Genomic DNA, 144179 nt, shown 5'->3' with positions numbered 1-144179 from the left:
GGTCAAGGGTTGCTTTTTGGAGGAGGGGTGATGATGGCTGATTTAAAGAAGAGAGAAACAACACCTGAAGAGTGGGAACTGTTAACAAGGCTAGTTAACATGTGCAACATATAAAAACTTAATACAGTATTTTATTTTTGCTTTCAGGGTATCATTTGATGACCAGATGGGGATTTATTTATTGGGTGTTATGGGACTATCATAGCTTTAAAATACTGAAAGGATGGATGATGTAAGTTATTTATACTAGGTTGAGAGCAAATAATTAAAATTTAATGGTTAAAAAATAGTGCACAGTACAAAATGCATTCACATTTCTAATGTGTTTCCAGTGGGCAAGGCTGTCTGCATAGAGCTAAACTGAGTAAATAATTAACAAGCCACTAGCAAAATTATAGGCAACTATTATTTTTTCCTCAAAGGATTAGTAGATTAGATATCCATCTAAAGAAATAATTGCGATGTCAAGCAAATCCTTTGAAACAGATCTGGATCAATACCTGACTAGGATTGGAATTAAGGTTTACAAGGGTAAGTACAAAAGGTTAATGAATGCAGTGTATGGCACAATGATTCCTGAAATGCTGAATCCTTGGAAATATATGTCATGAAAGGCAATTTATCTAGATGTACAATGCCAGAATTTTTCTGAAATTTTTCAAAGCAAGTCTCAGAGTCCACAATAGAGAGGATTGATTGTACATGGTCTACTGAGGGAATAGGCTTAATGCTTCTCGCTTTCATATTGAACTTTAGGAAGAGCACTGTAATGGTCAAGTCAACTCAGTCAGCATTTTGGATTTTTATACAAAAGGGAGGTGAAAGATGATTTTACACTACAGTCCTATTGATAGAAAATAATTAGGGGATAAGGATTTGTATTGCAATGGAATGTTATTCTAAGAGGGTCTATTAAAAATCTGTTTCTGAAACTGCATCAGGTGTCATGACGTACACTGAGGATGATGAGTAATGTTTATAACTGTACACACCCTGAGTTCCTGCTTTTGTGGGAAGGTTATGGATATATGGCCGGAAGCTAAACATTTCCCAACAAAGAAGAGAAAATACAGTAAAAGAGTTGCCCCTGGCTGATTCTACTTCTTGGAAGTAGATGTGAGACCTACAAAATGTTGAAGAGGAAAATACTTTAAGACAGAAAGAAAAGCTTTACTTTTGATAAGAAGTACAAATAAACTACCAAAAAAAGTCAGGTGATTATTCAGACCCAGGTTATTTGATGAATGAGAAATGGCTGGGCTTGGTTATATGACTTTAACAGATTGAAAATTTAGTGACACATTCTGTTTGAAGCAAATTTTCAAACCATTCAAAGTTTGCTCTCATATTCACACTCCTGAATAAACAAATAGGTGATGATTGTTATGACAATATGCTCATTGCACATGTATGCACCACACACCCTAGTTGACCCGTTGACACTTCACCCACCAGCAGATATCAGCTTTAACATTTGCAGAATGTAAGCAGAGCAGTCACCAAGTAGCTGGAGGACATAAAGGTACAATCATCAAAAGTCACAAAGCAAGGCTTATAGGCAGAAAGAATGCATAATAAAGCATAGCAAGAGATTTATGCTCAATTCAAAAGAAAACATGGACCAATCCAACTCTGGGACAGTTTCCAAGTTCTGCCTGTTGTTTTAGTAGCTCTGCTGTAGTAAGAGCGCCATCAAGTGGCAGGAATATGCTAATAGCCACTTTTAAACTGGCTTATACACTTGCTGAAAAGGAAGCTTGTCATTTCTTGCCTTTCCAAGTCACTTACGTTCCAATGGGGAGCCCCATGTTTACATTTCAAAAATAAGAGTAATAAAATGGGTGTAAAATGCCCAGTAGCACCAGCGGAACATCTGAGAGGAAGCAAATGAAAATTAATTTGCACAAAAAAATATTTTCTTGTCAAACTCCAGAGTCCTTTTTTTAAGGAAAGTCTGCATTCTCTTTACTCTTCTTGAAATGTTGGGCACCCAATTTCAATGGACAGTACTTGCACTGAGCATATTTTGATACAAAAGTACAAGTGCTGCCTTCAACAATTCATTTTATTGCCTATTATATTAAAATCAATATATTGCCAATTTTAGGTGAGACTGCTGAATCTTAACTTAAAAACTCAACTGGAAGTGATCAGGAGCACAAAATAGGTGGGAAACCATCATTGCCCATATTTCACCGATACTTCTGGCCTCCAATGCTGACTTTAGGCAGAAATTGCAAGCATAAACCAGGAAATTCTACACAATCAGATAAAATGAAACTTATTTGTTTAACAAATCAGAGAATCACAATATTATAGCATGGAGGAGGCCATTCAGTCCATCGTGCCTGTGCCAAATCTCCAAAAAAGCTGTCCACTTATTCCTAAACCCCTGCCCTTTCCTCATAGCAACCTTTTCTATTAAGGCATTCCATGTTCTAATAACATATGAGCCAGATTATGCTGGAGCTGGGCAACTTCCAATGTGCTCTGTTAGTTAGATTTATTTGTGCATGCTTATGTTTTAAAATCTCTTGCCTGAAAATTTGATGGCAGTCTGAGCTAATAAAAGCACAGCGAGGGAACCAGGACATCTGGGCCTTTGTTATCAACTGTGTCCAATGTGATGGTAGCACAGTGATGATGTTACTGGACTAGTCAACCTTAGACTAATGCTATGGATACATGGATGGATACATCGTGGCAGCTGGGGGAGATTTAAATTCAACTCATTAATAAAGTTAGAATAAAATGCTACTGTCATTGGTAATGATCATGACACTACCAGCTTGTTATAAAAACCCATCTGGTTGAGTAAAGCCCTTCAGGGAAAGAAATCTGCCATCGTAACCTGATCTGCCTTACATGCTACTCCAAATCCACAGCAATGTAGTTGACTCTTAACTGCCTTCTGAAATGGCTCCATTTCTTTGTATCAAGCTGCTACATAAAAAAGCAGTGTGTGTATACCTACACCACATGGACTGCAGCAGTTCAAGAAGACGGCACATCACCACCTTCTCAAAGGCAATTAGGGATAGGAAATGTAGGCTGACCTTGCCTGCAACAATCAACATCCCAAGAACAAATAAAAAAGGGCCAGTGTGTCATCTTAAACAATGAGGTTAAAGGATTGAGAAATAAACATTGCAAAGAGTGAGAAGGAATGTGAATTACCAAGGGTAAATTAGTGACAAATTAGTTATAGAAAGAGAAAAAAAGAGAAGGAAAGAAATAATGGTTAAGAGATTGAGTAAAAAAAGAAACAGAAAGGAAAAGAAAAAACTGTAAAATTTAAAATTTGGCATTTTTAAAAATTTTCTAAAGCAATTCACAACCTGAAGGCATGAGACTCCACTTTTATAATTGATTACTTTATGGGCATGAGAGATTGACTGGCAGTAATTACCAATTATCATGTCATTAGAAGGGTACTAATGCCATTAACTTTTTGTGACCAGTCAAATTGGCAATTAACATGCAAATATAGTACATCATGACAAGGGGTGGTTAAGTGTTAACACCATTTCCACAAAGTTAATGCTGGAGCAGCACAAATCAGCCAGCAACTTGTTGCTATTCTCAATTCACAGGGTATCTTTTCCTCACCACAAGTAGCTGGCTGATTTGAGCTTTAACTGCATCATTCATATGCTTTTAAATTCTCAGCAAAATCTGACTCTCAACATAAACATCTCTTTCCCACTCTTATTGTTCTTTTGGAAGATATCAATCTTATGGCCTAAAGTATGAAACAACCAGTAGAAATAGTATTTCCCAATTCACCCTATCAAAACCTCTCCTAATTTTGAATGCTATCAGATTTCTTATAACCTTCTTTGGTCTAAAGAAAAGATTCCCATTGTTTCTAGTCTTTTCAGAGCCTCTCATTCTGGTTAACATCTCCTGCACCTTCTCCCTGCTCTTCCATCCTTCATGGTTTCTCATTGGACTCAGACACTAAAATTCCAGTGACTATCATATTTCAAACACTTTGTCCAGACAACTACAGAAATCAGTTTTAACATGATTTTATTAAAGAAGAAATATCTGAACATTGGATGGGTCAATGGGTTTACCCAATTAGGTTAGGTGGTCTTTCCCAGCTTACATGTCTGTCCTGAGCTTTCTGGTATTAACCAGAGTGACAGTAAGGACTTTATAATTGGTCTCCATCCCCTTTGGGTTAGGGACAGGTAGAGGATTCCTGCTCTTCATCACTGTTAATTGTGTCCATGCCAGAAATTGACATACATGAACATTCATGGAGGATGGGATAAAGCTCAACTGTGTTATCCCCTCACAACCAAATGAGATGCAAAAATTTGACTGTCAAATCACACGTATGAAGAATGCAAAGTTATTTAGTCAGTTCTGATTGAAAACAAGAGGCGGCCTTAACTTTCCTTGTTGAGCATAGAGGAGCACTTCTGTTCCCCCGGCCTCAAATTGTGAAGTAAAAAAAATTGCCTGGAATACAGGAGCATGTGAAATAGATAACCTAATGAGCTGTTAACTCTTCAGGAGAGGAACTGAGAAGTGAAAATCGAATATCACCACAACAACCAAATACCTGTGACCAATAATTGTCCTGGATTCGGGGAGAAATGAATGATTAAAATTTCCTGTAAAACAAATATATACGGAGATGCAAAGCTGTTGGAATGACACAGCTGCACTGTCATCAGAAGCTCTGGCATTGACAAACGTGAACAATCATGAGTCCACCGAAAATTCTTACAACACAAATATTTCTTTCCATTAATATTTTCATTGCTCTTCAAGGTTTTCTTGGTTGATTGACAGGCAATACCTTTCCAATGCTTACCTGTATCACTTTTCATTTGACCATGTTAGCACATGAAAGAATGCCAGGGTGACACCTGATTTCCATACTGTTGATGAAACAAAAAGCAGCCACTATTTCAACACACTCAAAATTATTAATTACTTTTTTGAAATTTCTGCAAGTATTTCCTATTGCTAATGCATTTTCATTTTCATTTTACTTACTTTGTGGTATGTGCTAGTTGGTAGTTGCTGAATTACAAGATAATAATCCAATAAGGTCATTTTATACTGAGTGAACTATGATTCTTTATTCCTTATCACTGGAATACAGCACTGTAATTCACAGCAAAGTGACTTGTGACATTAAAATATATAGAAGGACAGCAAATTTCTAATGGTTTTAGTAAATAGTTGCCTTGATGCATGGGTTTTGCATAGGATGCGGCTTAGCGTATGCTCTTGCAAGGTGTCAAGTTATATTTAACAGTGAATTGAGTAGTTACTACCCTCAACCCATTACATATTGTGCAACAAGAGTTTATCTAAATATTTAAAGTTAATATGAGAAGAACATTTTTCAAGGAACCAATGGATATTTTGTGGTATAGCTTGAGGAGAATTTTTTTTCCCTGAGGGTCATGAGTCTTTGGAACTCTCTCCTTCAAAAGGCAGTGGAAGCAGAATCTTTGAATATTTTTAAGGCAGAGGTAGATAGATTCTTGATAAGCAAGGGGGTGAAAAGCTATCAGGGGTAGGTGGGAATTTAGAGTTCAGGTTAAATCAAATCAACCATGATCTTATTGAATGGTGGAGCAGGGTCAAGGTGCTGAGTGGCCTACTCCTGCTCCTAATTCATATGTTCATATGTTTAATAAGTCAGATGAAATGCTGTTTTATTAGAACAGCAGCATTATGTCACATGCCACGATTATACTGCTGCTATGGTGCAGCTGTATTTTAAGTTCCAGTTTTATTTTCTCCCCTCTTCTAGATGACCCAACTGAGGTACAGTTCCTTGGTCACCAATAGCCATCCAATACCTTGGCCAAGTAATCATTTATTAATTGTAACCTAAACAGCAAGTCTCAGCAGGCAATTCCAATCAAAGTGGACATCAGGCAGAATTGCACATGCCTGACCCAATCAGACGTGAAACCATGCGATATTTCGGTCGGCGGGTGCATGCAAAATTTGGAAGCGACAATTAAGAGGGTAATTAAACTTATTAAGGAAGCAATTGACTCTGATTTTTAGTGGTCTGTCCAACCTTATGGTTGGCGGATGGGCGACTTGGCCAGGCGGCCTTTACGTTTTTCATGAAACCGCGTCCAAGGGCGGGATGAAGTTCCCGTTATGAAATAAAATAAAAATAAAAATCTGTGGGCAGTATTTTTATCATCTCCATGTTCGGGTGCCTGGTTGTGATGCTTGGGCATTTTTTTTTCTGGCTTGTTGAAACTCTGTTTGATGATTTTCGGGTCTGCAGCTCCCAGAGGCAGCTCTCTACCTTGAGAGAGCTCTCTCTCAGCACTTGCCCGCACCTGTGTTGACATCATCCCTCACCCTCTTCCCACCCCCGCCCCGGCAGTGCTGAGCCGTTAATTGGCCAGCCAGAGTGAAATCGCGGCCGGAGGCTGATCACAGTTAGTGGTCCATTTCCCAGCTGATCCCAGGCCCACCGATTGCGCCCGCTGAGCTAAAAGTCCAGGCCATCATTATTGAGGTAGATTTCTATCTCCAGTTGATAATCATACACTTGAGAACAGTGAAGACTGGAAACCATGGTTGATTTCCTTTACCATAGCCTGAAACTAATTAATGTCACAGATGAACTTAAATTGGCAATACAGATCAAGAAATGAATCAGGGATTGTGTCTGTATGGTCTGTTACTGATCCACTTGGCTGAGCTATCCCTGGGCAATTGGGGAACAGTAGTCCGGCCCATCTCCCACGTATCCGCCCTCACACCTTCCTCACCCTCCCAGAAACATGATAGGGCCCCCTTGAACTCACCTATCACCCCACCAGCCTCCACATTCAAAGGATCATCCTCCGCCATTTCTGCCAACTCCAGCATCTTCCCTTCACCTCCCTGGCGGCATTCCACAGGGATCGTTCCCTCCAGGACACCCTGGTCCACTCCTCCATCATCCCCTACACCTCCACCCCCTCCCACAGGCACCTTCCCATGCAACCGCAAAAGGTGCAATACCTGTCCCTTTACTTTCCTTCTCCTCACCATCCAAGGGCCCAAACACTCCTTTCAAGTGAAGCAGCATTTAATTTAGTCTACTGCATTCATTGCTCCCAATGCGGTTTCCTCTACATTGGAGAGACTAAACGCAGACTGGGTGACCGCTTTGCAGAACACCTTCAGTCTGTCCGCAAGCATGACCCAGACCTCCCTGTCGCTTGCCATTTCAACTCTCTACCCTGCTTTCATGCCCACATGTCTGTCCTTGGCCTGTTGCATTGTTCCAGTGAAGCTCAACGCAAACTGGAGGAACAGCACCTCATCTTCCAACTAGACACTTTACAGCCTTCTGGACTGAATATTGAGTTCAACAATTTTAGATCATGAACTCTCTCCTCCATCCCCACCCCCTTTCCGATCCCCCCTTTTTTTCCAATAATTTAGATAGATTTTTCTTTTCCCACCTATTTCCATTATTTTTAAATGTATTTCCATCCATTGTTTTATCTCTACCTTTTAGCCTATTTCGATCCCTTCCCTTCCCTACAAGGCTATCTGTACCTTGCTTGTCCTGCTTTCTACCCTTAATTAGCACATTCCTTAGATAGTATCACCACCTTCAACACCTCTTTGTCCTTTTGTCTATGACATCTTTTGTCTATCTCCACCTATCACTGGCCCTCCATCCAGCTTTACCCTCCCCCCCCCACTTAAACCAGCTTATATTCCACCTCTTTTCTATTTTTCCTTAGTTCTGTTAAAGAGTCCTATGGACTTGAAACGTTAACTGTGTTCCTCTTCGCAGATGCTGTCAGACCTGCTGAGTTTTTCCAGGTATTTTTATTTTTGTTTTAGTTTTATTTATGGTTGTCATCTATGAAGTCCTTCATTAATCCCTGATTCCCCCCACCCACCAGCATCCACCCCCCCCCCCCCCCCCCCCCCCCCCCCCCCCCCCACCCCCCACCCCCAACAACCACAAAACATGTTTAGGTATTTCATCTTCATTTGATATTATTCACAAAGCATAGCAGATTCACAAAACCAGAAGGAGAGGATTATTTAACCTGGCTACTAAACTTACAGCAAGGGTGGTTCTGCCCATATCCATTTCCTTAATTCCTCATAGCCTGATAAATGCAGATAAATGTTAGGAAAAGTTGTGAAGATTACTGTGGGTGGCAGATTTGCACTTGTCTAAAGCAACCCTCCTAAAAACTAAGAGAGTTAATGGTTGTTGTACCAGTCAAATGCTCTTTGGTTTTAAAAAAAAGTAGCCCCTGCTGGTTGGTAACAATACGGATCTTCTCAGCAAACTCTCAACCATTTACGGATTGAAATGTCCAGTGCACATCTGCCACATAATGGACATAATAAACATTGCTTTAATTTATGAATCAGTATAGCTTTACCCCCCAAAGGATGAAAATCAAACAGTGCACAGCATTCTTGTCTGTGTCCTATTTCAGAGGCATGTGGAGAGTGAGAGTCCATGAGCATTGCCTCCTTTGAAAGATGAAACAGCAACGACTTTAAGTAAATTTGGGACAGGGTGTTAAGTGAAATTCAATTTTCATGCTGCACATCAATGCATTTTTACTAGAAGGTAGTTTCCTATCATTATTATTTTACTCAGGATATTAAACCTTGAGTCTCTAATCTCAGTGAAGAGCATGAGAGGGGGCTGGATTAACTAATCTTCTGAGTTTCCCTCCATAACTATGGTCAAGTTCCTAACATCCATTCAGTATGAACCGGGGGACAAGGGTTCAGTTGGGATTATAAACTATGACAGTAAAGTTTAAGCAATTTTCAAACATCATCAGGATCCTGAAATAAAATAACAGCCTTGAAATCAATCTGATCTGTTCCTTTTTATAGCACGTGTATATATAGCTCTTGAATTGCAGCTTGAAATTTCTCTGCTATTTTAGTCGAGGTGTTTTGCATTCATTTTAACTGGATTAATATTTTATGGAGAGAGGAATTTCAGATGAGCATACTGAGCATTTGTACGTTATCACACAACATAATTTCAGGGAGATAGAGTATGTTTTGTTGGGGCTGATTTTATGTTGTTTGGATCTGGGTGGAATAATTGTAAATACTTTTCTTAGCATTTTATTGGAGTCAAGTAGTCCAGTCGCAAAATGATAAAATCAATTTTGATGCACAAGAGATTTTCAGATCAAAAAGCCATGAAATGTGGTTTATGAATGAGTAAAGGCAAAAGTCGGAAATCAACTCAGCACACTTTCTTTATTCATTCATTCCAAAAATATGGAGAGCAATTTTCACCAGCTTATCATCCTAGTTTACGATATGAGCTGTGCAGCAGACAGATTAAACAATGATTTAAATGCCCTGTACACAAAAAGCAGGCCAAATCCAACCCGGCCAATTACTGCCCCATCAGTCTACTCTCGATCGTCAGTAAAGTAATGGAAGGGGTCATCAACAGTGCCATCAAGCAGCACTTGCTTAGCAATAACCTGCTCACAGACGCCCAGTTTGGATTCCGCCAGAGGCACTCAGCTCCTGACCTCATTACAACCTTGATTCAAACATGGACAAAAGAGTTGAACTCAAGTGGTGAGTGAGACTGACTGCCCTTGACATCAAGGTGACATTTGACCATGTGTGGCATCAAGAAGCCCCAGCAAAATTGAAGTCAATGGGAATCATGGGGAAACTCTCCACTGCTTGGAGTCATATCTGGCGCAAAGGAAGATGGTTGTGGTTGTTGGACGTCAATCATCTTAGTCCCTGGGGTTTCGCTGCAGGAGTTCCTCAGTGTAGTGTCCTAGCCCCAACCCTCTTCAGCTGCTTCATCAGTGACTTTTGCTCCATCAGAAGTGGTAATGTTTGCTGACGATTACACAATGTTCAGCACCATTCACAACTGCTCAGATACTGAAGCAGTCTATGTCCATAGGCAGCAAGACCTAGACAGTATTCAGGCTTGGCTAAGCGGCAAATAACATTCATGCCATACAAGTGGCAGGCAATGATCATTTCCAATGAGAATCTAACCATCTTCCCCAACATTCAATGGCTACCATCGCTAAATCCCCCACTCCTTAACATCCTGGGGGTTACCATTGACCAGAAATTGAACTGGACTAACCATATGAAAACTGTGGCTACAAAAACAGGTTAGAGGCTGGGAATTCTGTGGACAGTATCTCATCTCCTGACTCCCGAAAGCCTGTCCACCATCTACAAAGCACAAGTCAGGGGTGTGATGGAAGACTCTCCACTTGCCTGGATGAGTGCAGCTCCAAAAATATTCAAGAAGCTCAACAACATCGAGGACAAAGCAGTCCACTGATAGGCATTCCATCCACCACCTTCAAGAATCACTCCCTCCACCACGCACACACTTTGGTAGCAATGTGTACCATCTACAAGATGCACTGCAGAAACTCACCAAGGTTCCTTCGACACCACCTTCCAAAGCCACGACCTCTACCATCTAGAACAACAAGGGCAGCAGATGCATAGGAACACCATGCCCTACAAGTTTCCCTCCAAACCACAAACCATGCTGACTCAGAAATATATTGCCATTCCTTCACTGTCACTGGATCAAAATCCTGGAACATCCTCCCTAACAGCACTGTGGGTGTACCTACACCACATGGATTGCATTGGTTCAAGAAGGCAGCTCACCATCAGCTTCTCAGGGACAATTAAGGATGGGCCTAGCAGTGCCTCCTGATGTCTGTTTGATTTGATTTTCCAGCACTCCTCAAAGCAGATAACCGTCACCCTAGCTTCCACACCAACCCCCCAAAAAAGGTGAGAGTCTTATTAACATTATAAGAACAGGGTCCTGATTTAAATGTTAGGACCCCAACACCATTTTGGTCTCCTTCTGGCTGGAGTGGTCAACGCAGCAGTTCTTAAAGGAACAGCAGATGTTACAAAAATATTCCTACACATCTTTTTCCAATCATTTTTGCAGAACTGGGAGGATAGCCTACTCTTCCTTCCTATTGGTGAGCTGTGTCAGTGCTCGTTCTGAGCTGGTAGCTCACTGATATTATTCAAATGAGACCTAACCACCATACAGTTGGATCCATGAAGTTTGGCTCCTGCAAATGATGCTAATACTAACTTTTGGGCCTGATGATCAAAACAACTTCAGTCAGGATCCAACAATCATCAAGGGGCCATATGTGGCAGAATCTTGTCCATCTCTTCTTTAGATACACACAGTAAAACAACATACTTCATGTGAAAATGTATCATTGTGCCACATATCTAAATGATTTCTCTGTCACTTCAAATAAAGGAAAAGGAAAGTTGTCCATTTCAGTCAGGACACCATTATCTCCTTGATTCATGCAGTGAAAAGAGTTTAAATACAATCTGCAGAATTTTAATGACCTCTAGGTAGCGGGCTGGGATGTGGGGGGTGGCTGGGGGTGGCTGGTAAAATAGCGGGGAGCCAGGTCAGGACATCTCCCTGATGCAGTTCCGCTGCCAAGACTTTTTCCCAGTGGCAGGCAGGAGAATGGCTACGGTGACCTGCTCCAAGGAGGTGGGTAGCCAATTTGCATAGTTAAAGGCCCCATTAAGGATCATTTTATGGGGCCACTGGTGTTTTGTTGACAGGAAAGCAGTACCCCACAATATGCCAGGTTAATGGAGACAGCCCCGAGGCTCCTGCCTACCTCATGTCAATGTTGAATTTGTGTTACAATGAAGTGTGTGCTTTAAATTGGTAATTAAGCACAGCTGTCCCCCAACTGGGGAAGGATTAAGGAATCATAATAAGAGCATATAAACCAGTTCACTCTGAGAGTCTGGGAAGAACTGGGAAGAGTCTGTGACTTTACTTTGCTGTCTTGGAAATAAACCTGTTTTAAGGTACAGGCTAGCTTCCTGAACATAACATTATTGGAATTAACACTTCAATAGCACCCACCTCTCCCTGTGGAGCTGCTGAGGCTTCTAAGCCGCCATCCCTCTTATCTGGCTGGCAGGAGCAGGAGCCTGCCTGCTGTCCTTAATTGGATGGCGGGCCCACAGGTGACCAATGAGGAGGCCACCTGTGGTAAATTGACTGAGTCAGTCCCACTGTCAGCAATTGGAGTCTCAAGACTCGCTTTTCATTCTGATGTTGGGGTCGTGAAGCCCACAGTAGAATATCAAGGTAATGAGTTAGTTATAAAAAGTTCAAAGCCTTATAGACAAATCTAAGGGCCAACCACTCAATGGCCTGGAATCCTAAAAAATTAGATCCGTGAGATGCAAAAGGTCCAGCTGGTTTGGTCAATATCCAGAAAGGATTTAAAAACAGAAATTGCTGGCAAAGATCAGCAGGTCTGGCAGCATCTGTGGAGAGAGAAGCAGAGTTAATGTTTTGAGTTGAATAACTTCTTCAGAACTTTTTTTGAATTAAACAAATGTGGTGGACAATAGTTCCCTGGTGCATACTCCATGGCAATGCCTCGACCAATCAGGATCGACTTGCCAACCAATCAGTACCCTTTTCTCTTGCAGTATAAATTGTTGTTCCCTTTGAAATTTGGCATTCTTGCTTCTGTCCTGGTGAGTGTAAGATTTAACAGCATGTCTCCTTTTTGAGCAATACTCAGGTTCCATACTACCAAGCGAGTATATCTAAACCAGTAATACCACTGACTGCTATGAGCTTTGTTGAGGACATCAAGGGATAATCAGCTCCTAGTTGTTTCTAAAGATGGGCAAAACTGCTGCTAAAGCTCAGTGAAAAATTATGGGGAAATGCTTCAAAATCTGCTTATTCTGTTTGTATTTATTGAAAGCCAAACCGGAGAGTGACTGCCCTTGACATCAAGGCAGCATTTGACCGAGTGTGGCATCAAGGAGTCCTAGCAAAACTGGAGTCAATGGGAATCACAGAGAAAATTCTCCGCTAGTTTTAGAGTCATACCAAGCACAAAGGAAGATGGCTGTGGTTGTTTGAGGTCAATCATCTCAGTTCCAGGACATCACTGCAGGGATTCCTCAGGGTAATGTCCGAGGCCCAACCATCTTCAGCTGCTTCATCAGTGACCTTCCTTCCATCATAAGGTCAAAAGTGGGTATAGTCATTGATGATTGTACAATGTTCAGCACCATTTGTGATTCCTCAGATACTGAAGAAGTCCATGTCCAAACGCAGCAAGACCTGGACAATATCCAGGCTTGGGCTGACAAGTGGCAAGGAATATTCATGCCACACAAGTGCCAGGCAATGACCATCTCCAACAAGGGAGAATCTAACCATCGACCCTTGACATTCAATGGCATTACCCTTGCTGAAGCCCCCACTATCAACATCCTGGGGGTTACCATTGACTAGCCATATTCATACTGTGGCTACAAGAGCAGGTCTAGGCTAGGAATCGTGCGTTGAGTAACTCCCCAAAGCCTGTCCACCATCTACAAGGCACAAGTCAGGAGTATGATGGAATACTGTCCATTTGCCTGGATGAGTGCAGCTCCAACACTCAAGAAGCTTGACACCATCCAGCACAAAGCAGCCCACTTGATTGGTACCCCATCCACAAACATCCACAAACATTCACTCTCTCCACCACTGATGCACAATGGCAGTAGTATGTACCATCTACAAGATGCACTGCAGAAACTCACCAAGGTTCCTGAGACAGCACCTTCCAAACCTATGACCACTACCATCCAGAAGGACAAGTGCAGCAGACACATGGGAACACCACCATCTGGAAGTTCCCCTCCAAGCCATTCACCATCCTGACTTGGAAATATATCGCCATTCCTTCACTGTCGCTGGGTCAAAATCCTGGAACTGCATCCCTAACAGCTCTGTGGGTGTACCTACCCAACGGTTCAAGAAGGCAGCTCACCAACCAACAACTTCTCAAGGGCAGTTGGGGCTTGGCAATAAATGCTGGCCCAGCCAGTGATGCCCACATCCTGTAAATGAATTAAAAAAAGATTTGGCCCCAATTTTGTGAACTATCATACCAAACTCCGCAAACCAGCGGAAGGTAAGAGCTCAAGGAAAAGAGACTATTTCGCAACACATTCACAGATCTGATCCCTTCCGTTTGTCAATTAAGTCTTTTCTCAATAGAAATTGCAGGGTTAAAACATATTTTGTTTATTGTTGGATTTAATGTGGCAACTTTTCTTACCCTACTCCCTGGTGCTGTTCACATAACGTGGAACCAAATGTGCTCCATCTGAAATGACCTATCTTTCCAGCTTTAGGTCATTTACACAGGACAGATGGTCTCTTGCTGTGAGCCAATCCTCTGACAGAACCTAAAATCTGGAACCAGGATAGGAAAATCAATTACTACTGCTGGACTGAGTCCATTATAACAGTAGTAGAGACTGCCAGCTGTAGGTCCTTCTGACTGCTCTCTTAAAAAGTAGCAGCCAGTAGGCCTCCAGGGTCAATCATATTCTTCCTATAGTTGCAAAAGAAATTACTTACCACAATCATGGTTCAAAAAAGTGGATCCCAGTCTCACGCAGCTTCTCCAGGTTCAAGGCTTAAAGCATAATTTGTCTGCACGTTCCTCCAAATGGATACGAAGTTGGTGTTCTGAAGAAGATTGAGCAAAAGGGCTTATGCGTCGAGTCATCGGATAGAATTTTGCCGACTCCTGGGTGGCAGGGACAGAGACAGGGGTGTTGACAGAGTGGATGTGAAGAGGATGTTTTCTCTTATGGGAGAAACAACTAGATTTGAAAATAAGGGGCTGTTCATTTAAAACAGAGCCGAGGAGAAATTTTTCCCTCGGGTCTTTGGAACTCTCTTCCTCAAAAGGTGGTGGAAACAAAGCCTTTGAATATTTTTAAGGCAGAGCTAGATAGATTCTTGATTATCGAGTGGGGGGTTGGTAAAAGGCTATTGGGGGGCAGGTGGGAGGCTACATTCAGATCAGCCATGATCTTAATGAATGGCAGAACAAACTTGAAGGGCCGGGTGGCTTACTCCTGCTCCTAGTTTGTATGTTTGTAAAATTGTGGGGAGCTATGTCAGATCAGCTCCCAGACCATGTCCCACTGTCAGGGAATTTTACTGACAGTAGTACCAGAACTGGACAGGCTGTCCATCCCATTTACAAGGCCTTATTAAGGGCCATTTTATGGTGCCTTTGGCATTTTACCACTGCCCCACCACATCATGAAGCCACCAACTAAATGGAAGCAGCCTCCCATCAACAACTGTTGTGGGGGGCGGTGCAAGGAGTGGGGGGCACTGGTTGGTCATAGTGGAAGCTTTTTTAAAGCAAAAAGGGGGCCACGGGCAGGGAAGGCAACACCCGTGGTCTCAACAATATCGTCAGAGGGGTTCCCCCTCCGATACTCAGCCTTGGAATGAAAAGAAAGTTGCCTATCTTCTGTTGGCTGCAGGGCATTCGCCCTCCTCAGCAATGCCCACCATACCTGATGATGTTGCTGACGCTGCTCAGCTGCATGCCCTCTGGTTGAGCTGGTAGCTCTCAGGGGTGGGCAGCCACTTAATTGGCTGTCACCTGTAAAATTCAGAGCGAAGGCTCGCCGACCACCCATGCGTGCTGGCGACACACGTTTCCTGCTGGTGTTGGGTCATCTGCCCAAACGGCAAAATTCAGGCCACAGACTCATTACAGCAGAGAAGGCAGCCATTCAACCCAGTGGCTTCTTTTATTAGAAAGAACCTGTTTGTGCTTGATGTGTGCATGACCATTCCATTTACACCCATCTTCCAGAAACCTGTTCAATCTCCGGCCAACAAAGGAAAGGGCCGAGACCCATTATAATGGATTTCCACCCCTTATTTGCTCTCGATCACACCTGGGTTTGCATCCTGGAACTAAACATTCCCCAGAACAGGGGAATTTCAACCCTGGTATCTTCACTTTCTACTGCCATTAAGGCCATAAAGCTCATTCTTAAGGCTTCACAGAATGGGATTGGAAAAGGAACTACTCACATTAGTGCACCCAATTTCATAGTGATTTAATAATAATGGTGAAGGATGAAATACACGTAATAATTTCTTGTAATTAATACAAAAAAATCATGAGAGTCATAGAGACATAGAGTCAGAGAGGTCTACAACACAGAAAAAGGCCCTTCAGCCCATTGAGTCTGCACCGGTCAAACAAGTATCTAACTATTCTAATCCCATTTTCCAGCACTATACAAGACCCATAGCCTTGTATGCCATGGCATCGCAAGTGCACATCCAAATACTTCTTAAATGTTACGAGGGTTTCTGCCTCTACCACCCTTTCAGACAGTGAGTTCCAGATTCCCACCACCCTCTGGGTGAAAAAATTCTTCCTCACATCCCCGCTAAACCTCCTGCCCCTTACCTTAAATCTATGCCCCCTGATTATTGATCCTTCCACCAAGGGGAAAAGTTCCTTCCTGTCTACCCTATCTATGCCTCTCATAATTCTATACACCTCAATCATGCTCCCCCTCAATCTCCTCTGCTCCAGGGAAAATAACCCCAGTCTATCCAATCTCTCCTCATAACTAAACTCTCCAGCTCAGGCAACATCCTGGTAAATCTCCTCTGCACTCACTCTAATGCAATCACATCCTTCCTATAATGCGGATTCCAGAACTGCACACAATACTCTAGCTGTGGCCTAACTAGCATTTTATACACTTCCAGCATAACCTCCCTGCTCTTATATTTTATGCCTTGGCTAATAAAGGCAAGTATCCCATATGCCTTCTTAACCACCTTATCTACCAGTCGTACTACCTTAAGGGACCGGTGGACATGCACACCAAGGTCCCTCTGATCTTTGGTACTTCCCAGGGTCCTACCATTCATTGTATTCCCGTGTCTTGTTTGTTCTGCCCAGGTGCATTACCACACACTTATCCAGATTAAGTTCCATTTGCCACTGATCAGCCCATCTGACCAGCCCATCTATATCCTCCTGTAATCTAAGGCTATCCTCCTCACTATTTACCCACCCACCAATTTTCAGGTTATCTGCAAACTTACTGATCAACCCTCCTACATTCAAGTCTAAATCATTTATATATATACTACAAACAGCAAGGGACCTAACACCGATCCCTGTGGAACCCCACTGGACACAGGCATCCAGTCACAAAAACACCCCTCGATCATCACCCTCAGCCAATTCTGGATCCAGTTTGCCAAATTGCCTTGGATCCCATGGGCTCTTACCTTCATTATCAGTCTCCCATGCGGGACTTTATCAAAAGCCTTGCTGAAGTCCAAGTAGACTGCGTCAAATGCATTTCCCTCATCTACACACCTGGTCACCTCTTCGAAAAATTCAATCAAATTGGTCAGACATGACCTCCCCTTAACAAAACCATACTGACTGTCTTTGATTAATCCCTGTCTCTCCAAGTGTAGATTAATTCTGTCGCTCAGAATTGCTTCCAATAGTTTCCCCGCCACTGAGGTTAGACTGACTGGCCTGTAGCTCCCTGGTTTATCCCTTCCTCCCTTCTTGAATAACAGTCCCGCATTGTCTGTCCTCCAGTCCTCTGGCACCTCTCCTGTGGCCAGAGAAGTATTGAAAATTATTGCCAGCGCCCTTGCTATCTCCTCTCTTGCCTCAGTCTGCCAATGTTTTTTCATGTCCTCTTTTTGCTCTCCTGATTTCCTTTTTTAGTTGCCCCCTACACATTTTATACTCCTCTAGGACTTCCACTGTTTTGAGCCCTCGGTCTCTGCCATAAGCCTCCCTTTTTCTCTTTATCCAATCCTGTATATCCCTTGACATCCAGGGGGATTGTTGTTCCGACCCTTTACTTTATGGAATATGTTGGCCCTGTACTCTCCCTATTTCCTTCTTGAATGAGACCCACTGCTCTGATGCAGATTTACCTAAAAGTAGTTGCTTCCAGTCCACTCTGGCCAAATCGTATCTGATCTTATTAAAATCGGCCTTCCCCCAATTTAGAACTCTGATTTCTGGCCCATCCTTGTCCTTTTCCATAACAACCTTGAATCTAACAGAGTTATGATCACTATCTGTAAAATGCTCCCCCACTGATACCACTTTCCCAGCTTCATTCCCTAAAATTAAGTCCAGGACCGCCCCGTCTCTTGCAGGACCTTCTACGTACTGGCTTAAAAAGCTCTCCTGGATGCATTTTAAGAATTCCATTCCCTCTAAACCTATCACACTATGACTAACCCAGTTAATGTTGGGGAAGTTGAAATCCCCCACTATTACTACCCTATTATCTTTACACTTCTTTGAAATTTGCCTACATAATCTGCTCTTCTATTTCTCTCTGACTGTTTAGTAGTACACTCCACAGCAATGTAATTGCTCCTTTTTTGTTTTTCAGTCCTACCCACATGGTTTCATTTGAGGAGCCTTCTAAGATGTCATCCCTCCTTACTGCTGTAATTGATTCCTTGATCAATATTGCGATACCCCCTCCTCTTTTACCTCCTTCCCTGTCACGCCTGAAGACCCCATATCCTGGAATATTGAGCTGCCAATCCTGCCCCTCTCTCAACCATATCTCTGTGACAGCAATGACATCATACTTCCATGTGTTAATTTGTGCCCTCAACTCATCTGCCTTATTCTTCAGACTCCTTGCATTAAAATAAATACCATCCAATCTTGCCAAACTCCCAATGCTTTAACTGGCCTAAAATTGGAAGACTTTGATGACTTCAATATGCATGTGTGATAAGCAATATTATGAATGGCAAGTGGCAACAGTCACTCAGCAGACATTCGTCTTAAGATGAGAGTGATCGGTTCCCACCCAGAGTAGGGTTGCCAACTTGGATAGGGTGTATTCCTGCAGGCTTCATCACATAACCTGTCAATTCACTACCTGGCCAGATCAAACAGCTTTCCCCTACTGCCCATCGACAGTCTTTTATATATTTAACAAGTGTTTGAAGGAGCTTTTTTTTAAAGAAAAGAACATTTTCTTTAATAACCCACAATCTTTCTTTCAGAGTGCTCACTGCAGTGTCCAGGAGATTCCCGGAGACTTCAGGGCAACCCCGGAGGGTTAGCAACCCTACCCAGAAGCCTTCCTGATTGAAAGACTTGGTTCCTAGTCAGATGTGGCACTGGCGGAGGCTGCAAGACCAGAAAAGGTCATGCTGGGGAGGGACTTTTTGCCTTGGCAGGGACACGAAGGAGGAAAAGGCAGGGGGGGGTCAATAAACAGCAAAAATGGGGAGGGAGATGGGCCAGTCAAGAGGGAAGGGGGTCAATCTTGGGGCAGCTGCATCCTGTGGTTGGGGGGAGGATGGTCAGAAGTCTCATGAGGAGACAGAAACATAGATCTCTGCAGATGAGGATCAGAAGCCTTGAGGAGAGGTCGATGATCTGACAGGGAGGTCAGAGGCCAGGGGTAGGGTGGGGTTTGGTGGTGGAAGACTTCAGGAAATGGGGTTCAGAGGCCACATTGAAAAAGTAATGGGGAGCAATCACAGGGGTTTGCTTAGGCTGACACACTGGACCCAGGAGGTAGATGCAAAGGTACTCACAACCTGCATCTGGCAAGTCCTTCCCTGGATGTAACAATGGATTAAATTTGAATGGCAATGAGACTCAGAGCCTCATCATCATATTTAAAGCACCAGCCTCCATCCTTGGAATGGTATAGCTGCCCACCAACCTTCCCACCTCTCAGTTAAAGCCTAAAGTGGCCAGTTGAAGGCAGGTTTGCCTCAGGAATCTGACTTTTAATACTTAAACCCCTTCATTTGATTCCACAACCCACCTGATTTACTTTGATTAAAATTCTCCCAAAGTCTGTGTACTCAACTACTTTTGATACCCAAGCAGACAACACACCTTTTGCTCAAGCTTTACTTAAGTCAGGTGTAATTCTGATGTAAATGGAAGAAGTGCTGGCACAATGCTTTGCCCTCAGTATCCTGCTATTTGCATACATGGTAAGGTGGCAGGCACACCTTACCCATAGCCAGTACTGTACAGAAAGTTAACATATATTTTAGAACACATATTAACTGGTGGCACCCCAAATTCCGATGCACTACACTAGAACTACATCGCTTTTTCTCCAAAGCATTTCAATTTTGGGACCAGACTGTTCAGCTCCTTGCAGGAAGGACTGATCACTTGGCTGAAATCCTGGAGGACTGCTGCATTCCCAGAATTCAACCCAACCAATCACTGTCTTAAGGAAAGACAAGGAGAAAATAGGAAAGTATACTATTAAAAAAAATGGATGAGCCAATTTTACAATGTAGAAACTGTAAATCCATTCCCACTCTCTTATTGAGTCTTATACAGAGGGGAAATCATTGGTATTGTTTGCCTAGATTTTATTTTTAAGGAATTAACCAGCTTCCACATGGTAGGAAAGGCCACAGTAAAAGCTAGTGGTATAATGGTACTGTCACTGGATGGCAGATGGTGAAATTTGAATTCAATAAAAATCTGGAATTAAAAGCTTAATGATGACCCTGAAACCATTGTTGATTGTTGTGAAAACTCATCTGGTTCAACTAATGTCCTTTAGGGAAGGAAAATCTGCTGTCCTTACCTGATCTGGCCTACATGTGACTCCAGACCCACAGCAATGTGGCTAACTCTTAAATGCTCTCTGAACAGGGGTGTTTAGGGATGGGTAATAAATGCCCACATTTCATGAATGAATTAAAACAATCAAATTGCATTGGAAGAAGCCCCAGAAACTGGCGCTGTGGAGTTGGGGAGAAGCGGCTGCTGCTGTTGCCTGAATGAATCTGGGTTGGTCTCAAGTGGTCAAGTACCACACACTTAGAGGGGCGGGGAGACACAGGGCAGCTATTCCCAACCCTATTTATAAAGTAAGATGGAAATATCGTGATATGGCAAATCATTTTTTTTCCAACAGTGACAGACTGTATAACTGAACTTAAACGGTGCTGCAGCTAGATTATTTCGGCTGATCGACTGACATCTGTATTTTTAATTGTTATATGTTAAATTATTTAGATCTAGAGTAAGCGGAAGGTAAAATTTTGAAAATGGTGCAGGGGAACGGTTGTTGCAAATATTTGCTGTTTTGTTTGCTGCTGAGCTCGTGCTGGGTGTCGGGGGAAAACACTTCCAATAGAAATTCCATCAAAAAGCCAGAAAGTGAAGGGATTCCACCGATCCAAGCCAACACTTCGAGAGAGATTCAGCAGGAAGACAACAGCAACAAAGCTGCTGACATCCAGGTACCTCACTTTGCAGATTTGTCTAAAAGATTAAAAGATATTTTATTCTCAACATTTTATTGACAAGTAGTTTTCTTACTTTACCACCGCGGCGAAACTTCAAAAAGTGCTTCATTGGCTGTAAAGCGCTTTGAGATGTCCAGTGGTCATGAAAGGCGTAATATAAATGCAAGGCTTTCTTTATTATTTTATTTATTTAAATGCTGATCTCATTTGGGGAGTGTACCATTAAACACCAGATTAAATTATATCAAATAACCCTTGTGTTTATAATTTGGAAAATGCATAAATCGAACTGAGTCGCGTTTCGATTTTTATTTTTCTCTCATTAAAGTGACATTATCAACCTATTATTTTCCTTGGTGGGACAGTTTGTAGTTTAATTTGAAATCTAAAGTCTTTTCACAACTGAGTTGATACTACTGTAAGAAGCTCGAGTCTGCTACAACTACCGCCAAGTAAAAAATACTTGATTTTTTTTGTAACGGCTTTCCCTTCACTCTCTACAACTTCTAAATAAAGTAATTCAATTAGTTAGATTATAGAACATTTAAATCTAAAACATCGTAAACCTAAAAAAATGTGAATTCTATTTTATCAGCTCTAGAGAATCAGGTTACTTATCATTGCAACTATTAATATTGTGAAGAACATTCGATTGCTATGTGATGATTATCGGAAGAGAGACTACTATCATTCCTGGTTCTTCAAATACTAATGAAATAGGTATTTGGATTCCGTATTTATTTCCACCCAAAACAGGAGCAAATTTCCAGCATGGCAGTGTTTTGCTCTTCGAACAGATGTGACTCTTTTTCGTAACAATCGTTCATATCCAAAATCAACATTTTATCGTTTATATCCAAGTTTAAACTTTTTAAGAGTGGAAAATTCACATTTTTTTAGGTTTAGGATGTTTTAGATTTAATTGTTTTATTATCTAACAACTTGAATTATTTTATTCAGAGAGAAGAGAGTGAAAGAAAAGCAGTTACAAAAAATATCAAGTTTTTTTTTGGCGTGTTATTGCCTGAACAAGAGTACACGTTCCCGTTAACGGCGTTGGGTTGAGCGAATGATTGAAACCCACATTAAAGCAGAGATAATTAACTCGCAGCTGAACGACCCCTGAGTTTGTGACAATGCTGGTGGAACAGAACAGAAAATACATTAATGTTAATAACAAAATAACCGACCATTTTTAATGTTTCGATGTTAGTGAGACTCCTCTCTAATGGGAAACATCACCCTGAGAGGTACTTTAAAGGCGAACTTTTACCCCATATAGTAATAATTGAAGAACCTTCTCAGAGTAGGATCTTCCCACACGGCTCAGAAAGATCACAGACTGTTAGAAGTTTCATTCTTGAACAATTCCTCGGTTGTCTGAGAAGTAATGAACTTTGGATCAGCACCAAGATCTAAAAAAGGGCGCCAAACCCTACTATTGCTGCAGAGGTGGAACTGAAGTCAGCTTGTGTACATGTCCAAGAGATGGTCAGAAAGGGGATTAAAGGCTAAGAATTTTCTTAACAGAGGACACAGCTAATATTTTCCCTCTGACGAAAGGGAGTACTTATTTTCAAATTATCCCATTGCTCACAGTAATACTCTGCTGTAAGGAACTGAATCATGCTGCCGACCCAATTCCTTGAATTACCAACAGACTTTTAGAATGTGTACAATTAGAAACAGGTTTAAGCTATTCTGTCCTTGTGCCTGTACCTCTGTTCAATGAAACATGGCTGATCTGGATCTCAACTCTGTTTACTCCCCTTTAGTAATAATCTGCTTTACAAAACTTATGGTGCCTTCTGGCAGTCCATGTAGACAACATTCATTGACACCACCATTTATTATATAAGTCCTAAGAAAAATTAAATAAATTGAACGACCTACTTTTCACAAATTTATGCTGCCTCTCCTTGATTAGCTCACTCTTGTTAATAGTTAATAAAACAGAAAATGCTAGATATATGCAGCAGGTCTGGCAGCATCTAAGGAGAGAGAAACAGAGTTAACATTTTAGATGGATGACTTTTCATCAGGAATCATAGTTCTGATGAAAGGTCATCAACCTGAAATATTAACTCTGCTGTTCTTTGTACAGATGCTGCCAACCTGCTGAATGTTTCCAGCATTTTCTGTTTTTATTTCAGATTTTCACAATCCACAGTATTTTATTTCCTCTATTAGAGCTTATTACTAAGTTACTTGCTTTCTATTCTTCACTAGCTTTCGTAAAATAATAGGAGTGATATTTGCAATTTTGCAGAGGCACAATTATTGAATCTAGAGAGTTTTGGAAAATTATGACCACTACAATTTCCTTGTCTTGAACATTGCCTACCTTAAGTTCAAATATTTGCTCCATTACCATGTTTTAAAAATGTATATTAAATCCACTATGTTCCTCTACTTGATCTATTTTTGGTTCCTTGCACCAAAATCTATTTTCTCATCGTTCTGCACTGTGGAAATGGATATACCATTCTCATTTAACAAGTTTGCCTTTTCCTTATTGTTAAGTGTAGTCTTTACTGCAACTGCCTTTAATGGGCACAAATTTATATTACCTTCTCCTTTGTAGATAATCTGCTCCACCGAATGATGACTTGAGCAGAAAGATTAGTGCAGCTGGGATTCAGCTCCTAATTCAATCTTATAGTCTCCTAAAATAGGACTATACATGTGAATGTGGAAGTATAATTGAAAATATGTACCTAAGATTTTAACTTTACAATATTACAGTTTTAGCATTTCTCATTAGCTAAAATCCATTTTTAACTAAAAACTGAAAATTCACTCCAGTAAAATAAAAATCAAGAAGCAATTTAGTTCTTCAGTCAGAGACAGAATTCCATCCTATTACAAGGTTAACTGAATGTTACAATCAAATTCATGAGCTTGAGAATCCAGTAATTCCTGACAATGCTACAGAAGCTGGAACAACCAGGATTCTGTATTCCTTGGCTCCATTGTTCAGAATAGCTGTCAAAAATCAAATGAATTCTCATTTTTTTCTGCATAGCTTTAACTTTCAGTAATGAAGAGTCATGCAGAGAATGAATACAGAAAGAATCTCATAAAATGTTGGCCATTTGAAACTTTGTTTAGGATTTAGTTTAGGATTTAAAGGATCAATGTTACAAAGACATTTTGAAATAATCTAAGTTATCTGGATTTCTTTGTTTTACCCCCTGGAGCAATTAAAAAAAGGTAACTGCAGTTCCTTATTTTGTTTGTAATACAAGTACAAGCAATTTGTACAATGACATCTGCTGTAAAGTAAGAAGGAGATACCTGTGTGAAACTGAATTTGGACAATATAGGCTTTGAAAATAAGTGCTTCAGAGGGAAGGAATGATCTTGAAACCTGGGAAGGGTGAAAAAACCTGATAATTTTTTTCTTCAGGGCATTGCCTGCGAAGCATTATAGCACTCTGAGTATGAGCCACTGTGAAAGAGAGGTGACTTCATTTCATTCCTATTTAGGTGTGCACAGCAGATGAAGATTGTGGGACCAAGAGATATTGCTCCATATCCCATCAGAGAAGACAACTATGTCTTACATGCAAAAAGCAAAAGAAACGATGCCACAGAGATGGGATGTGTTGTCCTGGAAATCATTGCATTAATGGTAGGGATAAACCTAAAGAGAGAAGGGCATATCTATATGCTATGTGAGGGTACAAATGTGTTATTTATAAATGTATTCAGGATTTCACTACACATAATGCACAGAGGAAACATTCAAGATATTTAAGTATCATATCCTATTGCAAAATGTGGAGACATTTGAGGTGTAAGAGTAACTCTTTCTCTGTCATTAGTAAAAGCTCGAATGAATCATTATTTAATCAAAAAGGGTAATGTTAAATTACATTACCGACTTAAACGTATCACAAAAGAGAGTAACGTTACCAATGCATAATAAATATACTGGTTACTTTTCAAAAATCAACTACAGATGAAATTTTTGTAATTTGCAGTGGTAACATCACAAATTTGTTTCTTCAGTAAAGCCATCATTATACATTAACTAAATGGAGCATTCTCTCCATTGTTGTTTGCCTTGATAACCACTGTGGGTGGGTGTGGGAGCAGTGGAATCAAGAGGCCAACAATTGATCAGACCTAATTTTACAATGCAAACCAAAACTGCTCTATATATCATAATAGGGACTGGGTGTCAGTGACTATGGTGGAAATGTTCTGATTAAGGGAGTAGACAATATAAACCGAGAAGAAATCTCTAAATGAAATTACTTTTTTTTACAAACAATTATGGATAAATGAAACTACATTATTACTCTATCTTCCAATTGTCATCCTTTTGGAACACAATGTTTGTAATCCCATGTTAATGATAATTTTACCCAATATGCCTAACATCAGCAACACAACATAGGGTCATCTCAACATTGTAAAACTCCCATTAAATACTTGGGTTTATATCATTTCTGCTGCCAGTCTCCACATACCCAACCTTCCTACTGCTAGCAAAACTATTTTTGTCACTGCCAGCTGTACCAATCTTATCATTGCTAGAGATTGAATAATCGCACTGAGAGGAAAGTTCTTGTGAAAGTAAAATAATTTGTCCATTGCCTTTGTAACTATTCCTCTCACTGTTATTAAAACCATTCTTCCCACTTTCCAAATGCCAGAACTATAACCGAGAGGTTAGACCTAATCATGGTCAGAATTGTCCACTACGGGGTGTGCAGTTGCACGTGTATATTTACACTTCACCAACTTTTTTTCTCTCTTTGTGAGGGAGATAGTCAGCCTTCTTGGCACCTCATCAGATTCCACAACCTATGATCCCATTGCATTATGTGCTTGGACTCCAATACATTGTGTTGTCACATCGTGTGTAAGTGTAACTTTTACATTTAACTATTTATTCAGCTTTTCTTTAAAAGAAATTAAGGGTGAGGTTTTATGCAGAATCAAATGAATTAGGATAACCTAACTTAACTCTTCCAAATACAACTTTTTGTGCAGTTATCTGGTGTGCTACAAGTGATAGATCATGTGCTGCTCACTTGCACTTCCCTACAATTGATAGGTTAAATAGATGGCAGCTACTTCTTGTCTTGCATCAGCGAAGATGAACATTATGACAATCTGTTAGAAGATGCATACATTTGTTACACCATGTTTCAAACTGCATTGAGAAAGTAGAAAAGTCAGACAGCCATTCATCATTATGCACAAATACCATGGATATCTTTCTGCAATGCTACAAATTACATCTAAATGTTTGAAAAGGATGCCTCTGAGTATACTTCAGTATCAGAATTTTACACTGCAAATGCAGTGATGGTGAAGTTAGGAAAAAGGGCTTGGTAGACAAAAGGATTAATTCTTCTAGTGTAGTACTTTTTTTTGGTGTGTAAAATCCTAGAGGGATATTTTTTTCCCAAAGCTGAGAAGCTGTAAAAGCCATTTTATGCCTTTCTCGGGTCAAATAAATGACTGATACAAGGAAGGAGTTTTCATTTTATTATTTAACATTTATGTAACAAAGAAATCAGTCAACTGAGCATGTCCATCTCTTAATTCTCATTTGATTAGTGCCCCCAATATCCATTCTGATTTTAATTGTATCATCTTACAGAGAGGCAGTTAAACAAATAGACTATTTTGGGATGAGACTCCGGCACTTTCACACCTTTTTCTTTCCTCAAACTTGCTCACAGTTCTCCACAAAAATTGCTTTGAAACAATTACTAGGAGATTTCCCAAGAATGTGTTTTGTGGTGATTCATACTTTTCTTAACAATGTAAAGTTAGCAGATCTCATGTGATGTTACCCACAACAAGTTGGAGATATGTTGTATTAGGGTAGGAGCTTTATACTATGTAAAATAAAAAACATTATTTTGTGGCTAAGGTGGAGCTGTGAATAAATTCTCTATCCCTAAAAGTCTAACTTCTTGAAAAAGGTATGCTTTAAGAAAACAAAGAGCAATTGGCCTAGAAATTGTTTTATGCTAGCCTGCTGGTGCAACCTGGGCACAGAGAATATTGTGCCAGCCTTGGCCCAGTGGTAGCAGTCTTGCCTCTGAGTCAGAAAGGTATGAGATCCCCAGATAACTAGAGTGCAAAACCTAGGCTGACACTTCAGTGCCATACTGATAAATCAGAGGTTCAAGCTTCTGAAAGACATAACATCAAATCTCCCGATCCAAGTAGATCTAAAAGATCCCATTGCACGAATTGAAAAGCTGGGGAACTTTCTATGTGTTTGCTAACACTTATCTCAATAATGTTTGTATGATCCTGCTGTGTGCAAGTTGGCTGCCACATTTGCCTACTTTGCAACAGTGATTACTCTTCAAAAGCATTTCTTCAGTTGTGAAACATTATTGGCTGGGTATTCTGTGGCAAATGACTCACCTCCTGACTCTCCACCACTTACAAGATCCAAGAGACGAGTGTAATAGAGTGTGATGGAATACTTTCCACTTGCCTGGTCTTTGCAAGAATTGACTTTAATGTGAGTTGACATACACTGTCCTATATCAACATACACAGTGGCATATCCTGGGGGAGTAACAATAGAACTTCCTTATGACCTGCACGCTGCATTTGGCCTATGGGCCAGATCTTGGACATCACTGATTCAGAGGAACTACTGAAAGGAAAAAAGTGGGGAGGAGGGGTGCTAACGTATACAATGTTGATAAAAATGTTAGTTCTCTTCTGGATTTTAAAGCGCATATAGCAGCGATGTTGATACCTTCCTGCCTGGAGAAACAGTTGCAAATGTATAATACTCTCAATAATCTCCTGGAAATAATGTCAAAAGCTTGTTAATTCTTGCTCCAAAATATTGTCAATTGCCCAAAGGGAAACAATATTAGCAGTGCGGCTATTTTGTTTAAACAATCATGGAGGAACAGAAATAATAACTTGGTAAGTCAGCAAATGTAAACAAATATAGGAAACTGGTGACAGGCAAGCAGTATTCTCTGAAATTCACAGACTCATTGCAGAGCTCCAAGGGCCAAAGACCACACTTTGAAAATCTGTAATTTAATATAGACATCTGATGTAGCCAATGTTTGTATGTTTACCAAAATCATATGAAATAATAGCCAATAATATTTCCCCAAAGAAAGCATTTTTAGTATTGATATAACTTTAAATATCTAGATTTTTATTTTTATTTTATTTTAGCTTTCAGGCATACCTCATTTAATTCATCTTCTCAGTGGGAATTTAACTCAGCTCTCACTACATATTGGCACTGAATGATGCAATTTGACCCATAATCCCTATTTTTCACTTGGCAATGAAATCTACGAAAAGCATGATGCTTCACAAATATTAGGATAACAATTAACAAATCATTAATTGACACAGCACATCTAACAAAAAATAGCAAATGATAGATCTTGAAATCTACATTGGCCTTTTAAGAGGTTAAGGCATAAAATCACAAGAAATAGGAGCAGGAGTAGGCCATTTGGCCCATTCAATAATATCAAGGCTGATCTGATGGTAGCCTTAACTCCACTTTCCTGCCTGCCCCCTATAAGCCTTGATTCCTTTGTCAATCAAAGATCTCGTCTCAACTCAGCCTTGAATAGATTAAATGACCCAGCCTACACTGCTCTCTGTGGAAGAGAATTCCAAAGACCTTAGTTTCTGAGAGAAGAAATTCCTCCTCATCTCTGTCTTAAGTGGGAGAACTCTTTATTTTTAAACTGTGCCCCCTAATTCTAGATTCTCCCATGACAGGAAACATCCTCTCAGCATCTACCCTGTCAAGTCCATTCAGAATCTTATATGTTTCAATAAGATCATTAAATTCAATAAGTATTGCTTTCAGAGTCATACCAAATGATTGTAGAAATGTTGTTTCTGGAGCTAAGATTCCAAAATGACAGATTCTGTAAATGGTTCAAAAAGATAAACCAATAAAATATTTAATTAGTTAAAAGTTACTTTAAAAGGTCTACTATGCTAAACATACAAAACGGTCACATCAGGGTTAATACTAACATACAAAGATTTATTTAAGAAAACAAGCTTATTCCCTTGATCCTAATGACAAGATTTTATTTGTCTGTCCTTAGAGAGTGAAAAGGTAACTTGGCAAGATCCAGCTTATCTAGTTAAAGGCAAAATACTGCGGATGCTGGAAATCTGAAACAAAAACAGAAAATGCTGGAAAAACTCAACTGGTCTAGCAGCATCTGTGGTGAGAGAAACAGAGTTAATGTTTCAAGTCCGTATGACTCTTCTTCAGCTCAGCAGAGTCACACGGACTCGAAACGTTAACTCTGTTTCTCTCTTCGCAGATGCTGCTAGACCTGTTGAGTTTTTCCAGCATTTTCTGTTTCTGTTCCAGCTTACCTAGTAACTGTTAGACTCTCCATCTCTCTACACTTGCTAAAATAATTTTGTTTTGGTGCTTGAAGACCCACCACATAAGTATCAGGTAATAGGATCTTTACCTCCCTTCAGACAATTGTCCAAACATGGTTATGTATATGCTAATAACTGGTAACAATATAAGTCATCAACTGTAATAAGACTTCACCTTTTGTCAGTCCATCTGTTTGTCTCTCAAACTCCACAGAACTTTCTGGGTTTTGTTCACATACCCAACTTTCTATATAATTGAAAATATGTTTGTATGTAAAAAACCGGAGCTACTTGATATATTTGTTGCAGGTATTTGCATAGTGGAACTTCAAATAAGTAAAATGATCAGAACCATACCACAGACACGAGCATCTGAAGCTGGCAGCCATTCAGCCCTGCCCACATGGAGTAAGAATGACTCCACTGTACACATAGCAATCACAGCCAAGAGAGGTAACCAGCTGAGCATATGAAAATGATGTCATCATATATGATTTAGAAGTGCTGATATAACTGCAACAGCCGGCGAAACAACTTTGAATATTTTCCCTGGCCTAATAATCTGATACACAAGCAGGAGCCAATCATCCCTTGTTTTTTATCCCTGCTGCTTTACTATTGGCAACAATGGATTTCCCAATGGCTAGCATCAATCTCTAGCTTTCATGTGGAAGAACTGAAAGCATGGCAAAGTGATTTTATGCAGGTTAGACTGCGCCAGAAGTACCTTCAAATGTGCAACTACAGATGGAGACAAAGGTAACCCACCTTATCACAGAGTTAGTGTGTAGAGAGACACCAGTTCACAAAACAGGTTGTGACTGCAGACCCAAGGAGTACAAAATGATACATAACTGCTTCAAAGTACAGTTTGACAATTACTTCCAAATAGCCTAATCACGATATTCATGCTTACAGTGAAATAAAGGCATTCTAGAGTGATCAGAAGCTTTCATGGCCTGATCAGATGCATCCACCAGCATTCCACCAAATATGCCTCCAGGCTTTACATAGAAACATAAAAAATAGAAACAGGAGTAGGTCATTTGGCCCTTCAAGACTGCTCTGCCATTCAATATGATTGTGGCTAATCCTCTACCTCAATGCCATACTCCTGCTCTCTCCCCATACCCCTTGATGTCTTTAGAGTCTAGAAATCTATTTCCTTCTTAGATATATTCAGTGACTTGGCCTCCACAGCCTTCTGTGGTAGAGAATTCCACAGGTTCACCACCCTCTGAGTGAAGAAATTTCTCCTCATCTCAGTCCTAAATGGCTTACTCCATATCCTGAGACTGTAACCCCTTGTTCTAGACGCCCCCAGCCAGAGGAAACATCATCCCTGCACCTAGTCTGTCCATCCCTGTCAGAATTTTATGTTTTCAAGACATCCCCTCTCATTCTTCTAAACTCCAATGAATGCAGGCCTAGTTGACCCAATCTCTGCCATAGCAGGAATCAGTCTGGTGACCCTTCACTGCACTCCCTCTATGGCAAGTATATCCTTTCTTAGGTAAGGAGACCAAAACTGCACACAATACATCAGATGTGGTCTCACCAAGGCCCTGTACAGCTGCAGTAAGACATCCTTGCTCCTATATGCAAATCCTCTTGCAATGAAGGCCAATATACCATTTGCCTTCCTAACTACTTGCTGCACCTGCATGCTTACTTTCAGTGACTGCTGCACAAGAACACCTAAGTACTTTTGTACATCAACATTTCCCAATTTATCATCACTTAAATAATACCCTGTCATTCCGTTATCCATACCAAATTGGATAACTTCACACTTATCCACATTATACTGCATCTGCTGTGTATTTGCTCACTCACTCAACTTGTCTAAATCGCCTTGAAGCCTCTTTATATTCTCCTCACCACTCACATTCCCACCAAGGTTTGTGTCATCAGTAAAATTGGAAATATTACATGTGATTCCCTCATCCAAATCATTGATATATATTGTGAATAGTTGGAGGCCAAGCACTGATCCCTGCGGTACCCCACTAGTCACCGCCTGCCAGTCTAAAAAAGACCCATTTATTCCTACTGTATGTTTCCTGTCTGTTAACCAATTCTTAGTCCATGCTAATACATTATCCCTAATCCCAAGTGCTTTAATTTTGCACAGTAACCTCTTATGTGGGACTTTATCAAAAGCTTTATGAAGATCCAAATACACCACATCCACTGGCCCACCTTTATCTAGTCAACTAGTCAAAATACTCTAGTAGGTTTGTTAAACATGATTTCCCTTTCATAAATTCATGCTGACTTTGTCTAATCATGTTGATAGTTTCTAAGTGTCCCATTATCACATCCTTAGACTCTAGCATTTTCCCTACTAGTGTAAGGCTAACCGGACTGTAATTCCCTGTTTGCTCCCTCCCTCCTTTATTAAACAGTGGGGTTACATTTGCCACCCTCCAATCTGCCGGAACTGTTTGAGAACCTACATAATTTTGGAAGATGACAACCAATGCATCCACTATTTCCATGGTTGCCTCCTTTAGTACCTTGGGATGTAGATTATCAGGCCCTGGAGATTTATTGGCTTTCAGTCCCATTAATTTCTCCAGCACTATTTTTTTAGTAATACTAATTTCCTTCAATTCATCTTGCTCTTAGGTTCCCTAGCATTTCTGGGAAATTATTTGTGTCTTCTTCCATGGAGACAGAACTAAATTAGTTGTATAATGCTCTGCCATTTTCTGTTCTCTATTATAAATTCTCCTGTTTCGGACTGGAAGGAACTTACATTTGTCTTCATTAATCTTTTTCTTTTTACACACTTATAGAAGCCTTTACAGTCCACTTTTATGTTCCTTTTAAGCTTATCCACATATTCTATTTTTCCCCTCTTAATCTCCTGGTCCTCTTTTGCTGAATTCTAAACTGCTCCCAATCCTCAGGCTTGCTACTTTTTCTAGCAACTTCATATGACTCTTCTTTGGATCTAATACTATCCTTAATTTCTTCTGTTAGCCATGATTGGGCCACTTTTCCTGTTGTGTTTTTTGCGCCAGGAAGGAATGTATACCTGTTGCAATGCATACATTCCTTAAATATTAGCCATTGCCTATCCACTGTCATGCCTTTTAATGAAGTTCCTCAATCTATGGTAACCAACTCACCCCTCATATCTTTGAAGTTTTCTTTGTTTAGATTTCGGCCCCTAATTTCGGATTGGACTACTTGACTTTCCATCCTAATGAAGAATTCTATCATGTTGTGGTCACTTCCTGAAAGGACCCTGCACAACAAGATTATTAATTACCCCTTCTCATTGCACAATTTCAAATCTAGGATAGCATGTTCCCTAATTGGTTCCTCGATGGATTGGCCTAAAAAGCATCTCATACACTGTCCAGGAATTCATCCGCCACAGTATTATTGCTAATTTGGTTTGCTCAATCTATATATAGATTAAAGATGATTACTGTAGCATCCTTGTTACACACATCTCTAATTTCCTGTTTAATGCCATCCCCTATCTTACCACTATTGGTTGGAGGCCTATAGACAACTCCCACTAACGTCTTGTTGCTTCCTAGCTCTACCCAGACTGATTCTCCATCTAGATTTTCTAGGCAAACATCCTTTCTCACTATGCACTGATTTCATCCTTAACTAACATCGCCACTGCCACCTGCTTTTCCTTTTTGCCTGTCCTTCCTAAATATCCAATACCCTTGGATGTTCAGTTCCTAGCCTTGGTCACCCTGCAGCCATTTTTCTGTAATCATAATCATATCATACCTGTTTACACCTATATGTGCTATTAATTCATCTACTTCATTGCAAGTACTCCAAGAACTCAGATACAGTGCCTTTAGACTTGTCTTTTTAACATTTTTACATATGTATTTTACTGTATTGATGTGGAAAAGACAGCGAGGTACTATGTTCGGAGTGTAGAATGCAGAGGTGTGCCATCTGCTGTACGGGTAGCGGTAACTACTGTACATTATAAAATCAACATGGCTGTACCAGACAACTAGGGCTATAAAACTGCATCATCTCCAACTGGAATCAGAAGCTGCGGCAAACAGGGCCACCCTCCTCACAACTACCTCATTCATACACCTTCCCTTCAGCAGCTATCTGAAAGGGGTCTGGTGTTGGAATTATTGATCACTTACCTGCAGATTTATTCCTGCCCAATGGGTTTCCTTTCACTTCCTTTGGGTTTGTTAGCCCTCCTCCACGTCAAACTTTAACAAAGGCAGCCAATGGCTTGAAATATCTTGGAGGGATTTGGAATACAACCTGACATCCGTTCCCATCATTAGTGTGATCCCTACATGCAACCTAGCCAGCACCTTAATTATGGTAGAGTGAGGACAACAAAAAAATTGCATACAAACAGCATAATTAATTTTGGGTAAGCTTTGGATATATTCTGTTCCATTTAGGAGTAAACTAGACCTTTTATTTTAGCAAATCTGCCCTTATATGTTATCCTGAAATTCAACTGACAATTATATTATTCCAAATTTGTTTCCATGGTTGTTGACATCCTGAACATGTCCTCGTTAACAGTACTGATTTATAACATTCTAGGGAATGTACTACTCTTATATCATTGTTCAGGTATCCAATTCTCTGTATGCTGTCGTATCTAGATATTCATTCTAATATATATATACATATATATATATAAATACTGCTGTATAGACCCTTATTCTTGTAGCAATCACTTTTTCCTAAGTACAGGTTGTTTTCTCTATATTCACTGTCACGTATCAATTATTCTCCATGTAAGTATTAACTATCAAGTGCTTAACATGTTCATTTGCAATTGTTTTACACGCTATTTTAATGTAAGTGTTGGGGTTAATATCTCCATTGAAATAATGGACAAATGAATTGCATATGAACTCATATAAACATTCTTACATTAATGTTCACTGTGACATTTCAAATCCCATATTATTCTTTGTGTAATATTTGGTAAGATCACTATACCTGAAATATAGCTCCTGCATCACCCAAAGCTGGATGAAGATGGTGTAGACAATGATTGGCAAAGAAAAGAAAGCAGGAGAAGGAAACAAATCGAGTAAATGGAAAAGGATATCTCGGCATCACTCAATACAATGGTTTGTTAAAATACTGTCCTTGATTATTCCCATACAAACAGAATCATAATAATGCCCTTTCTCTTGCGGTGACTGCAAAATGGCAGGCAGTAGATTTATGTCCACAATTTCTCACAAGCTTTCTCTATCTGAGAAATGCGCCAAATGCTTTCCCAGAGAGAGGGAAAATTCACGTGGAAAGTTACTCTCCTGCACTCCTCTGCTCCCTGGAGTCATCTGTAAATTCGTCGTTTACAGAAGGTTCAAGCCTGTGCTCTTGACCCGGTGAAGCTGAGGAGACAGTTACGTGGCAAAAAATGCAATTCCTCTTACCGTCAACGCTCCTAAATAATGTGTGTTAATGTTGCATAGTCAGTCTTTGAGGATAGAGGCAAGAGGTGACATTGCGACATAGATGGGGTCATGGTCTTTTGCTAAGTTTGGGCTGAAGCAAGGTTGCTGTTGCTGAGAGGAAGGGAACACAGACTCAAACTTTACGCTTTTTTTTAAAAGCAGGGCTTGAAGGAGATTTCTGCCTCCGGTCATCAGACTGTGCTGAAGGATTCTGCTGCAGCCGACACCTCTGGAGCAAAATATGTAAACCGTTGCTCCTAATGGACGAAGTGTGCACGAAACGCAGGAGAAAGGGCGCTCGTGGTGCTGAGATTTACGAGCGCTGCGAGTGTGAAAAGGGGCTTATTTGTCGGTCTCTGAGACACCCGGGAGCAATCAAGAAAACACGACTCAGTACCTGTCAGAAAGTGACAGTGTAACCTCTGTTTATTGTACTGCTCCTTCTCAAGACCCTGCGTGGCATGATTTAGATCATTTAATCAACAGACGTACTTACAGCCAAATAGCAAGTAACCGAGTCACTGTTATCCAATCCGAGGTAAATATGTAAAATGCGTGCTTTTGGTAGCTACATGTATACTGTAGGGAACTTATTCACTGAAGGGGATTGGGTGATGGGGGTGGAGGGGGTGGGTGGTATTGAGGACAAGGGCAGAGAGTTGGAGGGAAAGGAAGATAAAGTGATTAGCGCAGTGGATGAGGGAGGAGAAGCCAAGGGAATGAAAGATCCAAGGCGAAGAGGAGACACCAATGGAGAAGCGTATAGTTTCGATCTCAAAGGATGTGGGATTTACCCGCCACAAGCACTGATGACGCTGAATCTGAAAGAACATTTAGTGCAGACCCGAAATTTTCAACACGGAACTTCTCTGGACTCCTGATTAAGCTTTAATATAACATTCCCGTTTGAATTTAAGCACCTTCCCGTGTTCTGTCAAATATTAAATACACTCAAAATTATGGAAACATACATTACTATCTCAATTTTGATAAATAAATATTTGTTTCAGAGCTAGTTCACTGAATAGATATTATCCTTCCAGAACATCCACAGCCCTTTGGTGCCGAGTTTCATTGCTAGCATCCAACTAATTTTGGAAGAATATAGCTTTCCGGTTGACTGAGACCACTGGTCTAAAACAACTTGTTCAAAGGTAATGGAAAAAAGGGGATCATGTGTTGTACTTCTTTTGATCTGCAACAAATTAATTGTATCCCAAGGGAACATATACTAACACAAGCAGCCTGTCCTTAAACATCAAAGCTCCGTCTGCGTCTAAAGGGTGTCATCCCTTCGGGCTTTTTCTTTGCCTTATTTGACTCGAGCTTTCTCAATTTCCTGGGCTGCCAATACACTTGTCAGCTCTCTGTTGAGATATACTTTTCATTTACAGTTCTTTTTACAAAGCTGTTGGTATACTGCACGAGGATGCAAGTGATAGCCAGCGGTAAACAGAAATTGTATTGCATGAGTGAGGCTAAGGCCATCAGTTTTTATAATCAATTTCATAGGCAAACAATTAACTATAGAATGAACAAGCATGTTTTTAATGCCATTTTTAGATTCATTATTTGTGCATTTAAAAAAAAGTACCGTTAACAATCCTCTGGAGATGGAGGGGTATTTAACAATTCCAATTAGGCTGAACAAAAGAAAACCAGCTAGGTCCGGCCCAGAAACAGATCTGGATGGCAAAGTGAGCTGGATAGCCTAAAGAAGCCATTTTGTTCTGAAATCATTCTGTACTTACTAATGCAGCAATCAACCCTAAAGAGAATAACCCCTTTAAAATCAGATCGGTTTCCAGCCTTTCTTTCCCCATGCATAGTGTACCAATAATCAAATAATTATCCCAGTGTCATCTATAGTACCTGGCACATTAAAGTTCATGCAACAACAAAAAAAAAATCACTTTTGACTCACCATTGGATGGCGCAAATAAAATGTTGCCCTAAATATGTTTAACCTTTTTGGCCCTCAAAGCTATATTTCAGCTTTCACAATGCACATATTTTACTTCAATTTATATTATTAAACATTTTTTACAACCACTAAAAATCAGGATTAATATATAGTCGGATTCTTTCATGATTGATGTTCTTATGACAATAGGAGCACAGACAAAAGATCGCAAGATAATTACAAATGAAGCATATTCAACACATTTTAATCAATTAAGTCAGGCGAATCCTGACATCTACACTTTGCAGCATCCAATTAATGCTGAAATGATTCTCAGGTTTTTGCCTTCATGACCATATCTGGAAATCTAATATGCATGTTGATCACTATTTGTGTGAGGAAGAATTTCCTGATATCAGTCCTAAAATGACATATTATTTGAATTTGTTTCGACTTAGTTTACTCCCAGTTTAATTTAAAATAATATTCCAGGTTAATTGTTTCCCATTTTCAACTGAAAATCCTACATTTCTACTGTTTTGCCTCATGAGTCAGTTCTTTGACATTAGGGATCACCCTTATCGTTCTTCTCTGCAGTGTTTAATATAGCTTTTGTTTCTTGGTTATCAGAACTGCACCAATATTCAAGGTGCACTTTAACTAGATTACTATTAAGTTTTATCATTATGATTTTTAAAAATTATGTTAGCTATATATTTCAACATACTATTGTTTTTTTTATTGTTGCTCAGCATTGGTTGGATGTGTTTCATGTTAAGTCTCCCAGGACTCTTAGGCTTCATTCAGTTTCATCCTGAGCTATTTCACCACCATTCATGGAATATTATATACCTGTCATCTATTTTTCCTTCCTGTTTGTAACACTGAAGACCTGTCTACATTAAATTTCATCTGTCATTGTTCTGCACACTTATATATTGTGTCCAACTCACTTAATTTTTTTAGCTGTTTCTTCTGATTCCTCCTATAGTTTTGTATCACCTTCAAATCTGAACACTTTGCATTGAGTTTCTGTATGCAGGTCATTTATGTAAGTTTGAAACAGCAGTGGTCCTATCATAGAGCCCTGGCATACGCCACTTAATACTTAACCAAAATCTGATATTACTCCTCTAACAAAAACTTATTGTTTCTTTTTCTTCAGCCAGTTTCTTATTCATTTGCAGGGTTCATCCTGAACCCTTCCAGCTTCGAATTTGATTGAAAGCCTTTTGTGTGGGTCTTTATCAAAAGCCTTTTGGAAATCTTGGAGACCACATTTTTTTTATTTGTTCATGGGATGCGGGCATTGCTGGCAAAATCAGGATTTATTGTCCATCCCTAATTTCTTACTGATGATAGTGAGCCTTTCCACAGTCAACTTTGAATATTGCTTCCTGAGGAAAGTCAAGAGGTTTGTTCAGCCAAGAAAGTCCCCTCAGTATCCATGTTCACTGTTGTTTACTAGATTATTATTGTAATATCATGCTCAGTACAAGCATGAAGACATTGATATTATGGACTGTAAGGTCATACTTTGTGAAAGTGGCCACAAAACCTGTTAAGAAGACAGCGACTTAACATGCGACCATTCGCATTTAAAGTGTGGACAGCATTCAATTCAGTTGCCAATATTTAGTTGAACAGGAACCTGAATAAGGGTACTTCACAGCCACCTGTGAAGTTTAAACATCTTGTTTTTTAAGGATGAACCAGCATTTGAGGAATATGGGATCTATAGACTGTTGGGGCAGAATGATACGTGTTGGTGGGGAGAGGTGGTGGTGGGGGGCACTCGGCATGTCCCCCCTCCCCCCAGAAACCACATTGGCATGAAGCTGACAACTCCACACCAACAAGCCCCACATCAATAAAGTGCTGCGGGGCTCATTAACAAGGGCTGAACTGGACTTCTGCCGCTCTTTGCCTTCCAATCTGATTAGTCGGCAGCTCCATCGGTCCTAGCAATATCAGGAAGGCATCACTGGCAGCTGCCAGGACTGCAGCTGAAGAGAGGAGCCCAAGACCCAGGATGCCTGGAGCAGCCAAGTTTGGGTTTCGGCCAGGGAGGTTTGGAAGAGTTAGGGAGAGGGGAACATATGAAATATGAAATAGGAGCAGAAGTAGGCCATTCAGCCCCTCGAGCCTGAAGTGGAAGGGGACAGGGTGGGTTTAAGAGAGGGAGCAGGTTGGAAAGAGGGAGTTTCAGTCTAATGTTGGCCACCCCGTGATTGGCAAAGGGCAGCCCCCAAAGAGCCTCCCTTCCTTCCCGCCCTTTAACCACTTGAGGTTAAAAATCTGGCTTCCTACTCCCGCACTGCTGCCCATGCCAAATGTATTATGGCCCAGGCAGCGATAACAAGCTTGGGTGTGATAACAAGTCTAATTGACCCTTAATTATCTTTTTAATATGACAGGCAGGCTGCCAATTTTGGCACCCGCCCGCCCTCCTGTGTTATGGGGGTGGGCAGGAAGGTGGTGGGATGGGCGCCTACCTCCCTGCAGGAATCATGCCTGCAGGGGGAAAGTAAAATTCAGCCCTTGGTGTCCGAGTGCTATGTTGAGCAAAGGAGAATATTTGAGCTCAATTTGGGGCAAAGATAAGAGTGTATGACCATTGTCAACTGCTATTGTATCATGGTGGTCTGGAGCCCAGGAGTGTTAACCCTACAGTCACGTGACTGAAATTAACTTTTAAAAATGCAGTTTAAAATATCCTGAACAAAGCAATGGAAACATCTGAAATGCCAGAAACATCCAAAATATTTGAAACAGCTGAACCATCATAGCGGAATGTCTTCTACTACAGCTGAAGTACTGTACTTGTTCCAGCTTCCAAGTCCACCATAGAACCAATGTCCTGGCTATTCATCTGCAAGAGAATCTTTGTTTCTAAAAGACCTTCTTTCCAACCAAAGGATCAATTCAACTAAGAAGACACCAGGCCCGCATCAACATAGAGACTGAACTATAAGTTCAATGTTTATAGAATTGCGGCTTTAACTTCATCTGATTCTAATATTTTCATGTGTGAGAGAGTGAGTGGGATGAGTGATTGAGAGTTGCGTTTCAAATATTTGGGGCAAGTGTGTGATAATAAATAACCTAATTTATTTTTAAAATTACTAAAAGGCCTGCTGCTGGAATTTATTTTAAAATAGGAAAAATCGCTCTGAGGGTAAGGAAACACACACGCCTTACATACAAACATCCTGATTATGGACTGGAAGGGGCTACACAAACTTTGTCTGTAACAGCAGTGTCAATCTTTAAGCCAAAAAATCCATGAGCTCCATGCACTTGGTGTTAGAATGAAGTCAGATGGGGCAGGGCAAGTGAGTTGGAGGAGGCATTTCGTCATCATTGAGTTTGGATTATCCTTGACCTCCTGGATGATTCTGTTCTAAAAGGAGGATTTGGCTATGGAAAGGGAGCACAATATTGCTTCAATGGCAAAGCTACTTCTGGGAGTGGACAACAACAGCAGTCATGGGCTAGGTACATTTCAGTACGTTGTTCTCAGATCTGAGAGCATGAAGGTGCATGGGAGACTGTATGAGGACCAGAGCATTGAAGGCAAAATCAAGGGAGCTGCTGATCAGGTCCACAGCAGTATAAATGTCATGTCAAGGTTCTGGAGAGTTGGAGAGGATGTTGGGGGAATCTTTTTCCTGGATAAGAGAGAGAGAACTTCTAGTATTTTATGCAATTGAATATTTGAATCTTGAGAAAGTTCCTCAAGCCAAGACCTAATGTATTGACGGTTGCTCTTAGAATCACATTATCTGACCTAATGGATGAGCAGTTACAGGTTAAAGGATGGTTAAATGGTTGTCTTGACCTGCAGCTTGAAAAATCTACTTGAGTTACAATCCATCTTGCCTCTTGTGTGCCACTAGGAGGAGAAAATATTAACACGATCTAAATGCAAATCCTTTGACTATTCTTTGCTGTGATAGCTATCACTATGAATATCAGTTAAGCTGTCATCAATACACTTTTCACTTGTCACATACATTAAACTTTTCCCTGCCGCTGGGACTAGAAATTGAGAATGAACGTTTCTTTTGTAGTATATGTAACACTAGTGAAGTAAAGCATGGTGTGAAAGTTTAAGAGCCTGCAGAACTGAAGAAAAGAATAAGATCTGCAAGGTCCTGCAAATACAATTAATAATCACATTAAAGGTTCATAGCTCTCATTTTAAAATGGCATCTCTCTTAGCTTGGTAACATATAGCGCTGTTTGTACTGTCTGTATTGTGACACAGTGATATACAGCAGGGGAACCAAACAGTGATACATAATGTAAGATTGTCTAATGATACGCAGCATGCATAATGACATACATGACACTTTAGCATACGGTATTGGGTACCGTACAGTGAAATGTAATAACATTTAGCTTGAAAGAAGGGCAGGTGACATACACTGTGTGACGAGATTCCCACTGTATAGCAGAGGAACGACAAAGATGGTTTGAAATTATCCCTGAAGTCTCGGCTAAACAAATAAGGTATTATGTAATTTAAACAATTACATCGTGAACTAGAAATTACATAATGAAAATAACAATTGTGAGGGAGGATAAACAGACTGCCAATTTGCTTTCACCTGCTTTATGTCATTGCATGATGTCAAAATTACTCTCTATGTCTCAGAAGGAAGGATGATAACAATAACTTATATTTATTATAGCACTATTAACATAATCGTCTTGAGATGATTGAAAAAAAATCTGATCATAAGCTGTGCCATGAACATTATTTTCCTATGAGAACGAATGAAAATATGTTGTTAATGCTTCTAAAAAACCCTTAAGAACCAAGGGTACAGCTGATATAAGGCTATTGTCTCTGTGCAGTGTCATCTCGAATTTGCACAAGTAAAATGTGCTGACTGCACATCACCAATTGTTCAAGGGCATTGCACTGAGATCCAGATCAGCCTTGGAGGGAGGGCTTGCTCTCTTAATGGTATTGTTTAGACAAAGCTTGCAGGGACGGTCTCTGTGTTTCTGCTCAATGGAATGGGTGTAAGATTTACTAGTTTACCAAATTGCAATGTCAGTTCAAAGATTAAATACTTCATCTACCAGACTGGGAAATAATAAATTTAACGTCATTGTACAAAGTCATTCACCTTTTCCCTTATCAACACAAACTTACATTTAATTTTTGAACAAATTGTCTTTCCATGGCCATCTTTATTCATGCTGGCATCTGCTGTTTACAATACCATTTCAGTCAATGCGTTATATCTTGTGAACATAGTGGGTTTGGAAATTTCTTCAGCTGCATTTTTGGGCCTGAAAAAGGAGTGCACACTCCAACTGAGAGACTCAAGGCCTGTCCAAAATTGACCTTAGTTGTACCACGATTATATCTGTAAAGCAAGTGCTATGAAGACCAGTTTCTACCCCAGTGAGTACAATTTTCCCCTGTGGTGAAAATGTTAAAAACATAATCTTATATGGCACTGATTCATATGGACCAGAAAGACACCTGTTTTAACCGCTTGCCTATGTAGAATTATCAGATTAGCAGTCTGACCGATACAAATGGACTCAACATTCTGGGAGGAACAATCTGTGAGCATTCCTGTTCTTGAACCCAGTGACTCCCCCACCCCCACTGAAATGTGAACATGTGCAGATGACAGCAAGGAACAGGACTAGTTTTAGATGTGTTACTCTTGCAAACAACTTGGTTAATACTCACTGTCTAGGGTCACACTTGCAGGATGACAATTTGAGCAATAGAATCACATCCCATCATTAGTTACGATGCTCATAGAGGTGAGGAGAAAGTACTGAAAAGGAGTCTATTTGACAGAAGATTCACTAGTAAAAATAATACAATCCAAGGTCTCTTTATTAATAACAGAATTGAATTACAGTAGTTTATTTTCTTTTCTCTTTTATTATATTTCCTGTTAAGCCTGAAGGTACACATCTGGGTATACTAAACTAAGTGGATTAACGATAAGCAGTTTCATATTATCATAGAAATTTACGGCAAGAAATAATGCCCTTTGGCCCATTGTGATCCAACACTTCCTTAACTGTTTCGGGGAAGTAGTCCAATATCTAGTCAGTAAAAAATAAATTTCACTTGACAGTCTTCTGTTCATCTAAAAAAAATGGAAGAGGGCAGGCAGCAACATAGATTTTCAGAAATGACTCAAAATTGCATTTTCTTTAGGAAATCAGGGGCAGAATTTTCCCCCTGTTCTGGAACGGGCACGTGCAGGCACACCTCTGATCGGCGCCTCCAATTGGGGGCGTGCCACCATTTTATGTGGGCGGGCCAATTAAGGCCCATCCAGGGTGACATCTGCCTGGAAGTGCTATGCGCTCCATGTGTGGGTGGGGGGGGGGGGGTAGTCCCTAAGCCGGGAGTGTACTCTTTCACGTATGTGCATGAAAGAGCACACTCATCTCCCTGAGGCTAAGTGCTGCCTCAGGGAGGTCAGCGCCAAATTCAAAAATGTTAAAAATAGAAAAATGAAATTTCCCTGACATGTCCTCTCATGTGACACTGTCACATGAGTTGGGACATGTCCATCACTTTTAGTTAAACTTTTATTAAAATTTTTAAAACCTACATGAAACATCATCCCACCCATGGATGAGGTTTCATGCTTTCACTGAAGCCCGCCAGGGCTCCCAGCCTGCCCGCCAACCTTAAGGTTGGACAGGCAGGTCCTTTAACTACTGCAATTACTTTTCAAATGGCCTCAAAAGGCCATAGACAGATTGGTGGGCTCACAGCTGATTCGGTTGAGCCCCTGCCAACCTGAAAATGGAAATGATGCGGGGTAACATCGGGAGTTCCGCACGACGACCGGGAAATCCTGTCCCAGGTAAAACCCCAAAGCCTTTTGTGCAAAATCTGCTAAGGTTGAAATTCTACATTTTTGTGCAATATAGTAAAATCAACCACCAAATACATATAAAGTTCAATAAAAAATAATGGATATAGGCAACAGTCCTGGTATGGTGTATTACAGTATAGATACTATTATTGATTTTAATTACGCTGCTGTGGACCCCCTAGTGGCTGAGTCTAGAATGGCAATGAAGGAATCCTATAAACAGAAAGAGCTCTTAACATCTGCTTTTTTAAATTGTTGACATTTACGATAAGTAAAGATAACATTCTTTAATTGGAGTCATTTAAGCATATGGACATTCATGATATTGCAAAACCGTATATGTCAAGATAGATTACTTCATATTTTGTAATTCCTCCTGTCCTATTCTACTACTAGAAGTATAGAGTAGTGGGAATCCCACTTTTCCACTTCCTGCACCCCTGGCTCTATGCCAGTCTATGCCAATCCCACTTTAGCAGTATTTACAACAGCCACCTCCACCATTTGTGGTATGAGTGGGGTGCAACCTAAAGTGCAGAGAGGATAGAAACTTGCTGTAGCACTTTGCCACAGCATATATGGGCTGGTTGTGCTAACCAGAATCATTTTTTTAGAACTGAAAAATGTTGACAGATGGGAAAAAGGGAAGAGAACCAGGAGACATGTTCCCACCCTAACTTCTGCCTCTGCCTATTGAGTTAAGTGTTTTCATGGAATTTTGGCAAAAAAAAATATGGTCCCATGGCAGATGTCATACATTCCAAAAGTTCTTAAAATGATTGCAGAGTTTTTGCCACCACTGCTCTACATGGAAGTATATTCTATATGTCTTGTTTGAAGAACTTCCTGATATCAGTCCTAAATGAACCTTTTCTTGTTTGAACCTGTACTCCCTTGTCTGACTCACTTTGTTTGAAATGATTTTCTGAATTAAACTTTCTAAACTAGTTATGATTTTCCGTTGCCAACTTCCAAAACTAAAACATTTATTCAATCGTCCTCCTCTGATGCTAGGAATTAGCCTTTTTAATTCTTCCCAAAACAGAATAGCTCCAGTGTATCTTCAGTGACCAGAGTTGAACATCGCAATGAAAGTGTTGTCTAATTTCTCTGACTTGTATTTTCTTATTTTATATATAGCTCAGATTCTATTTACTGCATTAATTAATGTTCTGTTGTGATGTAACAGAATTTGAATCTGACACCAAACATGGTTTGCAAATTAAACTCTTAATTGTGTTTGGTGGGAGAACTGGAAGTAAGTCTGTCAGGGACTTTTTTAACCCAGCCACTGCATTACCATAACATTCTGGATTTCCTGGCTGATTTTTTTTATTAGTTCATGGAACATGAGTGTTGCTGGCAAGTGCCAGTGTTTGTTGCCCATCCCTAATTTCCCTTGAGAAGGTAGTGCTGAGCCATCTCCTTGAACCATTACAGTCCATGCGGTACAGGTATGCCCACAGTGCTGTAGGGAGTTCCTAGATTTTGGCCCAACACCAGTGAAGGAGCAATGATATAGTTCCAAGTCAGAATGGTGTGTGATTTGGAATTAAAGTTGCAGCTAGACAAGATAAGTTTATGGGCAATGGTAACCTTCAGGATGTTGATTAAGGGGGATTCAGTGATGGTAATGCCGTTGAATGTCAAGAGGAGATGGTTAGATTCTCTCCTGTTAGAGATATAATTTACTGTCATTTTTGTGGTGTGTATGTTACTTGTCCCTTACCAGCCCTAGTCTGAATGTTGTTCAGTTCTTGCTCCATGTCGGCACTGGCTGTTTCAGCATCTGAGGAGTCGTGAATGGTACTGAACACTGTGCAATCATCAGCAAACATCCTCATTCTGATGTTATGATGGAGGGAAGATCATTGATGAAGCAACTGAAGATGATTAGGTCTAGGACACTAAATGAGACATTAACCTAATGCCCTATCTGCCCTCTTAGCTGAATGTGGAAACAGAATGGCACTATTTTGCAGAAGGGCAGGGGAGGTATTCCTGTTGTCCTGGCCAATATTTATCCCTCAATCAACATTACAAAAAAAAACAGATTATCTAGTTGTTATATCATTGTGGTTTGTGAGTATTTGCTGTGGCCAAATTGGTTGCCATGTTTTCTACATTATAACAATGACTATACTTCAAAAGTGCTTCATTGGCTATACAGCAGTTTGATATGTCCAATGGTCATGAACAGCGCTATATTAATGCAAGTCTCTCTTTCAAAAGGGCCCTGTCTATTCAGTCTTTCCCGATGGATATACCCTCTCAGTTCTGATATCATCCTTGTATGTCTTTTTTGTATCTACTCCAATTCCTCTATACCATTTTTATAATATGGAGACTAGAACTATGCACACTACTCTAAGTGTGATCAAACCATGATTAACATAAAAAAAGGCTGCAGAGAGGCATTGACAGGTTGAGTGACTGGGCAACAAGGTGGCAGATGAAGTATAATGTGGGGAAGTGTGAGGTTATTCACTTTGGTTGTAAGAATAGAAAAGCAAAATATTTTTTTAAAAGGTGTGAAGCTTGTAAATGTTGATGTTCAGAGGGACTTTGGTGTGTTCATACAAAAAACACAAAAAGTTAGCATGTGGGTACAACAAGCAAATTAAGAAAACAAATGACAAATTAGTGTACAAGAATAAAGAAGTCTTGACACAATAGCACAGGGCTTTGGTGAGACAATACTTGGAATACTGAGCTGAATTTTTTGCTTTGTGAATGGGAGCCTTTCCCGCTTCATGGACTGTATTACATGGTGTGATGATGTCAAGTGCCGTTCCTGACATCACCACGCCGGCTTTGAGTAATACAAAAGTGAGCAGCTCAAAAGGTCAGGCACCTGCCCGTGTTATTCAAATCTCAATTTATATGCCCATAAAGGTGATTTACAAGCACTCAGAGTACAATGATATGAATGGAAGGCAATAAAAGGCCTTCAAGATCAGATTCACGTCAGGTATGAAAGCTATTTTTCTTGAGGGCAGGCTTGTTGGGACTGCTTTTTAAACTGCAGCTGAGAGCAGAGCTTCAGCCTTGCAGTTTCAAAAACTCTGACTGCAGGGAGTGCTCATTTGACTGGGCATTGAAGAATTTGGCATTTTGTATCTTCAGGAGGACACTCCTCTCATTAAGGGGGTCATCTGAAACCTCATTTAACATTCTCTTGGTCAACCAGGGGTGAGTGGTGTCAACTCTCATACACAGATGGGCATTGTGGTCGCAGTAGGAGGTACAATCTCCAGCGAGGAGAAGAGGAGGAATAGGAAGAGGAGAAGGGTGAGAGAAGTTAGGGATCAGAGGGAGTGGGTCCTTATGATGGGGACAGACTAGCACCAGGTTGCAATGGTCAGCAGTAACCTCAAGAGGCTCCTTCAGGGCACTGAAGACATTATGCTGTATCGAGGGTGTACAGGCAGCGATTCAGCTACCTCCAAATGAGTGAAACTCTGTGCCAAAGAAGGCTGAAGCTCTCAAGGGGAACTGTCACATCACGTTGTGAGATGCTGGCTGGAGAGATTACGTCAAGCTGCCTTGGGGGCCACCCAATGCCTGTTGCCCTGAAGGTTACAGTGGTGCTGAACTTTTTCACTACAGGCTCATTTCAGATAGCATCCGGCTACCTGACAGAGATAACCCAGTCAGCTGCACAACACTGCATCAAGGTGTTTATGGATGCAATGCTCTGGAGGGCTGGCAATTACATAGCTTTCAACACTGATGCCCAAAGCAAGATAGAGAGCGTCTGAGGATTTGCAGCCATTGCTGGTTTCTCCAGGGTGCAGGCAGCCCTGTGTGAACATCAACAGAAAGGGATTCCATTCAATTAATGTTCAGCTTGTCTGCGATCACATATGGTGGGTTATGCAGATGTGTACCAGATATCCAGGTGGCAGCCATGACACATATGCTCCCAGGAATTCACAAATTCTGGCTCTTTTTACCGGTCCAGATGCATTGGAGGGTTGGCTTTTGGGAGATAAGGGCTATCCTCTCAAAAGATGGCTTCTGGTGCCTGTGAAGGTCCCAAAATCAGAGGGAGAGAGGAGGTTTAATGAGAGTCACGACAGCACCCGGGCCAGAGTGGAGCAGACAACCGGCCTCCTAAAAATGCATTTCAGATGCCTGAACCGATCAGGGGATGCGTTGCAGTACTCCCCCTCATGGGTCCCTATGATGGTTGTGGTCTGCTGTGTCCTCCACAACATTGTTATACAAAGAGGAGATACTTTGGAGGATGATGTGAGGCCAGAAGGGGACCAGTCATATGAGGACAATGGTGAAGATGAGACAAGGGAAGACGGCAATGCCACTGTGAATGCCCCTGGCCACGAGGGGTAGATGGCCGTGACACTAGGGATGCCTTAATACACCAACAATTTGTGTAGAGCCTCACAATACACCAATTTAACAGATGTCAATAAATATATCCCTCCACTTTGCATTTACAGTGAGCAACTCCTGAAGACATTAAATGCCACAATTCTCCACTCGCCGACAAGAATACACTTGTACTCCAGCCCTCCGTCAAATTTGGAAATCCTAGCTTCACCTACAGACACTAGTCACACATTTTGCAGCTATGAAGAAGAACTAAAGCATCAAGAAATGTGAATTTGGGGCCTAATCACAATGATTAACAAACAAAATACCTTGTCAATAACAGTTCTGACCTGTGTGCCCCATTCATGACTAATGTGAATATGGCCAAAAAAGTGCTCCGGTGCAGTGTTTCCCCTTCACTTGTGGTTTCACTGGACAGAGGCATCTAATTTTCCACCTCCTTTGCCCTGGATGACTTCGACAGGCGTCATCTGCACGGCTTAGGCCTCCAGGTGCTGGCCGCATCAGGAGACTCTTGCACAGTGCATGCGAGTCCTCAGTCGCCATGGCAATGGCCAGGGCCTGTGTCAATGGCTGTTGGATAGAGGATATGCTGCCCCCCTCACAAGTGCCATGAGAAAACTCACAGATGGAGGTTGCAGCTGCTCATCCCCCGCCACTAGGACCGGTTGGTCCTCCCTGCCAACCGGTGAGGTTCCAGGAGCTGGGTGGGTGACCAAGCTCTCAGTCCCCCTGTTGCCCTGGGCCGGAGCCCATGAGTTCAGAGCTAGGGCAAAGTTGTGGAGGCTACAGCTCATCCCAACAATTGCATCTGTAATGCACTCAGTTTGTCTCTCATGACAGTCACCAGTCTGTCCATGGTGGAGGCTTGGCGCTCTGAAGAGTGGGTGATCACAGTGCACATAGCCTGGATGGACACTTCCACAGTCCAGTATACCAGACATACCTTCATGGACCTCGTGCTGCACATCCAGCATCTTCTGCCTTATGGACAACTCCAGAGGCCTGTCACCTGACTCTGAATCAGCTTCTGGATCATCCCGGATGCTCCTCCGACACTCCGAGACCTGCTCCACCACACTCTCTGGCAGCTGCACTTGTGAATGTGAAGTTCTCTCACCAGTGTATACATGACCCCTGGCCAATGAACTACACCCTGCAGAAGTGCCAGTGTCTGCAATGGTGCTGGGTGCTGAGAGTGGATGCGACGGTGCACCCTCCGAGGGTTCCTCAGAGGAAGAGGAGGGAGATTGCTGGATTGTCTCTGATGGAGGCTGAGCTGAAGATGCTTCTCCTGTAACAAATATAAATCATTAAGGTGGTGTAATTGGTTTTCATATTACTTATCACATCATATCTAACTCTTGACTCACATATACCTTTTCACGACTGGACAAACATGAATGAACTCCATAGAACCAATGAATCCATGAACTTCTGATCATGCTGCTTGTCAAGGGGCCAGAATGTGCAATTCCAGTACCAAACACAATGTAATTTTTCATTACACCTTTAAACCACATTGACCATCTCATTTATCACCCATTGTGATACTTTTGCCATCTCACCAGAAGCAGGCGTCTCTTCAATCTCACCATTGTCTATACCCCATGAAACTCTCTTTGTCGATGAGGAACAGCACATGTTCCTCAAATTGCGTAAGGATATTCTGTCTTGCCATTCCACCACCTGTGTGGGAGGGCTGGCAAGCATTCTTGGCTTGCTTCACCTGAAAAAATTTGACATGGAGTTGGCATCAACAATCTCAACTAGTCACATGTCATGCCTCAACACCATTATCAGGTCAACGCATGGCTGGCTGAAGCCTATGCTCAGGTGTCAGAATGTCATCATGCCAACCACCCACCATTCAAATTAATACCTGCGTTAAATGCAAAAAAATGCTAGTAGAAGTCAGTAGATCTTGCATCATCTCTGGCTAGTGAAACAGAGTTAATGTTTTGAGTCTGTATGACTCTTCTTCAGAACTCTCAAAGCATCTAACTCTGTTTCCCTCTCCACAGATGATGCCAGGTCTGCTGACATCTGCCAGCATTTTCTGCTTTCATTTCAGATTTCCAGCATCTGCAGTATTTTGCTTTAACATTAAAACTGGTTGGAATGATCCATGGCAAGGTTCAGGATAGCTGTGCAAACATGGATGAGCTGAGAATCTTGAACACATACTGCATTTGCTTTCTATGCCTATCCCACACTGGACACATTTTGCTCATACTGATGTCATGCTCATCCTTGCTGGCCTCACAAGGTCATTGAAGCTTTTATGGCACTGTGACCAGCTCCTCTTGACTGTATCAACTCTTGAGACGACCTCGGCCATCTCCTCCCACGCAGCATGTGTTTCCCTCTGGTTCCTCCTCTTCCCATCGCATGGAATAAGCTGGCCACTTTGGGTCTCCCCTTCATGGAGGAGTGCACCAAGGGCAGTGTCGGTTAACCTGGGGGCAGCTTTTCCCCTCCTGGAGCAACTCTCCCCTTGCTCCAATGGTGCAAACATCTATGCATTGAAAGATATAATCAATGCACAAGTGTGTAATGTCTAAAGCTGGCAGACTTACTGAGGCTGCAGATGATTGACAGACATAAGGAGCAATTAACATTTACTTACCTGGATACACTTGAAAGGACAAAAATCCTCACTGATAAAAACTTTGTTCTCCTGCAGGATGGTTTGAGGACTCACCTGAAACTGACTGCTGACAGGGAACCCTTTAAAGAGGTGGCTGTGGCTTGGTTCCAGGTCACGGCCTTGAGCGTCAGAGCTGATCTCCCGTCTTCAGGAACTCATTGGGTGGGATGATTGTCTGTCAACCATCCTTTCCACTAATTGACAGCAACTAACAGTTTATTGCACATGCAACGATGGAGAACCTGGAAGTTGGAGCGCCGCTGACTTCTGGGTGTGGGATCCGCCATCAGCACACCATTGTAAATGCCAGCCCACTGTGCACATTTTTGGTCTCTACAGCTTGTAGTTTTGTTGCTGGGAAAAACGTGTTTGTTTTATTACCAGTATTGGGTGAATCATTAAAGGCAATGTTTAGTGGGCCTTACAGGGTTGAAAAGAAACTGAGCGAAGTGAATTATTTAATAAATACTCCAGATAGAAGAAAACAGAGGGTGTGTCAGGTAAATATGCTTAAAGAGTACTTTGACAGGGAAGAGGACCAAAAGGAGGTATCAGTGGTGGTAGATAAGGAGCAAGAGATAGAAATGAAAGATTCTGAAATTGATTTTCCTCTAATCAAATTGGATAATGAGGGGGTACTTAAAAATGTAAATGTAATATTAAGTTACCTTCCAGAAAAGTGTCAAAGTGTTTTGGAGAAGCTATTGCAGTCACACAAAGCTATTTGTGGGAATAAGCTGGGTCGGACAAGTTTAGCTACACATGATGTAAGTGTAGGGGATTCAATTTCAATAAGACAATATCCTTATAGATTAAGTCCAGCGAAGTTATCACAAGTACAGAAAGAAATTGAATTAATGCTTCAAAATGACATTGAGTCTAGTTGCAGTAACTGGAGTTTGCCTATTGTGATGGTACTGAAACCGGATGGAACACAAAGAGTGTGTGTGGATTATCGAAAAGTGAATGCGGTGACAAATGAAGATTCATAATCCTCTACCACAGTTGGAAGATTGCATTGAGAAAGTGGGACATTCAATGTTTATCACAAAGATAGACTGGCTGAGAGGATATTGGCAAGTACCATTATTAGAAAGAGCAAAAGAGATATCAGTTTTTGTGACGCCAGATGGACTATATCAGTTTAAAGTCATGCCATTTGGTATGAAAAATGTACCAGCAATATTTCACAGACTGAAAAACAGAGTAATTGCAGGGCTGAGCAATTTGTGAGTTTTCAGTCTGACATGGGAGGAGCATTTACAACATCTCGAAGAACCATTTAATTGACCCCAAGAAGCTAATTTGGTGATGAATTTGGCTAAAGGTGAGGTTGCAAAAGCACAAGTTACATATCTAGGCCATACCATTGGACACGGTAAGGTGGCTCAGAGAGATGTGAAAGTCAAAGCCGTCTTGAATTTACCCGTGCCTACAATGAATTTAGAAGTTTTGATATTACTGGGCATGAGTGGGTTTTACCAGAAATTTGTACCAAATTTTAGCAACGTGGTTGCTCCATTACTGAACTATTAAAAAAGAACAAGAGGTTTCAATGGACACAGGAGTGTCAGAAGGAATTTGACAGTTTAAAAACTGTATTGACCATGACAACAGTTTTGGCAGTACCTAATTACGCCAAGCAATTTAAGTTGGCCATTATCTCAAGTAATGCAGGCATTGGTGCTGCACTGTTGCAAGAAGATGAAACTGGAATTGGGAAACCGACAAGAGTATTTTTCTCGAAAGCTGAATGTACAACAGAGGAGATATTCAACGATTGAAAATGATACTCTGGGCGGAATTTTCTGTGCCCACTGGCAGCGGGCTTGATAGGCGGTGTGAGCAGACAATATGATGCGATCAATTTTAAGACGGCGGGAAGGTAGATCACGATTGTCCGCTCAGCCCAACGACAGCAGGCAGCGTTTCTCGCCATTGGTCACTGGGAACCTCACTGTAATACATCAACATATTATTATCAGGCCATCCTTCCAGGCTGCTGCACTCCCGCTGGATCGTCTGTCCACGTCAGCAGGAAAGCATGCCAACATGTTTCACAACAGCACAGAGGCTGTGTCCTTGGTGGCCTGCACTTTGGATGAACTGGAGATGAGTGCACAACAATGTTCTGCAGAGCTCACCAGGTTGCCTGTTGCTTTGCAGGCTTCAGGGGTGCTGGAGGACTGGGGTTAAGTGCTGCCCTGCCTCAGAGGTGACTTTTGAGGGTGAGGAGGAGTTTGGGGGGGGGGGGGTAGTGGGGTGGTGGGGGGTGGGGGGGCAAGTGCAGCCCAGCCTTGGAGGCGGCTTTTGAGGTTGAAGGGGAGTGGGCGGCAGGTGTAGCCCTGCCTTTGAGGTGACTTTTGAGGGTGAGGGGGAATGGGGTGCAAGTGTATCCTTGATGTTGAGTCGACTGGTGGCGGGGCGGGGGAAGTCAAGGGCAGTCCTGCTGTTCATTATAGCACATAAGCATTTGGGGTGCGGTGAGGCAAGTGGCCATGCATTCGAAGAACCTGTAGAAAGTGACCATTCATCTGAAACTGAGACAGTTCAGGCGCAGCCACATTGATTTGATTGGGGTCGGGCTCCTGGCTTACTCTGTCCACTCAAGCAACGCAGAGGCATCAAGGTACCACCAAGTTCTCCAGAGCTTCCCTCCCCACCACCCCCCAACAACCCTTTAAAGTTTCTGGACAAATTTCAAGACAGAAGTGCAAGGCTGTTCAGATGGAGTTTATTACTGCAACTATTTAATTTACAGATTATACATGTGGCTGGATGAGAATATCGAATTCCAGATACATTGTCAAGAGTTTAAAAGTCAAAGGGAAATTGGACATTTAAAACCTGGACACTGGACTGAAATGACCTCTGTTGATACAAAAGGATTTGTGTATATATTATGTTAATACATGCATATAGTAATGCAATAGTTTAGGTATATATGTAAATATAGTAAGTAGTGTAAGGTGGTATGAGAAAAATAAGCCGTCTTATAAAATTATGACAGTTCATTTTTCCATAGGATGGAGGCATTACGAAAGTATAATATAATTTTCTTAATATTTTTCTGGTTTATTGTAAAGTAGGTTTAGTAGGGTGACTATAGTTAAATCTGTCTGTATGATTTAATTACATTTGAAGTCAAGTAGACTGCAAGTTTGAAATCATCAAAAGAAGCAAGGTGTAGAAATGTGCTTGACATGCTAATGAGTAAACATGTGATGCTGGCTTAGCATGTAAGGTGTGATGGGAATTTGTATCTTTTTTAGATAAATGAAGGGATTGTTTAGATTTCAAAGGGATGTTAATCTGTTTACAACTAGCCAGAAAATCAAGGCCAAGGATTATTTTTCCTAAAGGTTACTGACAATATTGGCAACATGAAAGTTTTTATATTATGAGGAAGATGCATTTTATACTAAATCCTATACCTATCTATATACTTACATTGTTACATTACCAGATGCATGCATTAACATACCAATATATATACAAATTATTCGTGTCAACAGATATCATTTCAGTTCAGTGTTCAGGTTTTAAATGTCCAATTTTCCCTTTAAGCTTCAACTCTTGATAATACATCTGCAATCAAATTTTCTCATCCCATTACATGTATAATCTGTAGATTAAATGGTTGCAGTAATAAACTTCATCTGAATAGCCTTGCACTTCTGTCTCCAAATTTGTCCAGAAACTTAAAAGAATTATGGTCTGTATAAATAATTGTTTATGATGAATTGTGGTCTGTATAAACAATTGTTTCTGACAAATTGTTTGCAACATAAATCTCAAAATGCTGCAAAGCTAACGCCAAACCCAAAGTCTCCTTTTCAATCTTCTCTGCTGTACATTCAACTTTCGTGAAAAATACTGTATCGGTTTTTCAATTCCAGTATCATCTTCTTGTAATACTACGGCCCCAATGCCTACAATCACTTGCGTCAACAGCCAACTTAAATTGCTTGGCGCACTTAGGTACTGTCAAACCTGGTGTAATAGCTAATACAGTTTTCAAACTGTCAAATGCCTTCTGACAGTCCAGTGTCCACTGAAACTTCTTGTTCTTTTTTAATAGTTCAGTCAGTGGAGCAACAACACTGCTAAAATTTGGTACAAATTTCCAATAAAACCCACTCATGCCCAGAAATCTCAAAACTTCTTGTTTTGTTGTAGGCACAGGGGAATCCACGATAGTCTTGACATTCACATCTCTTGAATCTACCTTACCATGTCCAATGGTATGGCTAGATAGGTAACTTTCTCTTTTGCAAATTCAATTTTAGCCAAGTTCACCACCAAATTAGCTTCTTGTAATTGAGTAAATAATTCTTCAAGATATTGTAAATGCTCCTCCCACATCTGACTGAAAGCTATCAAGTTATCAATATAAACATCACAATTGCTCAGACCTGCTATTACTTTGTTAGCCTTTGAAATGTTGAAGGTGCATTTTCATATTAAACAGCATGACTTTGAATTGATATAGTCCATATGGCATCATAAAAGCCAATATCCCATTTGTTCTCTCCGAAAATGGTATCTGCCAACATCCAAGTGGATAGTACCAAGATAAAGGAGAGCCTGAAGAAATGCTGTGCTTGGATTTCCAGAAGGCATTTGATAATGTGCCACAACAAGGATTATTACAGAACATAAAAGCGCATGGTGTAGGGGGTAACACATTAGCATGGATAGAAGATTGGCTGGCTGGCAGAAAACAGAGAGTATGCATAAATAGTCTTTTTCTGATTAGCAGGCTGTGTTGAGTGGAGTCCCATAGGGGTCTGTGCTGGGGCCTCAGCTTTTTACAATTTACATCAATGACTTAGATGAGGGGAGTGAAGACATGGTAGCTAAATTTGCAGATGACACAAAGATAGGTAGGAAAGCATATTTTGAAGAGGGCATGAGGAGGTTGCAGATGAATATAGATGGATTGAGTGAGTGGGTAAAGATGGAGTTTAATGAGGGAAAATGTGAAGTTGTTCACTTTGGCAGGAAGAACAAAAAACAGTATTACTTAAATGGAGAATGACTGCATAATTCTGAGGTGTAGAGGGATCTAGGTGTTCTAGTACATGAGTCACAAAAAATTAGTATGCAGGTACAGCAAGTAATTAAGAAGGCTAATGGAATGCTATCCTTTATTACGATAGGGATTGAACATAAAAGTAAGGATGTTATGCAATGTACAAGACATTGGTGAGACCGCACCTGAAAAACTGTGTGCAGGTTTGGTCTCCTTATTTAAGGAAGGATGTAAATGCAATGGAGGCGGTTCAGAGGATGTTTACTAGATTGATACCTGGAATGAGTGGATTGTCTTTTGAGGAAAGGTTGGGCAGGCTGTGCTTGTTTCCACTGGAGTTTAGAAGAGTGAGGGGTGATTTGATTGAAATATACAGGATCCTGAATAGCCTTGACAAGGTAGATGTGGAAAGGATGTTTCCCCTTGTGGGTGACTCCAGAACTAGTGGGCACTGTTTTAAAATTAGGGGTTGCCCTTTTAGGACAGAGATGAAGAGAATTTTTTTCTCTCAGAGGGTTGTGCAACTTTGGGACTCTCTGCTTCAGAAGGTGGTGGAGGCAGGGTCATTGAATATTTTTAAGGCAGAGGTAGATAGATTCTTCTTAGGCAAGGGAATCAAAGGTTATTAGGATTAGATGTGAATGTGGAAATCAAAATCAAAGAAGGTCAGCGATGGTCTTATTGAATGGCGGAGCTGGCTCAAGGGGCCAAATGGTCTACTCCTGTTCCTATTTTTTATATTCTTATATCCTTATGTTCATTTCAGCAAGTCAACCTTTGTGATAAGTTTTGAGTGTCTCACTTTCTCGATCCAATCTTTCAACCACAGTATAGGATATGAATCTGCTTTTGTCACCGCATTCACCTTTCAATAGTCCACACATAGTCTTTGTGTTCCATCTGATTTCGGTAACAGCACAATAGGTGATCTCCAGCTACTGCAACTAGCCTCAATCAGGAGAATTTTCTCCCCGTTGTGTGGGCTAGGTGGGATCGGACGGGGGCGGATGTCATTTTATGTGGGAGGGCCAATTAAGGCCCGCCCAGCATGATGCACGCCTGGAAGCGCACAGCGCTACTTGTGCAGGCAATGGGAGGAGGGAGAGGCGGGGCCTGTGCTCTTTCGTGCATGCGCATGAGCGCGAAAGAGCACAGAAATCTCCCTGAGGCAAGAAGCTGCCTCAGGGAGATTAATTTCATTATGAAAAATGGAAAAAAAGAACTAAAAAAGTGTCACATGAGCTGGGACATGTTTACGTGTTGCAATAAAATTTTTTATTTAATTTATTAAGTCTTCATGAAACCTCACCCCGCCCGTGGATGAGGTTTCATGAGAAATACGAAGGCCGCTGGGCTTTTTGCCTGCCTGTCAATCTTAAGGTCGGACAGGCAGCCCTGTTAATGATTTCAGTTGGTATTTAAATGGTCTCAACAGGCCTTTGACAGTTTGGCGGGTGCGCAGCTGACTCCGGTGTGCGCCCGCCGAACAGAAGTTTGGAATTATGCATGATGACGTCGGGATGCATGCCCAATGTTACCACACGTCATTTTACATGTCAGCGAGTGGGGCCTGCCCCTGCATGCCGACCAGAAGATTCAGGCCAATGATATCATTTTGAAGCATGAATTTGATTTCTTTCTGTCCTTGTGATAAATTTGCCAGATTTAATCTATAAAGATGTTGCCTTAGTGAAGATGAAACTTCTACAGACATATCATGTATAGCTAAATTTGTCCTCCCCCAACTTATTTTCATGAATAGATTCTGTCGCTATCATTTCTCAGCAGCCCAGGCTCAAAAAACTTTGAGTAATAATCTATGGCTAGCAGGTACTCACTGTTGTCAAATGTGAACAAGTCCACTCCAATTTTCTGTCAGGGCCTCGCTGGAACCCTGTGGGTTGAAATGGTTCTTTTTGTTGTGATTTACTGTACTTTTGGCACACTGCACATACATTCACCATTTCCCCAATTTGTGCTCTTATTCCAGGCCAATACATTACATCTTGAGTTCTTCTCCTGCGTGTTTCTATGCCGAGGTCTTTCATGTATGTGCTGCAGCACTTCTTTCCTCAGTGTTGCGGGGATTAAAATCTTTTCTCCCTTGAAAAGTATTACTTCTGATACATGAGGTTCCTCACAAAAGTTCCAGTACTCTTGTACAGCAGAAGGGGCTCCGCTCCGATGTGTGGGCTAGCCAGTTTGGACAATCTGCTGCAGTTTTCTCATGGTGTCGTCATTGCTTCCCTGATCTCATCCAGTTTGGTTACAGCCACAGGTAAGTTCTTTGTCACCAGTGTGAACCTGTGTTTCCATTTCTTCATCCTCTTCTGCTGTGATGGGTAGGTATGCACGCAACAGTGTGTCTGAGATGTACATTTCCTTGCCCGGTTTGTATATAACTCTGACTTGGTACTTCTACAGATGCATCAGTAATCTTTGAATTCTTGGTGGTGCACAGTTGATGGTTTTTTTAAAGTATATCTTCCAAAGGCTTATGATCAGACTCTACCTCCATGTCTTTGCCATATACAAACTGATGGAAGCGTTCTAGGCCAAACACAACTGCTAGTGATTCTTTCTCTATTTGGGCATACTGCTGCTGTGTTTCATTCATTGCCTTAGAAGTGTATGTCACTGATGCCTCATTTTGCAAGAGGACAGCTCCCAGGCCAATCTTTAAAGCATCCAGTGAGATCTTGACCAGCTGACTGACATCGTAATACTTTAACACTGGCGCCTGGTCAGTGTTTTCTCCAGACTGGTCAAAGCTTCCTGGTGACTTTGTTCCCAGTGCCATTCCACATCATTTTGTAGAAGTTCTCTGAGAGGTGCTGTCAGGTCTGACATATTCGGAATGAATTTTCCAAGAAAGGTCACCATTCCCGAAAACTTCTTCAAGTCTTTCTTACATTCTGGGGGGTGCCATGTTCACGACTGCTCGATTTTACTCAGGTCCGGCTTCAGTCCCTCACTTGTTAGCACATGTCCCAAGTATTTAATTTCATGAAGATCTATTTTGCACTTTTCCTTTTTCAACTTGAGGTTCCTTTCTCTAGCTCTGGCCAGCACCTGCCTCAGTCTGTGGTCGTGTTCTTCTTGTGAGGCTCTGCAGACTAGCACATTGTCGATGTAGGTTTCCATGCCCTCTAACCCTTCAAACAGCTGCTTTACTGTTCTGTGGAACACCTCTGGAGCTGAATTAATACCAAAAGGTAAGCGTAAAAACCTGTACTATTGTATGGTGGTGTTGAAGGTACAAAGATAGGAGCTGCGTTCATCCAGCTTGACCTGCCAGAAACTTGAACTCACATCCAAGACTGAATAGTATTTAACATCAGCTAGTTTACATGTGATCTTGCCTGCTGGTAATGATCTCTTTGTACTGCCTGGTTTAGGTCTCTGGGATCCAGGCAGCCTCACAAATTTCCATCTGATTTTTCTACAATTACAATTGGATTAATCCACTTTGTCAGTTCTTCAATTTTCCTGATGATGTGAAGTTTCTCCATTCTGTCCAACTCTGCTTTCAGTCGGTCACTCAACATTACTGGCATTTTCCTCGGCGGGTGTATTTTGTGTGTTACAGATTCGTCAGTCTTGGTGTGTTCTCCTTTTAGGAAACCAGTCCCCTGGAATACATCTTTATACTCGCTCATGATGCCATCAGTGGTGACAGTCACAGTCATTTTCCTCTTGATTAGCTTCAGATTTTCACAAGCTTTGATTCCAAGAATGGGTTTTGCATCAGTTTTCACCACTATGAAAAGAAGTGCTTGAGACTGTTTTCTTGTAGTTACTTTAAGTGTGCACTTGCCTTTTACTGCAATTTTTTCACCTGTATCAGTATACAGCTTCACTTTTGTTTTAGTTAGTTGTTTTTCTTTGCTTATCTTATGATACAGGCTTATAGGAATGACATTTGCTTGGGCATCTGTGTCAAGCTTGAAATTCACCATCATGTTGGCAATTTTTAAATCAACCTTCCATTCGTCTTCTTTCGAATTTGTTCTTATTGCACTTGAAAAGTTCAGTTTCAGTGTCTCTGTCATCATTTGCAATTGTGTGCACTTTCTTCAATTTACACATCTTAGCAAAGTGATTTAGTTTATCACAGTTCTTACACTGCTTTCCAAGGTTGGATAACTACATTGTAAATACTCTGTTACGCATCGGCTGCATTTAAATATTTTAATAGTAGCTTTATTCTTTTTACATTCAGATTGTCCAATTGTTCTTTCCCGGGGCTGTTTCTGTTTAACTGCATCTAATTGCTTGACTGTGTACAGCTTATCATCTTCTATCATCTATTTAATCTGGCATTTTGTTGTCTCTGCCACTCTGCAGATATTTATTACTTTCTCCGGGGTGAGATCAACTTCTCTCAAAAGCTATTCTCTCAGAGTGTCATTTCCAATTCCGTAAATTATTCTACCTTGGATGAATGATTCTCCAAATTCACATGATTTAGCTCATTTTCTCAGCTCAGTTACATACTGACTAATGTTGTCACTGCCTTGTGTGCACATAAAAAAGTTGGTATCTTTTCTAAAAGATTTTTTTTTAGGGCTGCAGTGGGCTTTGAATTTTTCCATTATTTCTTTCAAGTCGTTTTGTTTCTCATCACTTTCAAACATGAATGTGTTAGACTTCTAGGGCTGCTTTCCTTGCTACATGAAGACAGCAACTGAGGGCCTTTTTTATCACTGTCCGTTGCTAGGTACAGCTCGAATTGCTACCCGAACCTCCTCCAGCTTTCAGCGAGATTGCCTTCCAAGCTGAGCTGTCAATGGTTTCAGGACCTCAATGTTGCATTTAGTTTACTTCTGACACCATGTCTTGTTTTTTGTTTCAATGATGCACACAGGCCATTGATATTGTAGCTGAGCTAACTTTATTAATAACACATTTTCCTAACATAAACATATATCTGCAGTAACTGAATTCTATCAAGACAGGTTCCAACATGTGCTATAACAGAAAATGCTGGAAAAACTCAGCAGGTCTGACAGCATCTGCAGAGAGAGAAACAGAGTTAATGTTTTGAGTCTGTATGACCCTTCTTAAGAGCTAAAGAAAAGTACGAAGGTGATGAAATTTATACAAAAACAGAATTACCTGGAAAAACTCAGCAGGTCTGGCAACATCGGCGGAGAAGAAAAGAGTTGATGTTTCGAGTCCTCATGACCCTTCGACAGAACTTGAGAGATTGACAAAGATGTCATGGACAAAAAGACAAAGGGAGTCTTAATGGTAGCGGTAAGGGCTAAAGGAGTGCTGATAGTGGCATAAAGATAAGAAAGCAGAATGTGTTAATAGCAGAACAAGATTAAGCACTCTGTGAAAGGATGTGGAACAAGTAACAGATGGCTCTTTTGGGGGTGGGGTTGGGGGACTGGGCAGTGGTTAGGGAAAAAGGATGGTAAAAGGGATAAAAAGATAAAAAAGGGGGCATAAAACAATGAATAAATGAATAAAAATGAAAATAATTGGATAAAAAATAAAAATAAATTTTAAAAAGGGTTTTAAAAAGTGGGTAAAGATTGAGGAGAGTTCATGGTCTGAAGCTGTTGAACTCAATGTTAAGTTTAGAAGGCTGTAAAGTGCCTGATCAGAAGATGAGGTGCTGTTCCTCCAGTTTGTGTTGGGCTTCACTGTAACATTGCAGCAGGCCAAGGACGGACATGTGAGCATGAGAGCAGGGTGGAGTGTTGAAGTGGCAAGTGACAGGAAGGTTTGGGTCATGCTTGCGGACAGACCGAAGGTGTTCCACAGAGCGATCACCCAGTCTGTGTTTGGTCTCCCCAGTGTAGAGGAGACCGTATTGGGAGCAGTGAATGCACTAGATTAAACTGAAGGAGGTGCAAGTGAAGTGCTGCTTCATCTGAAAGGAATGTTTGGGCTTTTGGAAAGTGAGGAGGGAGGAGGTAAAGGGGCAAGTGTTGCACCTTCTGCGATTGCATGGAAAGGTGTGGTGGAAGGAGATGAGGTGTTGCAAGTGATGGACAAGTGGACCAGGATGTCCCGGAGGGAACAGTCCCTACGGATTGCTGACTGTGGGCAGGGAGGCGGGGGGGGGTGAGAGGAAGTTGTGTTTGGTGGTGGCAAAATACTGGAGTTGGCGGAAATGGCGGAGGATGATCTTTTGAATGCGGAGGCTGGTGGGATGAAAAGTGGGGACAAGGGGACCCTATCATGGTTCTGGGAGTGAGGCGAAGGTGTGAGGGCAGAGGCGCGGGAGATGGGTCGGACACAGTTGAGGGCCCTGTCAACCACAGTGGGTGGGGAACCTCGGTTAAGGAAGAAGGAAGACATGTCAGAAGCACCATTTTGGGAAGTGGCATCATCGGAACAAATGCGACGGAGGCGAAGGAACTGACAGAATGGGATAGAGTCGTTACAGGAAGCAGGGTGTGAGGATCTGTAGCCAAGGTAGCTGTGGGAGTCGGTAGGCTTGTAATGATAGAGAGTCTATCACCAGAAATGGAGACAGAGAGGTCAAGGAAGGGAAGGGAAGTGTCGGAGATGGGCCATGTGAAGGTGATAGAGGGGTGGAAATTGGAAGCAAAATTGATAAATTCTTTCAGGTCCAGACAACAGCATGATGCTGCACTGAAACAGTCGTCGATGTACTGATAAAAAAGTTGGGAGTGGGCCTGAGTAGGACTGGAACCAGGAATGTTCCACATAACCCATAAAGAGACAGGCATAACTGGAACCCATACGGATACCCATAGCCACACCTTTTATTTGGAGGAAGTAAGACAAGTTTAAGGAGAAATTGTTCAGTGAGAGAACAAGTTCAGCCAGACAGAGGAGAGTGATGGTGGTGGATGGAGATTGTTCGGGCCTCTGTTCAAGGGAGAAGTGGAGAGCTCTCAGGCCATCCTGGTGGGGGATGGAGGCATACAGGGATTGTTTGTCCATGGTGAAGAGGAGGTGGTTTAGGGCCAGGAAACTGGAAATTGTTGATATGATGTAGGGCATCAGAGGAATCGCGGATGTAGGTGGGAAGAGACTGGACAAGGGAAGAGAGAATGGAGTCAAGATAGGAAGAAATGAGTTCCTTGGGGCAGGAACAGACTGACATGATGGGTCTACTGGGACAGTCCTGTTTGTGGATTTTGGCAAGAAGGTAGAAACGGGCTGTCTGGGGTTGGGACACAATGAGGTTGAAAGCTGTGGAGGGAAAATCTCCAGAGGAGGTAAGGTCAGTGACAGTACTGGAAACAATGGCTTGATGTTCACCAGTGGGGTCATGATCCAGGGGGAGGCAGGAAGAATTGTCTGAGAGTTGGCACTCAGTCTCTGTGAGGTAGAGGTCAGTACACCACGCTCCTGAGATCCACGCTTAGTGCCATGCACCGCCACATGAACACACTTGACCTCTCCCTCCAGCAGCACCGGCTCATTCTAAGTCAAAGCTGTCCTTTTCCCTAGTTTCATTTTAATTTTTGTCTCATCCAACACCTTAACAAGAAACTTTCTTTCTTTCTTTCAGGTGTTAAGAAACGCAAGCTCCAACAACTTATTGATACCAATTCTCATCCAGGACCCTCCACCCCTTCTCGTCCCTCTGACCCCATCCCTTCTTCTAACTGCAGCCCTTGCTGTGTATTCACCACACCTTCTGACCTTCCCCTCTCTGATGCTGAACAGTCTGTACTTAGCAAGGGACTCAGTTTCATACCCTAACACCCTCATCGCAATGAATTTCGGGTTCGGCATGATGCTCAACTCTTTCTTCGGCGCCTACGTCTCCTTGGTCACTTATTTGAGCAGGAGTCCTCCCTCCGTTCCACGGATGCTTTCACCACTACCACAGTATTCTCCATCCACCTGGAATTCTCCCTCTGACCTCTTATCTGATCTTGATGTTTTAATTGAGAACTGTCGGCGTGACATCGGCCATCTCAATTTCTCTGCTCCTCTCACCCACTCTAACCTGTCTCCTTCTGAACTTGCTGCATTCCATTCCTTAGGTCCAACCCTGACTTTGTTATCAAACCTGCCGACAAAGGTGGTGCTGTTGTTGTCTGCCGTACTGACCTCTACCTTGCAAAGGCTGAGCACCAACTCTCAGACACTTCTTCCTACCTCCCCCTGGACCATGACCCCCCACTGAACATCAAGCCACTGTTTCCAGGACTGTCGCTGACCTTATCTCCTCTGGAGATCTCTCTACAGCTTCCAACCTCATAATTTCTCCTTAAATTTGCCTCACTTCCTCCAAATAAAAGGTGTGTCTATGGGTACCCACATGGTTCGCAGTTATACCTATCTTTTTATAAGGTACGTGGAACATTCCTTGCTCCGGTCCTGCTCAGGCCCCCTCCCATAACTCTTTTTTTGGCACATCGATGACTGCTTTAGTGCCGTGTCATGCTTTTGTCTGGACCTGAAAGAATTTATCAACTTTGCTTCCAATTTTCACCCATCGCTTTCACATGGTCCATCTCCAACACTTCCCTTCCCTCCCTTGACCTCTCTGTCTCCAATTCTGGTGATATACTGTCCACCAATATTCACGGCAAGCCTACTGACTCCCACAGCTACCTCGACTACAGCCCCTTACACCTTGCTTCCTGTAAGGACTCCATCCTATTCTCTCTGTCCCTTTGCCTCCGTTGCAACTATTCCGATACCACTTTCCATAATGGCTCTTCTGACATGTCTTCCTTCTTACTTAACTGAGGTTTCCCACCCACTGTGGTTGACAGGGCCCTCAACCATGTCTGACCCATCTCGCATGCCTCTGCCCTCAAACCTTCCCCTTGATCCCAGAACCATGATAGGGTTCCCCTTGTCCTCACTTTTCACCCCACCAGCCTTCGCATTCATGGGATCATCCTCTGCCATTTCCGCCAACTCCAGCATTATGCCACCACCAACACATCTTCCCCCAACCTCCATCAGCATTGTGTAGGGACCGTTCCCTCCGGGACATCCTGGTCCGTTTCTCCGTCACTCCCCAACACCTCATCCCCTTCCCACAGCACCTTCCCATGCAATCACAGAAGGTGCAACACCTGCCCCTTTACCTCCTCCCTCTCACCGTTCAAGGGCCCAAACATTCCTTTCAGGTGAAGCAGTGCTTCACTTGCACCTCCTTCAATTCGGTCTACTGCATTCGCTGCTCCAAATGCAGTCTCCTCTACACTCGGGAGACCAAACACAGACAGGGTGACCCAGAACTTCTTGTTGCTTGCCATTTCAACACACCATCCTGCTCTCATACCCACATGTACGTACTTGGCCTGCTGCAATGTTCTAGTGAAGCTCAACGCAAACTGGAGGAGCAGCACCTCATCTCCCGATTAGGCACTTTACAGCCTTCTGAACTTAACATTGAGTTCAACAACTTCAGACCATGAACTCTCCTCTATCTTCACCCCTTTTTAAATCCCCCCTTTTTTACCTACATATTTTCATTTTTATTCATTGTTTTATGCCCCCTCCACCCACCCACACCAAAAGGGCCATCTGTTACTTGTTCTATGTTGTTCTCTCACAGAGTGTTTACCCTTTTTCTGCTATTAACACATTCTGCTTTCTTACCTTTATACCACTATCAGCACCTCCTTTAGCCCTTACTACTATCATTGACACTACCTTTGTCTTTTTGTCCATGACATCTTTTTCAATCTCTCCTTAATCCCCACCTATTGCTGGCCTTCAATCCAGTTTCACCTGCTCCAACCCCTTTAAACAGTATAAATTCCATCACATCTACTTCTCTTTAGCTCCGAAGAAGGATCATACAGACTCAAAACGTTAATGCTGTTTCTCTCTCCACAGATGCTGTCAGACCTGCTGGACTATTCCAGAATTTCCTGTTATTATTTCAGATTTCCAGCATCTGCAGTATTTTGCTTTTCTCCAACATGTGCTATCTGACCTTCAGACCCATATTTAGTAGAGTACCGTAAAGTATCTAATAGTGGAGTCCACTACCACAATCAACTATTATCATGGCAGTGAGAATGTGTAACTCACGACTACAGCGAGTGGTTGAAGCAATTCATGTTGATGCATTTAAGGGGAAGTCAGGCACATGATGGAGGAGGGAATAGATGGTTACGTTGGTAGACTTAGATCAGGGAAGGCAGGAGACTCCAGTAGAATATAAACGCCTGCATAGACTGGCTGAAAAAGGTCGACGCCGTTTATCGTCATGATCCTCTGCAGAATCTGACGCTTCGCCTCTTTCATCACACACACTGTCCCTCACCCTCTCTGCGCGCAGGCGCCGCCCCTCGCCCTCTCTGCGCGCAGGCGCAGGCGCTGCTCCTCGCTTAACTCCTGAGTGCCGCGCATGTGTAGCTCCTCTCTCGGCCAGTGTTTGCTGCTGAGTGTGTTTCGGTTGGCGATTCTCGTCTGCTGGATCTCCCTCCCCTCCCAGTCGGTGTGTGCTCTTCAGCGGTACGTATGGGCCAAAATACTGGAGTTAGGTGGAAACCTCACAATATATTCAGGGATAGGGGATGGGAGGCACTAGTGCTTTACTCGGGAGGTTGCTGAACAGACTTTTATTTGAAAGGCCGGGGCCATGAGTAAGTAGATGGCATCGTGTTAGCCTGTTCTTACCCAGGGTTGCGGTACATAACCTTTCCCTCTGCCTCGAGGTTGAATCCTCGAGCTGGTTAAAGGTATTATAAATTTCTGCAGTAGGGATCAATGTGTTCGGCTGGCTGGAGTGTATTGGATGGCGGATGGACTATGACCTTTAAGAGCATGCAAGGTTGGGACGCTGACAGCTATTGCATGTCCCTTGGCCAAAGGCTTTGTAAAATTGTAAGTGCTTTTAAGTAGTGCCGCATTTGCAAGTACGTCTCATTCCTGCTGTGTTCACAAAACCTGCCTTTGAGTTTAACGATTTACAATTTATTTTACTTTTATTACGAACTCTACTTTTAAATATGCTCGATTCTGTTCGTTTATACCTAGTGTATTGAGTCTTGTCACTTTTTTTTGCAGCATGCGAAAGAAAGGTCGTACCAGCTTGTAAATAGCTCCCCAGATGTGGTTGGTTGGGTGGGTTAGGATGACATTTGCAAATGTGCATGTCTGAATCTCGGACTAAAACTTTGGGATGAAGAAATTGCACAAAAACTGTAAAAATGCTGTTCATAGAGAACACACCTTGGAAAGCAAATATTTTCATACCCTCCTTAGGGTGGTGAGTCCTCAGACTGATCAGTACAGATTTTTCTTTGGTAAATTTAAGTCAATACTTTGTGACAGAGATCTTCAATTGCTCACCTAAATCATTTCCATCTCCATAACATTTTAGTTAGACGTTATTCTTGGTATTATAAATGTGAGGAATGCTGCAAAGTGCAGTGTTTATGATATAATTGGACATGACCTTCATAGTTTTGTGTCATGGAGGGTGTCCCCCCAAATGTTGGTCTTTATTTTGCAGTTTTTAAATAGAGAAAGTTAACAAGGGAAGAAAATATCAAGCATCAGCACCAATTTGCATGTCCTTTTAATGTTTTAGGCTTGTTTAACATATCAGTAGAATTTATTTTAATTTGGAAAGTACAATCTACATTGGTTATTTGCAGTGTTGGGATGTTGTATTTTTTTTCTAAAACCTGAGATAAGCATTACGTGAGATGGGAAGTGATACTTGTCCTTGAGTCAGCAAACCATTGTAAAATTCTTATTCATGAATGCATTCAAATATTAATAAGAGTTTTCTGTATTTGTATCCTCCATTGGGTTTGCTTCCTTGATGTAAAATTGCAATAAGACTCTGCAGTGCGACTTGAAATTTTTAGAATGTTGTGTGGAGGTACTCCATAGGCTTCCCTCGGAAATATGATTTTCATGCAAAAGGGGAAGTTCAGTAGTATCATTGTGAGCTGACTTTATGAGCCATATCTAAATCAGTAGAAGATACATGTGATTATCAGTGTACATCATGTTGCAACTAGCCAAGTTGCAGCATTAGTTTGTTTTTTATCCTCTGGTGTGGGTGTCACTATCTAAGCCAGCATTTATTTCCTTTATCTACTTTTCTGGGAAGGTGATGATGAACTGCCTTTTTGAAATGCTACATGTGATTTGATTCAACTGTGTGACTTGCTAGTCCACTTTGAGGGCAGTTCAGAGTCAGTCATCTTGGTGTGGGAGGGATTGGAGCCACGTATATAAGTCATTCCAGCTAAGAACAGCAGGTCTCTTTCCCTAAAGAACATTGCTGAAACAGTTAGGTTTTTACTACAAAACAGCAGTGTCATGGTCATTTTTACTGAAACCAGCTTTTTAGTTCCATGTTTTTATATAAACTGAAGGTGTATTCTTAAACTGCTGTCAAGGTATTTGAACTAACGATCTCTGGATTATTACTCCGGGGTCCTAGACTACTAGTTCAACACCATAACTACTATGCTACCATACCCAGGTATGTTACTGTACTGCAAATTTCATGATTTAAATGAAACTTCATATAATGCAGATTAACTCAGCAGTTTTTTTTTTAGTAAAGTACTTTTGTACCTCTGGATTTTCTCTGTTTAGATTTGTTTTCTTTCTACTGCATGCCAACCAAGGGTTCAGGAAGGTGACTTGCACTATGTCAGTATAACTCTATAACCTGCTGAATGATGCATAAAAGTGTCATGGGATTTTTTTCCATCTACTTGGGAGGGCAGATAAGGCCTCAGTTTAACAAAAGCTGGCGCCTTCAACGGTGTAGCATTCGCTCACTACTGCACTGAAGTGTCAGCTTAGATTATGTACATAACATATGAAATAGGAGCAGGAGTAGACCATTCAGCCCCTTGACCCTGCTCTGTCTTTCAGTACAGTGTTGGCTAATCTGATTGTACCCATAACTCCACATTCCAACCTGCGCCCCCCCCCCCCCCATAACACTTTGTCAATCAAAAATCTGTCTAACGCAGCCTTGAATATATTCAATAATCCAGCCCCCAGTGCTCACTGGGGGAGAAAATTCCCAATACTGATGACCCTCTGGGAAAAGAAATTCATCCTTATCTCCATCTCCTTATTTTTAAACTGTGCCCCTTAGTTCTAGAAACCACTCCCCCCCCCCCCCCCCCAACCATGACAGGAACCATCCTCTCAGCATCTACCCTGTCAAGCCCCCTCAGAATCTTATGATACAATAAGATCACCTCTCATTCTTCTAAACTCCTATGAGTATAGGCCTAACCTTTCTCCATAAGACAACCCCATCATTCCAGGAATCGATCTAGTAATATAAAAGCAAAATACTGCAGGTGCTGGAAATCTGCAATAAAAAAATGAAAATGCTGGAAAAACTTAAGAGGTTTGGCAGCATCTGTGGAGTGAGAGTTAACGCTTCATGTCCAATATGACTATTCTTCGGAACGGTTCCTAAGAGGAGTCCTATTGGGCTCAAAAGGTTAACTGTGTTTCTCTCTCCACAGATGCTACCAGACCTGCTGAATTTTTCCAGCACTTTGTTTTTAAATCAGCCTAATGTACTTTTGAACTGTTTCCAGTGCAAGTATGTCCCTACTTTAACTAAAATGACCTCTGTGTGGTCTCACCTGTGCAGTTATGGCAATTCTTCCTTACTTTTATGCTCCATCCCCATTGCAATACAGGCCAGTATTCCATTTGCCTTCCTAATTTCTTGCTGTATCTGCATGCTGACTTTGTGATTCATATATAAAGACACTCAGATCCCTCTATACTTGCAGCATTCAGTAGTCTCTTTCCATTTAAATAATATTCTACTTTTCTATTCTTCCTGCCGAAGTTGTCAGCTTCACATTTTCCCACATTGTACTCCATCTGCCAAATTTTTGCCCACTCACTTAATCTACCTGTATTCCTTTGCATACTCTTTGTATTATCCTCCTCACAAATTACTTTCCTCACAATTTACTTTCCTACTTATCCCAGTCGTTAACAAATTTGTTTACAATACAGTCAGATACAATACAGATGTGTTCAAGTTTCTGGACACCACTCTGTTGAATTAGGCAAAAGAGCTACCACTGTGCCAAGACTGGCAATATTAGCTGTGGAGTTATTCTGTAGTTTTAAGAGAACTATCAGCCTGATATATACTGTGGTAAAACATAAGACCATCATTTATTATCTGACTAATTTGTTTGAGTTATGTGATTGGCTGACTGTTTATGAAACTTGGTGTTGTTAAGATATGTAGTACTTGTAGTTTTTTAATTGCTATACAAATTTAAGAGAATGAATAGGATAACAAGCTAATAAATTGAGAAAATCGCATTTCACTCAAGTTCTAATGAAACAGGTCACTTGAGAATTTATGGGAGGCATCACCAAAAATAAGTGACTGCCACAAGTTGTTAGGTGCAGTGTAATGATGGACAAGAGTAAAAGAACTAATTAAATTGACATAAGGGGGAAAAAAATCAAAAACCCACTCTCTTTTTATGTGATAGAAAACTTAACGGCCTCTTCAGACCTGGTGGATACTTCACACAAAGTGTCTGATTGCAGGTATGGAAAGGAGGACCCAGTGCTAGATCAGGTGAGATAAACTGTTACATTGATCAGGACATGTCTTTTAGACTTTCAGACTAATGCAGCAGGCATGAGACTGTATAAAGGATTGTATGAAGGGAGGACACCTGATGGTGAACCTAATGGTTACTTTGAGTGGTCATTTTTAACTTTGTACTCTACCAATCAGTCTTTCTGGACAGAAATAGTAAAATTAGAATTGAGCAATAGAATCATGGTAAATGGCTTGTTGCACAGCCCACTAATACAAACCCTGTGATAAAAGCAAAATACTGCGGATGCTGGAAATCCAAAACAAAAACAAAAATACCTGGAAAAACTCAGCAGATCTGACAGCATCTATGGAGAGGAACACCGTTAATGTTTCGAGTCTGTATGACTCTTCAACAGAACTAAGGAAAAATACAAAAGAGGTGAAATATAAGCTGGTTTAAGGGGGTGGTGGGACAGGTAGAGCTGGATACAGGGCCACTGATAGGTGGAGATAACCAAAAGATGTCATAGACAAAAGGACAAGGAGATGTTGAAGTTGGCGATATTATCTAAGGAATGTGATAATAGGTGACATTAAGGGTAGAAAGCAGGATGAGCAAGGTACAGATAGCCCTAGTGGGGGTGGGGTGGGGGGGGGAAGGGATCGAAATAGGCTAAAAGGTAGAGATAAAACAATGGATGGAAATACATTTAAAAATAATGGAAATAGGTGGGAAAAGAAAAATCTGTATAAATTATTGGTAAAAAGGAGGATCGGAAAGTGGGTGGGGATGGAGGAGAGAGTTCATTATCTAAAATGGTTGAACTCAATATTCAGTCCGAAAGCCTGGAAAGTGCCGAGTTGGAAGATGAGGTGCTGTTCCTCCAGTGTGCATTGAGCTTCACTGGAACAATGCAACAGGCCAAGGAAGGACATGTGGGCATGAGAGCAGGGTGGAGTGTTGAAATGGCAAGTGACAGGGAGGTCTGGGTCATGCTTGCGGACAGACCAAAGGTGTTCTGCAAAGCGGTGACCCAGTCTGCATTTGGTCTCTCCAATGTAGAGGAAACTGCATTGGGAGCAGCGAATGCAGTAGACTAAATTGAGGGAAGTGCAAGTGAAATGCTGCTTCACTTGATAAGAGTGTTTGGGCCCTTGGACGGTGAGGAGAGGGGAAGTAAAGGGGCAGGTGTTGCACCTTCTGCAGTTGCATGGGAAGGTGCTGTGGGAGGGGGTTGAGGTGTAGGGGGTGATGGAGGAGCGGACCAGGGTGTCCCGAAGGGAACGATCCCTGCGGAATGCCGTCGGTGGGGTGAAGGGAACACGTGTTTGGTGGTGGCATCATGCTGGAGTTGGCGGAAAGGGCGGAGGATGATCCTTTGAATGCGGAGGCTGGTGGGGTGATAAATGAGGACAAGGGGGACCCTGTCATGGTTCTGGGAGGGAGTGGAAGGTGTGAGGGCGGATGTGCGGGAGATGGGCCGGACACGGTTGAGGGCCCTGTCAACCACAGTGGGTGGAAAACCTCGGTTAAGGAAGAAGGAAGACATGTCAGAGGAACTGATTTTGAACAGATGTGACGGAGGCAAAGGAACTGAGAGAATGGGATGGAGTCCATACAGGAAGCGGGGTGTGAGGAGCTGTAGTCGAGGTAGCTGTGGGAGTCGCTAGGCTTGTAATGGATATTGGTGGACAGTCTATCACCAGAAATTGAGACAGAGTGGTCAAGAAAGGGAAGGGAAGTGTCAGAGATGGACCATGTGAAAATGATGGAGGGGTGGAAATTGGAAGCAAAATTAATAAATTTTTCCAGGTCCAGACGAGAGCATGAAGCAGCACTGAAGTAATCATCGATGTACCAGAGAAAGAGTTGTGGGAGGAGGCCTGAGTAGGGCTGGAACAAGGAATGTTCCACATACCCCATAAAGAGACAGGCATAGCTGGGGCCCATGCGGATACCCATAGCCACACCTTTTATTTGGAGTAAATGAGAGGAGTTGAAGGAGAAATTGTTCAGTGAGAGAACAAGTTCAGCCAGACAGAGGAGAGTAGTGGTGGATGGGGATTGTTCGGGCCTCTGTTCGAGGAAGAAGTGGAGAGCCATCAGACCATCCCAGTGGGGGATGGAGGTGTCGAGGGATTGGACGTCCATGGTGAAGAGGAGGCGGTTGGGGCCAGGGAACTGGAAATTGTTGATATGATGTAGGGTGTCAGAGGAATCATGGATGTAGGTGGGAAGGGACTGGACAAGGGGAAAGAGAATGGAGTCAAGATAGCAAGAAATGAGTTCTGTGGGGCAGGAACAGGCTGACACGATCAGTCTGCTGGGAGAGTCCTGTTTGTGGACTTTGGGTAGGAGGTAGAAGCGGGCCATCCGAGGTTGGAAGCTGTGGAAGGAAGATCTCCAGAGGAGATGAGGTCAGTAACAATCCTGGAAACAATGGCTTGATGTTCAGTGGTGGGGTCATGGTCCAGGGGGAGGTAGGAAGAAGTGTCTGCGAGTTGATGCTCAGCCTCTGCGAGGTAGAGGTCAGTGCGCCAGACAACAACAGCACCACCCTTGTCAGCAGGTTTGATGACAATGTCAGGGTTGGACCTGAGAGAACAGAGTGCAGCAAGTTCCGAGAGAGACAGGTTGGAGTGGATGAGAGGAGCAGAGAAATTGAGATGACTGATGTCAATACAAACCCTGTGACTGACTCAAATCAATTTCACATCCCTAAAACACTTGTGATGCCATGGCATACAAGGCTATGGGCCTGGTGCTGGAAAATGGGATTATAATAGTTAGGTACTTGTTTGACTGGCGCAGACTTGCTGGGCCGAAGGGCCTTTTTCTGTGGGCTGTAGACCTCTATGACTCTTTTTTTAAAAAAAAATTAAAGTTGGTTTGCTATTTCTATTTCGTTTGCTGTCATCCATGTTCCTAAGATATTGATTGAAGATCTATATGAGAACAAAATTAGGGAACTTTTTGTTACATCAATGTCCATTTTCTACTAGGCAGGTTACCTCTAATATTAAGCTAGATAATGGAGTTTATACTGTCGTAATAAATCTAGTTGACGCTGCTCATTTGCTGACCTGTGCCTGTAGCTGTACATTTCAGGTGCTGGTTACTAGGGTTTTTATTATACAGAATGCTGATAGCATTTTAGTCAAATATTTCAGCATTTAAAAATAAACATGCTGCTCTTAAGGTTCATTAGTCTAGCCTGGGAAGCTCTCAGCTTTTGTTAATGGTGCTGCCATACAGTTCTGTTATTCTAATAAAAGTTTGTATTTCCATAGCTGCCTTTCAGAGCTGTCTCAAAATGCTTTACAGAGTACATAGCAAACTAGAGGGGAGCAAGCTTGGGGCATGTGAATAAATTGAATAGTGTGGATTGTGGGAGACTTTGATGGAAAGGACAAGGACAATGTAGAAATGCTGGAGGAGAGAGATCCAGATGATAGTGGCTCAGTGACAAAAGAGAGAGCCATTAATGAAGGAATTTAAAGTGTCAGATGAGTGGTGAGTCTCTGCTGAAATGTTCTGATAGAGGAAAATATCTGATGTTGGATGGAGCAAAGCAATGGTTGGAATGGAAAAAAAAAAATCTTGGTCAATTAGATGGAGTATAAAGATCCAATGAAGCTCGATTTTAAAAATGCAAGATGGTGGCATGGACAGGAATGTGAACTCTCTCATTTTGGATGAGTCATAGTTTCTAGAGACAAGCAAGATGGGGAAAAGATCAGAGAGATTGTGCCTTAAGCTATAAGGTGTAGATAATGGTTTCTACTGAAGGAGGAGAGTTACGGACAGATGTAGGTGATAGAGGCAAAAAAAAGGCTTTGATATATTAAATGTGGAGAAGAAAGATCATTTCAGGGCTAAGCAGTGTACTAACATTTGACATTTGGACTGAGACACTTTGGTATGTCCTGAGATTACGAAAGGTGCTATGAAAAATAGCTCTTCATTAATTAGTTCATAAAGACCATACCACATGGACTGCAGCAGTTCAAGGAGGAAGCTCACCACCACCTTCTCAAGGGCAACTCGGGATGGGCAATAAATGCTGGCCTAGTCAGCGATGCCCACATCCCGTGAACGAATAACAAAAAAGTTGAGAATAATGCATTGCAGAGGGTGATTAAAATGTTGTAATGAAGAACTTCATAGAGTCATAACTGTACAAATAGTGGCCATTTGGATGATGGAGTCCATAGTGACTCTTTCTAGAGAAATCCAATCACCACCGTTCTGCATCCCCATTGCCTTGCAAGCTATTTCCCTCATATGTCCATCCAATTTCCTTTTGAAATCACTGGTCAGCTTCGCTTTCACCACCTTCATGGGTAGCGAGATCCAGTTCATCACTACTCATTGTGTAAAAGTGTTCTTTCTCATATTTCCACACGCACCCACCCCCCCCCCCCCACACCCAATACCTCTTGGCCAAAACCTAAAATTTGTGTCTATCAGTCCTTGTACCATCAGTAAAGGGAACAACTTTTCTCTGTCTACCTTATCTAAGCTTGTTATAATCTTGTACACCTCTATCAGACTTTCCCTCAACAACTTCTGCTTCCAGGAGAATAGCTGCCAGTTTCTCCAACTTCACCTTGTAGCTAAATTCCCTTATATCTGGAACCATTCTGGTAAATCTCCTCTGCACACTCAAGGGCCTTCATATCTTTCCTAAAGTGTGGAATGAGATCTCAGTATAATAGTCTAGTTGTGGCCTGTTCAGAACTATATACAGATGAAGCATAACTTCCCTGCTTTTGGGCACAATCCATTTGTATATGAAGCCCAAGACCCCATAAACTTTGCTTACTACTCTCTGACCATGTCCTGCCACTTCAAAGATCCATTCACATGAACCCATAGATCTCTCTGTTCCTGCATGCTTTTTTGAACTGTTCCATTTTTTCCCCCAAAATATACTTTATTCATAAAATTTGTAGAAATACATTACATGACATAAACTACAATACAGATCAGTTTTTTCCAGTACAGTGCATGAAGTGCCTCATTACACTTTACAGGTTCCATTTAAAATGTCCATTGCATGTCAAAATTTTTTTTATTCATTCACGGGATGTGGGCATCGCTGATTAGGCCAGCATTTATTGCCCATCCCGAGTTCCCCTTGAGAAGGTGGTGGTGAGCTTCCTCCTTGAACTGCTGCAGTCCATGTGGTGTCGGTACACCCAGAGTGCTGTTAGGAAGGGAGTTCCAGGATTTTGATCTAGCAACAGTGAAGGAACGGTGATATATTTCCAAGTCAGGATGGCAAGTGACTTGGGGGGGGGAACTGCCAGGTGATGGTGTTTCCATCTGTCTGCTGCCCTTGTCCTTCTAGGTGGTAGTGGGCGTGGGTTTAGAAGGTGCTGTCTAAGGAGCCTTGGTGAATCCTGCAGTGCATCTTGTAGATGGTACACACTGCTGCTACTGTGCGTCGACGGTGGAGGGAGTGAATGTTTGAGGATGTAGTGCTAATGAAGCGGACTGCTTTGTCCTGGACGGTGTCCATCCTCTTCAGTGTTGTGGGAGCTGCCTTCATCAGGCAAGTGGGAAGTATTCCATCACACTCCTGACTTGTGCCTTGTAGATGGTGGACAGACTTTGGGGAGTCAGGAAATGAGTTACTCAGTCGCAGGATTCCTAGCCTCTGATGTGTGTACTCTTGTAGCCGCAGTATTTATATGGCTAGTCCAGTTCAGTTTCTTGTCGATGGTAACCCCCAGGATGTTGATAGTGGGGTATTCAGTGATGGCAATGCTACTGAACATCAAGGGTCGATGGTTAGATTCTCGCTTGGAGATGATCATTGCCTGACAGTTGTGTGGCGTGAATGCTACTTGCCACTTGTCAGCCCAAGCTTGGATATTGTCCAGGTCTTGCTGCATTTGGACATGGACTGCTTCAGTATCTGAGGAGTTGCGAATGGTGCTGAACATCGTGCAAACATCCCCACTTCTGACTTTATGATGGAAAGAAGGCTGTTGATGAAGCAGCTGAAGATGACTGGGCTGAGGACACTACCCTGAGGAACTCCTGCAGTGATGTCCTGAAGCTGAGATGACTGACCTCCAACAACCACAGCCTCATCCTTTGTGACTCCAACCAGCAGAGAGTTTTTCCCCTGATTCCCATTGACTCTAGTTTTACTAGGGCTTCTTGATGCCACACTCTGTCAAATGCTGCCTTGATGTCCAGGGCAGTCACTCTCGACTCACTTTGGGAGTTCAGCTCTTTTGTCCATGTTTGAACCAAAGCTGTAATGAGGTCAGGAGCTGAGTGGCCCTGGTGGAACCTAAACTGGGCATCAGTGAGCAGGTTATTGCTAAGCAAGTGCTGCTTGATAGCACTGTTGATGACCCCTTCCATTACTTTATTTGATTCTCAGTAGACTGAGAGAGTAGCAGTAATTGGCTGGGTTGGATTTGTCTTGCTAATTGTGTACAGGACATACCTGGGCAATTTTCCTTGTAGCTGGGTAGATGCTAGTGTTGTAGCAGTGCTGGAACAGCTTGGCTAGGGGCACGGCAAGTTCTGGAGCACAAGTCTTCAGTACTATTGCCAGAATATTGTCAGGGGCCCATAGTCTTTGCAGTATCCAGTGCCTTCAGCCATTTCTTGATATCACGTGCAGTGAATCGAATTGGCTAAAGACAGACATCTGTGATGCTGGGAACCTCCTCCAGTGAGTTGTTTCATTGTCCACTGCCATTCGCGACTGGGTGTGGCAGGACTGCAGAGCTTAGATCTGATCCACTGGTTGTGGGATCACTTAGCTCTATCACTTGCTGCTTATCCTGTTTGGCACTCAAGTAGTCCTGTGTTATAGCTTCACCAGGTTGACACCTCATTTTTGGGTATGCCTGGTGCTGCTCCTGGTATGCCCTCCTGGACTCTTCATTGAACCTTTAAGTCTATATAGCCTCTCTTTATCCCTTTTGCCAAATTGCATCACCTAACACATATATCTGTACTAAATTTCAGCTGCCATTTGACTGCCCATTTTGCTAGCCTATCTATGTTCTATGTCACAGTCTGAGGATATGGGGTAGACTATTTAGGACTGTGATGAGGAGAAATTTCTTCACCCAGAGAGAGTGGTGAGCCTGTGGAATTTGTTACCACAAAGTAGTTGAGACCAAAACATTGTATGCTTTCCAGAAGGAGTTAGATATTCCTTATAGGGAGAAAGTGGGAGCAGGCTATTGAATTGGGTGATCAGCCATGATCATAATGAATGGCAGAGCAGGTTCAAAGGGCCAAATGGCCTACCCCTCCTCCTATTTTCTATGTTTCTATGTCCTGTTGCAATCCATTGGTCTCATCCTCTTAGTCACACTTTCAAGTTTGGTATGAGCAAAAAATTGAAGTTTTACTCTGTATTTCTATATTCAAGTCAATTATACATCAAAAAAGTAGCTGTCCCAACACTGACCCTTAAAGAATACTGCAGTCTACCATCCTCCAACCATTTACCATAACTTGTTGTTTTCTGTCCTTAAGCCAATTATTTTATCCAGACTGACACTCACCCACCTCAATTTTGTTAATCAGCCTTTTATGTGGTACTTTGTCAAATGCAGACAACATCCACCACATTGCCTTCATTAATCTTCTCTGTTAATTCATCAAAAAATTCAATTAGATTAGTCCAGCACGACCTGTCTTTTACAAATCCTTGCTGCCTCTTAATTAACTCAAACTTCTCCAAGTGAATGTTAATTTTTGTCCCTGATTATTGTCTCTAAGACTTTACCTAACACTAATGTTGAACTACTCTAGGCACATTTTTTTTTCTTGCCCCCATCATCGTTCCCTTTGACTCTGGAAGATTAACTCTTCAGTCATTCAATTTCTCTTGTTTTGAAGGAGGTGGAGGTGGAAGTAGGAGGGGGAGATGGAGTGGGGGGGGGTGGATTTAGGTGGGGGAGACGGGGTGGCGGGTTGGATTTAGGAGGGGAAATGGGGGCAGGGCTCAGTATAATACTTATCCAGGAGTTACAAGTGGTTTTAATCCTTTTAACTTTACCTGGGTAACTGTTCTGCTAAGAGAGTCAGAACCATCTGAATTCTCTGGTTTAGCTCGGAGTTTTGGAAGGTTTCAGGTGCAGGGTAATGCTCAATAGAAGTTTTAACTTCCAGGGCAATTCCCATGCAGTGCTTGCGTGGGGACTTCCAGGAGGTCCCCTTGCACATCTTCTGGGGTATCTCTGGGGTTCTATCCCCCAGAGAACAGAAGTTCTGGGCCCTTATTTGTGTGGTTGGCTTAAAGTGGCAACAGGAAGCTGCAGTTCACCTTGGAATCTCTGGGCTAAGTAGAATCATTACCCCGTGTTTCCCTGTTGAAAATGCACATATGTTGTTGGGAAGGACAAGATTGGGCTCAGCTGTGATGCTCTTAATTTTTGCAGTTAACACTCGAATGCTTGCTGAAGTAACATGCTAAAGACAAAAACAGAAATACCTGGAAAAACTCAGCAGGTCTGGCAGCATCGGCGGAGAAGAACAAAGTTGACATTTCGAGTCCTCGTGACCCTTCAACAGAACTAAGTAAAAATAGGAAAGGGGTGAAATATAAGCTGGTTTAAGGTGGGTGGGGTGGGGGTAGAGAAGGCAGGGGGGAGGTTGTTGGGACAAGCAAGCAGTGATAGGAGCAGATAATCAAAAGATGTCACAGACAAAAGAACAAAGAGGTGTTGAAGGTGGTGATATTATCTAAAAGAATGTGCTAATTAAGAATGGATGGCAGGACACGCAAGGTACAAATAGCTCTAGTGGGGGTGGGGTGAAATAAGACTAACGGGCATAAAAGGTTTAGATTTAAAAATAATGGAAATAGGTGGGAAAAGAAAAATCTATATAAATTATTGGAAAAAAAAAAGGGAGGGGGAAGAAACGGAAAGGGGTTGGGGATGGAGGAGGGAGGTCAAGATCTAAAGTTGTTGAACTCAATATTCAGTCCGGAAGGCTGTAAAGTGCCTAGTCTGAAGATGAGGTGCTGTTCCTCCAGTTTGCATTGAGCTTCACTGGAACGATGCAGCAAGCCAAGGACAGACATGTGGGCAAGACAGCAGGGTGGAGTGTTAAAACGGCAAGCGACAGGGAGGTCTGGGTCATTCTTGCAGACAGACCGAAGGTGTTCTGCAAAGCGGTCGCCCAGTCTGCGTTTGGTCTCTCCAATGCAGAGGAGACCGCATTGGGAGCAACGAATGCAGTAGACTAAGTTGGGGGAAATGCAAGTGAAATGCTGCTTCACTTGAAAGGAGTGTTTGGGCTCTTGGATGGTGAGGAGAGAGGAAGTGAAGGGGCAGGTATTGCATATTTTGCGTATGCATGGGGAGGTGCTGTAGGTGGGGTTGAGGAGTGGGGAATGATGGAGGAATGGACCAGAATGTCACGGAGGGAATGATCCCTATGGAATGCCGCCAGGGAGGGTGAAGGGAAGATGTGTTTGGTGGTGGCATCATGCTGGAGTTGGCGGAAATGGCGGGGGATGATCCTTTGAATGCGGAGGCTGGTGGGGTGATAAGTGAGGATAAGGGGGACCCTATCATGTTTCTGGGAGGGAGGAGAAGGCGTGAGGGTGGATGCTTGGGAGATGGGCCAGACACGGTTGAGGGCCTTGTCGACGACCGTGGGTGGAAAACCTCGGTTAAGGAAGAAGGAGGACATGTCAGAGAAACTGTTTTTGAAGGTAGCATCATCAGAACAGATGTGATGGAGGCGAAGGAACTGAGAGAATGGGTTGGAGTCCTTACAGGAATTGGGGTGTGAGGAGCTGTAATCGAGGTAGCTGTGGGAGTCGGTAGGCTTGTTATGGATATTGGTGGACAGTCTATCACCAGAAATTGAGACAGAGAGGTCAAGGAAGGGAAGGGAAATGTCAGAGATGGACCATGTGAAAATGATGGAGGGGTAGAGATTGGAAAGAATTAATAAATTTTTCCAGGTCCAGACGAGAGCATGAAGCAGCACAGAAGTAATCATCGATGTACCGGAGAAAGAGTTGTGGGAGGGGGCCGGAGTAGGACTGGAACAAGGAATGTTCCACATGCCCCATAAAGAGACAGGCCTAACTGGGGCCCATGCGGGTGCCCATAGCCACACCTTTTATTTGGAGGAAGTGAGAGGAGTTAAAGGAGAAATTGTTCAGTATGAGAACAAGTTCAGCCAGACAGAGGAGAGTAGTGGTGGATGGGGATTGTTCGAGCCTCTGTTCGAGGACGAAACTGAGAGCCCTCAGACCATCCTGGTGGGGGATGGAGGTGGAGAGGGATTGGACGTCCATGGTGAAGAGGAGGCGGTTGGGGCCAGGGAACTGGAAATTGTTGATGTGACGTAAGGTGTCAGAGGAATCACGGATGTAGGTGGGGAGGGACTGGACAAGGGGAGAGAGAAGGGAGTCAAGATAACGAGAAATGAGCTCCATGGGGCAGGAACAGGCTGACACGATTGGTCTACCGGGACAGTCCTGTTTGTGGATTTTGGGTACATGGTAGAAGCGGGCTGTCCGAGGTTGGGCGACTATCAGGTTTGAAGCTGTGGAAGGAAGATCTCCAGAGGAGATGAGGTCAGTGACAGTCCTGGAAACAGTGGCTTGATGTTCAGTGGTGGGGTCATGGTCCAGGGGGAGATAGGAGGAAGTGTCTGCGAGTTGACACTCAGCCCCTGCGAGGTAGAGGTCAGTGCACCAGACAACAATAGCACCACCTTGTCAGCGGGTTTGATGACAATGTTAGGGTTGGACCTGAGAGAACAGAGTGCAGTAAGTTCAGAGAGAGACAGGTTAGAATGGTTGAGAGGAGCAGAGAAATTGAGATGACTAATGTCACGCCAACAGTTCTCAATGAAAAGATCAAGAGAAGGTAAGAATCCAGAGGCAGGGGTCCAGGTGGAGGGAGAATATTGGAGGTGGGTAAAAGGATCCGTTGAATGGGGAGAGGACTCCTGCCCAAAGAAATGAGCACAGAGACGAAGGCGGCGGAAGAAGAGTTCAGCATTGTGCCGAGCCCGAAATTCATTGAGATGAGGATGTAAGGGTATGAAACCAAGTCCTTTGCTGAGCACTGAACGTTCAGCGTCGGAGAGGGGAAGGTCAGGGAGTATAGTGAATACACGGCGGGGGCTGGGATTGGAAGATGGGGTGGGGCGGAGGGACAGGCAGGGGTGGAGTGTCCTAGATAGGTGTTGGTGTCGATGAGTTGTTGGAGCTTGCGTTCCTTAGCACTTGAGAGAAAGAGAAAAAGTTTCTTGTTGAAGCGTCGGATGAGATGAAGAATAAAATGAAACTGGGGGCACGCACAGCTTTGAAAAAGGTTACGGTGGTGCTGCTGGAGGGAGAGGTCGAGTGTGTTTGTATAGCGGCATATGGCACTGAGTGTGGATCTCAGAATGCAGCGAGAACAGCAGTCCGAGAAACGTTTTATGTCCCAGAGATATCTGTATTCCTGGGTGGGTTCGAAACATGAGGGATGGAATTTCAGTTGAAATCCACATGCGGTAAGTCGGAGACAGTCACTGAGAAAGGAAATATGGCTGTGAAAGCGGGTTTTAGTAAACACCTTGTCAAACACCAAAACTCCTCTTCACCATGGACGTCTAATCCCGCTACACCTCCATCCCCCACCAGGATGGTCTGAGGGCTCTCAGCATCTTCCTTCAACAGAGGCCCGAACAATCCCCATCCACCACTACTCTCCTCCGTCTGGCTGAACTTGTCCTCACATTGAACAATTTCTCCTTTAACTCCTCTCACTTCTTCCAAATAAAAGTTGTGGCTATGGGTACCTGTATGGGCCCCAGCTATGCCTGTCTCTTTATGGGGTATGTGGAACATTCCTTGTTCCAGTCCTACTCCGGCCCCCTCCCACAACTCTTTCTCCGATACAACGATGATTACTTTGGTGCTGCTTCATGCTCTCGTCTGGACCTGGAAAAATTCATTCATTTTGCTTCCAATCTCCACCCCTCCATCATTTTCACGTGGTCCATCCCTTCCTTTCCTTGACCTCTCTGTCCCAATCTCTGGTGATAGACTGTCCACCAATATCCATTACAAGCCTACCGACTCCCACAGCTACCTTGACTACAGCTCCTCACACCCCGCTTCCTGTAAGGACTCCATCCCATTCTCTCAGTTCCTTCGCCTCCGTCGCATCTGTTCTGATGATGCTACCTTCAAAAACAGTTCCTCTGACATGTCCTCCTTCTTCCTTAACCGAGGTTTTCCACCCACGGTCGTTGACAAGGCCCTCAACCGTGTCTGGCCCATCTCCCGCGCATCCGCCCTCATGCCTTCTCCTCCCTCCCAGAAACATGATAGGGTCTCCCTTGTCCTCACTTATCACCCCACCAGCCTCTGCATTCAAAGGATCATCCCCTGCCATTTCCGCCAACTCCAGCATGATGCCATCACCAAACACGTCTTCCCTTAACCACCCCGGCGGCATTCCGTAGGGATCGTTCCCTCCGTGACATTCTGGTCCACTCCTCCATCACCCCCCACTCCTCAACCCCACCTACAGCACCTCCCCATGCATACGCAAAATATGCAATACCTGCCCCTTCACTTCCTCTCTCCTCACCATCCAAGGGCCCAAACACTCCTTTCAAGTGAAGCAGCATTTCACTTGCATTTCCCCTAACTTAGTCTACTGCATTCGTTGCTCCCAATGCGGTCTCCTCTGCATTGGAGAGACCAAACGCAGACTGGGCGACCGCTTTGCAGAACACCTTCGGTCTGTCTGCAAGAATGACCCAGACCTCCCTGTCGCTTGCCATTTTAACACTCCACCCTGCTGTCTTGCCCACATGTCTATCCTTGGCTTGCTGCATCGTTCCAGTGAAGCTCAATGCAAACTGGAGGAACAGCACCTCATCTTCCGACTAGGCACTTTACAGCCTTCCGGACTGAATATTGAGTTCAACAACTTTAGATCTTGAACTCCCTCCTCCATCCCCACCCCCTTTCCGTTTCTTCCCCCTCCCTTTTTTTTTCCAATAATTTATATAGATTTTTCTTTTCCCACCTATTTCCATTATTTTTAAATCTGAACCTTTTATGCCCGTTAGTCTTATTTCACCCCACCCCCACTAGAGCTATTTGTACCTTGCGTGTCCTGCCATCCATTCTTAATTAGCACATTCTTTTAGATAATATCACCACCTTCAACACCTCTTTGTTCTTTTGTCTGTGACATCTTTTGATTATCTGCTTCTATCACTGCTTGCTTGTCCCAATAACCTCCACCCCCCACCTTAAACCAGCTTATATTTCACCCCTCTCCTATTTTTACTTAGTTCTGTTGCAGAGTCATGAGGACTCGAAACGTCAACTTTGTTCTTCTCCGCCGATGCTGCCAGACCTGCTGAGTTTTTCCAGGTATTTCTGTTTTTGTTCTGGATTTCCAGCATCCTCAGTTTTTTGTTTTTTAAGATGTTAAAGAGCTGCTAACAGCTGTACTCCACTATAAAGAAATGCCTTAAGAAGCAGGAAGAAAAATGAGTTTTTTGTTGTTTTAAAGGAAACCTATAATTTGAAAATGCTCTTGTTGTCATCTGTAGACTTGGATAAGATCTGCGACATAAGTGTGTGTGCAAGATTGAAAGCAAGATCAGCTTTTGGTGTAATGCCTCCATAGTTGAACAGCATTTTAATACTTGTTGCCAAGCTCACTCAAGAATATCAACCTGGTTGATGTATCAGAGGGCTGCTACTGCCTGTGGTCCCATAATCCAGTGTAAGTTTCCACTGATTTCAAGAAAGGAAGAAAGAGATCTATTTGAAATCCCTGTGTTTTTGAAACTTTGGTGACTTAGTTTGTTCACTTATACAGTATACGGCCAAGGTCTATTGTATCTGTCTTAGGACTGGTACCTAGAAAATAATTGCCAGTAAGTTCACCAAAACCTGACCAAACTGTAACAATAAGCGTGTCAAATTTTTATCATATGCATACAAGAAGGTGAGAAATTACCAACAGCCCACCAAGCCACCCTGCCCTCCAATCCAGTCAACAATGCAACTTTACATAATGTTCACAGACCTGCTGAACCTGAAAGGCAACATTTTTTTTAAATAAAACTTTTAACCAGTACAGAAGAAGAATTTATTATATTTCTTTTGCAACATTGTGAGACAATCTAGAAAGCTCAGAGTTTGTGGTTGTTGCATTTTGCCACAATTACAGCTGAGCAGCAACCAATAAGTGGAATTCCTCTTCTTTCAGAAAGTTGTCCCCATTTAAAAGGCTGTAGTGACTCTCAATTCAGTATATCTCTCAGCAGTTTACAGAAAGTCATTGACCTTTGGCTGCTATCTCATCTAAATTTTCCATTTCATTTTATAGGTGTCACCTCTAGTCCTACCATCCATATCCATTTTCAAGCAACCTAATTATCCCTTCCTCATTTTCAAAACTGCACTCCCATTGCTTCTTAAAATGGTTTACCAATTCTGGTTGGAGGCAATCCTGAAGGTCTGACGACATCTGACTATGATGACAGCTTACTCTGACTTCTGCGAATGTTATTGCACTTACCATATAAAGATTAGGTTCCCTGTAGTTGAGTATCTTTGTTCCTAGTATTGTACAAACAGAAGTTGAGTGAGGAACAGGGGTCAAAATAATTTATTTTTGAGGGCTCTTGAGATTTCCCAGAGGGCTACCTTTTGGTTTTCGGGTGCTCCTTTCTCATTCGCACTAACTCCTTTATCAAGTGATGCAGTCATGTAGTAACATTACCTTCTGTATTTGTGTTGATTTATTTAAGATTTCCTTCTTTAGATAGTTAAGGTAACACAAATATCTGTCCGTCTCAGGAGACAGTGGACTGCGCCTGGGGTGTATGTAACTTCTGTATTGAATATCATTAGTTGTGGCTGTCGAGGCCAATTCACGAGTGGCAGTCCCTTCCGCAGCTGGCACAGCTTATTTAAAAAAATGCTTTTGTTAATTTATTATAAATAAATCTGCCATTCTCCTTTTTCCAAAATGAAAATTGTAACTTATTGAGAACGAGGCTTACATCTGCAGCCCATTTAAAACATTAATTGCAGGCAAATTGCACTCTCCAGCATTCTTTGGTTTTGTTCCATCAATTTCAAGTTTCTATCCCCTCAGCGCTTCTGTTTAAAATTGAGTGCTGACAAACACAAGAGGATGCTGACTTGCAAAGGCCCAACTGTGCAATAATCAGAATACACAAACATTAATTCTTCAGCACAAGACTAGCCATCAAATAATCAACTGTTTAGTGAAATGTGAATTATATGTGAATTAATTTTCTTTTTCCAAGCCTTATATGATCACCCATTCTTTAATGAGATAAAGATTGGGGTCCTTAGCACTGAAGTGCCCAGTTACATTAAAGATACATACCACTTCATAGAGATGGTTAACTCACTAACCGTAACCCCCCAATGCCATACTTTTTACGTAGACACTGAAAGCCTGCACACACATATGGAAACAGACAGACATATGGCTGTCTGAAATATCTATCATAAATTTCCCCATCTTGACAGACTAGATGAAGTATAATCTGCTAACTACACAGTTTTAACAAAAGACAGCTTTGAATTCAATAATGAGTTTTATCTCCAAATCGAAAAGCATAGCTATGGACAAGATCCAGTAGGCCCCGGCCTATGCAAATATATACATGGCAGAGTAGGAAGAGAGTATATTTAAAAAGTGTCCCAGGCTCCCTATGTGTTACTACAGATAATAGTCTTCTTTCCCTGCCGCACCCTGGAGCTTCTCTCTCTCCGCTGCCTTCTATGGAATGCTGCTCTCTCTTCCTCCCCCCGGGGTGCACCTCTCTTTCCCTTTGCTGTGGTGCTTGGGTTATTGTGCCACTACTCACTTCTTGCTGTTCCTCCAATCACATGCTAACAGGCTCACTAGTGAGGTGCAGATGAGAAACAACTTTTTATTGGGGGGATCAGCTTCCTACAGACTCTGTCACTTCCATATACAGGGACGACCTTTGAGGAATTTGATTCCACCTGTAACTAATAGTACTTCATTGAAATTGCATCAATGGCTAATAGTAAGATTGGTAACACTGAATTCCCTTGACAACCAACTCTACATCTAGCCATTAGTAATTGCCCTAATATCCTATCTAGGAAACAAGAGTAATCTTGTAACCTGCTGATATTCACCCTGTAATTATAGCCAGAATTCCCCTGAACTGCACAGTTTGGTCAGGCTTCTCAGTTATGCTACTTTTAACAGACCCCAGCACCCCATCTAGCTCCTTGGACTCTGGTTTGTTCCAACTGTTGTGTGAATGACTATGAACTGGAAGCCCCAATCAGGCCCAACCTGTAATCTGTATTAGATTTCACAAACACAACTGCACGGCACAGACCCAACTGGAACCACACCTAGTGATTGCACAGAAGACAACAGGCTCGGTGTTTGGAGCGCTTGCCATATAGCCACATCATTATAGCTTAGATCAGCATCAATATTTCAAACCACTTCCTGAACTCAGATTGAATAAAAGAGTTTTCATAGAATGTTTTAAGGAAGAGGCTGTTCACCCTCCCAGTGCCTGTAACCCCATTCCAATCCACAATCCCATTATATTCCTCTTTTTCAAGTACTTACCCCATCCCTTTTAAAATTAAAATAAAAACAGAAAATGCATCCATGAAGTGAGGAACAGAATTTCAGGTCCATGACCTTTTGTCAGAATTTTGAACTCTCTTAAATTACCTAGTCGCCGCCTCAGCTTCCACTTGTGACGAAGCATCCCATGGACTTAATTGTGCTCAATTCTAAAGCTTTTCTCCTTTAGTTCAGTGAGAAGTGTCAGTCTTTGTCTCCTGCACCTCACTCAGCAATAAGTGATATCACTCATTCCACTGACAAGTTCCCAGCTTTCACTCCTTTCAGTAAAGCTAAGTTATTTAAAAATCCCAGAGGGAAACTTTAAACAACTGTCACAACCGATAGCTTTGTATGTTCGAGATGCAACTCTAAATTCAGGAATCAGACACCAGTTCTTGAGCGGTTTTATATTAAACTAAATAAAACATTTTATAAATTCGCACAAGTTAACTATATACATATGACTACAAATTACTACTAGCTTTTAACAAATTCCCAAACTTAATCTCCATTAAAGCAACAGCAACCCATAGGTTTAACCAGACACCGGGCAAAGCATTTTCATCCTATGAATTCAAAATGAGGTTCCTTTCACTTTGGTTCCTGTGGAGACAGTTGTAGGCTTATAGCTACTTTGATCTTGTGTTGCCTCTGCCCTGCACACACAAACTGCTGAAGTTATAACTAGCCCAGCTCATTGAATGTAAATTCTCTTTGTATCACCAGCTTCTTCTAACAATAAAACCCCATTCATAGTACCAGTTTTATTAGTAATATAAACATATTGCTTGGTCTCTGCTAGCTAGTTGCCACATTTCACTCGCCTCCTTGAATGCTCTATTCAAAAAAATGCAAATGCACTGTGCCTCTCTTACATCTCTAAACTAGTACACATCAAAGCACCTAGACTAGCTGGCTTTAATCCAGTTAAGACACACCTGCAGTCTAAAGCTCTATTTTAAAAGAAAAATATTTCCCAATAATATATACATTAATAACTTCATGACACTGCCACCTTCTCTCTCTCTCTCTCTCTCTCTCTCTCCCTCTCCCTCTCCCCCCCCACCCTTTACTGGCTGTTGCTCTCCTGGTGCCATTTACTATCTCTTGGTTCTGCTGGAAATGGAGGGCCTCAAGCCTCAGTTTCCCCCTCTTTTCTAATCCCCCCCAATCCTTGGTAACACTTTCTCCCCCACCTGCATGACCCCCAGTCTGCCAAACCCCATTTCTCAGCCTTCCTTTTCCCCTGGTGTTTAATAAAGCCTGTTCCATTCCCCAGTCTCTCTCTGCCTTAGGCTCCTCAAGAATTCCAAAATCTGGAATGCTTTATTTGGTTTTGTGCCCAATTCCAGTGATCATCAATGCAAGTATTTACTAATGTGAATGGGATTGGTGATATTATTTGCTATTCACATGGAAGAAGGTAATATGAAGATGGTGGGGAAACGGTGGCATAGTGGTAATGTCACTGGGCTAGTAATCCAGAGGCTAATACTCTGGAGGCATGGGTTCAAATCCCACTACGGCAGCTGGTGAAACTTAAATTCAATTAATAAACCTGCAATATAAAGCTAGTTTTGCTAATGGCGACCATGGCATCTATCTTTATTTATTGTAAAAACCTATCTGGTTTACTAATATCCATTTAATTGGGAAAGAAATCTGCCATCCTCTCCTGGTCTAGCCTACATTTGACACCAGATCCACAGCAATGTGGTTGACTCTTAACTGCTCTCTGAAATGCCTCAGTCAAGGGCAAATAGGGGTGTGAAACAAATGCTGGCTTTGCTAGCGACACCCACATCCAATGAAAGAAAAAAAAATCAAGTGGTTCTGTAACAATTATTTAGGAAAAAAACTTGCAGCCTATAAAATGTAACAATATGTATCAATATTATCCAATGTACTAGCTGATTAATCATGGGGATGCATTAAAATTGTACTGTCAGTTGCAAACCAAAGTGTGTTATGCTTTTGGGAATGTTAACCATGATCTTGGGGTTACTACTTGCTTTTAGTGATTAATGTCATGGTATTTTTACTACAAGGATTCAGTAAAAGAGGCTGTGGTTTAATGTTTAATGTTTAAGATGGTGTCTTGACCGTAATCAGTAGCAGGTTAGCTTCAAATGACCGTTCTCATTTGAATATGAACAGCAAGTTCGGATTGTGGTTATGATAATATATATAAGTTGTTTTTATAACTGACACATCTGATTGTTAAGCACAATAATCACTGAAGTGAGTGTTACTACTGTGTATTCCTTTTCCAGATAAAATGGCAATTCCACCAACTTATGCAGATCTTGGAAAAGCAGCCAGAGATGTTTTTACCAAAGGCTATGGTAAGGAATTCAATATTTATAAGTATGGTATAGTTTTTGGCAGAAATTGTCTGCAGTAGCTGCTTGTCGTCAAAGTTTGTGTGTGGATTATTGCACCATGAAAAGTGGGGTGTTGACCAGTGCACTTTGCGATATGCCATTGTTAAATTCAGTTGCATAATGAGACACGGTGTACTGTAGTTGATTTTTGGCATCACCCCTGAAAGGGGAGAGGGAAATGGCCCGAGGATCACTCTCATTGTCTGAAACAGTTTGTGCGCTGAAATCCAGTTTCCTTAATTAAGTCAAATACATGCGTGCAAAGTTTGATGTGGCTGCAAAGTGGTAGCAAAGCTTTTTTGTAATGAGCCATTGTTTAAAGGTTATGCTATGCTTAATTACATATCTAACTATAACTTATTGAAATTTTGATTTTGCTTAATTGGTAAATATTCTGCAAGTAATGTAGCTATACAACTAAAAATAAGTTTCATGAATGAAATCTAAGCATCTTAAATTTATCTTCGATCTCTTGATAGGATTTGGTTTAATAAAGCTTGACTTGAAAACTAAGTCAGAAAATGGGCTGGTAAGTACCACAGCTAGAAAAGTAACTGGTAACCCTTTTCCATTTTATCCCATTCTATCAAATCTTCTTGCTTCATAGCATCATGCTGGTAACCATTAACCTTTCAGATCTGTGCATAGTCTGTCAGTAGAATAATGTTTCCTTCTAAGAACTGTGCATTGCTGTTTTTATTTACATAATACAATGCATCTGGTTCCTAGATTTATTGGCTTGTTGAGGCGAGCAAGAGGAAAATTTTCCACAGTGGCAGAGTCATCTATATGCTTTAATACTTATTTGTTCAATTGTGATTAAAAACCAATTGCAAAGAGGTGGAAGTTATGCTAAACTTGGTGAAACTCTGGATAGACTGCATCTGGTAAATTGTTTTTAGTTCTGGGCACTACAGCTCAGGAGGGATACATTATACTTGGAGGAGGAGCAGTGCAAGCTCAGCAAAATAATACTAGGGTTCTAAGGGTTAAGTTATGAGGACAGGTTGCATAGACGAGGCTCATATTCCCTCAAGCAGTGATTCCCAAATTTCATTTATCTTTTCCAGATCTAACAACTGCCTGTGGACCAGAATGCAGTTTTAATATTTCAATCCCTTTACTGCCCAAACATTGTACAAAATGTACAAATTATAATACAGGAACAATGCCATAATAGTAGTACATGCCAGTAATATGATGAATGAAGTCATTTGTTTGAGCAAAGGCTTACAGTGCTTGGAGTGATAGGTGATAGTTTGAGTGGCAAATTGTTTCGATACAAAATTACTGAAAATACTTTGATTTTAACAATGCCTTGTATTTATATTAGTGCGTTTAACACATTGCAATGTCCCAAGGCCCTTCATGGGGGTATTATAAAATAAAGTGTGATACTGAACCACATAAGAAGATAGGGCAGATGACCAAAAACTTGGTCAAAGAGATAGGTATGAGAAGTGTGATGTATAGAGAATTAGGGAGGGAATTCCAGAACTTGGGGCTCAGACAGCTGGAGGCACTGTCACCACGGGTGGAGCGATGAAAATTGAGGATGCTGAAAAGGCCAGAATTGGTAGCTATCTTGGAGATCTGTGGGCTGGAAAAGACTACAGAGTTGGGGAATGGAAAGGCTATGGAGGGGTTTAAAAAGGGTGAAAATTGTAAAATTGGTTCCCAGTTAAGCAATGCCTCAGTGTTGATTAGCGAACATGGGTGATGGGTGAACGGTACTTGCTGCATGATTCTACCAGAATTTTGGATGATACCAAGTTTATGGAGGGTACAATGTAGGAGGATAGTCAGGAATGCATTGAATAGCCATGCCAAGAGGTAACGAAGGCATGGAAGATCACTTCAACAACAGATGAGCTGAGGCATGGTAGAGTTGGTCGCTGCAATGGAGGTGGAAATAGTGATGGTCTGGAAATGTGGTTGGAAGCTTATCTCACTGTCAAATGTGTCACTGAGGTTGCAAGCAGTCTGGCTCATCCTCGGACATTTACCAAGGAGAGTGATAAGAGTTTGTGGCTAGGTAGTGGAGTTTGTGATAGGGACCAAAAACAATGACTTCAAGTCCTCCCAATATTTGTGACTTTGATAAGAGCCATTTTGATGCTATGGCAGGATCAGAATCCTCACTGGAGGGACTTAAACGTAGAGTTCCAGGAAGGATGGATCCAGATTTGGGAGGTGACAGCCCATTCAAGAACTTTGTAAAGGAAAGGGATGTTTGTGATAGTTTGCAAGGATGGGAGGGATCAAGAATTAATTTTTTTAACGAGGAGGGTGATGACTGAAGATTTGAAGGAGAGGGAGACAGGCCCTGAAGAGAGAACCATTAACTGTATCAAACAACAAAGGAGTCAGGAAGGGAATTTGAGTGGATGCAGTTAAGTCAGATAGTCTTGGGGTAGGAGGTCAGTCTCATGGACAAGATCAGCTCAGGGCATGAGGAGAGAAACTAGAGAAAAATGCAATTTAAGGTCTAGGGCACGGGAGAGCTTTAGAGCAAACTTCCCATTAGTCTAGTGGAAGGAAGGGAAGTGGCAGTGGCAGCTGATTGGATAATCTCAGTCTTAGTGACAAAGAGGTCCATGAGCTCCACCCACTTGTTGTTGGTGAGGATGGAGGAGATCAAAGGGGTTTAAGACAATTAATTCATTTCAGTGAGTGATGAAAATATACTTTCACACAACTAAGTTGCAGTAAACAGGATCAAAACCAAAATTTGGGAACGGCTCACATTTGGGCCCAAAGCTCAGCCAATTGCTTTTGTTAGAACTTAATAGAACCACAGAAAAGTTATGGTGCAGAAAGAGGCCCTTCAGCCCCTTGTGTCTTTGCCAACAATCTTGAGTCTGGCAGCAATTGAGATTTCCAAGAGGTTCTCTGTTCTTCCATTGACAAGTCTTGTGGCTGGAATGTTGTAGAAAAAGTTACAAAGTTTAGTGGACCCAGCTACTTGTGTTTCACTGAGTACTGAATAAACCTCTCCTGCCAGTTTTCCCTAAACCTAGGATGCTAGATGTGAGTTTAACATGAATCTGCCATTAATAACTAAGGCACCATTTGATTATTATCATTCATTCCTATTTGACATTTCTCAAAAACATCTTTGACACTTCAAAGTTCAAGAATGTGAAGGGTTTTTCTGTTCCCAGAGTAAACTTGCCCCATGCAAGTTTTAGTACAGCCTTTCACAACTTCCTTGTTCACGTTTTTACTGACCTGCACTTTGCACTTTGTACACTGCACCACCCATCACGTGAGTAATGTTTGCTCATCTGTGTTTTCTTCGCCCCCTGTCCTCTTTCCCGAGGAGGTTGCAGCCATGACTGTGCAGAGCCTGGAATGGTTGCAGCTGAAGTGCAGTCTGAATGAAGGGATTAACCCAGAAATGTCCAAATCTCGCAGTCCAGAACTGCAGTAATGGTTCTGTTCAATTTTGAAACCTTCACCGTTGTATTGCTCAGAGGCTCCCCCATCTGTCGTATACAGGTACTGCACCACAATTTGCTGTACAGTAACTGACCAAACCATGGCTGGAACCTATTTCATGGAGTCCCGTTGAAAATCATGTTCATTTTTCGTGGTTTCGCTGTTTGTGAAGTTTTGAGGGAATTTAAACGTTCCCCCCACCCCCACGAGTGAAGGAACTTTACTGTGAATTCAGTTCTCAGCACTAGGTATCTTTCCGTCTTGTAACCACTGTACCTACAAAATGTCTACTTTTTAAGTGATCTCTTCTCTTCCTCCAACTGCAATATTGTTAATGCATCCTATTGTACTTAACATCAAATATATCTAAAAATAAGACTGCTTACGCAATTGCTTTGACCAGTTTGTTTCCTCTAAGCGTTAACATTTTAGGTTTTAAAAATTCACGTTTTAATGTCTGTGTTTTTTCATCAAGCAATGTGTTTCAGATTTAAATTGAGAACAGCCCATACTTAATAAAAATCAACAATTTATCAGAAACCAGAGCAGTCCGCATGTGAAGATTGTGAAAATAAGTCAAACATTTTCTCAAAATGACTGTTTACAAAGCATAAAATAATTTGAATTCCTCTCTTTTAATAAAATGTATACAAGTCAAAATCACGACCTTGAAAGATAGCGGAAAGGAGAAAAGGACAACAACCAACAAAGTTTCGATTTTGAAAGCTAAACATATTAGCCCAAGGAATATTCCAGCACATTGTGACATGCCTGCACCACCACCTGTAATGTCTGGTCAGTAGTGACCTTGGTAATGTCCTTAATTGCAATTTTAAAAAATTTTAAACTATGTTAACAAAGCAAGTGGCAGTTCTGCTTACTAAAATGTTTAAACTCAATCAAATGCTGTCAGCTAACTCCAAAGACCCTTTTATTTAACTGCCCATAGCGCCATTAATGCTGGTGCTTCTATTTCAATGCAATTCGCAACAAATTCAACTGAAATGGGAGAAAATATTCTACTTTCTCTCCTATGAATAAAAACAAAATGCTGAAAATACCCAGCAGGTTTGGCAACATCTATTGAGAGAGAAACAAAATTAATCTTTCAGCTTGTTGACATTTCATCAGAACTATGTCCTCCATTCAGCTTCACCTAGATTTAAAGTAAATTTTTTGGAAACCTGCTCTAATCACCTCCTGATAGTAAAATTGCACAGTGGTTTATATGGAACATGGGACCGGATTTTCTTCTTGGAGGTTGGATTAATCTCATCATCGTGATCCTACCTCTGGCGCCAAGCTAGTAGGAAACAGGACTTTCTAGGCAGCCACTGGCTTAATTGGCCTGGAGCAAGTGGCAGGCCCAAGGCAAGGACAAAAGCAAAATGATTCTGGAGCAGGCAGGTTAAAATGCCTGCCTCTGTTCCCAAAAAACATTGAGCCCGTTCTTTAAATGGAATTAATGGCAAATATTGAGGTGTATCAGGAAGACCTTTCAATCTATAGAAATTTAAACCTAGTGGTCAATTTAAAGCCCGTCCCCCAACCCCGTCAGCCCCCTTAGCTCATCCATATTTGATTTTATGAACAGAACTCACAAACCCTAATATAATATTTGGACAGCCTATAAGTCTCCCCAAGTAAACAAACTGACTCTTCAAACCAGCTGTGCAACAAAGTCAAGCATATATAAAATGATTAGCCAGTTGGATTGCAGCTAAAAGCTCAAAGCTTCCTGACTAAACAAACTGACTTCAGAACCGGTATCTCAACAGATGTCTAAACTGAATACATAAAAGCAATGGGAAAAGCTTAAGCAATTTGACATTGTTACTTTTAATACAGTAAAATATACACTATCATTTTGTCCATTTCATGAACTTTTTTAATTCACCTGAAAACTTTTCCACATTTATAATGTTGATCTTTTACTTGACAGATTGCAGTTGTTTAATGGGTAGTTACATATTTCAATCACAATACTGTCGTGACTTACCTTAGTAAAGATAGATACAATTCATACTATAGCATTTCATGATGAACCGTAAAGGAGACAGCCATTTTACTTACCTTTTAAACTCCTACTGCCTCCAATCCATGATTCAAGCCTCTATGCAGCTGGTGTAAAACCCGACAGCTGCTAAAGACCGACTACCTCTCTGTAAATTAAAATAAAACATACCTGGGGTGGGTTCTTAATGAGCCTACAATGATGTTACGTGGATTTTTAATAGGCATGGATCTGGTTTCTGGCCACGCCCTTTCCCGTGCTTCACAAAATGGCGCTGGGTGGAAATGAAGGCTGGATTTCTAGTCGCCCCACTTGGTGACCATTTTATTGCCATCCCGCCTCCATTGGTCCTGTCTTGGACTGCAAAATCTGGTCCCTAATGTCAGAATAACTGAAGAGTGCACATCTCTGTAGATAGAGAGCAGTGTGAGAGTGAGATTTGGAGAACGTGTGTGAAAGTGAGGGGAGGAAATATGAGAGCGAGTGAACCAAAGGAGATAAAGGATGACTTAGGTGAGCACCTGAGTGGAGGCAATGCAAGAGAATCTACTATTAGACAGTTTCCCCTTCCTTGCATCCAGAGATGTCTCGCAAAGCACAGTTGGGCAGTCCTATGTTAAGGGATTGATACACTGATGTCAATTCTGTAAATAGAGTTCTTTGCTGCCTTTTAAATAATTGTTTCCTGGTGTAGGAATTCACAAGTGCTGGTTCTGCCAACATGGATACTGGAAAAGTCACTGGTAGCCTGGAAACAAGGTACAAGTGGGTGGATTATGGACTGACATTCACAGAAAAATGGAATACCGATAATACTTTGGGAACTGAAATTACCATTGAAGATCAGGTAACTAAGCAAAAATGATAAACGTTAATCTTATTTTGCCTTTCAAGCCAAAATGCAAACGGCACTTCTTTTCTGTTTAGCTTCTGAAAGGTTTGAAGATTGGATTTGACTCTTCGTTTTCACCTAATACTGGGTGAGTAAGAAAAGAGAGAGCTAAAAAAAATGACAAGTACTTTTTAAACTTAAAGCAATAGCTTTACTTCTTTCAACATAATATAACATTCATGAATCTAGTGCATTTAACTTTTTTTAAAAAAAATTATTCTCTTTCACCTTTTCCTAACCACCCATTGTCTCTGGTAGAGAAGATGGTTAGATAGTATCCTTCCAGACTCTGCCAGTGATGCTTTATAACTAGCAAATCAGAGATGCTTAAGCAATCAGAGACGTTTCAATTTTCTCTTTTGTGAAGAAGCACCTGGCCTCAGTGCACCTTTCCATAACAGCGTAAGAACTTAAGAACTAGGAGCAGGAGTAGGCAATTCAGCCTCTCCAGCCTGCCCTGCCATTCATTACGATCATGGCTGATCTCATTTTGGCCTCAACTCCAATTTCCTTCCCTCTCCCCATAACCTTTCAATCCATTACTAATTAAAAATCTGTCTATCTCCTCAAATTTATTCAGCGTCCCGGCATCCACTGCACTCTGAGGTAGTGAATTCCACAGATTCATGACCCTTTGAGAAAAGTAATTCGTCCTCATCTCTGATTTAAATCTACCACCCCCTAGCCTAAAACTATGGCCTCTCATTCTAGAATGCTCCACAAGGGGAAACATCTACTCCACGTCGACTTTGCCTACCCTGTTTAGCATCTTATATACCTTAATTAGATCTCCTTTTATCCTTCTAAACCCTAGCGAGTATAGGCCTAAACTGCTCAATTTTTCCTCAAAAGACAAGTCCCACATCTCTGGAATCAATCTAGTGAACGTCCTCTGAACTGACTCCAGTGCAACTACATCCTTCCTTGAGTAAGGGGACCAAAACTGTGCACAGTACTCCAGGTGCGGTCTCACCAATGCCTTGTACAGTTGCATCAACACTTCCCTATTTTTATACTCTATTCCTTTAGCAATAAATGCCAAAATTCCATTTGCCTTCCTTATTACCTGCTGTAGCTGCATACTAGCTTTCAGCAATTCATGCACGAGGACACCCAGATCCCTCTGCACTGAAGCATTCCAAAGTCTCTCTCCATTTAAATAATAAGTTGCCTTTTTATTCTTCTGAACAAAATGGATAACTTCACAGTTATCTGCGTTAAACTCCATCTGCCAAATTTTGGCCCATTCACCTAACCTGTCCATATCCATTTGTAAATTTCTTAGCATGACTAGAATGAGTTCCATATCTTGTCATTTGGTAGTACAGTTTTAAAAGCTTTGAGTACTCTGCTTAGCATTTTATGAATTTAAAATTATTGCCTTAATAGAAACAATAAAATAGCCTTTTTAAAAAAAAAAGATAAGATTTTCAGGAACTTTTTAAATTTGTGTACTTCAGAAAACAGAAAAATAATTGAATAAGTAGTATTTTTGAAAGTAATAAGGATAGGATAAGTTTTAATTGTTTTTGCTATTTTATTTTTAACACAGAAAGAAGAGTGGAAAAATCAAGAGTGGCTACAAGAGGGAACACATCAACTTGGGACTTGATGTCGACTTTGATATTGCAGGGGCTGCCATACGTGGAGCCTTTGTGTTTGGTTTTGATGGGTGGTTAGCAGGATATCAAATGACCTATGAAACTGCAAAATCTAGGGTCTCCCAGAGTAACTTTGCTGTTGGTTACAAGACAGAGGAATTCCAGCTCCATACAAATGTGTAGGTATACACCCAGTACAATCCTAAAGATAGGAGATATAATGAGGTTCCAACAGATAATGAACTATCTTGGAAGCAAATGCATCTTATAAGTTTCCAAAGTCACATCACAGTGCTACTGATTCATGCAGCTTTTGATATATTAAAATGCTTTAATATAATATTGAGTTGGTAAATGGGGAAGCAGCTTTGATGTCCACCTCTGTTACATTTCCCACCTAGCATTGCCACCACTTACGTCACTCTCCATGAAAAGAGGAGCAGAAATACAAATGTCTTTTTCAACTTACAGCTTTCTGGTATTCAGAAAATTGGGTGGATGAGGAAAGAACTTGCATTATCACATCATCTTTTATGTTCTCAGGATGTCCCAAAGTGCTTTGCAAGCAGTGAAGTACTTCTGAAGAGTAACCACTGGTGTAATGTTGATGTAATGTATCTGCATTTTCGAAAGGCCTCCGATAAGGTGCCCAATAATAGAATAATGAATAGGGTTACAATGATCAATTTAGATGAGGAAAGATGGGAGGAAACTTGAGTGGAGCATAAATGCTGGCATGGTTGGGTTGAAAGGCCAGTTTCTGTGCTGAATATCCTATATGAAATGCAGTAGCTAGTTTGCACACAGCAAGTTCTATAAACAACAGTGAGATAATGACCAGATAATTGAATTAGTGATAAAAAAGGTAACTACTGTGGATGCTGGAAATCTGAATTAAAAACAAAAATTGCTGGAAATGCTTGCAACCGTGGCAGCATCTGGAGAGAGATACAGAATTATTTTTTCAGGTCAGTGACCTGTGTTCCGCCAGACCTGCTGAGGATTTTCTGCTTTAATCTAATTTATGTTTATTGAAGAATACATTTGGTCAGGACATCAGAGAAAACTTCCCTGCTCCTCTTCAAATAATGCCTGGAGATCACTTGCATTCATGCAAATAGGGCCTTGATTTCATCTCATTGGAAAGCTGGCAGTTCTCTCAGTACTGCACTTCAGCGTCAACTTCAATCTGAAATGAAAGATCTTTTTTACTCGTTCTTGGGATGTGAATGTTGCTGGCAAGGATTTATTGCTGAAGCCTATTTTCTCACCTGCAACTGAGTGGCTTACCAGTCCATTTCAGCAGGCAATTAAGAGTCAACTCCACATTGGTGTGGGTATGGAGTCACACATAGGTCGAATTGGATAAACATTGCAGGTTTCCTTTTGCTGAAGGGCATTAGTGAACTAGATGGGGTTTTACACCAATCCAGTAGTTTCACAACCATTGTTAATTTATTAAGTGAATTTAAATTCCTCCAGCTGCAGTGTTGGTTGAACACATGCCCCTAGGTCACTAGTCCATCCTCTGAATTACTGGGAAGAACATCGCCCCCCGTCAGAGGGAAGTTCAGGAGCAGGCGCGTGTGGGCGTGCTGCCATTTTACATGGGTGAGCCAATTAAGGCTCCCCCAGCGTGACGTCCGCCAGGAAGCACTATGTGGTCCATGTGTGTGTGTGTGTGTGTGTGGGGGGGGGGGGGGGGGGGGGGGGGGGGGTTTGGCGGAGTCCCTTAAGCCGGGAATGCACCTTTTCGTGCACGTGCGCAAAACAGCACACTCATTTCCCTGAGGCTAAGTGGTGCCACAGGGAGATCGGCGCTAAATTCAAAAATGGTCAATGCACAAAAATATCATTTCCCTGACATGTCACATGAGTTGGGACATGTCCATTACTTTTATGGCCCGTGGATGAGGTTTCATGCTTTGTCTGAAGCCTGCCAGGGCTCCCGGCCTGCCCGCCAACCTTAAGGTTGGACAGGCAGGTCCATTAACTAGTTGAATTAGTTTTTAAATGGCCTCAATTGGCCGTTGATAGGTTGTCAGGCGCCCAGCTGATTGGGCTGTGCCCCCGCCATCCTGAAAATTGAAATGACCCGGGATGACGTTGGGAGTTCCGCCCAACGTCATCCCATGTCATTTTACACGTCGGCAAGCGGTCCCCCCACTCGCCAATCTCAATATCCTGGCCACTAGTCCAGTAATATTACTAGTATGCTACTCATGAGTCATAGCTGACACCATGATGTTTTGTTGCCTTTAGCTTAAGCGATAGAATAAATAGTGTGTGAAATTTTAATAGGAAAAACTGAGAGTAAGAATAAAAAAAGTGAAGCATAATCCTTAGAGGGAATTTTACCTTCAATTCTGAAAACTGTTAACTAAGGATAATGTCTCAGATGGCTGCTTTGCAATTTTCATGGGAAAAAGAACAGAATCACAGAGCACAGTTCCTGGAATATTGGCTTTAAAACTCCAGAATTCAATTTAATAAACAGATTTGACTTGGTTAGTCAACATAAAGAAGTGCCCCTGATGGTTGCCCCATTTTAAACTAAGTAAATTCCATAAGTACTTTATTGACTGTAAAGCATTCTGCTATATTGAGGTTGAGAAAAGCAAGTTATTTTTCTTCACTATGCATGCGTGCTTGGCTCTAGTCACTTTTTTAATAAGTTGCTCCTGGTAAACAAATGCGCACTCACTTGATGGCCAGGTTGGTAAGTTCACTATCTCTTGTGAAATCTGCTTCATACTGACCAAGAAGGTGTTACATGTGATCTTTGGCCATCTTTTTAAAAAATGTTTAAGCAGTGATTGTAAATTCAGCTTCTGCACACTGATCGATCCAGAATGCACCTCCAAAATCAGTTTCTCTTTTATCACATCAACATGTGCTATTGAAGGAGACATCTCCTTCGCAAACATTGTTCAGATTTTTTATGTTTGTAGGCAAAAGTCACATCAATATGATGACAAAAAAACAAGTGCACAATGCACATTTTGACTGCCACTCCAGACCCGAGGTCAATGTTTCTACCTTTTTTTTTTCACTCCTAGCCAATCCCTTCTGACTTCTCCCCTTTCTGTCATCTAGTCATGCTACCTTTCATTTCTCACTCTTGGATATTTTGTCCATCTAGTTCTTCCCCAATCTAACACTTTCTGTACCTTCCCATTCCTCAGCTAGTTGTATCTGCTTTTATAAACCTATGGGTACCCATAACATTTTGTATTGAAACCTTTAAACTTCAAAGTTAATTTTTGCTGTTCCTTTGTTATATCTGGCCAGCCCTGTATGTTGAAGTAACATGTAATTGTATCATGACTTGAACTGATGTAATTATGCTTTGTCTGAAGGATGCTATACCTTTAGATTAGAAAGTATTTCTGTAAAGTTAGACATAGTTGCTTAGTGTGATTACATTAAACATAGTTTTGACCTGTAATTAATGAGTAATCCAGTGTAAGGGTCTAAGAGTTGGGGGTAAGGGCGCAGGTGGGTGGTAGTGAATGAAATAAGCCATGAGGCACAGCCATGTTCACTAGTTAATGGCAACAGCTGAATTGTTCCACAAATGTGAGTGAGGTTGATAAGTGGTGGTCGCTGTAGAAAGTTTTCAACCCATGAAGTCCAGTCTGTGAATATTAGTGAACTAAGAGTATATGATTAAGTATTTTGGGCTTCTGTAAAGCATCCTGGTAGGGAAAATGCTAGAGTCTATTATGAAGGATGTGATAACAGGACACCTAGAAAATATCAACGGCATTAGACAAAGTCAACATGGATTTATGAGAGGGAAATCATGTTTGACAAACCGACTGGAGTTTTTTGAGGATGCAACTAGCAGAATAAATAAGGGAGAACCAGTGGATGTGGTGTAGTTGGATTTTCAGAAAGCTTTTGATAAAGAGGTTACTGTGCAAAATTAAAGCACATGGGATTGGGTAATATATTGGTATAGATTGAGAATTGGTTAGCAGACAGGAAAAGGAGAGTAGGAATAAATGGGTCTTAATGGGTCTTTTTCAGAAAAGCAGGTGGTGATTGGGGCATACTGCAGGCATCAGTGCTTGGGCCCCAGCTATTCACAATATATATCAATGATTTGGATGAGGGAGCCAAATGTAATATTTCCAAGTTTGCTGATAACACAAAACTAGGGGGCAATGTAAGTGGTGAGGAGGATGTTAAGAGGCTTCAAGACGATTTAGGCAAGTTGAGTGAGTGGGCAAATACATGGCAAATGCATTATAACATGGGTAAATGTGAAGTTATCCACTTTGGTAGGAAAAACAACGGCAGAGTATTATTTAAATGGTGATAGATTGGGAAATGTTGATGTACACCAATCACTGAAAGCAAGCATGCAGGTGCAGCAAGCAGTTAAGGCACATGGTATTTTTACCTTCATTGCAAGAGGGTTTGTGTACAGAAGCAAGGAAGCCTTACTACAGCTGTACAGGGTCTTGGTGAGACTACACCTGGAGTATTGTGTTCAGTTTTGGTCTTACCTGAGAGAGGATATACTTATCATAGAGGGAGTGCAGTGAAGATTCACCAGATTGATTCCCAGAATGACAGGATTGTCGTATGAGGAGAGACTGGGCTGATTAGGCGTGTATTCACTGGAGTTTAGAAGAACGAGAGGGGATCTCATTGAAACATATAAAATTGTGACAGGGCTGGACAGACTGGATGCAGGGATGGTGTTTCCTCTGGCTGGGGGGTCTAGAACAAGGGGTCACAATCTCAGAATACAGGTAGGCCATTTAGGACTGAGATGAGGATAAACTTATTCACTGAGAGGGTGGTGAACCTGTGGAATTCTCTACCATAGAGGGCTGGGGAGGCCAAGTCACTGAATATATTTAAGAAAGAAATAGATTTCTAGACTCTAAAGATGTCATGGGGAGAGAGCAGGAATATGGTGTTGAGATAGAAGATTAGCCACGATCATATTGAATGACAGAGCAGGCAGGAAGGGCTGAATGACCTTCTCCTGCTTCTATTTTTTATTTTCTATCCCCAATAATTTGCTAAGAAACTGGGTATCTGACAATGCAGTATTTTTTTCTGTTGCTTCAGTAAATCCAGGCTTATGAGTCTATTATATTTATATTTTTTTCTAGAGTGAGGACTGTGTTCAGGGAGAGAAAGAGGGTGAATAGAGCCCCAAGACTCTTCGATATTTTCTAGGGTCTGGGTTACAGAGTGACATCAGTAGAGGCCAGTAAGTAATTGAAAGGTTGTAACAGCATATGACTCTGAGTGAGCTAAAGTGGGATATATAAATAATTGGAGAAGAAAATTTAGGTTATTAATCCATTCATTCTTTTGTATTTTTTTGAAAATAGTGATATTAGTGACTTTCTCCTCATTACAGGAATGATGGTACAGAATTTGGAGGATCCATTTATCAAAAAGTCAGTGAAAATCTTGAAACTGGCATCAACCTAGCTTGGACAGCTGGGAATAGCAATACCCGATTTGGTATTGCAGCAAAATACATGATTGATGATGACGCAACGTGCTCGGTGAGTATTTACCAAATTAACTTTATTTTTTTATAAAAGCAAAAAACTGCAGATGCTGGAAATCCAAAACAAAAATAAAGATACCTGGAAAAACTGAGCAGGTCTGACAGCATCTGCGGAGAGGAACACAGTTAATGTTTCGCGTCCGTATGACTCTTCAACAGAACTAAGGAAAAATAGAAAAGAGGTGAAATATAAGCTGTTTTTTTGGGGGGTTGTTGGTGGTGGGACAGACAAAAGGACAAAGAGGTGTTGAAGGTGGTGATATTATCTAAGGAATGTGATAATCGGTGACATTAAGGGTAGAAAGCAGGACGAGCAAGGTACAGATAGCCCTAGTGGGGGTGGCGTGGGGGGAAAGGATCGAAATAGGCTAAAAGGTAGAGATAAAACAATGGATGGAAATACATTTAAAAATAATGGAAATAGGTGGGAAAAGAAAAATCTGTATAAGTTATTGGTAAAAAGGGGGATCGGAAAGTGGGTGGGATGGAGGAGAGAGTTCATGATCTAAAATGGTTGAACTCAATATTCAGTCCAAAAGGCTGTAAAGTGCCTAGTCAGAAGATGAGGTGCTGTTCCTCCAGTGTGCGTTGAGCTTCACTGGAACAATGCAGCAGGCAAAGGACGGACATGTGGGCATGAGAGCAGGGTGGAGTGTTGAAATGGCAAGTGACAGAGAGGTCTGGGTCATGCTTGCGGACAGACCGAAGGTGTTCTGCAAAGCGGTGACCCAGTCTGCGTTTGGTCTCTCCAATGTAGAGGAAACTGCATTGGGAGCAGCGAATGCAGTAGACTAAATTGAAGGAAGTGCAAGTGAAATGCTGCTTCACTTGAAAAGAGTGTTTGGGCCCTTGGACGGTGAGGAGAGGGGAAGTAAAGGGACAGGTACTGCATCTTCTGCGGCATGCCAGCATGATGTCACCACCAAACACATGTTCCTTTTACCCCCCCCTCCTCCGGCGGCATTCCGCAGGGATTGTTTCCTCCGGGACACCCTGGTCCACTCCTCCATCACCCCCTACGCCTCAACCCCCTCACATGGCACCTTCCCATGCAACCACAGATGGTGCAACACCTGCCCCTTTACTTCCCCTCTCCTCACTGTCCAAGGGCCCAAACACTCTTTTCAAGTGAAGCAGCATTTCACTTGCATTTCCCTCAATTTAGTCTACTGCGTTCGCTGCTCCCAATGCGGTTTTCTCTACATTGGAGAGACCAAATGCAGACTGGTGTCCGCTTTTCGGAATACCTTCGGTCTGTCCGCAAGCATGATCCAGACCTCACTGTCGCTTGCCATTTCAACACTCCACCCTGCTCTCATGCCCACATGTCTGTCCTTGGCCTGCTGCATTGTTCCAGTGAAGCTCAACGCAAACTGGAGGAACAGCACCTCATCTTCCGACTAGGCACTTTCCAGCCTTCTGGACTGAATATTAAGTTCAACAATTTTAGATCATGAACTCGCTCCTCCATCCCCACCCGCTTTCTGATCCTCCTTTTTTCCAATAATTTATATAGATGTTTCTTTTCCCACCTATTTCCATTATTTTTAAATGTATTTCCATCCATTGTTTTATCTCTACCTTTTAGCCTATTTTGATCCCTTGCCCCCACCCCACCCCCACTAGGGCTATCTGTACCTTGCTCGTCCTGCTTTCTACCCTTAGTGTCACCTATTATCACATTCCTTAGATAATATCACCAGCTTCAACACCTCTTTATCCTTTTGTCTATGCCATCTTTTGGTTATCTCCACCTATCACTGGCCTTCTATGCAGATCTACCTGTCCCACACCCCCTTAAACCAGCATATATTTCACCTCTTTTCTAATTTTCCTTAGTTCTGTTGAAGAGTCATACAGACTCGAAATGTTAACTGTGTTCCTCTCCGCAGGTGCTGTCAGGCCTGCGTATTTTTTGTTTGGTGTGTGCATAACTATGTAATGCGGGTGGAGGGGAATAGAATTATTTACATTCCAGTGTGCATATCATGCAGATAAAATAATGCAAAGTTCACAGTTACTTTAATTTTTGGAGAATTGTTATTAAGAGTTTGTTCTTTTTATCTTTAACAGATTAAAGTGAACAATTCAAGTCTGATTGGACTTGGATACTCTCAAATGCTAAAACCAGGTGAGCCACATTTGATCTTAAACAAATGTAGTCTTGTTCAAGAATAATTTTGCAAATATTCTAAAGCAATCATGAGGATGAGAAATAGGACTTTCCAGTATACTCTCACCAGGAAGTGCTTTCCATAATAGGTTTATTTTTTAACATCTTTCCCACTCCTCCCTTCTTGTGGAATGCCCTACAAATGTAATATTCCCTAAGGTGCTGACGTCGCTTTGGTGCTCCTGATTCTTCCTGTGAGAGTTTGCACCTCAAGTATTATCTTGGAGGCCTTACCCAAACCTGTGCTTAGTTGACATTCATCAACACTTGGTTTCATAGGCATGGCTATTAATACATTGATGGTCAGTGACACTGATGCCACTATGTCCTCATTGCCACCCAGCTGAGTCAATGATCAAACTTGGGATGGATCTGAGGTTCCATTAGTCTATTTGGTTCAATAGCACAAAGCAATACAGTTGCATCCATTTAGCCACTGAGGAAACTGATTATATTTTTGCATTTTAAAAAAGCTGTGTTCTTTATGGCCTAATAAATAAAGATAACACTTGGATCAGAACAAAGTAATCAAAATTAGAAGATACTAGGTTTGATTGTTAATTGTGTTAAGTAGGGATGCAGCTGGAGTTCTGTAATAAGCTTCAGTGCCTCTGGCCCAGGGAAGGAAAATATCAGTTAGCACTCCCATTTTTAATTGATAGCCAGTGAGTTCATTTATGTGTGGACTGCCAAATAATCCACTGATTCTTCCTGTCATATGTTTAAAAAACTGACTGTCTTGATAAAGCAATTGTGGGCTACTGGTAAATCTAAATTAGACACTAGTTAGAATCAGTGCCTCTAGAAAAGAGGCAAATGGAAGAATTGAGGTGAGAATATTATGTTGATTAATTTTAAAAGAAGATGGATGAATGTGCAGTTCAGAATAGTATTGGAAGTCATTGAACATAAGTATACATCGAGATGATCAAATGCTCTGGAATGCTATAATTTTGATCCTTCTTAGGCCATTGAATCATCTGTGAAATATAACCAATCAGAGTTGTAATAACGTAGTTTGTAATGTTTGTTTGAATTCTGAAGTTTTGTTTGGATCACCTTTAGTGTTCAGAGAGAAATTCCAGTTTGGTCTTTCCGCTCATTCATTTCAGTTGAGAAAATAAATAAGTTTGGGAATCTCCTTGATGGCGCAAATTGTACATGGCCTGTTGAAAGAATGGGATCAATAAACTAGGTCGCCTTTAGTCTAAGTGTTCTTACCTACAGCTCTACTTTAAGCTTTAATTCCTACTTCTGGCTTCTTTTACTTGGTCTTGATTAAAATAGTTACGGGGTCTACCTGTGGTCATTTCCACTGATCATCCTTCTCAGTCTGCTGATAAGTACATTTAAGTGATGTTAGAAGGGACACTGGTAACTTTTTTTTTTACTTTAGATAATTAATAAAATGTCTCTTAGAACCTGAGTGTGATTGTCTATTAATTGAGGCCAATTTCACCTGAATTTTCTTTGATATTTTAACACATCTTCACTGTGATCATTTTCTTTAAAGGGCCAAGTTGAGGTCGATAATGGGTAGGAGCTAAGCTTCAAGGACATAATAAAGGCAGGGGACAAATAACAACCCCCCACCCCTCTCCTTCTCCACACAACCTCAAATAAAAACTCACCTGCTCTTTTCAAGAATACATAGTTCTGAACAGAAATGTAACATTGCACACAGAAACTTTTACCCAATATGTTTTGACCATTTGTCCAATCCATGATTATTCAATGCAAGCAGCAAAAATGTTTTAATCTGAAGGTGGGTAGAGGTTACACTCTTCATACACTATATAAATGAATGTAGGAACCGGGATGTTATTTATAATAAATTGTAAGGTTACAGCAATAATGTTGGAGTTTACCTGGGATTAAAGGAATTCTCAGTTACAGAAGTAAAACCAACTGATAACCCAGTTCTTACTAACTATACATTTCGTATTGATCATTTTATGAATATGCCCTTTTGGATAAAAGTTCACTATTCACATCGTCCTTTTCTTTGAGAGAGATATGCAATGAGAACTACATGGCTTATCATTTTTCTCCTTAGGTATTAAGTTAACCCTTTCAGCACTGCTGGATGGCAAGAATATTAATGCTGGTGGACATAAACTCGGTCTTGGATTCGAATTTGAAGCATAATCCCGGAAATGGGGAAACCTACAATCAGTAAATCCCAAATATTTCCCAGTGTAGCAACCCGAAGAATCTGCTATTCAATTTTTTTGTTGAGCCGTGTGTCCAAACAATGTTGTAAAATCAAATTGTGTTCTTCAGATACGATCCTTTGAAGAACAGAATGCATTATCAAAACACGTCATTATGACTATTTATTGTATCCCTTAAACACTTGAAATTCACCTGTACATGTCTTTTTTTCCCTGGTGAAGACTGGTTGTATGTGGCATAAAAACAAATTACACACTTTATTACTGTTGGTTGAAATAGTGGTTCCCTAACCTGTGCATCAATGAAAAGGTTGATACGACACAGCCATATGGAGAGATTTGTATGTTTCCAGCTGGTGTTCGTGATGGTTGGGCTTAATAGAAAGTTTAAAAAAAAAACACACACACAAAAGAAATTTAGTGTACAGTCTTTTTGAAAATTTGCCTGTTGTGCATTTCTTAGCTTGAAATAAATATTGTCTTCCATGTTCTAGGCCTAAAGTTAAAGGAAATTATGTAGCCTAATTTGTCCAGTTCTATCAGCCCTGAAAAGAGACATATTTAACATTACTTTGTGGTTGTCTTGTTAAAGTCGACAAAAAAAAACACTACATCAGCTGATGTTCATTATGCAAGGAAATGGTGGAGGGCCCATCTACAGGTATCAGCCATATTCATTTAGCTTGAATATGCCTTTTAATTTCCTGGATCTTTTAAACACTGAGTCCAAAATACCTCACTCCTGCAGCAATGGAGTTAGCAGCAGCAACCTCCACTCCCCAATCTACCATAAGTATACAGTGCCAGAGCTAAGTCATGCCAATATAGGTGCCATCGTGGGCATTTGCGAGGGTGGGGCAGGTGGAGCAGGAACAACAATACTGACAAGCCAGTCAGTGATAGGCCAGAGACACTGATGCATCAATTTATTGCTGTGCCAATCAGCCTCTTTTACAAGGGCCAATATTGACTATTTCTGGATTAAGGGGGATATTTCTGACCATTGAAAGGACCTGTGTCAAGGTATTTGGAGGCCAAGACCGAGGAAATTCCCAATGTGGGAACTCCTGGCTGCGCCCTTTCTGATTCCAAATGCTGTGTTTGGGCTGACAGAAGCTCCACCTGCTGGGAGCTTTTATAAATTTGGTGCAAGGATAGGGTCCTGCAGAAAGATTCAACTCCATTTAACTTGCATCACAGGATTGTTGTTAGAAGAATTTTGGTCCCCGTGTATCTTTTGGTTAAATCTACTTTCTTGCTCCAAAATAAAAACAGAAGTCAGTGTAATCTGGCATTATCCTTAGATGAAGTTATCTGATGCTTGATTTGTAGTTAAAATATTTACAATATTTGTAATCTGTATGCAAAGAATTTTTTAACAGACATGAAAATGTGAAAAGAAGTAATGAATTTCACATTCATGTGCATCTGCGTTGCATTTTAGCAGAAGCAATTCTTTTAAAAATAGGTACTTTTTAAACAAAGTCTTACTTTTGTTGCCTATGTCATTAATGCAACATATGTGCTGATCACTCCAATAGACTACATTTCTTGCCCCCGACCACCCTCACAAGGTGTACACTTTTACAGTTTACAGAATTTTCTGTGACATCTCCATGTGCTTAAGTATTGATATCTGAATTCATTACTTGGGGTCTGCAAGAAAGTATTAGATATGCCAAAAATAATTTTCACACGTGGCTGGCCTAAACTGTTTAAAAATATTTCACTTGTTTTGCAAGTTAAGACTGTCGTGAATAGTTCCAAGAGAGCTTTCTTTGGAATGGACACGTTAAGTTCTAAGTTTGCTTTGATACATGTTAACTCAATTTCTTTTTTTCAGCATTGTTTGTAAAAAGTCAGAATTCTCTGTAAAACCATTTAAAAAGGCATGCAGTCTTTGCATGCATGGAAACCATTTTGAGTTACTGCACCATTCTCATTGTAATGTATAATGTAGAACTCTAGTTCTTTGCTTAAAGTCTTATCTTTTCATTTTCTATTGGTATAATTGTTATAATTTTTCAGGCTTTACATTTCTGTGGTGGTGTAAAACCAAAAAATACAGTAGAGTTCAACTAAGTTAAGATTGTTTAGCTGGTGCTTAGAAGTGCAAATAATGTGATACTGAACACCCTTTCTCCCCAAAACGTAAACGCAAATCTCCATAAAGGTACCTGATGATAGATTAAATATTTCAATTAATCTGCTTTTTTAGCTTATTGAATAATTTCTTTTTCCATGAGTAAATTAATGACCTGTAGCCATACTTTAGTTTTAGGTACTTCTGTGTATGATCTCTTAGTGATTCTTTCCCACTTTACAGCTGTTAAGAATTCCATATAATGTTTAAAAAAAACAACAAAATAATGCAGTTACAAGAAATCTGAAAGAAAATAGAAAATGCTGCAAATACTCACCAGTTTTAAATAGGATCTGTAAAAAGAGGACGATTGTGTTAATGCTTGAGATATGTGATCTTTTGTCAGAACCAGTTCATATGCTGCCTGACCTGTTAAGTGTGGTCAGCATTTTCTGCTTTTATGCAAAATAACAAAGTTATCATATTTAAAATGGATATAAATATAGAATTTTATAAATCGGAAAGATAATGTCATTTTTGAACATTTTGGGTTAGCTTTCAGGAGATTTTAATGTGCACGTTTATTCCTTTCAACAGTTAGGCCATATGATTTTAGGGCTTGACCTAATGAAACTCAATAATTGCCCCAGAAGATGACTTGCTAAGCTTTTCCTCACAAATCCTTAAATACAAAGTCCTGAAGCTAAATTGTGTTCTTCCTGTCTCTTTCTTATCATGATTCATGGCATGTGGTATATGCACCTCTCCTTTGCAAAATTACAGTTTCAGTTCATTGCCCAGAATTGTACTGATTAGATGTTTTTTCACTTTTAACTTCCCAATTAAACCCAAAGTGTTCTCTCAAAAAAACATGTTGCCATATTTTTGTTCCTAAAAAGCACATAGTTGCTTGTAGCTCATTTCTTACATTTTTTAAATCTAAAATTCAGTAAAAAAAATATAAAAGGCAGATGAACAATCTACAGTGTAACCCGAGAGAACCTCCCATGATATTTTATTGGTTTCCTGTTCCTGTTTTCACAGGTCTCCAAGTGAAGTCATACGACATTGTACTTTGGCACATCCTTTGTCGTTGCTTCTGTATTTTACCTGTGCAACTTAATTCTTGTTGCTTAAAGTCTATCTAATGAATCAGAGTATAGTTGCACCTCAATGTGACAAGCCTAAACCTGAGTTGATCCACAAGTGGGTGAGGTTCCCAATTCACACTTATCTAGTTTAGACTTGCTTTAGTATATTTCATACCAGTTTTGCAGTAAAAATATTTGTATGGTGAACTGTATACCACAGTAGTGTTATACCCAACATTGCTGTGTGTGTACTTTCTGTGGGAGTTATGCAATGTAGTACCTCTGGAAACCTCCGCACAAATATTGACTCCTCTGTCAATACAGTTGCAGACCACTCAAAGATCTGCTCTTGTCATACAATCAATTGTATAAAAGCATGAGCAATACACTACAAGATATAGCTGACTTGTCGGCTCCTATGTAGTATGTATTTCATTGAAGTGTTGTTCTGGCAATTGCAGTATTTGAGGAAAGGTTTCAATTCTAATGCAAAATACAACAAAAGTTGTAATGGGAGTGTTACCTTTGTTACAATTTCTGATGCACAACCGCTAACGTATTGAAAATACAATAAATTTTCTTTTGTGTGCAACTGAACTGCTTCCTTCTCCCCAAAAACCTCTTTTTTCTTTCCTTCTCGTGAAACCATTGATTTGCTTGTGCGTCTGTGTTAACCTAGAGTGTAAGCTTCAAGTTATTTCACCATAATCTGATGCATTTACTCACAAGAGATCCAGATAGTGATTTAGAGCAAGAAATTCAGAGCTTTGTCTCTTGACCAAATAGTTTTGCCCCTACTGCCAACCAGGGTAAGATCAGCTCGTTTGTATGACTCAGTATCACATTCAAGGACTGCATTTACTCTACCAAAGCCAGCAATTATTTTTAAATGAAATGTCCTTCTGTTTTTAAATCATTATTTTACTGCTTTTCAAATCCCTTTGGCCTTGTTCCTCCCTATCTTTGTAACCTCCTATACCATGCCAAAATCTCTGTACTCTAATTCTGGCATCTTGCACGCCCTTGATTTTTATTGCTTTACCAATGGCTACTGTGCCTTCAGTCGCCTGGGCCCCAAGCTCTAGAATTCCCTCTCTCTTTTTCACCGTCCTTTAAAATGCTCCCTTTGACCAAGATTTTGGACACCTGTCCCATGATGTAGTGTGGTGCCAAATTTGTTAATGCTCTTGTGAAGCACCTTCAAATGTTTTACGACATTTAATGTATAAATGCAAGTTGTTGTTGTTGTTTGGGCACAGTTTATGATAGATAAGATGAGACTTGAGTTATTTTGTAAACAGTGTTGAAACATTGTTCCCTCACTTGCAAATGTACCATGGTGCCAGTTGTCATACAGTTCTTAATATCAATGGACAAAAAAGATTTTATGGGCAAGTTCTCACGAAGCTGACATCTCTTCGAGAGTTTAGAAATACAGGTTCAAATCATAATTGAAATTAATCCAGAACATCGATTTGGTAATGAAAACATTAAATGGCGCATGCTTTGTCAATCATGAAAGAAAGAAACTCAAGTGCAGACCTCAAATCAAAGAATATGAGCTTGAAACTAGCAACTACAATGAATTTCAATGATTTTGTGAAAATTGAAGGATTTTAAACAAAATTTGGTGAACACTGCTTTGAGTGAAGGATTAAAAAAGTATAGCAGTTTTGCAATTTATTTTTCTCTACTCTGAAAAGTCTTAATTCCTTGTTAAGATATAGTGCCATGATGGAGGTTGCTCTCAAGTACCTTGCCCAAGTGATATTATGTATGAGAGAGCCAATGTAGTCAATGTCAGCAGGGCATTTTAATGCAAGGGACATCTCAAGCATGCAGGAGACATTGGATAATTAGTTCACCAATGGGCAAGCATTGGTGCGCATGCCCACTCTGCTCTGACTGCATTTGGCGGCACATGCAAAATTTCTTCCACAAATGACATTTTATGTGGCAACTATATTCTATTATGGGGATTGAACCTTATCTGACTGTTGAGAGATTACCTTATCACAGTTTTATTTCACGTCATTCTAGCAGTGTAAAAGGTCAATTGTTTGGCAAAGTAAATGTTATTTCCTTCCTATTCTGGTCTGACTGGAGTGCAGAAATTTCGTAGTTTAATTGTCGTTTGGGATTTAAAACGTGTGAAATAATTGCTGAGCTGGTGTCTAATTATTTTCCTTTACAACTTTCATCCTTTTTTTTGTTGGCCTTTATTGTATTAGAATGCTTAGAATCAGGAGTTGTTTCAACAGGCATCCCCACAATGTACGTTGGTAACTGAATTGTTCAAATGGAGAGGTCTTAGCATTCATTTATAAAACATTTTTGAGGTCAGGAGCCAAAACGCATTACCATCTCCCCCACCCCCCCCAGGACGGTCTGAGAGCTCTCTGCTTCTTCCTGGAATGGGGGTCCAACCAGTTCCCATCTACCATCACCCTCCTCTGCCTGCCTGAACTTGTTCTTAAATGTAACAACTCCTTTAACTTCACTCACTTCCAAATATAAGATTGTTATGTTGGGTCCTAGCTAAGCTTGACTTTTTTGGTAAGGTATGTGGGATATACATACCATTGTTCCAAACCTATTCTGGTCCCCTCTCACCTCTTTCCAGTACATTGTCTGTATTGGTGCTATCTCTTGCTGTCACCTTGAACTGGAAACTTTCATCAACATTGCTTCCAATTCTACCCTTCCCTCCCTTCACGTTCCATCTCCGGCTCTTCCCTTCCTCAACTTTGTTGCCCCCATTTCTGGGATTAAGCTATCACCCAATATCTGCTTATCACCAGGACACACCTTGACCCAAAACCCACTCCTGGCACTTTCTCCTCCTTTGATTATCTCACTTTGTTGCACCTCTCTCACCTCTCTTTCAAAATAATCGTTCTTTATCACCCAAATACAATAAAAGTTTTCTCCCTCAGCCTTTGCACTGAATGACTTCTTTACTCAGCACAAAAGTAAGATACTGCAGATGCTGAAAAGCTAAAGTAACAGAAAATGCTGAAAGTACTCGGAAGAGCAGGTAGCATCTGTGAAGAGAAAGTTGATTCACTCAGATGCTACCTGTCCTACTGACTTCTCATTCTCTGATTTCAGCACCCATCTCAACTCTCATTCCCTCTCCCCAGAGTCCAGCTTTATCCTTCCAAATCTCTCTCTCCATGTAAATTCACCAACCAATTTCGCATAATACATAAGAACTAGGAGCAGGACTAGGCAATTCACCCCCTCGAGCCTGCCCCACCATTCAATACGACCATGGCCGATCTCATTTCGGCCTCAACTCCAATTTCCTGCCCTCTCCCCATAACCTTTCAACCTGTTACTAATTAAAAATCTGTCTATCTCCTCAAATTTATTCAACGTCCCGGGATCCACTGCACTCTGTGGTAGTGAATTCCACAGATTCACAACCCTTTGAAAAAAGTAATTCCTCCCCATCTCTGATTTAAATCTACCACCCCTTAGCCTAAAACTATGGCCTCTCGTTCTAGAATGCCTCACAAGGGGAAACATCTGCTCCACATTTACTTTGTCATTCTCCTTTAGCATCTTATATACCTCAATTAGATCTCTCATCCCTCTAAACTCCAGCGAGTATAGGCCTAAACTGCTCAATCTCCTCATAAGACAAGCCCCACATCTCTGGAATCAATTTAGTGAACCTCCTCTGAACCGCCTCCAATGCAACTACATCCTTCCTCAACTAAGAAGACCAAAACTGTGCACAGTACTCCAGGCGCGGTCTCACCAATGCCTTGCACAGTTGTAACAACAACTATTTTTATACTCTCTTCCTTTAGCAATAAATGCCAAAATTCCATTTGCATTCCTTATTACCAGCATACTAGCTTTCAGCAATTCATGCACGAGAACACCCAGATCCCTCTGCACCGAAGCATTCTGAAGTTGCTCTATTTAAATAATAAGTTGCCTTTTTATTCTTCTGACCAAAATGGATAACCTCTCTCTTAAACTCCATCTGCTAAATTTTAGCCCATTCACCTAACCTGTCCATATCCATTTGTAAATTTCTTATTTCTCCATTGCAGCTTACTTTCCCACCTATTTTTGTCATCTGCAAATTTAGCTATAGTTCCTTCTATCCCTGAATCCAAGTCATTAATATAGATTGTAAATAGTTGGGGCCCAAGGACCAAACCCCATGGCACCCCACTAGTTACAGCTTGCCATCCAGAAAAAGACCAATTTATCCCAACTCTCTGCTTTTTGTTGGTTCACCAATCTTCTACCCAAGCTAATATATTACCCCCAACTCTGTGAGATCTTATCTTGTGTATTAATCTTTGGTGCGGCTCCTTATCAAAGGCCTTCTGGAAATTCAGATATACTACATCTACAGGATCCCCATTATCCACTTTGCTTGTCACATCTTCAAAGAACTCTAGCAAATTAGTCAAACATGATTTACTCTTCATAAAACCATGTTGACTGATGGATTGCATTTTGACTTTCCAAATGCCCCATTACTGCTTCCTTAACAATGGATTCCAACAATTTCCCAACGACAAATGTTAAACTAACTGGTCTATAGTTTCCTCCTTTCTGCCTCTTTCTCCCCCCTCCCCCCCAATTTTGAATAAGGGGGTTATATTAGCAATTTTCCAATCCACTGGAACCTTTCCAGAATTCAGGGAATTTTGGAATATGATAGCCAATGCATCCACTATCTCCACTGCCTCTTCCTGTAAGACCCTCGGATGTAGGCCATTAGGTCCTGGGGACTTGTCACCCTTTAATCCTAATAGTTTGCTCAGTACTTTTTCTCTGGTGATGGTGATTGTTCTAAGTTCCTCCTCTGTACCCTCTGCACTACCTGTTACTACTGGGGTGGTACTAGTGTCCTCCACTGTGAAAACTGAGGCAAAATATTGATTTAAGCGTCTCTGCCATTTCTGCTTTCTCCACTTTAACCCCCCCCAGTCTCATCCTCCAAGGAACCAACATTTACTTTAGCTACTCTTTTCTTTTATATACTTGCAGAAGCTTTTGATACCAGTTTTTACATTTTGCGTTAGTTTTCTTTCATAATTTACCGTTGCTCTTTTTATTATTTTTTTTTAGCAACCCTTTGTTGATCTTTAAAAGCTTCCCAATCTTCTATGAGATCATTAATTAATCCCATCTCATTACACAAAACCAAATCCAGAATAGCCTGCTCCCTGGTTGGTTCCACAACATATTGCTCCAAGAAACATACTCTAATACACTCTCTGTTCATGGCCACCTCCTTGATCTTGCCACCTGGCATGGCTTTGCAAGTCCCATTTTATCAATTACAGATAAGGCAATCTCTGATCATTCACTTCCTCATATCACTCACCACCTACATACCCCTCCCATGATCCTTCTGTATCCATCCCTGGAAGATAAAACTATCTCCCAATTTACGTGGAACTACACTTGCAAAATCTCAAATGTTTAGCCTCTGGCCCTCTGTTTGCCACAACTTCTGCAGCCATTGATTTGCTCAACAGCATGCTCATCACCTCCTTTGTCCTAATTCCCAATAAAACCATTGCACTATCTCTTACCCTGATCATTCCTCCTGGTATGGCCCTCATCTCTGCAGTTTAAGTCAGTGGGATGCAGACTTGAAAGAAGATGGCAGACAACTGGTTTGGCTATCTTCCACCGGTTCTGGCTGGACCACTTAAAATGTTATTTGGTCCAGCTCTCATCTCTTAAAACTGCTCACTATTCAAGGATCATTTTGGAATGCAAAAATAACACCCCAGCTTCTTTTTCTCAACTGCAGACTGTTTTCTTAAATCCCTCATCCCTATTCCTTCCACTCCCCTCCAAAAAGATGTGCGAAAGGTTCAAGGTATTTTTTATCACAAAGTTCGAGACCATCTTATAAGCTGCCTTTGTCATGTTCCCTGCCCTTCCAGTAGCCCATGTGGCCAAACTTCCTCTGTCCCCTCCATCCACATTAATCCTTGGCTTACATCTCTCTATCCCATTTCCACACATGCATTCTCTCAGCTCATTTTTCCATGAGATTCAGGCCCTGTTCTCTTGACCCTATTCCCATGAAATAACCGACTTGCCCAATTTCCCCTCCTGGTCCTTATGTTAGCCAATATTGTTAAGTGCTGTCCTTTAAATCTGCAGTCATCACCCCTCTCAAAAAAAAATCCTTGCAAACTACCCTTATGTTTCCATCCTCCCTGTTCAAAGTCCTTGAACATGTCATCTAAATCCATTCCATCTTTCCCAGAATTGCATGTTTGAATCCCATCTGGTTTCTGCTCCTGCCAAGGTACCGAAGCAATTCTTACCAAAGTCATAAATGACATCCTTTGAGACCTTTACAAAAATTAACTTTCTCTCCTTATCCTTGACCTGTCTGCAGCCTTTGACATGGTTGAACAAACCATCCTCCTCCGATGCCTCTCCACTGCCATCCAGCTGGATGGGTATACTCTCATTTTGGTTCTATTTTTACCTAATTGGAGCCAGAGAAGGTGCCACACAGGAGGCTGCTCAGTAAGATAAGAGCCCATGGTGTTAGAGGCAAGGTACTAGCATGGATAGAAGATTGGCTGTCTGGCAGGAAGCAGAGAGTGGGGATACAGGGGTCCTTCTCAGGATGGCAGCCGGTGACTAGTGGAGTTCCGCAGGGGTCAGTGTTGAGACCACAACTTTTCACTTTATACATTAATGATCTAGATGAAGGAACTGAGGGCATTCTGGCTAAGTTTGCAGATGATACAAAGATAGGTGGAGGGACAGGTAGTATTGAGGAGACGGGGAGGCTGCAGAAGGATTTGGACAGGTTAGGAGAATGGGCAAAGAAGTGGCAGATGGAATACAACATGGGGAAGTGTGAGGTCATGCACTTTGGTAGGAAGAATAGAGGCATAGACTATTTTCTAAATGGGAGAGAATTCAGAAATCTGGAGTGCAAAGGGACTTGGGAGTCCTAGTCCAGGATTCTCTTAAGGTTAACTTGCAGGTTGAGTCGGTAGTTAGGAAGGCAAATGCAATGTTGGCATTTATTTCAAGTGGACTAGAATATAAAAGCAGGGATGTGCTTCTGAGGCTTTATATGGCTCTGGTCAGACCACATTTAGAATATTGTGAGCAATTTTGGGCCCTGTATCTCAGGAAGGATGTGCTGGCCATGGAGAGGGTCCAGAGGCGGTTCACGAGAATGATCCCCGGAATGAAAGGCTTAACATATGAGGAACGTTTGAGGACCCTGGGTCAATACTCGATGGAGTTTAGAAGGATGAGGGGGTATCTGATTGAAACTTACAGAATACTGAAAGGCTTGGATAGAGTGGACGTGAGGAAGATCTTTCCATTAGTAGGAGAGACTAGGACCTGAGGGCACAACCTCAGAGTAAAGGGAAGACCTTTTAGAACAGAGATGAGGAGAAACTTCTTTAGCCAGAGAATGGTGAATCTATGGAATTCATTGCCACAAGGCTGTGGAGGCCAGATCATTGAGCGTATTTAAGACCGAGATAGATAGGTTCTTGATTGGTAAGGGGATCAAAGGTTACAGGAAGAAGGCGGGAGAATGGGGTTGAGAAACTTATCAGCCAGGCTTGATGGGCCAAATGGCCTAATTTCTGCTCCTATGTCTTATGGTCTAATTGTATGCAATGGCTTCTCTTGTTCTGGCACTTATCAATGGTTTTCCCAAGGATCGATCCTTGGCTCCCTCCTATTTCTTATCTACATGCTGCCCCTTGGTGACATGATCTGAAAGCACAGCATTAGTTTTCACATGTGTATTGATGACATCCAGCTCCAACTCACCAAAACCTCTCAACTCTTCCATTGTTGCTAAATTATCCAACTGCTTATATTACATCCATTTCCATATCAGCAGAAATTTCCTCCGATTAAATATCCGGAAGACTGAAGCAGTTGTTTTCGGACATCCCTCCGTGCTCCATTCCATAGCCAGTGACTTCATTTCTTTTTCTGGCAACAGCCTGAAATTAAGTCAATCTGTTTGCAATATTTGTGTCACATTTGACTTTGAGGTGAGCTTCCAACCTCATATTTGTGCTATCACTAAGAACACCTATTTCCACCTCCGTAACATTGACCAGATTCTCTGCTGTCTCAGCTCATCTGCTGAAATCCTCATTCATGCCCTTGTTACCTCTATACTTGACTATTCCAATGCACTTCTGGCTAGACTCCCATATTCCACTCTTTAGAAATATCCAAAACTCTGTTGCCAGTGTCTTAAGTTACACCAATTCCTGTTCACCTATCACACTTGTGCTTGCTGACCTATATTGGCTCCCAGTCAAGCAACACCTTGATTTTTAAACTGTCATCCTTGTTTTCAAATCCCTCCATAGTTTTGCCCTATCACTGTAATCTACTCCAGCAGCACAACCCTCCGAGATATCTGTGCTTCTTTAATTCTGGCCACTTGAGCATCCCTGATTTTAATCATTCCACCTTTGGTGGTATGCCTTCAAGTACCTAGGCCCTAAGGTGTGGAATGCCCTCTCTACACCTCTTTGCCTCTAACCTTGCTTTCTCCTCTAAGACAGTCCTTAAAATCCACATCGACCCAAACTTTTGGCCATCTGACCTAATATATCTTATGTGTCTCAGTGTTATATTTTTGTTTCATAATATTCCTGTGAAGCACCTTAGGACCTTTTTATTACTTTAAAGGGACTATATAAATGAGTATTGTATAAACTCACTGACTCTCACAGATACTTTGACTACACTTCCTCGCACTGTTTCCTGTGAGGACTCTATTCCATTCTCTTAGTTTCTCCGTCATCTTCACATCTGCTCTGACGAGGCAACCTTTCATATCAGCAGAGATAAAAATAACCTTTCATATCAGCACTTTGGCTAGGTCGTCCTCCTCCGAGGTGTTACATATAGAAGGGGGGCCAGTTTAAACAGCACTATTTTCCTCTTACCGCCTGTCCATAAATAGGTGTTTTGAATTAGTTTGTTTTAAAGAATAAGCGGTGGTGTATTTTTTTTCAACCCCTCGATTTTTTTTTTGTGTGATCCAATTTTACTAATAATCCACAGCAAACTTGAGCTTGGATTAACTACAGAAAGTTAGTTTATTTCACACATTCAAAACCTGAAAGGAGTGTCTGCAACATTCCACTCTGCAATCACACATTAAAGGAGGGATAGAGGAAAGGAGGTTTACGGTACAAGGGCCACAGAGAAACTGAAAATGTTTCACGTGAGTTCCAGAGTTCCAAAGTCAGAGTCCAATGAGGAATTCTTTCACATGGATGTTTTGAGTTTGGCTGGCTGGAGCCTGGTATTGTAAGATTCACTTGTCAGGTGGTGTTGATGTTGCATGATGAAGTAGGCACGCAGAGGTTGAGCTAGTTCTGTAGGCAATGGTATGAAATCTTCCAGTAGAGTCAGGTTGGATAGTTTCCCTGTCTGGACAGAGCCGGCATCTTTGTGGCTTGCCAGTCAGATGATAAAACAGCAAATTGAGCCCAAGAATGGAATATTTAACTGTTCCAAGGACCAGAGTCTTTGATCGTATGACCTTTCTCCTCCACAATGACTTTAAAAGGGATGTTTATCCAGCATCTGGAATTGGCTTTGTTTTCAGGACTTAGAATGTCTCAGCCACTATGGGTTGAAAAGTGTGCCATTTATGTTGAGGGTCTAGCATTTGTCTCAGCAGACCCACTGAATCCACTAGCAAAAATAAAAGCAAAATACCGCAAATGCTGGCAGTCGGAAATAAAAACAGAAAATGCTGGAAAAACTTAGTTCTGACAGCATCTGTGTTGAGAGGAACAGAGTTAATGTTTTGATTCCGTGTGACTGAGTTTTCCAGCATTTTCTATTTTTATTTGACTCCACCAGCAAGGTTGGCTTATCAACTGCAAATGGCATTACTGTAGCTCCCTTTGAAATTGGTCTGAACACTCCCAGATTGCCTGTTAGCAGCTCGCTAGGCATAATGAGATGTAACATTCCAGAAACTAAGAAAATTATTTTGTTCTGGAGAAAAAGTCGTTTTAAAATAAAAAAAAAAGCAATAAGGATAAAGTTTTAAAATATATAGTGTTGGGTTTCTTTTCATTCTGGAGGAACCCAACAGTCCTTCCCTCCCACCCCCGCGAAGAATAAAATGAATTGTATTTCCTTTTCTTCATGTGGTCTTGTGAAAGAAAACCAGGAAGTAATGAGACAAGCAGTCATTCTCTCATTCACACTGGAAAGCATTTCTGGAGTTTAAATTCAGGATAGAACATCTGTCCTTTCCTGTGATGTTGGTAGTGTTTAGGTTGACCTGGGGCATTCAAAATCAGCATTGGGGAAAATCTATTCGGGAATAGACTCAGAATTTTTCTCTGGTGAGGTTCAGGTGTAAGCAAAGTCATTGTTTTCAGAACTCAACGCCCGTCTAACTCCTGATATGTGTCTTCTAAAGGGCCTGGGGTTTTTACATGGTGGTTAGCATCCAGGTGGTTAATAATGTTCAAGCTGTTTTGGGCTATCTGCAGGGGAATTCTGGATTTCTCCCTGTGAATGCAAGGTTTTTTGAACATAGGGTTGGGTGGCTTTGGCCCAGCTTACTCTTCCCTGTCCATCTTGGCAACTTGTGGAATCGGTTGCTCAAACCCAGGCACTGTTGTCAAGCTGATTGCCAGGTGATTGATGTTTTTTAATGCGATTTTGGTCTCTTAAGGATTCCAGTTCAGTGTCCAGTTTGGGCATGAGCACAACTGGGGTGTTCCAGTTACTGTTGCTAAGTGCTATGGGTAACAGATGGGTAATCTTCTCCTGAACATGGGTCAGCTGTTCTGGGCCCAGGTGATAGTGAAGATGTCTTATAGAAGAGAGGTAGAGCTACAGTGACGCAACCTGGTATGTTTTTACAGGTTGTTATAAATGCAGTGGCCAGCTCTGTCAGGTTGCCTCGTGATTCTGCATTAAAGTGGGTGAGTGTGGAGTCCAATCTTGTTGTAATGTCTGGTCAGTCAGATAGTAAGGGGTTCAATGTGGGCTTCACCTACGTTTCCCTGTAATTCATTGTTACTGATCCTCGCTTTCTCTTTTGCTTTGGAATGGGGTTTACCCTAAGCTGTGCCCCTGGAATACTTCTGCCCTCCTGGTGGATGGTCAGCTCCCACTGGACTTCCCTGTTGCTTTTCAACTAAGTGAAGCATCACCTTCACTCTTTCTGGGTCTATATGGGAACTTTCCTGGTCCCCATTTAAGTTTGCCATAAAGTTATTGGCCAGACCAATCATTGGCTCCATAGCCCGTGCCTTTTGCTTGGGAGTGGGCTCTCTCCTAACATGTTCCATGTTCCCTAGAACACTTCAGCCCTCAAGTGGATCTTCAGCTCCTGTATACTCCTTGTGGCTCTTCAACTAGGTGAGACATCCCACTCACTATTAGTTTGTTTGTTTGGGGACTCTTTGTCCCTATTTAAATTTGGAAAGAGGTTTCTACCAGTCATACTTCAGGCAATTCCTTGAGCTTTATCTTTCTCACTTTAATGACTTGTCTTCCTTGAGGCTTTTTGACTATGTGGGGCATCTTCCTCACTATCTCTTTTCCTGCTCTGGTATTTCTCTGGTCCCTATTTAATTCTGGGATATTCTGTGTTTGTTTTAAATTCTATTGGCCCTTCCTGAACCTCTCTTAACTCTACTGGCTGTACTTCAGCCTTGTTAAATTCAAGCAACTCTCGTTCAATTGTTATGGGTTTTATTTAATCCTTTAGGGCCTCAGAACGTCCTCCAGCTCTACTCTCTGCATTCCTGCAGAGTTCTGCTGACTGATGTTGGCCTCTTGTCTTCTGCTGGCCACCACCTTGCTGCCAGCCAATTCGTTTCCAAGGAAGAAATCAATTCCTGGTACTGGTAGTTTGGGGACAATTCCTACCTGAAATTAGGTTACACTCTAGGTGGACCCTATGGAGGGGGAGGGGGGGGGGGGTGGTGCAAAGACTGATCCTCCTCCCACTCCACTGTTTAGTGCCTTGGCCGTCAGGGAGGACCTGGGGGTGGGATGTAGGCATGGGTTTATGTTTCCTCCAATTTGGCTGATGTCTTAAGATTTGGGCTCTGATCAAATTCAAATGGGTCAGCCCTGATGAGCCCCCAGTTTCTATAATGGACAGAAGGGGGTCAGTTCAAAGAGCACTGTTCTCCTCTTACCACCTGTCCAGAAACAGAAGGTGCTTTGAATTAGTTATAAAGAATATGCGGTGTATTTTTTTTCAACCCCTCAATTTTTGTTTTGTGATCCAGTTTTACTAATAATCCACAGAAAACTCTAGCCAGGAGGAACTCAGAAGGTTAGTTTATTTCACACATTCAAAATCTGTGAAAAGAATCCCCGTAACGACCTACTCCGCAGCCACACCGTAAAGGGGGAAATAAAGGAAAGGAAGTTTACTGTACAAGGACCATAGAAAAAACTGAATATTTGGAACTCACGTGAACCGAGTCCCAAAGTCAGAGTCCAAAGAGAAATTCTTTTACATTGGGGTTTTGAGTTCGGCTGGCTGGAGACCGTTGTAAGATTCACTTTTTAGGTGGTGTTGATGTTGCAAGATGAAGCAGGCATGCAGAGATTGAGTCAGTTCTGTAGGAAATCTTCCAGTAGAGTCAGGTTGGATGGCCAGTTTTCCTGCCTGAACAGAGCCAGCTTCTTTGTAGCTTGCCACTCGGATGGTAAAAAAGTAAACTGGGTTTGGAGCCCAGCAACGGAATATTCAACTGTTCGAAGGACCAGAGTTTTGGGTCATCTGACCTCCTTCCTCCACCATGACTTCGAAAGGGATGTTTATCCAACATCTGGAATTGTCTTTGTTTTCGGGGCTGATAATGTCTCAGCCATTGAGTTGAAAGGGTGCCATTTATGTTGAGGGTCTGGCATTTGGGAAGCCATTGTCTTGCTAACAGAGTCAGTAGGTATACCGAGGTTGGCTTATCAAATGCAAATGGCATTCCTGTAGCTTCCTTTGAAATTGGTCTGAAGAGTCCCAGGCTGCCTTTTAGTTTCTAGAATGTCATTATGCCAAAGGAGCGACTAAGACAATTCTTTTGCTCCAGAGAAAAATTGCAGTTCAAAAGATGGTGGTATCCATTTTATACTTTTATTTTTGAATGGCAGCTCTTGGCAGTGTTTTTCCCATTTAGATCGTGAGACATATTGATTCGTTACTTGTCCCATTACCAGTCTTGCCTTGCACCATCACCCCTTTTGCCATTTAAACAATCCAGTCTTTCATCCAATACATCTTCCCTTTTGAGTCCTCACACCACCTGCCCTTACCTGCCTCTGTTTTTGCTTAAAACACAGAAACATAGAACATAGGAGCAGGAGTAGGTCATTTTAAAATTTATTCACAGGACGTGGGCTTCGCTGGCTGGGCCAGCATTTACTACCTATCACTAGTTGCCCTGGAGGAGGCGGTGGTGAGCTGCCTTCTCGAACCGCTGCAGTGCATGTCGGGCAGGTACACCCGCAGTGCTGTCAGGAAGGGGGTTCCAGGATTTTGATCCAGCGACAGTAAAGGAATGGTGAAATATTTCCAAGTCAGAATAGTGAATGACTTGGAGGGGAACTTCCAGGTGGTGGCGTTCCCATCTATTTGTTGCCCTTGTCTTTCTAGATAGTAGTGGTCATTGGTTTGGAAGGTGCTGCCTAAGGAACCTTGGTGAATTCCTGCAGTGCAACTTGTAGATGGTACACACTGCTGCTACTGTGCATCAGTGGTGGAGGGAGGGAATATATGTGGACATGGTGCCAATCAAGGGTGTTGCTTTGTCCGGGATGGTGTCAAACTTCTGGAGTGTTGTGGGAGCTGCACTCATCCAGGCAAGCAGAAAGTATTCCATCACACTCCTGACTTGTGCCTTGTAAATGGTGGACAGGGCTTTAGGGAGTCAAGAGGTGAGTTACGTATCACAGGATTCCTAGCCTCTGATCTGCTCTTATAGCCATAGTATTTATCTGGCTAGTCCAGTTCAGTTTTTGGTCAATGGTAACCCCCAGGATGTTGACAGTGGAGGCTTCAGTGATGGTAATGCCATTGAACGTCAAAAGGTGAGGGTTAGATTCTCTTGTTGGAGATGGCTATAGCATTACACTTGTGCAGCACCAATGTTAGTTGCCACTTGTCAGCCCAAGCCTGGATATTGTCCAGATCTTGCTGCATTTGGACATGGACTGCTTTAGTGTCTGAGGAGTCGCGAATGGTGCTGAACGTTATGCAATCATCAGCGAACATCCCCACTTCTCACCTTATGATGGAAGAAAGTCATTGATGAAGCAGCTGAAGATGGTTGGACCGAGGACATTACCCTGAGGATCTCCTATGGTGATGTCCTGGAGCTGAGATGACTGACCTCCAACAACCATTACATCTTGCTTTGTGCTAAGCATGACTCCAACTGGAGAGCTTTCCCCCTGCTTCCCATTGACTCCAGTTTTGCTCGGGCTCCTTGATGCCACACTCTGTCAAATACTGCCTTGATGTCAAGGACAGTCACTCTCACCACACCTCTGGTGTTCAGCCCTTTTGCCCATATTTGAACCAAGGCTGTAATGAGGTCAGGAGCTGAGTGGCCCAAACTGAGTGTCAGCGAACAGGTTGTTGCTAAGCAAGTGCTGCGTGATAGCACCGTTGATTACCCCTTCTGTCGCTTTACTGATGATGGAGAGTAGACTGATGGGGCGGTAGTTGGCTGGGTTGGATTTGTCCTTTTTGTGTATAGGACACACAGACAGACAGATGCCAATGTTGCAGCTGTACTGGAACAGCTTGGCCAGGAGCACGGCAGGTTCTGGAGCACAAGTCTTCAGTACTATTGCCGGAATATTGTCAGGGCCCATAGCCTTTGCAGTATCCAGTGCCTTCAGCCATTACTTGATATCAGGTGGAGTGAACTGAATTGGCTAAAGACTGGTATCTGATGCTGGGGACCTCCAGAGGAGGCCGAGATGAATCATCCACTCAGCATTTTTGGCTGAAGATTGTAGCAAATGCTTCAGTCTTCTCCTTTGTGCAGATGTGCTGGACGACTCATCCTCTAGTTAGTTGTTTAATTGTCCACCACCATTCACAACTGGATATGGCAGAACTACAGAGCATTACAACATCCGTTGGTTATGGCGTCATTTAGCCCTGTCTATCACTTGATATTTATGCTGTTTGGCACACAAGTAGTCCGGAGTTATAGCTCCATCAGGTTATCACCTCATTTTTAGGTATGCCTGGTGCTGCTCCTGGCATGGCCTCCTGCACTCTTCATTGAACCAGTGTTGATCCTCCTGGCTTGATGGTAATGGTAGAGTAGGGAATATGCTGGGCCATGAGATTACAGATTGTGCTCGAGTACCATTCTGCTGCTGCTGATGGCCCACAGTGCCTTATGGATGCCCAGTCTTGAGTTGTTAGAGTAGTTTGAAGTCTATCCCATTTAGCACAGTGGTAGTGCCGCACAACACGATGGAGGGTATCCTCAATGTGAAGGCAGGACTTTGTGTGGTGGTCACTCCTACCAACACTGTCATGGACAGATACATCTGCGGCAGGCAGGTTGGTGAGGATGAAGTGAAGTATGTTTTTCCCTCTTGTTGGTTCCCTCACCACCTGCCACAGACACAGTCTAGCAGCTATGTCATTTAGGGCTCGGTCAGTGGTGATGCTACTGAGCCACTCTTGGTGATGACGAAGTCCCCCACCTAGAGTACATTCTGCGCCCTTGCTACCCTCCGTGTTTCCTCCAAGTGGTGTTCCCAAACCCACCACATTATTTATGTATTCCTGGGAAACACACTGTTTCCATGGTGGGTGGGCTCTCATTCACCTGCCGGCTATCAACCTGCTGCTGCATCACGCCACCATATTTAAAAGGCTACCACCCGTACACTGTTTATTGCTACCAGCTCACCACTGCTGCCCGGGAGACATGGCCAGCAAAGGAAAAAAGACCGCAGCCCCCCGCCCCCCCTGGTTTAATGACTGGTACCTCGAGCAATTGCTGGATGCCGCAGAGGCCCAGTGGGATGCCCTGTACACCCGCTCTGGCCGTGGGATGGGCAGCAATGTGATCAATCTGGCTTGGGAGGTGGTGGCAGCGATGGTCAGTGCCAATGCCCTTCAGAAGGGGACAGCCACCCAGTGCTGGAAGAGGATGAATCATCTCCTCTGTTTCGCCAGGGAAAGTCACTCTTTTTTCATCAGTCTCAACTCTCATACTCAGAAACGCAGCATACATCCACAGGGCCCTCACTCATTGCCAGTTCAAGGGATATCACCATTCACACACACCTTGATTGCCCTCAGCCCATCCATGGTACAACTCACCACGCGCACAGGCCAGGCTCATTTATCATCTGGCCTGGCAGTTGTCCTGCTTACACTTTCTCCATCTCTATCCATGCAGGACAAGCTGGCACACAGAGAGAGGTTGCAGACCGGTGGCAGAATACCTGATACCAAGATCCTCACAGACTTTGAAAACAGAGCCATCCAGCTGGCTGGCGAGGATCTGGACCAGTCCTGTGCTAACGGTGAGCTCGGCGCTGCTCTCCCAAGTGGGGATACAGCAGTGCAACATCCATCAGACAACTATGCCATGAGTGATGTGTCCTCTTTCACAAGCCACTGCCATGCACTAATTATTTCTCCTAGCTTTCGCAGGCACATCTGCGACATAGCCAACAGAGTCCATGACCCAGGGCCTCCAATCAAGCCCCAAAGAAACCTCCGAAGGGGAAACTGAAGGCATCCTCCTCAAGTTCCGTCACAGCGCTCACCCACAGCCTGCACCAGTGCAGAGACGCACACCTTGGTGGGACCTAGCTTTAGAATAGACACTGGCTCAGAATCTGGTGAGTCCATAACACTGTCTGATCCACTGCAGGCGGCGGCAGGGACTTCACAGGTCCCCAGCATTCGGAGGACTGCTGGAGGCCAGAAATCTGCTGAGTCCGAGTCAGATGACAAGCCACTGGACTCGGTCATGTCACAGTTGCTGGAGTTATAGACTCATAGAGGTCTACAGCACAAAAAAAGGCCCTTTGGCTCATCAAGTCTGCACCAGTCAAACAAGTACCTAATTATTCTAATCCCATTTTCCAGTACCAGGCCCATAGCCTTGTATGCCATGGCATCACAAGTGCACATCCAAATACTTCTTAAATGTTATGAGGGTTTCTGCCTCTACCACCCTTTCAGGCAGTGAGTTCCAGATTCCCACCACCCTCTGGGTGAAAAATTTCTTCCTCACATCCCCTCTAAACCTCCTGCCCCTTATCTTATATCTATGCCCCCTGGTTATTGATCCCTACACCAATCCTTCCTGTCTATCCTATCTATGCCCCTCATAATTTTATACACCTCAATCATATCCCCCCTCAATCTCCTTTGCTCCAGGGAAAATAACCCCAATCTATCTAATCTTTCCTCATAACTAAAACTCTCCAGCCCAGGCAACATCCTGGTAAACCTCCTCTGCACTCTCTCTAGTGCAATCACATCCTTCCTATAATGCGGATTCAGAACTGCACGCAATACTCTAGCTGTGGCCTAATCAGCGTTTTATACAGTTCCAGCATAACCTCCCTGTTCTTATATGCTATGCCTCGGCTAATAAAGTCAAGTATTCCATATGCCTTCTTATTCATTTTTTCAACCTGTCCCGCAATCTCAAGGGACCGGTGGACATGCACACTGTCCCTCTGACCCTCGGTACTTCCCAGGGTCCTACTGTTCATCATGTATTCCTGTGCCTTGTTTGTCCTGTCCAAGTGCATCACTTCACACTTAGCCAGATTGAATTCCATTTGCCACTGATCAGCCCATCTGACCAACCCACCTATAGCCTCCTGGAATCTAAGGCTATCCTCCTCACTCTTTGGAGTCAACCAATTAAACTAAATTAACAAAATGAGAAACAAAATAAGCACAGCCCCTAAATTAGGGAACTGCAAAACTAAAGACAAAATTTAGAGGAAACTTACAAACATAAAATCAAAAAGGGGTCGATAAAGCACCCCAGTCCCCATGGTGCCCACCGAGCACGGAAGGCCTCGACAGTGCCGGCAGACCCTGCGTGCTCCCTTTCCAGTTACACCCAGCCCCGAATGTAGCCGCGGAAGACCCCCTTGATTGCCCACTGCCTGGACCTATTAATGGCTAACTTGGCCAGGCCCAGGTGCAGGTTCACGAGGAGGTCCTCCTCTCCCCACCCCAACCTTGTCCCCCTCCGCACCGGGTGCCCGTAGATCAGGAGCGTGAGACTGAAGTGCAAACAAAACATCAATAAAAGGTTCTTTAACTAACTCAAAAGGGAGTGCAACCTACAACACCCTATATACATGTGGTCCACGGACTCCACAAGGCCACAAAAGGCGCAGGTCACTTAGGGGTTCGTGAATCGACACATCCTGCGGTTGTATGGGACTGCTGCGTGCAACACCCTCCACCCCAGGTTCTCAATGGAAAGCGGGAGGACACCTCCATGGAGGGGCCCCCCAACGGGACCTCCACCACCGGACAGCAACAAAGCATGCCAGGGCGTGTCCAGGCGGCGGGCGAGGGCAAGTAAGCGAAGGGTGTGCAGCAGTAGCCCGTGCAGGAAACCCCCTTCACGCTGTGCTAAAGGACACAGAGGGTATTTCCACAAGGCGACTCAGGTTGCGGGGCACGAGCTCCCGAGGGAAGGTTCAGGGCCAATGAGGAATTCCATCCAAACGGGTACGCTCAGATGGAAGACCACCATGCACCTGCACCACCTCGAGGCCCAATATGACGTCAGGGCTGAGCATGACTGTCCTAAGGTCCTGAATGGCATTGGCTGCGAGACGGACGTCCATTGACGCGTGATGCGCCAACTCCTGTGGTAGCATCCAGCCCGCTCCTCCGTCACCCAGCATGTCCCCAATCCTGGTTACCCCGGCAGCCACAGCCCTCTTCTCTGCCAGCCACTGAAATGGAAGAAGGGGCAGATTCCTGAGCAGCGGCTCTCTGATGATAGCCACTACTCCTGACAGGGGAGAGCTGCGTCATGAGGTGACCATGTTCCAGACTTTGATCAGGTCCTGGTAAAAGATGGGCAACGCCTGCAAGGAGCTACCAAGGCCCCTCTGCTCTATAAACAGAAGCTGCACATCATAATTCAGGCTGTGCACCTGGTGGAAGAAGTACATTGCCAGGGCACACCATCTCGCAGGGGGCTAAACGTAAAGGTATCGCTGTAGGGCCTGAAGGCGGAAGGTCACCACCTGGTTGCATCGGCACACCAGCGCCTGACTGTTCTCCCTAAGTGGGAGACTGAGAACCTCAGCAGCGACCCAGTGCAGCCTTTTGTCCCAGAAGAAGTCGACGAGCGTTCTCTGGATTTTTGTGACAAAGTCTGGGGGAGGGTCAAAGTGACCAGCCAGTACTAAAGCATGGCGGCAATCAGCTAGTTTATGACCAGAACTCGACCCCAGTAAGACAGCACTCGGAGCAGTCCTGTCCAGTGCCGTAAGCGAGTGGTGACTTTGGTGTCCAGCTCCTGCCAGTTCACTGGCCAGGATTCCTCAGCAGGGCAGAGACAAAGCCCCAGATAGACGAGGCTGGTCCTGCTCCAGGTGAAAGTCCTGAGCTCCTCGGGTAGGGGATCCATCTGCCACGGGCCAACCAAGAGTCCAGAACATTTGCCCCAGTTGATCCTGGCAGAAGACGTGGCAGAGTAGATCTGGCACTCGCGCATTCTCCGCAGGTCAGCCGGGTTGCTAAACATGAGGAGCACGTCAGCGGTATAAGCCGAAAGGACCGGCCCGATGCCCGGCCCATGCAGAACCAATCCCGACAACCTCCTCTGCAAGAGGCGCAGGAAGGGCTCCACGCAGATAGAATACAATTGGCCAGACAGCGAAGAGGCGCCGTCAGGGACCTGTTAATCTTAACGAGACACTCTCTGGCAGCATACAGAAGTCAGATCTGGGCGACAAAATGCGTCCTGAACCCGAATGCTTGCAGAGTCCCGAGTAAATATTCGTGATCCACCCTGTCGAACGCCTTTTCCTAGTTAAGAGACAGGAAGGTGCTCGAAAGACCAGTCCTCTGGGAAAAATGAATGATGTCCTGGAACAGATGGATGTTATTGTAAATAGTACAGCCCGGGAAGGTGTAGGACTGGTCAGGGTGGATCATGTTGTCCATCACAGTGCCAAGGCGAGAAAACATGGCCCTGGCAAAGATTTTATAATCTGTGCTGAGGAGGGAGACCTGCCACCAGTTTTTGAGCAGGTGGAGATCCCCCTTCTTAGACAGCAGGGCAATGACCGCCCTGCGCCACGAAAGGGGCATCTCCCCAGTTGCAATACTCTTCCCCAAGGACCCCTGCGTAGTTGTTCCCCAGGATGTCCCAGAATGCCCTGAAGAACTCCACGGTCAGCCCATCCAGTCCCCGGGATTTGCCCCTGGAGAGGCTGTCGAGGGCACCGGTCAGCTCCTCCTGACTTACAGGCGGAGTCAAGCTTTCCGGCGCCCTCCGGGCTGACCTGCAATAGGTCCTCCCACAAAACTCTGTGAGCATCCTCGCTGGACGGATCCGGAGAGAACAGGGCAGTGTAGTAGGATTTGGCAATAGCCCTGATACTTTCTGGATCTGAGACAAGGGATCCGTCTTCGGCCAGCAGCGTAAGGAGCTGCTGATGGACCCCGTGCCTTTTTTCCAGCGAGTAGAAAAAGGGGAAGCCACGGTCCAGGTTCCGGAGGAACCGGATCCGCGACCTCACGAACATGCCTCAGGACTCGACTAGTTGCAGGTCCCGCAGTGCCTCCTTCTTCTCATCGTACACCAGCCACAGGGCCGGGTCCGCGTCGGACTGATGGAGACATGCCTCCAGGTCGAGCACCTCCTTCTCCAATTCCTCGACCCTAGATTTCCGCCTCTTTGTCGACCCCCTCGCGTACTCCTGACAGAAGATGCGGATGTGAGCCTTGCTCATGTCCCACCATAGTCTCAAGGAGGGGAGGCCTTCCCGCTTCCTTCTCCAGCCAGCCCAGAAATGATGGAATGAGTCCAGGAATCGCTCATCCTCCAGCAGCAGGTTGTTAAAGTGTCAGTACGCGGACCCCGTCCAAGCGCAGAACGGAGCATGCTCCGCGCACACCAGATGGTGGTCTCTGCACAGCACCCACTGCACAGAAGGCGACGGAACGCAGGACACATACGCCTTAGAAACGTAAAGGCAGTTGAATCTGGATGCTCCAACTCCAGGTGACGTGAAAGTGAAAACACTGGTGTCAGGATGGAGATGTCGCCAGACGTTCACCAAGTCGAAGGACCCGACCAGGTCCCGCAATTTACTCACACCTAGTGTGCGGTGCTGGGCACCGTGACGGTCCCTCCCCCCGCCAAGGACGATGCACTCGTCCATGTCAATGGAGCTGAGATGAGTGGACACTTCCTCAAAGAAGCTCGCTTGCTGCTGTGCACCCAGGGGAGCATACACATTCACAAAGTGAAGCGCTGCACCCCCCCCCAGGCACACAGTAAGGTGCAGCAACCAGACTAGCACCAGCTCCTTGACCCCAAGATCTCCAGCTGAAAATGTAGGGCCAACAAGACAGCCAACCCGCTATCCACCACCTGGCCGACAAAGACTCTAAGTCGTCCTCAGTGCTCACTACTGAAACTCTGTCCTCCTCCAGGTCATCGCTTCCAATCCCTCCCTTGTATTGATCCCACCCCCAGGATCAAAGCCAGAGGGGTCCTCTCTGGTCTCCTCTTGGGGATTGGGGTCAGAGGGTGGCAGCGGCTCATAGCCCCAATCCCCCCCTCCATCTCCTCCTCAGCCAGCTCCTCCCCCCATTGGAAAGCCAGGTTGTAAAGGGCGCAGCAGCCAACGACAATGCATGACACCCTCTGTGGACTATATTGCAGGGCTCCACCAGACTGGTCCAGGCACCAGAACTTCATCTTCAGTATCCCGATGGTCTGCTCCACCAAGTTGTGAGCTGATGCATGAGCCTCATTATAGCATCACTATGCTTCAGTCTGAGGCTGCCGCATGGGTGTCATCAGCCACAGCCTCAGTATGTAGCCCTTGGCTCTGAGGAGCCATCCCTGTAGCTGCTGTGGACACTGGAAGACTCCAGGGATCTGTGACCAACTGAGGATGTAGGCATTGGAAACTGTGTGCATACCTGCAGGATGTGTTTCTGTTGGTCGCACACCAGCTGCGCATTCAGTGAGTGTAATCCCTTGCGGTTGATGTAGTCCATCGAGTGTAGCGACAGAAACCTGAGCGCCACATGGGTGCACCCTGCACCTGTGGGAATCCTGAAACCGGGAGAATCCAGTGGCCCTTGCATCCTGGCTGACCCAGTCCCGGGCGAAATACACAAATCTGTCTGTCCTCATGGATGTATTTGTGGGTGGTGGCTTGTGATATCCCACAGAGGTCACCTGTGGAACCCTGAAAGGAGCCACTGGCATAGAAATTGAGTGTCGTGGTCACTTTCACAACCACTGGAACTGGATGCCCATGTCCCCTTGGCGCCAAGTCCTGAAGTAAGTGGCAGATGTGAGCGACCAGGTCCCTAGACATGCACAGTCATCGGTGACACTGGTTCTCGGTCATCTGCAGGAAAGGCAGGCAGCGTCTGTAGACCTTGGGTGTGCTAGGCGCTGACCAGCCAAGGCTCGCTGTCACTCCTGGGCAACGTGTGCGGGAGCCGCAGGAGCCCCAGCAGCCCCTCCTTCCAGAGGCTGCTGCTCCTGCCTTTGCGCGGCCAGAAGCCTCAGTCACTCTCTCCTCCATCTTATTTGCTTCCTTTAGGCTATCAGACATACAGCGAGTTCACCAGGCTCCATGCTCCTGATGTGGTCCTCCTGCAGCATGAAAGAGAGAGAGAGACCTGGTTATCAGGGGTGTACTTGGCACCTTTCCTGGCCCTTTAGTGACGGCCCCTTAGTGCTTCCGGGAGAGTTCTGGCCACCCCTCGGATGGCCAGAGATGAGTGCGCTGCATGGCTGCCCTGTCAGCTTGCAACACAGTGGAGACAGCTCCTAACTGGATTGCTGTGATTGCAAGGGGCTGTGAGCGCCTTCAGCAGTGACTGCTACATGGCCAGCGTTGTCGAAGAGATTGTACAACGTGTGCAGTTCAACTGCTCCATGGTCGTGGGCTCGTAGTCTTTGCTGGGGGTATGGGGCTGGGGGGTCAGTGTACGGTCTGGAGTACTTGGTGGCACTTTGGTGCCTCTGCGTTGCCTGCATGGGCAGGCGGGCAGGCTGGGAGCCTGACCCCAATCACACCACTGCGGTTGTGCCTGAACTGTCTCAGTTGCAGAGGAATGGTCAGGAAAACGCGGCCCACTGTTGGCCGGCTGAGCGGAAGATCACGACCTGTCTTTCCGCCATCGTGAAACCGATTACGCATATTGCCTGTGCACGCCACCTATAATGCCCACTGCCAGCGGGCACGGAAAATTCTGCCCCAACTCTTTTCTCTTTCTAGATGGTCCCAGACATCCTGAGTATTTTCAGCATCTTTTGTTTCATTTCAGATTTCCAGCACCTGCAGTGATTTGTTTCTGTATTCGCACTACCCAGTTCTACTAGGCATGGATATGCAACACAAAATTACCACAATTTGACATTGTGGACAATCTCTCACTTTAAAGCAGACTGTCTAATTCTTCTTTTGGATGTGATTTGACAGCATTTCTTGAGGGTAGAAATACTGGGAGTCTTGCTCAGAATATTTGGCAAATCTCCTTTGAAGGGGTCGATGGGGAGGAAAGCCATCCATCAGTTTAATCACACTCAAGTGATATGAATATTCAGTTTCTACCATTATCTTGTATGTTTCCAAACTTTTTTGTTCAAAAATACTTTCTCATTGAGTTGTGTGTGGAAGTTTTCAGTCAAATTCATTACATTTCTTTACAAAGAACATTTAAGACCCTTACTGGTAATAAAATATTACTGCATATTTTACCTTGATATGCTGAAAATGCTGAAATATAAATATAGCAATTTGAAATCCTCTCTCAGATGGTGATTCCCTGTACCATATCTGGGGTTTTACATTTGTTAGCTGGATTGTCTTCCTAAGAAAGACTTGATTGTAGTTATTTTTTTCTCCACAATTAATGAGATATAAGTTTTTAAAATAATGTATATTGTTTTATATGTATCTCGTAAATGTTTTACAAATTATTGCAGTACCTTAAACATATACAGCTTAGAAAGGGGTCATGATATTGAGGTATGAGATGGAGCATGAATGTGATGCACATATTGATGCCATGACATCTCAAAACATGTTTGTTCATTAAGAGGATTTTATTAGAGTTCTATGTAGCCTACATATAACAGAGGAACAGTTATTGTCCTTTACTCATGTTCTGTTGTCCTCAAGTGGGAGATGATTCTTAAATAAGTGGTTGTCGCAACATTATCTCATCATGCACAATTTTTTATAGACTTTTGTCCAGTCACAATGTCCCTTTGTAATGTCCTACTCCCATCTCCATAATGTACTATGTCTCTTAACATTGTCACCTGCAAACTTACTAAATAGCTCTGTGTACATAATATTTAAATGTAGGACTCTTATTCAGAACTTCCTCTCCAAGTTTGAAAAAACAAGTCCTTCCAGGACTTTCCTCATTGAAGTTAATTTCTTTGTCTTATTTTGTGTTCGTTTTTAGCTATCATAGTTACAGATATATAACATGCAACCACCCCATCCAGTCAGAATACAATGCAAAGTAAACGAAGGATGACTACATTTCAAACGTTAAGTTTTGATTGGTACACGATACGTGGATGACTTGGGAATACTCAGTGCTGCCATTAGGTGCAAAAATTGAAAAGATCTTGATTTTTTTTCTTTTATGATGAATACAAAAACTGATCTCTAACAATAACCAGGCCTTAAAAAATATTTCAAATGAACTGAGGGTGTAGCATGTTTTATTTGCATGTGTAAGTCATAAAGCAACAGTGGTTATTTTCTATTGACCATTACATGATATTCTAGAAAGAACTTGCATTTATATAGTGCCTTTCACAACCTCAGGATATGCCAACGTGCTTTACAGAGTGAGGAAGCATAGAGTGATTTGGGAACTGAATGCTTTCATGACAGTTTCCTGAAGCAATATGTTGTGGAACCAACTAGGGATAAAACTATCATAGATCTAGTATTTCCAATGAAGCAATGCGAATTAGTAATCTCATGGTAATAGATCCTCTGGGAAATAGTGATCATAATACAATTGAATTGCATATTAAGATTGAAGGTGACATACGCAAAATCAAGAATCTCAAACTTAAAGTCTAGTACACAGGGGTGGGAGGGGCTGGCTAAGATTGATTAGGTAAATATTTAAAGAAAGAATTCAAAATGTATTTTCCATTGAAAAGCAAAAACTCAGAAGAAAGATCCACCCGTGGATCACTAAAGAAGTTAAGGATAGTATTAGATTAAAAGAAGAGGCTTATAATGTTGCAAAGAATAATTGTAAGTCTGAGGATTGGGCATGTTTTTTAAAAAAAACAGCAATGGGTCATCAAAAAGTTATTAAAAAGGGGAAAAATAGAATAAGTAAACTACCGTGGAATATAAATACAGATTGTCAGAGTTTTTACAAGGAAATAAAAAGCAAGTGAGTAGCCAAAGTAAATGTTGGTTCCTTAGAAGCAGTGACAGAAGTACGAACATACAAATTAGGAGCAGGAGTAGGCCACTTGGCCCCTTGAACCTGCTCTGCCATTCAATGAGATAAAGAATGTAACTTCCACTCTACATTCCTGTATACCCCTCTTAAACTTTCACCCTCTCGTTAATCAAGAATCTACCTAGCTCTGCCTTAAAAATATTCAAAGACTCTGCCTCCGCTGCCTTTTGAGGAAGAGAGCTCTGAAGACTCAGGATCCTCTGAGAGAAAAAAATTCTCCTCATCTCTGTCTTAAACGAGTGACCCATTGTTTTTTAAACCATGACAACCAGTGCTAGATTCTCCCACAAGAGGAAACATCCTCTCCAGATCCAATCTGTCAAGACCCGTCAGGATCTTAAAGGTCTCAAATAGATCACTTCTTACTCTTCTAAACTCCAAAGGGTACAGACTTAACTTGTCCAACTTTTCCTCTTAAGACAACCTGCCAATTCCTGGTTTTACCCTAGTAAAGCTTCTCTGAACTGCATCTAATGCATTTACATCTTTCCTTTAATAAGGAGACCAATACTGTACACAGTACTCCAGATGTGGTCTCACCAGTGCCCTGTGTAACTGAAGCTTAGCTTCCCTAATTTTATAATCAATTACCCTCACAATAAATGGTAACATTCTGTTAGCTTTCCTAATTACTTGATGCACCTGCATACTAGCCTTCTGTGATGCACTAGGACACCCAAATCACTCTGAATCTCATGGATCAGCAGTCTCTCATCATTTAGATAATATGCAATTCTTCCTGCCATAATGGACAGTTTCACATTTTCAGTTTCACATTTTTCTCACATTTTATTCCATTTGCCAGATTTTTGCCCACTCACTTAACCTGTCTGTCATTTTGTAGCCTCCTTACATCCTCTTCAATGACCATCTCTAACGAGAGAACTTAACCATCGCTCCTTGACATTCAATTGCATTACCATTGCTGAATCCCTCACTATCAATATCTTGACCAATATTGGTCAGAAACTGAACTGGATGAGCCATATAAATACTGTGGCTATAAGAGCAGGTCAGAGGCTAGAAATCATGTTGCGAGTAACTCATCTCCTGACTCCTCAAAGCTTGCCCACCATCTACAAGGCACAAGTCAGAGTGTGATGGAACACTCCCCACTGCCTGGATGAGTGCAGCTCCCAAAACACTCAAGAAGCTTGACACCATCCAGGACAAAGCAGCCCGCTTGATTGGCACTGCTTCTACAATCATTCACTCCCTCCAACACCATCGCACAGCAGCAGCAGTGTGTACCATTTACAAGATGCACTGCAGGAATTCACCAAGGCACTGTCGACAGCGCCTTCCAAATCCATGACCAGTACCATCTAGAAGGACAAGGGCAGCAGATAGATAGGAACACCACCACCTGGAAGTCCCTCTCCAAGTCACTCACGTTCCTGACTTGGAAATATATTGCCGTTCCTTCACTGTCACTGGAACTTCCTCCCTGAAAAGCCTGGAACTTCCTCCCTAACATCACTGTGTATGTGTACCTACACCACATGGACTGCAGTAGTTCAAGAAGGCAGTTCACCATCACCTTCTCAAGGGCAATTATGGATGGGCAATAAATGATAGCCTAGCCAGTGATGCCCACAGCCTATGAATGAATTTTTTAAAAATCACAACTTTCTTTCATACCTATCTTTGTGTCATCAGCAAAGTTAGTAACCATACCTTCAGTCCCTTCATCCAAGTCATTTATATAAATTGTAAAAAATTGAGTTAGAATAAATCACACTCACCCCCACCCCAACCCTGGCTTCAATACATCACACTCACCCCCACTCCCACCCGGGCTTCAATACACCACACTCACCTCCACCCTCATCCTGGCTTCCCCAACATTGATCCCTGTAGCACACCACTCATTACATCTCACCAAGCAGAAAATGACCCACTTGTACCTGCTCTCTGTTTCCTGTTAGCTAGCCAATCTTCTATCCATGCCAATATGTTACCCCCACACCATGAGCTTTTATTTTCTGCAATAACCTTTGATGTTGTGCCTTATCAAATGCTTTCCGGAAATTTATGTACAGTACATCCACCACTTCCCATTTATCCATAGCACATATGACTCCTTCAAAGAACTCCAATAATTTGTTAAACATGATCTCCCTTTCACAAAACCATGTTGACTCTGCCTGATCATCTTGAATTTTTCTAAGTGCCCTGCTATGACATCCTTAATAATAGCTTCTAACATTTTCCCTGTGACAGATGTTAAGCTAACTGGCCTGTAGTTTCCTGCTTTGTATCCCTTCCTTTTTGAATAAAGGAGTTACATTCAATATTTTCCAATCCAATGGAGCCTTTCCCAAATCTAGGGAATATTGGAAAATTAAAACCAACTCATCAACTATCTCACTAGCCACTTCTTTCAAGACCCTAGGATGAAGTCCATCAGGACCTGGGGATTTAGCAGCTTGCAGCTCCAACAATTTGCTCAATATCACTTCCCTGGTGATTGTAATTTTCCTGAGTTCCACCCTCCCTTCCGTTTCCTGATTTACAGCTATTTCTGGGATGTTGTTTGTATCCCCTTTAGTGACGACCGATGCAAAATATCTGTTTAATTCACCTGCCATCTCCTTACTTCCTATTGTTAATTCCCCAGATTCACTTTCTATGTGATCAATGCTTACTTTTTAATCCTTTTCTCATTTAAATATCTATAGAAACTCATATTATACATCGTTATATTTCTAGCTAGTTTCCTCTCGTATTCTAATTTTTCCCTCCTTATTAAACTTTTTGTCATTCTATGTTGTTCTTTATATTGTCCAATTTTCTGACCTGCAACCCATCCTTGCACAATTATATGCTTTTTCTTTCAGTTTGATACTGTCTTTAAAGTTTTTATTTAACCATGCTTGATGGGTCTTCCCCTTGGAAGTTTTATTTATCATTGAAATGTATCTATTCTGAAATACCTCTTTAAAAGTCAGCCACTGCATCTCTATTAATCTATCCCTTAACATTATTTGCCAGTTCACTTTAGCTAGCTCTGCTTCCATGCCCTCATAATAGCCATCATCTAAGTTTAAGATACTAGTCTTGGACCCACTCTTCTCTCCCTCAAACTGAATGTAAAATTCCATCATACTACGATTGCTGCCCCCTAGGCATGCTTTACTATGAGGTTATCAATGAATCCTATCTCGTTACACAATAGTAGGTCTCATCTAGCCTGTTCTCTGGTTGGCTCCAGAATGTGCTGTTCCAAGAAACTATCCTAAAAACATTCTATGAACTCCTCATCTAAGCTAACTTTGCCCATCCGATTTTTCCAGTCTATATGTAGATGAAAATCATCCATGATTATCACTGTACCTTTCTGACAGGCTCCCATTATCTCTTCCTTTCTACCTTGTCCTAACATGTAGTTACAATTAGGAAGCCTGCACACTGCTCCCAAAGGGGACTTCTTGCCTTTATCATCTCAACCCAAACTGCTTCTACATCCTGGTTTCCTGAACTTAGATCATCCCTCTCTAATGTGCTAATACCATCATAAATTAAGGCCACCGTCCACCTTTTCCTAACTTCCTGTCCTACCTAAATTTCACGTACTGGTCAACATTCAGGTCCCAATCTATGTCAACTTGTAGCCATGTCTCTGTACTGGCTATCAGATTGTACTTATATGGTGTTGTGGTATTGTTGCTGGACTAGTAATCCAGAAGACCCAAGGCAATGCTCTGAGGACCCGGGTTCAAATCCCGCCATGGCAGATGGTGGAATTTGAATTCAATAAAAATCTGGAATTAAAGTCGAATGATGACCACGAAACCACTGTCAATTTTTGTAAAAAATACATCTGGTTCACTAATGCCCTTTAGGGAAGGAAATCTGTAGACCTTACCTGGTCTGGGCTACATATGACTCCAGGCCCACAGCAATGTAGTTGACTCTTAAATGGCCTCTGAAATGGCCTAGCACACCACTCAGTTGTAACAAACCGCAACAAAGGCACAAAAAAGGAATGAAACCGAATGGACCACCCGGCATCGACCTAGGCACCGGGAAAACGACAATGGGCCATCAACAGCAGCAGGTTTGTATTCGAACACAATCTGTAACCTCATGGCCTGACAAATCTCCCCACTCTTCCATTATCATCAAGTCATGGGGTCAACCCTCCTTTAAGGGGGAGTGCAGGGGGGCATGCCAGGAGCAGCACCAGTCAGACCTATAAATGAGGAGTCAACCTGGTGAAGCTATATCACAGGGCTATTGTCGACCCTACAAATCCTTCTTACTAATTTCTCAGGGCCAGTGCCAAAATTGGGAGAGCTGTCTCACAGACTAGTAAAGCAACAGCCTGTCATAGTCATCCTCACGGAATCATTCCTTACAGTAAATGTCCCAGACATCACCATCACCATCCCTGATTATGTCCTGTCCCACCGGCAGGACAGGCCGAGCAGAGGTGGTGACATAGTGGTATATAGTCAGGAGGGAGTTGCCCTGAAGTCATCAACATCAACTCCGGACCCCATGAAGTCTCATGGCATCAGGTCAAACATGGACAAGGAAACCTCCTGCTGATTACCACATACCGCCCTCCCTCAGTTGATGAATCAGTGCTCCTCCATGCAGAACATCACTTGGAGGAAGCACTGAGGTTGGCAAGGGTGCAGAATATACTCTGGGTGGGGGAACTTCAATGTCCATCACCAAGAGTGGCTCGGTAGCGCCACTACTGACCGAGCTGGCCGAGTCCTAAAGGACATAGCTGCTAGACTGGGTCTGTGGCAGGTGGTGAGGGAACCAACAAGAGGAAAAAACATACTTCACCTCACCCTCACCAACCTGCCTGCTGCAGATGCATCTGTCCATGATAGTATCGTTAGAAGTGACCATCGCACAGTTGTTGTGGAGACGACACATCTCCTTCACATTGAGGAGACCCTCCATTGTGTTGTGTGGCACAACCACCGTGCTAAATGGGATAAAATTCAAACAGATCTAGCAAGTCAAGACTGGGTATCCATGAGGTGCTGTGGGCCATCAGCAGCAGCAGAATGGTACTCGAACACAATCTGTAACCTCGTGGCCCAACATATCCCCCATTCTACCATTACCATCAAGCCAGGGGATCAATCCTGGTTCAAGGAAGAGTGCAGGAGGGCTTGCCAGGAGCAGCATCAGTCATACCTAAAAATAAGGTGTCAGTCCGGTGAAGCTATAGCACAGGACTACTTGCGTGCCAAACAACATAAGCAGCAAGTGATAGACAGGGCTAAGCGATCCCACAACCAACGGATCTGATCTAAGCTCTGCAGTCCTGAATGGTGGTGGGCAATCAAACAACTCATGGTGGTGGATGCTCCTCAAATATCCCCATCCTCAATGATGGAAGAGCTCAGCACATCAGTGCAAAAGATAAGGCTGAAGCATTTGCTACAATCTTCAGCCAGAGGTGCCGAGTGGATGATCCATCTTGGCCTCCTCCGGAGGTCCCCAGCATCACAGATGCCAGTCCTCAGCCAATTCGATTCACTCCACGTGATATCAAGAAACGGCTGAAGGCACTGGATATTGAAAAGGCTATGGGCCCTGACAATATTCCGGCAAAAGTACTGAAGACTTGTGCTCCAGAACTTGCCGAGCTGCTAGCCAAGATGTTCCAGTACAGCTACAACACCGCATCTACCCGGCTGTGTGGAAAATTGCCTAGGTATGTCCTGTACACAAAAAGTAGGGCAAATCCAACCCGGCCAATTACTGCCCCATCAGTCTACTCTGCATCATCAGTAAAGTAATGGAAGGGGTCATCAACAGTGCTACCAAGCGGCACTTGCTTAGTAAAAACCTGCTCACTGACACCCAGTTTGGGTTCTGCCAGGGCCACTCAGCTCCTGACCTCATTACAGCCTTGGTTCAAACATGGACAAAAGAGCTGAACTCCCGATGTGAGGTGAGAGCAACTGCCCTTGACATCAAGGCAGCATTTGACAGAGTGTGGCATCAAGGAGCCCTAGCAAAACTGGAGACAATGGGAATCAGGGAAAAACTCTCCACTGGCCAGAATCATGCCTAGCACAAAGGAAGATGGTTATGATTGTTGGAGGTCAGTCATCTCAGCTCCAGGACATCACAGCAGGAGTTCCTCAGGGTAGTGTCCTAGGCCCAACCATCTTCAGCTGTTTCATCAATAACCTTCCTTCCATCATAAGGTGAGAAGTGGGGGTATTCGCTGATGATTGCACAATGTCCAGCACCATTCGCGACTCCTCAGATACTGAAGCAGTGCATGTCCAAATGAATTAAGACCTGGACAATATCCAGGCTTAGGCTGACAAGGGGCAAGTAACATTCACGCCGCACAAGTGTAATACTATGACCATCTCCAACAAGAGAGAATCCAACCATTGACCCTTGATGTTCAATGGCGTTACCATCACTGAATCCCCCACTATCAACATCCTGGGGTTTTCCATTGACCAGAAACTGAACTGGACTAGCCATATAAAGACTGTGGCTATAAGAGCAGGTCAGAGGCTAGGAATCCTGTGGCGAATAACTTACCTTCTGGCTCCCACAACACTCAAGAAGCTTGACACCATCCAGGACAAAGCAGCCCCCTTGACTGGCACCACATCCACATATATTCACTTCCTCCATCATTGTCGCACAGTAGCAGCAGTGTGTACCACCTACAAGATGCAATGCAGGAATTCACCAAAGCTCCTTCGACTGCACCTTCCAAACCCATGACCACTACCATCTAGAAGGACAAGGGCAGCAGATAGATGGGAACACCACCACCTGGAAGTCCCCATCAAGTCACTCACCATCCTGACTTGGAAATATATTGCCGTTCATTCAATGTCACTGGGTCAAAATCCTGGAACTCCCTCCCTAACAGCACTGTAGGTGCACCTACACCACATGGACTGCAGCAGTTCAAGAAGGCAGCTCATCACCAACTTTTCAAGGGCAAATAGAGAGTGGAAATAAATGCTGGACCAGCCAGCGAAGCCCACATCCCGTGAATGAATAAAAAAAAATCACTGGGGATAGTGCACTGTAGTATCAAGTCCCACTGCTCCCTGAGCCGAGACAAATGTGAGAAGTTTAATCAGACTACCAGATTGCCCCAATTCTACCTAACTGTTTAATTTAGGTTAAAAGAATATGAGCATTAGGTTTGTAAACTTAACTAGTAAATAACTGTTTATTAAACAAATAACCAGTGGCAAAAGAAAGAAATATGAACTGCCAACATTTAACTCTACAACTTAAACTCTACCCCTTCTTAAACCCCTATACACAAATACACGCATACACATAAGACGCACAAAACATGGATTTTAAGGGTGAGATAAAACAGTTCAAAAGCACCAATCCGGAGTTCAGGATTAGATGGGTTGACTTTGATTGCTTTCTTCCAAATTCCTTACAGGTTGTAGTGGCTGACATTAAGTGATCTCCTGACACTTTCTGTCTGTGGTTCTCTGGTTGAAACTTGCTTTTAATGTCTTTACTGGTGATTTTTCCCCTTTTCCTCCTGACAGAGATCTCTCAAAGAAAGCAGGATACAGTGATGTGAGGGATAGTCAACTAGCTACTATGGCAGGATTACTGGAATCTTACAAAACACAGGAGATGTTTCAGGTCTTTCCTCTTTTCAGGCTAGGAGCTGATCTATTGCACTATCCTTACACAGAGCCTGGCCACTTGGTCAGGAGTCAATCAAAATGCCGTCATTAGGCAGTGCCCTCTTAAACCAGGTCTCCTTTCCAGTACCATTCTGTCCAACCTGGCACACACTGTTCCAGAAGATAGCAACATTGTAGATTTTCTTCTTCCTGCCCCAGTGAACATCTCTTTTAAACTGCAGCCCATGGTAATTTTAAAAGCCATAGTCCAAGTAAAAAATAAAGATATGTCCTTTATATTGTTTGCTGATTCACTCTTAGATTTGTACTTTCTGTCCCCTTCTGTCATGTTCTGTTTATCATTTCCCATATTAGTAACTTTTTTTCTTGCCTTGTCCCTATTTATTAGTTCACCATCTTCCCAAATTTGATCCCTTACTCCCACTATTTACTTTAATGTCCTCTCTACTTCCCTAGTTATGTGGCATGCTATAACACCAGCCCCAGCACAGCTCAGGTATAAACCCAT

The 144179-nt window shown here is 42.5% G+C and overlaps 1 protein-coding gene across 2 annotated transcripts; it reads left to right on the top strand.

Annotated features, from left to right (window-relative positions):
* The first annotated feature begins 66071 nt into the window (after positions 1-66071).
* Positions 66072-110897, top strand: vdac1 (voltage-dependent anion channel 1). 2 transcript variants are annotated; one of them, XM_041193176.1, is made up of 10 exons: positions 66096-66215; positions 70220-70308; positions 89184-89255; positions 89774-89823; positions 95444-95596; positions 95677-95729; positions 97194-97421; positions 102629-102779; positions 104858-104915; positions 107014-110897. In XM_041193176.1, exons 3-10 carry the CDS (start codon positions 89189-89191, stop codon positions 107103-107105), a joined length of 852 nt encoding a protein of 283 aa, XP_041049110.1. In that variant the 5' UTR covers positions 66096-66215; positions 70220-70308; positions 89184-89188; the 3' UTR covers positions 107106-110897. The 2 variants fall into 2 exon arrangements, with proteins under 2 accessions (XP_041049109.1, XP_041049110.1); XM_041193175.1 differs by lacking the exon at positions 70220-70308 and having other exon boundaries at positions 66072-66215.
* The last annotated feature ends 33282 nt before the right edge of the window (positions 110898-144179 follow it).

The sequence above is a fragment of the Carcharodon carcharias genome, chromosome 8, assembly GCF_017639515.1.
Source record: "Carcharodon carcharias isolate sCarCar2 chromosome 8, sCarCar2.pri, whole genome shotgun sequence".
NCBI classification, from domain to species: domain Eukaryota; kingdom Metazoa; phylum Chordata; class Chondrichthyes; order Lamniformes; family Lamnidae; genus Carcharodon; species Carcharodon carcharias.
Note: the sequence above shows the minus strand (reverse complement) of the source record. Positions and strands in the feature narration are given on the sequence as shown.

What these genes read in the sequence shown, in the direction of transcription:
- vdac1 (XM_041193175.1), top strand. Translation starts at nt 89,189, where the DNA reads ATGGCAATTCCACCAACTTATGCAGATCTTGGAAAAGCAGCCAGAGAT. An exon ending in TTCCAGCTCCATACAAATGT is followed by an intron (nt 97,422 to 102,628) that starts GTAGGTATACAC and finishes TCCTCATTACAG; the next exon opens with GAATGATGGTACAGAATTTG. An exon ending in ATGATGACGCAACGTGCTCG is followed by an intron (nt 102,780 to 104,857) that starts GTGAGTATTTAC and finishes TATCTTTAACAG; the next exon opens with ATTAAAGTGAACAATTCAAG.